The sequence below is a fragment of the Schistocerca cancellata genome, chromosome 2, assembly GCF_023864275.1.
Source record: "Schistocerca cancellata isolate TAMUIC-IGC-003103 chromosome 2, iqSchCanc2.1, whole genome shotgun sequence".
In the NCBI taxonomy this organism is placed as follows: domain Eukaryota; kingdom Metazoa; phylum Arthropoda; class Insecta; order Orthoptera; family Acrididae; genus Schistocerca; species Schistocerca cancellata.
The window spans coordinates 530,220,691-530,364,869 of NC_064627.1; positions in this window are offsets into that span (position 1 = coordinate 530,220,691).

A 144,179-nucleotide genomic window follows, 5' to 3' on the forward strand; every position below is an offset into this window, starting at 1 on the left:
GAAATTTAATCTAAACTACACATGAACGAAAATAGATAACTTTATTTAAATTGCAACATTCGAATTGCGTATTTTTTAACATTACAGTGATACTAAAACATTGAACAAAATACAGTAATTATACATCAAAAAGTAACTTTTTTCTGAAATAACAAGAAAAGAATTGACGAATTATGTAGAAGACAGATTTCAGTCATTACATATACACCGCTAACATTATATCAAAAACATGTATTGCCTTTTTCAAACACTAAATACTCCGCCTGTACAGGCCCCAGAATGCCCCACTTATTGTCTGACAGCCGTGTCATCCTCAGCCTATTGGCGTCGCATGGATGCGGATATGAAGGGGCATTTGGTCAGCACACCGCTCTCCCCGCTGTTGTCAATATTCGTGACCGTAGCCGCTACTCCTCAGTCACGTAGCTCCTCACAAGGGCTGAGTGCGCCCATCTTGCTAACAGCGCTCGGCAAACTGGACGGTCACACCTCCAAGTGGTAGCGAAGTTTTACACTGCTTAACTTCGGTGATCAGACGGGAACCGGTGTTATCACTGCGGCAAGGCCGTTGGCTTTTCAAACTCTAGAAACTAAAGGAAATGAAGTTGATCTGCCTTCATAAGATTAAACTAAATGATGAAAACCTTTTCCTTATTAGTTACGTATTAAGTTGCGAATGTTAGTCAGGATCCACTCATAAAATGTTCAGAGCAAATCATGACACAGTTCAGCATTATCCGGCGATTTCCAAAATCTTAGCATTCTGACTGTATCAGTCTTGGCTCTCCAGATTGTGGAGCTAACTTTAATATGGTCTGCTAGCTTCCATATTATACCATCCGTCACAGTTTAGTATTCATTCTGAAATAGCTGTAGCTGGATTTTCACTACTTCATACCCCTGTAACAGTTTAAGGCTAATTTCGACGATGGCTAAAAGGTGACTTCCTTGGCTATTATACATTATGTATATAAATATGAAACAAGGAGTTACAAGATACAGTGTAAAAGTAAGAGCACCAAATTAGATGTAAATAAAGGAGTCAGGAAACGTTTTTGCTAAGGGAATTATTTTGCACAGGGCAGCTGCAGCTTACAAAATTCAGTCCCCATAAACTTAACATGGATTCAAATGTAAGTATATTACGCAATTGACGAGTGAAGTGGAAACAATTCTAAGTGGCATTTTTTTTTATAGAAAGAGTTATCAGTGCTAACGAGTTCTTGGTGCTCTGCAGCATGTCATTATTCTTGTTCCCACTCTCAAGTAAAGGAGAAAATGTTTCAAACATCCATTACTAGCTGCTGTTAGTACAGCGCAGTGCTTTCCAGTGGATTTCCAAGCGCTATGCGTCAGAGTCTACCCCATGTAGCTTGGGATGGTTTGCTGAGATAACGTGCTAGTTTTTGGTGAGTGGGCACAGCCTTTTAAGCTGCGACAGAGATTTTGTAATTATAGAGAAACCAAGTTGTGCAGCAAGTTTTAGACAAGACTGTTGAGCCAGTTAAAGCTGAGGTATCTACTGTTGGATACCACAGTACCAAGTGGTTTTGAAGGTAGCGGGTTGCGAGTTGTTGCACCTCTTGGGGCAAACTGGTAACCACTTTTATTGCGCCTGACGCCGATATACTCCGGTATACACTGAAAACAGATCAATTTATGGAGGTCGTTCGATCCTGAAAGATGTTCTGCACTATATAGCTTGCAGTGTTCTCTGAAGTTGGTCCTATAGGGGATAACAAAGCACTCGTGGAATCGTTAGATATCAGGATTATGTCGATTCCTATCTCTGTTGCAAATAGTACAGCCTGTAAGACAAGTAATTCAGCTGTTAGAGCGAAAGTTCCCGTTGGAAGCAGGAAGGATCAGCCGCGTCCATCTATCTCGTGGCAGAGTGCAACTCCCACAGAGATGCCCCGATTTGCAGTACATTTGTAAATACTTTGCGCTAGCCGTTCTACAAGCAATACAGTTTAATTGGGGTTGAGAGCTTTAAGTCGTCTGCGGATACTATTTTCTCTGCTACCTTCACAGTCGTGTACTGAATAATGAAAACGATGTTGAATATCGCTTGATTGGCACCATGTCTCTCCGAGAAATGTGTAGGCTGGCAAATATCCCCGACACAACCAGCACTTCGAAGGTGAAAAAAATAGTTTACCTTTCTTCTTACAAAATCCTTTATTTTCAACAATATATAGTAACCTTGACCTTTTCCATTGCAAGAAATGATTTAATCATGATCCTACTCTCAAGACGAACCTTCTACTTACAAGTTTCCGCCTCGACTAGATTAGTTCGATAGCCAGTCCTTCGTGCACAACTGAAATCGGCGTTGCTCTAATAGAGCCGCCACAGACGAGCAGACCGGTGGCTGGCGGCGATCTAAGACTTTCAGTAGAGAAGTAGAAGCCGAATCATATACCCTGCAACCATATTACATCATCTACTGATTAAAAGTTTGTAAAGGTGTAAGAAGGCCGCAGGATCTGATATCCCGTCAGTAATAAGCTAGGACACTTAAAACGTGAAAATCTTGTGCTTGGTGCTTGTAAGCATTTCTTAAAAAGAGATCTTGGTGTAGATCATGAGCTGCATGTGAAATATTTAACTGTCAGACCGTTATTCGAGCATAGAGCTCGTCGTCAACGGTATCCGAGGACCAACAAAAAAATTTGTGCACATCGGTATCTACAGCGTAACAACATTTGCGTACACAACGGTATTAACGTAATGTTATTTACATATTAAGCACACCCATATCAAACTACTCGCTTGTCATTTATAAAAGCTCTATGATGTCAAAACTGATGTGAACCCTGAAGACGTATAAAGCCTAAGTCTAATTGTAGCCAGGTCTGTGTGATACGGGGATGATCCAATATCTGTCCGAGCTCATAGGACACCGATCGACGTGCGTACATGTTACACCAGAGAAACGTTTAAACATCACTTTCGGGTCACACTAGATACACTCCTGGAAACTGAAATAAGAACACCGTGAATTCATTGTCCCAGGAAGGGGAAACTTTATTGACACATTCCTGGGGTCAGATACATCACATGATCACACTGACAGAACCACAGGCACATAGACACAGGCAACAGAGCATGCACAATGTCGGCACTAGTACAGTGTATATCCACCTTTCGCAGCAATGCAGGCTGCTATTCTCCCATGGAGACGATCGTAGAGATGCTGGATGTAGTCCTGTGGAACGGCTTGCCATGCCATTTCCACCTGGCGCCTCAGTTGGACCAGCGTTCGTGCTGGACGTGCAGACCGCGTGAGACGACGCTTCATCCAGTCCCAAACATGCTCAATGGGGGACAGATCCGGAGATCTTGCTGGCCAGGGTAGTTGACTTACACCTTCTAGAGCACGTTGGGTGGCACGGGATACATGCGGACGTGCATTGTCCTGTTGGAACAGCAAGTTCCCTTGCCGGTCTAGGAATGGTAGAACGATGGGTTCGATGACGGTTTGGATGTACCGTGCACTATTCAGTGTCCCCTCGACGATCACCAGTGGTGTACGGCCAGTGTAGGAGATCGCTCCCCACGCCATGATGCCGGGTGTTGGCCCTGTGTGCCTCGGTCGTATGCAGTCCTGATTGTGGCGCTCACCTGCACGGCGCCAAACACGCATACGACCATCATTGGCACCAAGGCAGAAGCGACTCTCATCGCTGAAGACGACACGTCCCTCCATTCACGCCTGTCGCGACACCACTGGAGGCGGGCTGCACGATGTTGGAGCGTGAGCGGAAGACGGCCTAACGGTGTGCGGGACCGTAGCCCAGCTTCATGGAGACGGTTGCGAATGGTCCTCGCCGATACCCCAGGAGCAACAGTGTCCCTAATTTGCTGGGAAGTGGCGGTGCGGTCCCCTACGGCACTGCGTAGGATCCTACGGTCTTGGCGTGCATCCGTGCGTCGCTGCGGTCCGGTCCCAGGTCGACGGGCACGTGCACCTTCCGCCGACCACTGGCGACAACATCGATGTACTGTGGAGACCTCACGCCCCACGTGTTGAGCAATTCGGCGGTACGTCCACCCGGCCTCCCGCATGCCCACTATACGCCCTCGCTCAAAGTCCGTCAACTGCACATACGGTTCACGTCCACGCTGTCGCGGCATGCTACCAGTGTTAAAGACTGCGATGGAGCTCCGTATGCCACGGCAAACTGGCTGACACTGACGGCGGCGGTGCACAAATGCTGCGCAGCTAGCGCCATTCGACGGCCAACACCGCGGTTCCTGGTGTGTCCGCTGTGCCGTGCGTGTGATCATTGCTTGTACAGCGCTCTCGCAGTGTCCGGAGCAAGTATGGTGGGTCTGACACACCGGTGTCAATGTGTTCTTTTTTCCATTTCCAAGAGTGTACTACATGAATGTAGGATTGGAACTGGTGGACAGGCCGAAGTTACATCAGTTTTGACATCTTGGAGATTTTTATGACTGATATGCACGTCATTTGAAATATATAACTAAACTTCCTCTGTTATGTACATAAATATTAGTTGACCAACCCGTCATTGCACAGGTATTGATTTTTCTAATTTTCTATTAGAAACGGATACAGAAAATGAACTGTGTTTGTAGTGACGTATCGAAAAAATATCATTTCCATGTATTCCTGAAAACACCTTTAAAATTATGAAACAATCGTAGAAGAAATATGCAAAACGTACAAATGTATATGCACAGTATCCAAATTACGAAAAAAGACCCGGACAGCTTCTCTACGCTGGGCGCAGCTGCTTTACATGTCTACAACGCGATTCTGTAAATGTCTCTATGGCAACACCTCTTCATAGTTCTATAGACGTCTACTGTTTCCACCTTCAGCCGTTTGCGCTTCGCAGTTGGAAGCTGTCAAAAGCGCAACCAGGAGTCAGAGATTTCCTTAATTTGACTCGGCTGTACTAGTGTCTTAGTGGTAAATAATTATATGTATTATAACCGCATGCATGATGCGGCAATTTTTAACATATCTCAGTGTTTATAGCGTCATATCTCTTGTATTACGTGTTGTACAATGATATATTTGAGTAGGTACATTGAGCGGCATATGTGGATACTGCCTGTGAAATATGTTGCTAATAAAGTTAGTAGCAGAGAAGTAATAAATTTAAACATCATGTAAAGTGCGGAAGTTTTTCAAGTATTTCAGTGTTTATAACGTCATACCTCCCGAATTATGTGTGGTACGATGATATAATTTTGCAGGCGCATTTAGCACCATAAGTGGATACTCTCTGCGAAATTTATTGCGAATTGAAATCGGTGCAGTGGTTTAGGAGGAGATGTGGAACATACACATAGATCCATTGTTACACATGTATGGATAAATATGTTGTAGATGCTACTGGTGATTGGCTTCCTATCCGAATACCGGTCTGGCAGTTAAACATTTTACATCAGCTCATGGAGTACAGCAAAATGTCTTTTAATAAACATTTAAGATGTTAATCGTTCTTGAAGATTTTTTGTTGCAGCTTCTTAACGGGTCTCTGCCAGTGGTAGTTGAACATCAAGCCATATCCTCATAATTTAACGTGCAGGACATACAGTAACATTATGCTATAGTTCTTGGTCTGTAAAGATATCACGTCTGGGGCTATCCTGTGGCTGGTGAAAATGATATCATGTCCGGGGCTATCCTGTGACTGGTGAAAATGACCATTTGACCTTCCTAAGGCACTTCCTCCACTCTTTTATAGTTCAAATTAGATATTACTTCTCTAACACCTTCCTGATAATCAGCTGAAGGCACAGTCCTCAAAATTTGGTCTTGGTATAAATAAGGAAGATGCTTGCGTGATTAGAAACCGTAGAAGTTCGCCGACGTCTACAGCGGATAGGTCAAAACGTAGCCGGCTTAAGGAATCTCCTGGTGGTAAACCTTCCTATATGGTTGTGGCGACCATCTGACCATCCGCGTGTGCTTCTTCTTACAAATATGTGATACAGGCAGTTGTAGCATTCGTTGGCCATTTTCATGGAGTACCATTTGCGGATGAAGTGTGAGGAGAATGATTGTCGTTATCTTCCGTATGAGCTCTAATTTCTCTAATTTTCTCGTCTTGGCCATCTGGCGGGGAAGTGGTGCGTTCCTCTACTCTTTTCTGAACGTACGCTCCCGGAATTTCAACAGTAAACCTTTCTGAGATGCACAACGCCTCTCTTGTATCACCCGTCACTGCAGTTTGTTGGGAATCTCCGTAACGCTCTCGCGGCTACTGGACAACCCCTGACGTAATGCGTCGCTCTTCGTTGGATATTTTCCATCTCTTTTATTAATGCAAGCTGGTAAGGGTCACACACTGATGAACAGTACTCATGAACAGGCTTTAGAAATGCTTTGTAAGCCACTTCCTTTGTGACGAATTACATTTTCTTAAAATCTCAGTCTGGTAACTGCTTTTTCTATAAATAATTTTATTTGATCATTCCACATTTAGGTCGCTCCGGATGCTTACTCCTATGTATTTACGGTAGTTTCCAGTGATTTATCACCGATAGTGTAATCTGTCGAACAGTAATTATTATGAGTAAAACTCTAATTTACTTATCTTCATGGTCAACTTGCAGTCCCAGCACCTCATCAATCCCCTGCAGATCTTCCTGCATTTGGTATTGCTTACTGGTGTGGCAACATTCCTATCGACCACAGTATCGTCTTCAAACATCCCCCTGGAATTTCTGAAGCTATCCGGTAGATTATTTGTATATACTGTGAACGGTAATGGTCCTGTAACGCTCCCTAAGGCTGTCTTCTAGCGGGACGTGAAAACGCACGTGGACGAGAAGCTCTTGACGTGACAGCGTGGGGTACCACATCCCACTACACGCCCAAGTGTAAAATAAAGAATGTGGCACGTCAGATTTTTGCCTCGTGAAGAGGAACGTGTGCAATGAGATGCGACATCGTTTTATGTCACAAGCAAAACATAGGAGCCGCATCGTATTTGGTGGATTTTCTATCTCGTAGAGTAGATGGTATGAATATAAACTATTTCAAAGCCTCATTAAATTGAAGATCTCTCGAAAACGCGTCGCATTAGCTGTCGACAATCTTATCCGATATTTTTAGAGTTATAACTTGTGTGGTATTAAAGTAAACCGTTTCAGTGTTAAAGAACAATGATGGTCTACCAAAAGCGCGTGTTTGTGGTGCAGTTTGCGTATTAAATGTCGAATAATGTCTTTTGTCGATACAATCTTTAGGCAGTGTATGCCGCATACGTAGACCCGGTTGCAATGTCGAAGCCAATGTAAAAGTTTTGTAGTAACTGTTGCTGAATAAACTCTTTAGAAAAAAAAAAGAAGAAAAAGCCGCAATGCAGGTGATAACGACGCGTGCTCTGTAGCTGAGAAGTGGTGGGAGGTAGGTTCGCACCCGCCTGCTTCCAACTTTATTAACCTTTTGTTTTCATAAAGATTCTTGATCTTTCTTGAACATCTAATAGAAGTATTTACTCGAAAGTCGATGTTATTTATTACAAGTAATGTACTTGCTGCAATCCTTGTTGCAGAGGCCAACGACTGGAATGTTTCCGCAGTCGCCAGAAATCTTAATGAGACCTCCAGTGTATGAAAGTAAATACAAGTTACACACTGAAAGATTTGCTATTGCGAAACTTTCTGTAAAACATTTATACTTACCTCTGTGCTTATGGACCGACTTATGTTTGTATCTTGCCGGTACATATGTTTGTCAGTTACGGACAGAAGCTTCGAAACAGTCTCCTCTTCCATTTGAATTAAATTACGAAACGAATCTCGATCTTGAAATCTATGTGATGAAGTACAATGTTGGTAGTCAATACAACATCGACAATACGGATATTATGCAAGCGCAGACTGGTATTAGACACTACACTTTATCTGTAATCAATTTAAAACCGAAATTGGGATGAAAATTCAGTTAACAGTAGCGAATAACTTCTACTAGTATGTATCTCAGATCGTTGGGCAATGTTATATAGCGTTCCTCTGTCAGCAATTCGCTGTTCATGCCACCGACGAGTCCAAAATTTCTTCGCTGTTTTCTCCGTTCTGTTTTGACAGTCGGTAACAGAGTTAAGGCAGCTATTTTACGCGCGCCCATTTTCCTAACGAAAATGTGTGGTTTGTGAGCTAAATAACGCCGACAACGGCCGCTGGAGAGCGCTGAGGGCGGAAATCGCGTTAACCGGCTCGTCCCGTGTGCCGACGGCGGCTTCCCTCGTGGGGTCGGGAGTCTCGTCCGCGTCCACTTCAACGTCAGCTGCCTCGTCCCGTGTGAGGAGCGCTTAAGGGTAGGCCTGCTCCAGAAATTACCTTTCCGTCTTTCTGTCGATTTCGTCCAGATAAGAACAACGTATTGGGTCCTGTCTGTTAGGATGTCCTGAATCCAGTCACAAATCTGGTCCAATACTCGGTAACTTCATATTTTGTTCAATAAACGACATTGCAGGACTGTATCGAATAACTTCTGGAAACCAAGGAAAACAACAGCAATTTGCATGCCTTTATCTATGACACTCTGTTTCATGGACGAACAGAGAAAATTGTGATTCGCAAAGTCTCTGGTTGGAAAATGCGTGTTGATTTCCAAAAGGAGAATTTCATTTTCGGAAAACGTCATAATGCGTTGCGTTTTTGCGCTTTGAGCTGCAAGGGTAGGATGACAATGGCCTATTTGTCTGCAAGGCATATCGAGTTACTAATCACGATAGTACGCTGACACAGTGCTTTGTCGGAAATCCTGTGTGCCTGTTGTCCACACGACGTCGTGCCTAGTCTGTTAGCCAATACAGTACGGCATGAACGTCAGTAACGTTGAATATTTCCGTATTCGCGCCCAGACAGTCTGACGTGCAACAAAGCAGCACTGATTGCTGTTTGCTTGTCCTACAGCAGAGGTTTCCAACAGGTGGTCCGCGGACGCCCAGTGGTCCGCGAGCTATGCCAGAGGGGTCCGCAAGATGCTATTAGAATAAAAAATATATTAAATATATTTCGTATGATAACAGATTCTTTGTTTTGGCCGCTTCCTGCATGAGCAGAGCTTTAGCGAACGCTAACTTCTGCGTCTAGCGTCTTCCTATTGGCAACTGACACTAGCACACTCTATATTTCAGAAATAATGGACTCAAAGGTCAGATTGAACTCATCTCATAAAGAACTGAAAATTAAAACTTACTGTATACTGATGGAGTACTCTGTTGTAACTGTATTTTTTTCAAATAATTAATACCTTGTATGAAACTAGCGTTTTCTTATTTTTCACACATGTCTGGTCAATGCAATCTCAGTGTAGTACACTTGAAAGACCAATTCACTCAGTTTTAATTTTTTCCTGTCATTTTCAGGTCATACTCAATTTTTATTTTTTTAACGAGTTATTTATACTAAACACCAAGATTTTAAGACAAAGATTTTGAGCAATAATCAAAAATTTAACAATAACAATGATGGATGTTGTTGTTGTTCTTGTTGTTGTCTTCAGTCCTGAGACTGGTTTGATGCAGCTCTCCATGCTACTCTATCCTGTGAAAGCTTCTTCATCTCCCAGTACTTACTGCAACCTACATCCTTCTCAATCTGATTTGTGTATTCATCTCTTGGTCTCCCTCTACGATTTTTACCCTCCACGCTGCCCTCCAATGCTAAATTGGTGATCCCTTGATGCCTCAGAACATGTCCTACCAACCGGTCCCTTCTTCTTGTCAAGTTGTGCTACAAACTCCTCTTCTCCCCAATTCTATTCAATACTTCCTCATTACTTATGTGATCTACCCATCTAATCTTCAGCATTCTTCTGTAGCATCACATTTCGAAAGCTTCTATTCTCTTCTTGTCCAAACTATTTATCGTCCATGTTTCACTTCCATACATGGCTACACTGCATACAAATACTTTCAGAAACAACTTCCTGACACTTAAATCTATACTTGATGTTAACAAATTTCTCTTCTTCAGAAACGCTTTCCTTGCCATTGCCAGTCTACATTTTATGTCGTCTCTACTTCGACCATCATCAGTTATTTTGCTCCCCAAATAGCAAAAATCCTTTACTACTTTAAGTGTCTCATTTCCTAATCTAATTCCCTCAGCATCACCCGACTTAATTCGACTACATTCCATTATCCTCGTTTTGCTTTTGTTGGTGTTCATCTTATATCCTCCTTTCAAGACATTGTCCATTCCGTTCAACTGCTCTTCCAAGTACTTTGCTGTCTCTGACAGAATTACAATGTCATCGGCGAACCTCAACGTTTTTATTTCTTCTCCATGGATTTTAATTCCTACTCCGAATTTTTCTTTTGTTTCCATTACTGCTTGCTCAATATACAGATTTAATAACATCGGGGACAGGCTAGAACCCTGTCTCACTCCCTTCCCCACCGCTGCTTCCCTTTCATGCCTCTCGACTCTTATAACTGGCATCTGGTTTCTGTACAAATTGTAAATAGCCTTTCAAATGGCTCTGAGCACTGTGGGACTTAACACTTGAGGTCATCAGTCCCCTAGAACTTAAACTACTTCAACCTAACTAACCTAAGGACATCACACACATCCATGCCCGAGGCAGGATTCGAACCTGCGACCGTAGCGGTCGCGCGGTTCCAGACTGTAGCGCCTAGAACCGCTCGGCCACACCGGCCGGCTAAATAGCCTTTCGCTCCCTGTATTTTACCCCCGCCACCTTTAGAATTTGAAAGAGAGTATTCCAGTCAACATTGTCAAAAGCTTTCTCTAAGTCTACAAATGCTAGAAACGTAGGTTTGCCTTTCCTTAATCTTTCTTCTAAGATAAGTCGTAGGGTCAGTGTTGCCTCACGCGTTCCAACATTTCTATGGAATCCAAACTGATCTTCCCCGAGGTCGGCTTCCACCAGTTTTCCCATTCGTCTGTAAAGAATTCGCGTTTGTATTTTGCAGCTGTGACTTATTAAACTGATAGTTCGGTAATTTTCACATCTGTCAACACCTGCTTTCTTTGGGATTGATATTATTATATTCTTCTTGAAGTCTGAGGGTATTTCGCCTGTCTCATACATCTTGTTCACCAGATTCTAGAGTTTTGACGGGACTGGCTCTCCCAAGGCTGTCAGTAGTTCTAATGGAATGTTGTCTACTCCCGGGGCCTTGTTTTGACTCAGGTCTTTCAGTGCTCTGTCAAACTCTTCACGCAGTATTCTATCTCCCATTTCATCTTCATCTACATCCTCTTCCATTTCCATAATTAAAGATGGATAAATTGAAAAAGTTTTAAGCTCAATATTTTTTCAATAATGAATATGTCAATGTTTTTTCTAAGTACCAAAAATAGAAAACGTATAAAGCGACTCTTAATTTGGCTTTCTTAGGTACTTGATACTGTGATATGACAAGGTACCAATCATGTTCGATGAGGGGGTCCTCCAGAAAATTTTGTTGGGAACCCCTGTCCTACAGGGTTAACGTAGCGTGAAAAACGGCGTCGAAAAAATAGACCGCCAATCGGACTCCAAGAGTGAACAGATCCGATTTAGTTTAGAAAAGATCCTCGTAGGCACAGTCTTTTAATAGTGCTCATTGTGATGAGCTGTCCTGGAAGCAGTACACAGTGAATGCAGACAACAGGAGGGCACGTGTGCGCTATTGTGGTGCGCGCCGCGCTGCGCCGCTGCGTTGTCGGGCGAGCATCACGTGTCGGGCTGGACCAGGAGCTGGCAGCGGCCTCGTGCCGGCGGGCTCCGGTTATTTCCGGCTCCGCAGAGCCCTGCCTGCCTGCCCGCTGCTGGTGCCTGCGCGTCTGGCGGCGAGCGCCAAGTGAAGCGGCCGCTCTGGCCCTCGCCGGGGCACGCGTGCCTCATTGTTTTGTCCGGCAGGGACACAAACACAGCGAGAGACGTCTCTACCACAAGATGGTACTGAAGGGAAAAAAGCGTTAATCCTGTACTTGCATCGTAAGCGTGCTGTATCGAAAGCTGATGAAAGTGAGCCGGACACATATTAGTGGACATCAATGTTGGTGTTGTAATAGGATGACCAATGCGGGTGACGTGGTCGGAGTTCTAGGGCGTGGCTGGGTAGAAGAATGTGGCTGTTTTTACCAATCTTCCTCTTTATTGTCGGTTCTCCCAATACATTTTCCGGTAGCTCAGCCCCACCGCTCGTGTCGTGGTGGAGACGTGCCGATGCACGCAGCCCGGGCAACGCGACGCCGTGCTCAGTTAGTGGCTGCGCAGGCGGTTGGAGCTTAGCGGCACGAGGCGCGGCCCAGCTCGCCCCGTGCAGACGCGGCGGCTCGTGCCGACGCCGGGAGTCGCCGGTGCAGCAGCGGGCAACGCCCTCCGCCGGCCAGTCCTCGGGAACAGCGTCACTGATGACGACGACTTGACAGCGACCGAACGCCCAATCGGTCGAATCGAATGCCGACACCCACCTCTGATGCCCTTAAATAGTGCAGACCGCTGCTGAATCCGCCGGTTACGCGGCGGCGTGTTTATTAGAAGGTTCTCAAGAAAAAGGTTCAAATGGCTCTGAGCACTATGCGACTTAACTTCTGAGGTCATCAGTCCCCTAGAACTTAGAACTAATTAAACCTAACTAACCTAAGGACATCACACACATCCATGTCCGAGGCAGGATTCGAACCTGCGACCGGAGCGGTCGCTTGGTTCCAGACTGTAGCGTCTAGAACCGCACGGCCACTCCAGCTGGTAGAAGGTTCTCGATGAGTTGGCTAATGTAATCGCACCACACGTGACCCACGCCTGCGTAATCCTGCTAATGCTGTGCTCTGGCTGTTGATGGCTGCCGCGCACTTACACACGTACCGACACTCGTTGCGAAACTGTGTCACCTGCATAACAGGCCCGCCAGCCTTCGTCCGCCGTCTGCCGGGAGGCTGGCGCATCGCGCACTGAAACACACTAAATCACAATTTTGCACCATATTTGCTAAAAATAATCCCTTGTCCTCTACATTGTGTGCACCCTTCACCTATATGACGTCTTCAACTCTGCTGGTGGCACTTTTCAGTGAGGTGTCTGAATGTCTGTGGAGGAATGGCAGCCCATTCTTCCTCAAAAGCAGGAGCCAGAGAAGCTAGTAGTAACTATACTGTGAACGTTGCAATTCTTGTCATTTCAATGCTTGCTGAGAAAATTGGGGAGGAATTCTGCCTTGAGCAAGACACCTTTGTAAGGTTGTTTTTTCACCCAGACATGTTTCCTTACATTTTGTGCTGGTTTTAGTGGTTTTATTTGTTTATTTTGCCGGTTTGGCTTAGCGAACAAATAGTAGAAAAGCGAAAGTAATAAGCATGTTACCCCGCCACAAAGAAAGTAAACACACTACAACAACAAAAACTATCGTAAACTATGCACTGCATAGCACACCTAAAGCTACTAGCATAAATATCCAGTGCTTCATGTGAGCATGAAAGCCAGCCAGAGTGGCCGAGCGGTTCTAGGCGCTACAGTCAAGAACCGCGCGACGCTACGATCGCAGGTTCGAATCCTGCCTCGGGCATGGGTGTGTGTGATGTCCTTAGGTTAGTTAGGTTTAAGTAGTTCTAAGTTATAGGGGACTGATGACCTCAGACGTTAAGTCCCATAGTGCTCAGAGCCATTTGAACCATTTTTTTGAGCATGAAAATAAACAAATAAACAAATGGTTCAAACGGCTCTAAGCACTATGGAACTTAACATCTGAGGTCATCAGTCCCCTAGACTTAGAATTACTTAAACTTAACCAACCTAAGGACATCACACACATCAATGCCAGAGGCAGGATCCGAACCAGCGACCGTAGCAGCAGCGCGGTTCCAGACTGAAGCACCTAGAACCGCTCGGCCACAGCGGCCAGCAAACAAATAAACCCACTGAAGATAGCACAAAAAGTGTTGAAACATGTCTGAATGAAAAGAAAACTACAAAGATGTCTTGCATAAGGCGGAATTCCTCTCCGAAGGTAATGATGTTTGATGGTGGGGTCTGGAGCGAAGTTGGCGTTCTAATTCATCCCAAAGTTGTTCAATTGGGTTGAGGTAGGTACTACAGGCAGACTACTCCATTTCAGGAATATTGTTGTTGACAAACCACAACTACTACTTCATGATATGGTGCAGATACAGTCGGCGTCTCTGAATTGTTCCTCTGCAGTACTCAATTCTATTAAATGTGTTGATATCCTCCTACATCTAGCGTTCTCTTGAGCACAGTAAGGGGACCACACCATAACCACGAAAAACGCCCTCAGACCATAACACCACCTCCTCCGTGCTTCACTGTTGGCACAACATGAGGTGGCAGCCAACTTTCTCCAGACATTCGCCACGCCCAGACGCTTCCTTCGTATTGCCACAGGGTACAGCATGATTCAGCTCTCCAAATTACACGTTTACCGCCATCTACTGTCCAGTAGCATCGTTTTTTATACCACTTCGCCGTCCGCTGTGGCCGAGCGGTTCTAGGCGCTTCAGTCCGGAACCACGCGGCTGCTTTGGCCGCAGGTCCGAATCCTGCCTCGGGCATAGATGTGCGTGATGTCCTTAGGTTAGTTAGGTTTAAGTAGTTCTACATCTAGGGGACTGATGATCTCAGATGTTAAGTCGAACAGTGCTTAGAGCCATCTGAACCATTTTACACGCCACCTCAAGCGTAGCTTACCGCTGACTACAGAAAAGCGTGCCTACTGAGGAGCAACTCGACTATTAACTCGACTATTGTGCCGCATTGTTTGTAACTATCTGCGCACAGCCATTGTGTTTGCTGTCCTGCTTGTAGCCCTCTGCCCGCATCTCGTGGTCGTGCGGTAGCGTTCTCGCTTCCCACGCCCGGGTTCCCGGGTTCGATTCCCGGCGGGGTCAGGGATTTTCTCTGCCTCGTGATGGCTGGGTGTTGTGTGCTGTCCTTAGGTTAGTTAGGTTTAAGTAGTTCTAAGTTCTAGGGGACTTATGACCACAGCAGTTGAGTCCCATAGTGCTCAGGGCCATTTGAACCATTTTTTGTAGCCCTCTGAAACTCGCGAGACAATTCTTCCGCTGATTTCAAGCGATTTTCTGCAACAAACCTCCGATGGTCGCTGTCCGTCAATACATAAAGTCTGCCTGATCTTTGTTTAGCTATGATTGTTCCTTGTCGTTTCCACTTCACAGTCAATCATAAACAGTCGTTCGCCCCTGGTAGCTGAGGGGTCAGCGCGACGGAATGTCACGCTTAACGGCCTGGGTTCGATTCCCAGCTGGGTCGGATGTTTTTATCCACTCAGGGACTGCATATCGTGTTGTCCTTATCATTAGCCTTTCATCCCCATCGACACGCAAGTCGCCGAAGTGGCGTCAACTCGAAAGACTTGCACCAGGCGAACGGTCTACGATGGGAGGCCATAGCCACACGGCATTTCCATTTTTATCAACAGTCAACTTGCGCAACCTTAGAAAGGTTTATATGCTGCTGTTTGATCTTTTATTCTGGTAACATCCAATGATTAGTCGACTTTCTATGAGCTCTTCTGAACTGCCCATTCCGGCGTTACTTTTTGTCTACTGAAAACTCTCCGCTACCTTTTACACCGACACGTCCACATCTCGTGACATCTAGTGGTCGGACTAAGTCGTCTTAACCAAGGTGCTGTGCAACATAGTGCCTAACAAAGAACGGTCGTGTGAGCGAACAATTTTAGCAACAAAAAAGACCTGGGTCAACAAACAAATGAACGAATAAAGATATGATAGCAAGGGAGGAAAAAATCTTTAAATCCATTGATAGAAAGATAAATCGAGACCAAAGCATGAATTTCCCTACAGCATTCCTAAATTCCCTTCTTTTTTCAAGTATGACCTTGCAAAACACCTTCTAAGTAACATTGTAAAAGTGGAAACATTAACCATAAAAGAAGAAGACAAGCCACTATTCACACCACGAATTACACTATTTTACAGGAGTACTGCTGTCTTTGGTTTCTTGTTGTAGTGATATTATACTCCTTACTCATCGCTGGCTTCTGGAATTTTCGAAGATGAGAGAGTTTTTACTCTCGCAGGGGCTTTGTCTTGCTTTCAACGGCAACAACGCCCAAGCGCCACTGGCCGCACATAGCTGTAGCGTTGTTAACTACGTGTAAGTTCGACGATGTAATGTGTTGTGTACCGTGGTTTTGGGTGCAAAAGGAATACAAGAAGAGACAGCCACCGCACAGGCACAACCATTCGCCTGGCGTCTCTCATTTCCGAGAAGCAACCTCCAGATCGTACTCAGAAAACCGGACCATTTTTGCTCCCTCGCCACGCTCATCTCTGCGTCGTACATGTCCGTGGTAGCATCGCCAGCCGTCAAAGGGAGCACTGTCAGCCGAGGATTACACTGCTTCCGTCTCGTACAGGTGGGCGTGGAAATCCTTCCGCCGACAGGAGCAAAACACGCGCCACGGACAGACACAAGCTCCGAACCAGCAGTCCGACAGTTCAGTGCCTACAGGGAGCTCAGTATAGTTCTCTGCGAGACTAGCTTGTGATTTAGTAGTCGCTCTTTACAGAGTAACAGTACAACCAAGAGTGTCTGCATAATTACTGCTAGTCGTAGTGACAGTATCGTAGTGGTGACAATTTCAAATTGTTTACACATCATTGTAATACACTCCTGGAAATAAAAAAAACACATTGACACCGGTGTGTCAGACCCACCATACTTGCTCCGGACACTGCGAGAGGGCTGTACAAGCAATGATCACACGCACGGCACAGCGGACACACCAGGAACCGCGGTGTTGGCCGTCGAATGGCGCTAGCTGCGCAGCATTTGTGCACCGCCGCCGTCAGTGTCAGCCAGTTTGCCGTGGCATACGGAGCTCCATCGCAGTCTTTAACACTGGTAGCATGCCGCGACAGCGTGGACGTGAACCGTATGTGCAGTTGACGGACTTTGAGCGAGGGCGTATAGTGGGCATGCGGGAGGCCGAATTGCTCGACACGTGGGGCGTGAGGTCTCCACAGTACATCGATGTTGTCGCCAGTGGTCGGCGGAAGGTGCACGTGCCCGTCGACCTGGGACCGGACCGCAGCGACGCACGGATGCACGCCAAGACCGTAGGATCCTACGCAGTGCCGTAGGGGACCGCACCGCCACTTCCCAGCAAATTAGGGACACTGTTGCTCCTGGGGTATCGGCGACGACCATTCGCAACTGTCTCCATGAAGCTGGGCTACGGTCCCGCACACCGTTAGGCCGTCTTCCGCTCACGCCCCAACATCGTGCAGCCCGCCTCCAGTGGTGTCGCGACAGGCGTGAATGGAGGGACGAATGGAGACGTGTCGTCTTCAGCGATGAGAGTCGCTTCTGCCTTGGTGCCAATGATGGTCGTATGCGTGTTTGGCGCCGTGCAGGTGAGCGCCACAATCAGGACTGCATACGACCGAGGCACACAGGGCCAACACCCGGCATCATGGTGTGGGGAGCGATCTCCTACACCGGCCGTACACCACTGGTGATCGTCGAGGGGACACTGAATAGTGCACGGTACATCCAAACCGTCATCGAACCCATCGTTCTACCATTCCTAGACCGGCAAGGGAACTTGCTGTTCCAACAGGACAATGCACGTCCGCATGTATCCCGTGCCACCCAACGAGCTCTAGAAGGTGTAAGTCAACTACCCTGGCCAGCAAGATCTCCGGATCTGTCCCCCATTGAGCATGTTTAGGACTGGATGAAGCGTCGTCTCACGCGGTCTGCACGTCCAGCACGAACGCTAGTCCAACTGAGGCGCCAGGTGGAAATGGCATGGCAAGCCGTTCCACAGGACTACATCCAGCATCTCTACGATCGTCTCCATGGGAGAATAGCAGCCTGCATTGCTGCGAAAGGTGGATATACACTGTACTAGTGCCGACATTGTGCATGCTCTGTTGCCTGTGTCTATGTGCCTGTGGTTCTGTCAGTGTGATCATGTGATGTATCTGACCACAGGAATGTGTCAATAAAGTTTACCCTTCCTGGGAAAATGAATTCACGGTGTTCTTATTTCAATTTCCAGGAGTGTAGTTTCAGGACATAAATTTCCTGTTTCAACTTTTAAATCGTCAGACTTTTCGTCGATTTCACTTTCATTAGTAATTTTATTACATGTCTCTTCTGGGCGTGTAGCCGATCGCTGAAAGTTTGTACATTTCTTCATTGTTGTGTTTTAACACCACTAGAATAAACCCTATTTCTGGACACTGTTTATTTAGCTTAACACAAACGCTTAAGAGCAGCCCACATAAGAAACCCAGCAACACGTTTTACAATAATGTCATCACAGCTTAGATGAATAATAAATAAACTGTATTACGCAGGTAACTCATGTACACAACTGTAATGTCCGAATCACTTTCTATCAGCAGTTTACTTCGACTATGGATGTGTGTGATGTCCTTAGGTTAGGTTTAAGTAGTTCTAAGTTCTAGGGGACTGATAACCTCAGCAGTTAAGTCCCATAGTGCTCAGAGCCATTTTTTTTACTTCGACTGTAACGCTGCGTCCGTCACAATCAGGCAAAAAAAAAACCCTTAAGGGACTTTTTTGAAAAATATGTAAAAATCTGCCAACCGGTTGCATAGGTTTTCTGTATACCTTGACCAGGTTTCGTCACCTCTAAGGGTGACTTCATCAGAAGGTAAGGTAATTACATGAAGAATATATCGTCAAAGATGTACAGTGATTTAAGAGCTGAGTTGCTCAAGTCATACATTAAAATATAAGACATAATGTATGACTTGAGCAACTGAGCTCTTAAATCACTGTACATCTTTGACGATATGTTCTTCATGTAATTACCTTACCTTCTGATGAAGTCACCCGAAACCTGGTTCGAATCCTGCCTCGGTCATGGATGTGTGTGATGTCCTTAGGTTAGTTAGGTTTAATTAGTTCTAAGTTGTAGGCGACTGATGACCTCAGAAGTTAAGTCGCATAGTACTCAGAGCCGTCTGAACCCATCTGAACGAAACCTGGTCAAGGTATACAGAAAACCTATGCAACCGGTTGTCAGATTTTTACATATTTTTCAAATTTGTGTATACGGCTGCTACAAACGTCAGCCATGTTCAAAGTTGTACGCTCCTTAAGGGACTGTTAGTGGGAGAGCCTACTGTTTTCAACACAGTGAAAGTGGCAGGGAATGGCAGAGCGCTATCTCGCCTATCGCTGCTCGTGTAGTAAAATAGCGCTGGTTAAATCTGTGTTCTGTACATGATGCTGGTCACCACACGCTGTAACTGCGGGGTTGCTGGGACCGTTATTTACGCCACTGTTCAGAATATAATCATAAACAACATGGTGTTTGTAATACTCAACCCTCCAGCAGATCTTCTTCAGATACAAAACAGGCATATGTTGGTATTACGAAGTTTGTACATTCTGTTCATACACGGCAGTGTACTACTGCCAAAGATATTAAGACGCAGCATACTGCCGGTGGGTTTAATACAGAGGCCACACAGAGGACTCGTTACCTACAGGAAAGCGCCTGCTTCTCGCTGCAGCACGTGCTTATCTCTCCGTACGCCAACATCCGCCGAGGCGCAACCCCACCACCGCCGCCACCCGCCCGCCGTTTGCTTGCCTTATCTGCAACTCGTGGGGCAGCGCTGCACCGGACGTGGTCGCTGCCGCGTTTGCACGTTGAGCTCAGCGCTCCTCTTGCTCCCTACTAAGCTACTTAGTCAAGCCCTCTCAATTGACGTGAAGGAGTGCTGTTTCCCACCTGAGATAAATAACTGATAGCTAACGATCTTGCCTTCCTCCGTCGGTTTGTCCAAACGTTAACAGATGACTGAAATAAATCAACAAATGGAAGTTCAGTGAAGCAAAAGTGCCTTGACAGATGGCGATGACAAGCAAGATATGTGCTTAAAGCTCTAGATTTCATACACGTTTCCGTCCCATGCCATATTATACGAAGAGTTGTGCGCTTTGTATGAACCCTCTGCCATTCAAACTGCAATGGCCGTGAGACATTCTGCAGGCAGCACGGCTCGAGTCAAGCCCATCGACCAAACAATTTGTCAGACCCAGGAGACATGACGTCAGTACCTAGCCCCGGATAATGACTTCATTCTGGCGAATAAGAGAGTTCACAACTTCCTTCAGTTGTGTCATACACAACTGTACCCACTCATTGACGATTTGATGCCGTAAAGTTATCAAATCGGGGGATTTCGGTTACTGCGTCTCACTTCTTATTACAAACAGTCTCATACCTTTTATATGGAATTAAGCTCGAGTGTTTCATCGGCCAGTCGACTTGCGATACAATCCCTGACTGTACGACAAACCAGAAACATATACGTTCAGACTTGCGAGCTCTGCTGTTCGGAATTGATCAACAGTTCATCTTCTGCTATGTTTAGAGTAAGGAGCGATCAAAAAGATTCCGTTCGAATGCGGTACAGTCCGGAATCGGAACGCCAAGCAGGAAAAATCGCCACGATCGTTGAGGGAATCATGCCAACGACGCACAAGGTTGAAGAAACCAGTTTGGTAAAACACCGTATCCTGCTGCATGAAGAAGTCGGTATATGCCTGCTGCACATCCTCGTTCGACAGGAGCGGTCGACCCTTCAAGACATTTTTTAACGGTCCGAAGGTGTGATAATCACATGGGCACCGTTCCCCAGTGATGAAGACATCAGCTTCCTTGAAATCAATAAGCAACGGACCCCAGTAATCAAAGATAAAAAGGGGGTAAGCGTGACGTTTCCAGCAGAAGGCTGGCTCTTGAACTTCTCGAGACGAGGAAACGATAGACGACACCACTGCCCCATGTCTATTATTCATTCTCCGATAGTTGTCTACCAGCGTTTGTGCTTCGGTAGTCAAGAAAAGAGTAACAGCACATTGCTTCTACACTCCTGGAAATGGAAAAAAGAACACATTGACACCGGTGTGTCAGACCCACCATACTTGCTCCGGACACTGCGAGAGGGCTGTACAAGCAATGATCACACGCACGGCACAGCGGACACACCAGGAACCGCGGTGTTGGCCGTCGAATGGCGCTAGCTGCGCAGCATTTGTGCACCGCCGCCGTCAGTGTCAGCCAGTTTGCCGTGGCATACGGAGCTCCATCGCAGTCTTTAACACTGGTAGCATGCCGCGACAGCGTGGACGTGAACCGCATGTGCAGTTGACGGACTTTGAGCGAGGGCGTATAGTGGGCATGCGGGAGGCCGGGTTGACGTACCGCCGAATTGCTCAACACGTGGGGCGTGAGGTCTCCACAGTACATCGATGTTGTCGCCAGTGGTCGGCAGAAGGTGCACGTGCCCGTCGACCTGGGACCGGACCGCAGCGACGCACGGATGCACGCCAAGACCGTAGGATCCTACGCAGTGCCGTAGGGGACCGCACCGCCACTTCCCAGCAAAGTAGGGACACTGTTGCTCCTGGGGTATCGGCGAGCACCATTCGCAACCGTCTCCATGAAGCTGGGCTACGGTCCCGCACACCGTTAGGCCGTCTTCCGCTCACGCCCCAACATCGTGCAGCCCGCCTCCAGTGGTGTCGCGACAGGCGTGAATGGAGGGACGAATGGAGACGTGTCGTCTTCAGCGATGAGAGTCGCTTCTGCCTTGGTGCCAATGATGGTCGTATGCGTGTTTGGCGCCGTGCAGGTGAGCACCACAATCAGGACTGCATACAACCGAGGCACACAGGGCCAACACCCGGCATCATGGTGTGGGGAGCGATCTCCTACACTGGCCGTACACCACTGGTGATCGTCGAGGGGACACTGAATAGTGCACGGTACATCCAAACCGTCATCGAACCCATCGTTCTACCATTCCTAGACCGGCAAGGGAACTTGCTGTTCCAACAGGACAATGCACGTCCGCATGTATCCCGTGCCACCCAACGTGCTCTAGAAGGTGTAAGTCAACTACCCTGGCCAGCAAGATCTCCGGATCTGTCCCCCATTGAGCATGTTTGGGACTGGATGAAGCGTCGTCTCACGCGGTCTGCACGTCCAGCACGAACGCTGGTCCAACTAAGGCGCCAGGTGGAAATGGCATGGCAAGCCGTTCCACAGGACTACATCCAGCATCTCTACGATCGTCTCCATGGGAGAATAGCAGCCTGCATTGCTGCGAAAGGTGGATATACACTGTACTAGTGCCGACATTGTGCATGCTCTATTGCCTGTGTCTATGTGCCTGTGGTTCTGTCAGTGTGATCATGTGATGTATCTGACCCCAGGAATGTGTCAATAAAGTTTCCCCTTCCTGGGACAGTGAATTCACGGTGTTCTTATTTCAATTTCCAGGAGTGTATATTACGACTCAAGGATATATGTTCATCTTTTATATACTAAATTAAACCTGTTTTTATTAAGTATGACGTGTTCCCACTATTATTTATTGTTCTATTTACAACATCTGGTATTTCGTGGGGAGTGAATAGTTTTCTTAATTTATTGCCAAGTCTGATTTTGATGTCGTGCAATATATGTTAGTGACATATGCTCAATCAGTTGAAAATGATATAAAAGGCTTAAACCTGAGTCGTAATTAAATAGAACAGTACAGTCAAATGGTGGTGTGGTCTTTTAAAAAATAGACGAAATGTATTTGCAATTGGGAATACGGTTAGACTTCAGCTTGACAATTTCTTGGTGACATATGAAAATTTGTGCCGGACCGGGAGTCGGAATTTCCCACTTTATGCGAGTGGTCGCCTTAAGTATTTCGACTATCCAAGCAATCCCTCTTACGCAGGCTGCGATAATGATAAATAAGTCTCCCCCTCTGCGGGAATCGCAGTAACTGTGCAAGTACAGGATGTGGACAGACGGTGACGTACGGGGGTTTGTGTCGGCCCAGGAGGCGCGCTCGGATACCTAAAGTGTTTAAGGGGACCGCTCGCATAATCAGAATCTCTGGATTCGAGTCCCGGTCCGGCACAAATTTTCATATGGCACCAATAAATTGTGCAGCTGAATCTAATAGTATTCGCAGCTGTGAGTACATTTCTTCTAATAGAAATATGTTCTGGAATATTCGATGTTATGTATGAGTAACAGTGCTCTTTTTTCAGGAATGTATGTGTTCGATCTTGTGAACATGCCTGGGAACATGGGCGAATGAGTTGCAAGACCGTTGTCTACGTCAGTGTCTCTTTCATTGCTATTCAGTACTGTGTATACTACAGACAAAACAACGTGGCTAGCTGTGGATAAGGGAGCAATTGTGCATTTTAATACACTTAGTGAAAGGGGACCAGTGTTTAGAAAGGTTTTAGAAGGTAAAACGCGTTAGTCCAGAGTTAATGACTCCAAAGATATGCAAAAACAAATTCATAAATATGTTGTTGAATTCATCAACGTGTCCACAGTCTTATTCGTGATTTCTTGCGCTCATCGTCAACTAACGCTGACGTAGATATTGTATGTGCGACCAACTTCGTGAACAAACTCCGTGGTCTCCGCGCCAGACGACTGCCGCTGGAGAGCGCTGCAAACTCAAATTACGTCGAGAAGCATGTTCTGAGTGATGTACGAGCACCATCTTGGTTCTGAGCATGCACCAACTACGTTGAGAGTCATGACTAACGTGATGCACAATGAGAAACATGTCCCGTATGAGGACGACCGTAAAGGGCCTTCTGGTGGCCTCACAGTTGTCCTCATAAGGCTGAGTAAACTCTTTACGACCGTGCAGCAGGAATGTTCTAAGCGGCGGCAGTGCTCTGACACTAGTATTCTGATTGGTTGTCAAAAGCGCCAATATTTTACAATCCTGTTCTAGGACAATTCTAAGAGGTAACAGTGCTCTAACACAATTTCACTGACATGACATCAAAACTGTCGTGAATGGAGGGACGAATGGAGACGTGTCGTCTTCAGCGATGAGAGTCGCTTCTGCCTTGGTGCCAATGATGGTCGTATGCGTGTGTGGCGCCGTGCAGGTGAGCGTCACAATCAGGACTGCATACAACCGAGGCACACAGGGCCAACACCCGGCATCATGGTGTGGGGAGCGATCTCCTACACTGGCCGTACACCACTGGTGATCGTCGAGGGGACACTGAGTAGTGCACGGTACATCCAAACCGTCATCGAACCCATCGTTCTACCATTCCTAGACCGGCAAGGGAACTTGCTGTTCCAACAGGACAATTCACGTCCGCATGTATCCCGTGCCACCCAACGTGCTCTAGAAGGTGTAAGTCAACTACCCTGGCCAGCAAGATCTCCGGATCTGTCCCCCATTGAGCATGTTTGGGACTGGATGAAGCGTCGTCTCACGCGGTCTGCACGTCCAGCACGAACGCTGGTCCAACTGAGGCGCCAGGTGGAAATGGCATGGCAAGCCGTTCCACAGGACTACATCCAGCATCTCTACGATCGTCTCCATGGGAGAATAGCAGCCTGCATTGCTGCGAAAGGTGGATATACACTGTACTAGTGCCGACATTGTGCATGCTCTGTTGCCTGTGTCTATGTGCCTGTGGTTCTGTCAGTGTGATCATGTGATGTATCTGACCCCAGGAATGTGTCAATAAAGTTTCCCCTTCCTGGGACAATGAATTCACGGTGTTCTTATTTCAATTTCCAGGAGTGTATTTGGACGCATTTGGTAGTAACATCGGCAAAAGAATGGCCCTGACTAACATTAACCTATACCTTTCAGAAATCACTTACCTCACAAAAATCTTCGTTACTCAAGCTACAGCAATACAGCGAGCGCCACTACTGCCAGCTAAATAACAGATTCAAACTACGGAAGGCACTAACTACTGATATGGATAGTTAGCAAATGAAAGATTTTAATAGAGAACAAACAATGTATTTACCTTAATAGTCATAATACATATAGCAGTTCATAATATCCAGTATAACAAATTTCAAAACTCCGCCATCTCTCTCCCCATATCCACCACTGCTGGCGGCTCACCTCCAACTGCGCAACGCTACGCGCTGTTCACGTCCAGCTGCCCAACACTACAATGGCAGACAACAATGCAAACTGCCCACAGACTGCACACAACACAGCCAGTGATTTTCATACCGAGCGCTACGTGACGTTGCCCATAAGAAAATATAAACAGCCTACTTACAATTGTTCACGTATCCGCATTCACCGACCTCACGTTGGAAAGATACAAATACCACACCAATCCCTTGTCTACATGCCGGCGCTTATATGCCCGAACTGAATCGTGCTACGTTGCATATAACCTGCAGCAACACCTGAAAAGGAAACTTTTTGATCGCCTCTTATACTTGTCGATATATTTTTAAAAAAAGGGATTATTCTATACACTCCATGAATTTACTATACGATACAGACATGTTCGAAACGTAATTTCCCAATGCGTGTAGTTTTAACGACACCAATAAAACAGTCTTTTTTGTACATTTGTATACAGAACATGTATTGCGCATGGATCTAACATAAATAATATTAATTTTATTATTTTTCTAAAACTTGATTATTTCTCATATACTGGATTTATTCCGATATCTAGCCATTGACATTGCGATTGTTAATTATAAACTTAAAAAACTTAAAAGAAAAAAATTATCGATAAGAAATTCATTTGTTAAAAAACGAATTTCTTTAATAGGTATATTATCTGTGTTCTTCTGAGTTAGTTGTCAGAAGTTTCTGTTGTATTTAGTTGGCGGGAAAGATGCGGAAGCAGGGTCTGTGTGACGCACATCTTGCGTTGCGTCTATAATTGTTTATTTGAAGTATAATCATTTGGAAAGTGTAGAATAAATATGTTAACAGTGAATATAAACACATGAGACTTTTTTTACTAGTATTAAAACTCAACAGTTGACGAACCCAGTATCTTTTTAAAGTGTGTCAGGAATATTAAGTAAGCCACGTCAAGACTGCTGTGTCGATTGTGTGAAGAAAACGTATTCAGAGTCAAGAAAAAAGAAAAGTCAAAATAATTATTTTCAGTTTTCGTCTTAGTAATGATAAACTTTTTGTAATCTTTTTCAGTTGTTTGAGAACTTGAAGAAAATTGACCTGAACTTGTTGGTTGTGGAAAACGACGTTTTGAAAGATATTTTGAATTTTTAATGCTATTTATTGTATTTTGAGGTGTCGGGCATTAGAAGCGATAGAAGAAAGGACAACACTTTGTCACTGAGAATGAAATAAACACCCTTGTTCACGGGAATATGAGTGGCTTTTACGAACCTCACCCCAAACGGCCGGCATGGTGGCTCGGCGTTTTTGGTCAGAGGATTACAATAACTAATAAAAAAACTGAGTGAATGGATCAACGATGAATTTGAACAGATGTCATGGGACGTCCGCCGAGAACAAATGTAACGAACGATAACGAACAAAATGAGATAAAAAAAACTAACTCTGTACCTTGCATCATCTGAGGAAAAAAAAGCAAACTCGCTTGTGATCGGACCACATTACACGCCCGCAGTCAGCTACTGTGCAGTTTATGTGTTGTTTGGCCTATTGAAGACGTACACCCTTACGCGTTGCTGTAAACAATGCTCTTTTGTGAGGTACTCAACTCCAAATGTCCACTGCATGCAGTTCCGTTCGCAGCATTACTTGAGAAACGGGTTAATATTGACCGGTGTTCATTGATACCAAAAATTCCTGTCGTCTTTGAAACAGACTGCCCCTGGCAAGGTGTGCCACTCGTCTGCGCTCACAGTCGGTTAAGATATTTTTCCGAGCACTGTTCTGATGCCATGTTACAGGAGCGGCACATCCTTCCTTGTACAAATGCTCGATAGTCCACAGTGATAGCCAAATAAATCAGGCAACTTCGTCCACGGTGTGCTCACGGGAACATCCGAACACGACAGCTCCTTTTCGACATTCTGTCAAGTCTTCATGTCCACCGATCTTAATGCGCTAATTTCACGCAAGCAGCTGGTACATACATGCCACTTCACTGCAGTAGTATACGTCAGCCGATGAGAGTCACATGTTCGTCTGGTATAAATTATACACACACACCATTTACAACGCTTCAAAGTGGTCAGTGTGCATTTTTAAGGAGGTGACTAATACTTGGTCTAATGAACTTGTATGCTGATATCTCTATTATTTCAAAAGCGTTCCAGCATATCTCACGCTGTGCTACGTGAGCGTGTTGAAAAGTAGTGCTTCCGAATTTTTTAATGTGAAAACTCTTAAATTTATTTACTTGACAATCATACATATACTGAAGTGACGAAAGTCATGGGATACCGTCTAATATCGTGTCGGATCTCCTTTTGCCCGGCATACTGCAGCATGCCGACGTGGGATGGACTCAACAAATTGTTGAAAATCCCCTTCAGAAACACTGAGCTATGCTGCCTCTATAGCCGTCCATAACTGCGAAAGCGTTAAAGTGTCGGAGGTGCAGGATTTTGTGCACGAACTGACCTTTCATTTAGGTGTCATAAATATTTTATGGGATTCATATCGCCCGATCTGGATAGCCAGATCGTTCGCTCGATTGCCCAGAATGTTCTTCAAAGGAATCCTGAGCAAATGTGGCCCAGTGACAAGGACCATCGTTGTTTTGAAACATGAAGTATATGAATGGTTGCAAATGGTCACCAAGTGGCCGCCGGCCGGGGTGGCCGAGCGGTTCTAGGCGCTACAGTCTGGAACCGCGCGACAGCTACAGTTGCAGGTTCGAATCCTGCCTCTGGCATGGGTGTGTGTGATGTCCTTAGGTTAGTTAGGTTTAAGCAGTTCTAAGTTATAGGGGACTGATGACCTCAGAAGTTAAGCCCCATAGTGCTCAGAGCCATTTTTGAACCAAGTGGCCGAACATAACCATTTACAGTCAACGATCGGTTCAGTTGGGCTAAAGGAACCCAGTCCATTGCACGTAAACGCAGCCTACACCATTATGGAGCTACCACCAGCTTGCACAGTGCCTTGTTCGAAACTTGGGTCCATGGCTTCGTGGGATCTGCGCCACACTTCAACCCTGCCATTAGCTCTTACCAACTGAAGTCGGAACTCATCTGACTAAGCCACAGTTTTTCAGTCGTGTAAGGTCCAAGCAATATGGTCACGAGTCCAGAAGAGGCGCTGGCGCTATGTCGTGCTGCCAGCAAAGGCACTCGCGTCGGTTGTCTGTTGCCGTAGCCCGTTATCGCAAAATTGCGCTGCACTATCCTAACAGATACGTTCATCGTGGGTCCCACATTGATTTCTGCGGTCATTTCACGCTGGGTTACTTGTTAGCACTGGCAACTCTAATGAAACGTCTCTGCTCTTGGTCATTAAGTGAAGGCCGTCGGCCCCTGCGTTTTCCGTTGTGACATCTATTCCCTGCACTCTCTTGACGCTGTGGATCGCGGAATATTAAACTGTCTAATGATTTCCGAAATGGAATGTCCCAGGTCCCATGCATCTCGCTCCAACTACCATTCCACGTTCTAAGTATGTTAGCTCCCGTCATGCGGCCAAATCATGTCAGAAGTCTTTTCACGTGAATCACCGCAGTACAAGTGAAACGTCCCCTTTGAAAAATTATACAAGACTGGGCTTAAACTGACACACAATATTTTTTAGCGCAACGCAGTCTGACTTTCAGAAATCCCTACAAAGGAATGGCCCTGACTAACATTAACCTGTACCTTTCACAAATCACTTACCTCACCAAAAATCTTCGTTACTCGAACTACTGCAATACAGCGAGCGCCACTACTGCCAGCTAAATAAAAGATTCAAACTACTGAAGGCACTAACTACTGATAGGCATAGTTAGCAAATGAAAGATTTTAATAGATAACAAACAATGTATTTACCTTAATAATCATAATATATAGCAGTTCATGACAAATTTCAAAACTCCGCCATCTCTCTCCCCACATCCACCACTGCTAGCGGCTCACCTCCAACAGCGCAACGCTACGCGCTGTTCACATCCAGCTGTCCAACACTACAATGGCAGACAACAATGCAAATGAACTCACAGACTGCACACAGCACAGCCAGTGATTTTCATACAGAGCGCTACGTAACGTTGCCAATAAGAAAATATAAACAGCCTACTTACATGGCTGTTTATATTTTCTTATTGGCAACGTTACGTAGCGCTCTGTATGAAAATCACTGGCTGTGCTGTGTGTATTCTGTGGCCAGTTTGCATTGTTGTCAGCCATTGTAGTGTTGGGCAGCTGGATGTGAACAGCGCGTAGCGTTGCGCTGTTGGAGGTGAGCCGCTAGCAGTGGTGGATGTGGGGAGAGAGATGGCGGAGTTTTGAAATTTGTCATGAACTGCTATATATTATGATTATTAAGGTAAATACATTGTTTGTTATCTATTAAAATCTTTCATTTGCTAACTATGCCTATCAGTAGTTAGTGCCTTCAGTAGTTTGAATCTTTTATGTAGCTGGCAGTAGTGGCGCTCGCTGTATTGCAGTAGTTCGAGTAACGAAGATTTTTGGTGAGGTAAGTGATTTGTGAAAGGTACAGGTTAATGTTAGTCAGGGCCATTCCTTTGTAGGGATTTCTGAAAGTCAGACTGCGTTGCGCTAAAAAATATTGTGTGTCAGTTTAAGCACAGTCTTGTATAATTTTTCAAAGGGGACGTTTCACAAGTGACAGCTCTGCTTTTTATACCTTGCGTAAGCGATACTACAGCCATCTGTATACGTGCATATCGTTATCCCATGACTTTTGTCACCTCAGTGTAGAAATCTATAGCACCTCTGTGAGGTAACGCGCGAGTCGTCACGCCCTGAAAATATTCCAAGTTCGGCGGATGCAGTGACCGCGCCGGCCGCGGTGGTCTAGCGGTTCTAGGCGCGCAGTCCGGAACCGCGCGACTGCTACGGTCGCAGGTTCGAATCCTGCCTCGGGCATGGATGTGTGTGATGTCCTTAGGTTAGTTAGGTTTAAGTAGTTCTAAGTTCTAGGGGACTGATGATCACAGATGTTAAGTCCCATACTGCTCAGAGCCTTTTGAACCATTTTTTTCTGCAGTGGCCGCACGGGATGCTCGGCGGGCGGGGGCCGCTCGGCAGGCCGACCACGTGGTGGCAGACGCTGGCCGAAGCAAGAGGGGTCCAGCCGCGTGGCCGGAAACTCCATGGTGACGCTATGTTGATGAAGGAGACACGCCGGGAGTGCCGAAGATGGCGGACTTTGTGAAACCTTAATGGCACACATTTCACAGTTCGTACAGAAATTAAAAGTAGGCAGATGAATCATGATACCTCAAAAAGAAACATGTATATTCCTATTATTTGCACGACGATTCTGATGGTGTAATCAGATTTTCAATATCTTTATTAGTTTAAGTTTAGTATCTGACGGTAAATTATAGAAGTAACACCCAGCAACGAATTTCCAAAATCTAAACACTTCATCCGATTTCGTCGATCGTCGTGTCTTTAGAAAGCTATTAGTGTAAACCTAAATTGGTATGAATTACAGGCATGTAACTTGAATAGTACACGATTTATTGGAGGTCAAAGTGGCCGATTACTATCGATCGCGTCATGCCGTAAGTACTCCACAGTTACACGAAAAAAGGGTAGCAGCATGCTTATAAATATATTTATTCATCTATGTCTTTGTTTATATCCGATATATACTATTCATGAAGAAACTGGTTAAATATTTACTGTGTTCTAGAAAGCACAGAGACATTAGGCTACTGGCCTACCTTTTGTTGCTATTCCTTTTATATATGTTTATTTAATTTGTTTATGTATTTAATAATGTGTGTTAGAGCGTTTTTATGGTCCAGCCGTAGGAATATTTATTTAATTTCAAGTTATTTAAAGGTAAATCCAGTTTGCGGTGGAGGATAGAAATATTTCGGAGTGCCGACCTGTGCTCTTGTGTGATTTCCGTGGCTTCTGCAGTGAAGACGTAGTGTGCGTTTACAAGTGAATATCTCACCAGCTATGTAGTTGTTCAAAAAATGGTTCAAATGGCTCTGAGCACTATGGGACTCAACTGCTGTGGTCATAAGTCCCCTAGAACTTAGAATTACTTAAACCTAACTAACCTAAGGACAGCACACAACACCCAGCCGTCACGAGGCAGAGAAAATCCCTTACCCTGCCGGGAATCGAACCCGGGAACCCGGGCGTGGGAAGCGAGAACGCTGCCGCACGACCACGAGATGCGGGCTATGTAGTTGTTCATAACTAATTACGTGCTGTAGGAATCTATTGTTTCCCTCTTATTCAACTTATATTTTTTTTGTAATTGCTGGACCATGGACACCAATAAGTGTTTTACAGAAATATACCGCATTCTGAAAAGTATTTCTACTATCTTACCCATCATTTAAAGTCGTTAAGATAGTACCTACAGATTTTATTTAATTGCAATCTTTCATTTATAAATTTATATGTTACATTCATAATTCGCAATTGCTGAGTGATAGAAACCTTCGACCATTTGATTCAAGTGTGTATTCTTTCGTATACTGTAGACTCAACAGTATTTGGCTTGTAATGCAGCAACTACGTATCCTAGCCCCTAGACAACGAAACCAGCCAAAACTTTTAATATTTCAACTCTGAGTCGGAGGGTACGTAATTGAGGGCCCCATCATTTCATTTTCTTTGAAGGCCCGCACCTCTCATTTACTTACTTGTCTATGGAAAGAAATCTGACACGTTAATAGAAGTGTTCATTTCTTATTTCTCTGGTTATCTTCAGCTGGCATTTTGAACCCATAACTTTGTTTCTTTTTTTATTCAGATATCACATGATGTTCTAAAAACTATTTTATGTGAGACTCTCACTTATTACTACAAATAGGTATATGCATATATTTATAAAATTTTAATGGAATTAAGGAAAATAGGCTTAGTCCAGTTTTCTTGTGCTATTCAAAATACCACACTTTCTTGACAATTTAGTCAGAAGCATCTGTGTAACATACCAAGCATCATAGCCCGCCCGGCTAGCCGTGCGGTCTAACGCACTGCTTTCCAGGTGGGAAGGCATGCCGGTCCACGGCACGAATCCGCCCGGCGGATTAGCGTCAAGGTCCGGTGTGCCGGCCAGTTTGTGGATGGTTTTTAAGACGGTTTTCCATCTGCACCGACGAATTGGGGCTGGTTCCCCTTACTCCGCCTCAGATACACTACGTCGGCGATTGCTGCGCAAACAGTTTCTCCACGTACGCGTACACCATAATTACTCTACCACGCAAACATTGGGGTTACATTCGTCTGGTGTGAGACGTTCCCAGGGGGGTCCACTGGGGACCGAACGTCACAATAACCCTGGGTTCGGTGTGGGGCGGCGGTGGGGTGAGTGGACTGCCGTAGTCTGTTGTGTTGTGTACCACTGCGGGCTGCGGCGGTGACGAAGCCACTCCATCGTTTCTAGGTCCCCAGTTCAATACAGTACAAAACAAGCATCATGCTATTATTTACTACCTGACACTAATTGAAAAGTTTCTTATCACCTGCTACATACATGGCTGGCGGTTTGATTATCCGGCCAAGGTACCTCTATGTTATGTCCATTGTCGTCAGACCATTTTGTGGCCAAGATTTCCACTAGGATAAGTCTAGAGTTCTTTGGCTTTAGTCTTCTTGGAAGAGTATATATTCTCGGCGACTTTGAGGTCTAAAATCTTTTTAGATTATAATTACATTACTAAGACAAATTGTCAGGGTTCATTAGGAATGCTTTTTCAGCTTTGTTAACATAAGCTAGTTACTTATATATTACAGAAACGGATCATCACATCACTATAAGAACACATTCCATTCATTAAGTTACCCCCACTGTACTGACTTTATACTTGTATCATTATGTGGTAAGAAGCTTGATAGGATCTATAGTGCAGAAATGGGATATTTTCGAAAAACTGGCTGTAAATGAACAATGCTTGAAGTTCCCTGATCAAGGCTTCAGACTAGAGTATTCAAATTTTTTTTATCAGTTGACACAGTAAAACGTAAATTCGTATAGGCGTTTACTATATCACACTACTTATTCATTCAGACCTCTGAGACTGCTAGTATTTCTGTTTTAGGAAACATATATAGGTTCCATTACCTGTTCTACATGAGGCAATACCTGTCTTATTACATATTAATTTCATAAAGAACGTTACACATCTGTTTACATGTTCATTTGTTCAAAAATGGTTCAAATGGCTCTGAGCACTATGAGACTTAACTTCTGAGGTCATCAGTCCCCTAAAACTTAGAACTACTTAAACCTAACTAACCGAAGGACATCACACACATCCATGCCCGAGGCAGGATTCGAAACTGCGACCGTAGCGATCGCGCGGTTGCAGACTATAGCGCCTAGAACTGCTCGGCCACCTCGGCCGGCCTGTTCATTTGTTACGTTCCATTCTTTGTGGAAGGTGGATCTATTCGTCCCTTCCAGATATTCCATACTCTCGACCAATCTGCACCTCAACACTTATTTGGGCCGTTTTGTTTGACCTCGATTCCCTTTTACAAACTTATCCTAAAAATTACAGTGGTCTACCTATCCTTACTCACTATAACAAATGTGTTCCTGTTGAGTAACAGCAACTATCCACCAATGTATTCCAGTTACTTACAAAACAGTATTTAGATTCATTCAGTAGAATATAGGTAAAACATCTCAGAGACAACCTATGACGTTATTCACTTCATAAGAGCAGGTCAATAACTGTTCACATTTGTTTTGCCACAGTTCAGGTATCATTTGAAATCATTCAGCAGTGTCTAATTGAACAAGTAGTAAGTATGTCCTCATATAATGAGTTGTAATTTCTGAACCCATTGTTCATTTGCTACTTCTGTATCGGATGAAAATATTTCTTAAAATCTCGGTGTGCGTAGAGAACCCTTTTGCTGATTGGATATACCATTAAATAACTACTTTGGATTTAAATTTCTCCCACCAATTCTCGTGGTTCGTTGTTTGTCAAATGTGTTACAGCATGTGTAGTATGTCATGTTCAGTGTTTTGTATCATAATTGGAGGACGGTAGCCGTTAGGTTTTACGTCAATCTTGTTCTATTCATACAATGAAGGCTGCTCTCTGTGTGTCGAGAATAAGGTAGCGGACCCGTGATCGCTTGCGTCACAGTCTCTGCGTTTTCGTCTTGTGACGTAGTGCGCCAGTAAAACTTTACATGCAGCTGCAAGAAATAACTTGCATCACAACTGCTGTGTTTTGTCATTGTCATTATTGCTGCATGTCATGACGGTGAACTTGCGAAATCGTTTGTCCTTGAGTAGACTTTTGTCTGGTAGAGTAATAGAAAAAGTTAGCTCTGCTCCCATACTCCTAATCGTAGATGTGACGATAGATTACTATAATGCATTTCATACACGTAAGTATTTTCATTGGATACTGGACTATGATAAATATCGCAAGTCTTATCTACCTGAGCCGCCGGGTTGTGTCATTCCTAACCTGCCTCGGTACTATGTTTAGTTCTTTTCTAGTTAACATAGCTGATGATTAAGATGAGTTTGGACCATTTCCTGCCGTTTATGCAAATCTTTTATATGTGTCCTAATTCATCTCTAACAGCTTGTGTTGAAGTGCTCTTTTCGGTATACACTTCGGTAATAGTTTGCTTCACTGCTTTCCGTAACTCTGATTCCAATCTTCCAGTAATCTGTTCATCCTTTTCCTTTAAAAATTCATCTAATTTCATTTCATGGCCAATGTAGAGATGTTCTAGTTAGGTTACTACCTGTTGAGGGGTGGATTTCGACGTTTCTTGCTCTAGTTGCAAAGTACTAAGGTTTTCAGTCAGTTTCTCTACAGATTCAGAAATACCTCTAATGGCGCGTTTCAAGGCTGCAATTTCGCTTGTTGTGGTTTCTAGATCAGCCCGCAACCCGTTGGTCAAATGATTAGCAATCTTGGTTTTTAGCTGTTCAGTCTGTATTTGGACCCGTTCATAAATTTTTTCTCTTCTTACAGTCCTGGAAATCGCTATCTGGGAATTGGATACATTATTACAGAACTCATGCTAAAATGGAGGAATGTAGTTCTTCACCTCCTGAAGATTTTTCCATTTCTCAAATTGTATTTCAAATTCATCTTGATTCAAAGTCTGCAGAAGAGGCATTGATGGGGGATCAGTATTGAGCCTCCTAAAATCCGCTTCTAGAAACTCAAGATCACGAACTAGTGAATACTTCAACTGTATTGTTAGAGTTGTCAGAGGATTTTCTTTGCTGATTCAGATCCACTTGTTATTCTTCCGTTGTATTTTGCTTCCTTCTGTGACTTTAGCAACTTTATCTTTTGCTACAGAACACACGGCTTTAACTGAGCGAAAGGTTTTTGTTTTCAGCTCCACCACGGAAAAATTTCTGCTTCACTGCTTCCACCCTATCTTGGGTAAGTGTCTCCTTGTCTTTTCAGAGAGACTAAAATCTTAATCGCAATGTATGGCAAGGTTGAAGGACCTTGTGATCTGTTGTGTCAGTATCTGACTTTGCCTCAAGATGTACAAGCAACATCTCAAAATATGTTTTCTTTAAACATGCATTAAATGTTAATGTAAGTACTTTTAAAAGCGCTCACGTTAGCCTATTGCTGTGCTTTCAAAAACATACTTATCTGAATCTTCTGTCCACCATTTCACTTATACTAGTTCTAGTCTAAATGCAGTCCAGGCATTGACTTAGAGCTTAAACTTCATGATCACACAGTGTGGTGATACGCAGAAAATCGCTTGTACTGCTTCTGTTCAGAACAGAAATCCACACTTTAGCATCACAGTGTGCATTTCGATCATTTTATTGTGCAAAGTCACTTATACGCCTTGTACTTGAGCTACTCAGTTGTGTGAAAACCAGTTACCATGGTAACAACAATGTAGGAAAAGATAGATTGCTACTTACTGTTAAGATAACATGCTAAGATGCAGGCAGGCACAATTAAAAGACACAGCCTTCGTAGGAGAAAGAGAAACACACATCACTCATTCACACAAGCAAGCACGCGTCACGCACACATGACCTCCAACTCCATCAGCTCGGACTAGAATGCAACTGTCACGTGGGATGGTAGAGCAAGCTGGGGGTGGGGGTGCGGTAGTGGATGGGGAAGGGATAAAAGCGTACCGGTGAGGAACGAAGGAGCGCTATCTGGCGGAGTGTAGAGGGAATAGAATGGCAAGGGTCGTAGCTTCAGGTTATGTGCAGGGAGGTGGGCAAAATATAGTGAAAAAGGAGGGAAGTGCGGAAAGCTGGGCAGTTGCGGTGGCAGAGGGTGACAAACAAGGAGTGTAGGAGATGAGAATGGGGAAGAGGTGATAGGGCAGAAGGTTTGAAACTGTTGGGAGGGTGTGGGGCACTATGTTACTGTAGGTTGAGGCCAGGATACGAGGGTAATCCCAAAAGTAAGGCCTCGTACTTTCTTATAAGTACATAGACTTGTTTTTTTTCTACAATGGTTTACATTAGTTTACTGCTTGAACATTTAGCTATTTTTCGACATAATCACCATTTCTGTCGATGCATTTTTGTAGACGCTGTGGCAGTGTTTGTATGCCCATGTCATACCAGCTCGTCGCCATGTTGTTCAGAAAGTTATGAACCTCTTCTTTCACCTCGTCGTCGGAGCCGAATCGCTTTCCGAACAAATGTTCTTTCAACTTACGGAACAGGTGACAGTCACTGGGCGCTAAGTCAGGGCTATAGGGTGGGTGGGTGATTATGTTCCACTGAAACTGTTGCAAGAGAGCAACGGTTTGGCGAGCGATGTGTGGGCGAACGTTGTTATGGAGAATGTGTACGCCCTTGCTCAACATTCCTCTTCTCAGGTTCTGAATTGCCCGTTTGAGTTTTTTCAGAGTCTCACAGTATCTGTCAGCGTTAATTGTGGTATCAGTGGGCATAAAGTCGACCAACAATACCCTTTTCCGATCCCAAAGAACGGTTGTCATGACTTTACCGGCAGACTGTGTTCGTTTGAATTTCCGCGGCTTTGGCTAAGAAGGATTCCGCCTCTGGCGTGATTGTTGCTTGGTCTCAGGTGTAAAGTGGTATGCCCAGGTTCCGCCACCCGTGACAACTGAGTCCAGAAAGTTGTCCTGTTCAGCTGCAAGGCGGTGAAGAAATGCGCGGGAAGCATCAACTCGTTGCCGCGTGTAGTCCTCAGTCAGCATGCGTGGCACCCATCTTTTGCACACCTTCCGGTTAGTTCAATGTTTCCGTTAAAATTCTGTGAGTGGTGCCTCGGGAAACCTCAGGAACCAACGTACAGAGATCATCCATGGTGATCCGCCGATCTTCACCCATGCTTTGCTCAGCCTTCAACACTGTATCCTCAGAAATTGACGGTCTCCCGCTCCTTTGTTCGTCGTGAATTTCGGTCCGACCAGCTACAAACTCACGAATATTTTTGACATCCATGCACGACTCACCATACGCTTCCGTCAATTGGCGATGGATTTCAATCGGCGCAGTGCCCTTTGCATTCAAAAACCGAATAACTGCGCGAAATTCGCACTTGGTGGTAACATCCAAAAGGAGCTCCATTCTTAACGGCTGCCAAGCCAGACTGAGTGCGTCAGCGCGGCGTGCGCAGGTTTACACACAGCGCATGAAGCACTCTTGATAACTGTGTGACCAACTGCCACACAGACAGAGTTCTGTACTTATAAAAAAAGAGGAGACCTTACTTTTGGGATTACCCTCGTAGTTATGGTAGGGTAAATGTGTTGTAAGAATAACTCTGTGCAGCTTAGAAAAGTTGGTGGTGGGCAGGAGGGTAGCGAAGCAGCCATTGAAACCAAGGACGTTATGTTCAGCTGCATGTTATGCCACAGGATGGTCTACCTTCCTTTTGGCCACAGTTTGACAGTGGCCATTCACCCTAGTGGATAGCTGGTTGGTAGTCATACCAATATAAAAAGCTGTGCAATGATAGCAGCAGAGACAGTGTATGACATGGCTGTTCTCACAGATGGCCCAGCCCCTGCCACGTGGGATAAACCTGCGACAGGACTGGAATAAGGAGTTCTGGGTGAATGGATTGGGCAGGTGTTGCATGTAGGTCTTCCACAGGGATCTGCTTCTTCTGGCAAGGGATTGGGATTAGGAGTGGCATAGGGGTGGACTAGGATGTTGTGGAGATTGGGTGGGCGACAGAACACCACTTAAGGAGGAGTGTGAAGGATCTCAGGTAGGATGTCCATTTCAGGACCCGATGACAGATAATCAAAGCCCTGGCGAAGGATGTGGCTCAGATGTTCCAGTCTAGGGTGGTACTGGGTGACAAAGGGGGCACTTCTTTGTGGCTGGTTCTTGGAGGTGGTGGGAAGACTGGGGTATGATGGGAAATGGCTTGGGAGATCTGTTTGAAGATTAGGTGTCGGGGAGAATGGCTGTCTGTGAGACCCTCAGCATACCGGTTCAAAATGGCTCTGAGCACTATGGGACTTAACTTCTGAGGTCATCAGTCCCCTAGAACTTAGAATTACTTAAACCTAACTAACCTAAGGACATCCCACACATCCATGCCCGAGGCAGAATTCGAACCTGCGACCGTAGCGGTCGCGTGGTTCCAAACTGTAGCGCCTAGAACCGCTCGGCCACTCCGGCCGGCTCAGCATACCGGGAAAGGGAGTTCTAGTCACTGGAGATATGCTGTCCCCAGCTAACCACACTGCATGGGAGGTTTTTTTTGGTGTGAAAGGGAAGACAGCTGTCAAAATGAAGATACTGTTGGCTGTTAGTGAGTTTAATGTGGACAGAGGTGCGGATGCAGCTATAAGAGAGGAGATCAATGTCTATAAATGTGGTACACTGGGTTGAGGAGGACCAGATGAAGTGTCTGGGAGAGAAGGCGTTGAGGTTGTGTAGGAATGGGGATATGGTATCTTGGTCATGAGTCCAGATCGTGAAGGTATCATCAATGAACCTGGACCATGCTAGGTTTTTGCGTATTGGGAGGCTACGAAGGTTACCTCTAGATGGCCCATAAACAGGTTGGCATAGGAGGGTGCCATTCAGGTGCCCATGGCTGTGCTGTGGATTTGTTCGCATACCTTCCCTCTAAAGGAGAAGTAGTCGTGGGATAGGAGAAGTTTAGTAAGGTGTGTGAGGAATGAGGAAATGGGTTTGGATTCTGAAGGATCTTGGGCACAAGGAATACTGGTGTAGAGGGAGGTGGTGACAACAGTGACGAGTAGGGATTCAGGAGGTAAAATGATGGGTGGGGGTAGGGGGGCTGGAGATTCAGTGAAGGAAATAGTTGGTATCTATGACATGAGAAGCTAGGTTGTGGGGATTAAGATTAATTGGAATAATCTTCAAGAAATATAATTCATCCACAAAAGAAGTGACTTACAAAACATTTATTAGAATGATCTGTAAGTGTTGCTCACCAGTCTGGGACCCTCACAAAGGCGAAGAGGGCGCTTTTCGACATGGTGTCGTTTAGTCGGCACAGGAGCTTCACGGAGATGGCAAACAAAAGGCAGTGGCAGAGGCTGCAAGAGAAGTGTTGTGCTTCACAGAGAGGTTTACTGTTGAAATTTCCAGGAAAGGTCGAGCAAAATATTACATTCTCCCAGTTACATTTCTCGAATTTACCACGGCGATAAAATGAAAGAATTTATAGCGCACACTGAAGTCTGATAGTGGTTCTTGAATGGGACATGGTAGGGGAAAAAGATAGTGATTCCAGAAGTGTCGTCCGTCCTGCACAGTGAGGAAGGTTGTGGAGTATAGTCGTGGATGTAGTTACGCCGTTCCCCGCAAGACTGACGAGCAGCGCCCTGAACGCTGAGGATCGAGGTTCGCTTCCCACCGCTGGTCAGCAGCCAACGCGCTTCCTTTGTTGTGCGTGCGCAGGTCGACGGCCCCAGCGTCCCGCGACGCATTCGCAGCGACGCACCTGGCCCTGGCTTCGTTTCGTGGCGGCCCGCCAGCTGCAGCGGCCGCCATCGCATCCCTCACTCCCTTTGTTGTCTATTTCGCGGCCCAGTCACGTGCGTAGATCGCAGATGACGGCAGTGCGCAGTTCGTGCCTCCGAAATAATCACATCGAGCGAAGCGACGGACAAAGATCGACATGGCAGTTACAGAAATAAGTGACCTCCAGATACAAAATCACTTTACAGAGGAAAGGCGACTGGGCCTCATGGGATGCCTCTACGATTCTACGTAGAGTATACGAAAGAACTTGCTCTTCTTCTATCAGTAGTGTACCGCAAATCGCTTCAGGAGTGAAGCCGCTTCTAGAGGTTGCAAAATTGCAGACATCATTCCCGTTTTCAAGAAGGATCGTAGGATAGATTTACACAGCTATAAGACTATATCGCTGACAGTTGTTTGCGGAATTTTCGAACACGTTTTATGAGCTTTCTGAGGGCTGAGAATCTCCTCTGTACTAGTCAAAATGCATACCGCAAACAGCGATCGCGATCTGTTTCTACAATTCGGCATTGCCGCAAAATGAACAAAATACGAGTGTATGGTACATAAGATCAGTTTTGAGAGCAGAATGTACAGCATGTCATTCATTACGGAGATAAATCTTCAGTTGTAAAAATAGCTTCGTTCGCACCTCTACTTCTAACAAAATATGTAGTCGATCCAATGAATAATTGTGGGAGCACGACGAGGCTCTCCTCGAATGATGTTGTTGTGTACGGAGAACTCGTAACGCTGTAGCGACATGCAGGAAGCCGTGCAGGTTGCAGGAATTGTCATTAACGCCCAACTGAAATAAATGCAACGTATTACGCATACGCAAGCAGAAACATCCGTTATTGTATGATTACATAATTAGTGAACTATCGCTGGAAACATTCACATCCATCAAATATCTGGGAGTACGCGTGCAGAGGGATTTTAAGTGGTACGAATAAAGATAAGCAACTGAAGCAAAGACAGACGTCAAAGTGTGATTCAGTGGAATCATGCTCCGTCTTTTAACACCTCATCGTTCACGAGACGAGTCATCTTACTTACTTCGCAAATTTACTGTCGTATTCATGCAATCAACAATTTATTTTCAAGATACGTAAAGAAACGATCAGTAAGTTTTCCTTCGAAGGCCGTACAGTCCAGAATTGGCATGCCAATTAGGCAAAATCGCCGTGAGCGTTGAAGCAATCACCCACCGACGCACCAGGTTCAAATTACCCTTTTGGTGAAACATCGTGTCCTGCTGGGTGAAGGAGTCCGTAACTGCCTCTTGCTGCACATTCTCGTCCTCGACGACCCTTCAAAGGCCTCTTTAAAGGGACCGAATTCATGATAATCGCATGAGGAGGGATCAGGATTACAGGGCGGGTGCTGGACTGTCTCCCATTTACGTTAGCGTTGACTTCTGCGTTGCGACATCGACCTACGTCTTGTGTCCAATCGCGACCAGCGCGAACTTGGCGCACCATTCCGCAATGGTAGATTTTAGCAGATGTGCTGTCCCGTACACATTCTTCGTTCTCCGACGAATGTCCACTGGAGTTTGTTCTTCGGCAGCCAAGAAAGGAAACAGCACGTTGGTCCTGTTGGGAGGTGTTTGGAAATAACATCGCCATAGTGCACGTTTGCGCATTTACCGCACGCACGATTGAAAGAGGCGAATGCCACACTAATTCCTTGCCTACATGTTGGTGCCTATACAGCCGCACCAGAGTGATGCTACGTTGCATATACGCTGCTGCAACGCCTCCAAACGGAAATGTATTGATTGCCCATTATAGTATTACACAGCGATCGCTCCCTTCACTAAATTAATATACGAGGGTGAGTCAAATGAAAACCTTAAATATTTTTTAAATATTATTTATTGTGCAGAAGTGGTAGAAATCTGTATCACTTTTCAACATAATCTCCCCCACGCTCAATGCAAGTCCTCCAGCGCTTACAATGTGCATAAATTGCTTTAGAAAAAAATTCTTTTGGTAGTCCGCACAAACACTCATGCACCGCGTGGCGTACCTCTTCATCAGAACGGAACTTCTTTCCTCCCATTGCGTCTTTGAATGGTCCAAACATATGGAAATCACTTATTGATGAGGAATGGCGCCATTCCTTGCTCGCTCTCTTCGTTTCCGGTTGGTGGAAGTGAACCCAGGTTTCGTCCCCAGTAACGAATCTTGCAAGGAAGCCACCACCTTCTCGTTCAAAGCGCCGAAGAAGTTCTTCACAAGCATCAACACGTCGTTCTCTCATTTCAGGAGTCAGCTGCTGTGGCACCCATCTTGCAGACACTTTGTGAAACTGGAGCACATCATACACAATGTGGTGTGCTGACCCATGACTAATCTGTAAGCCGGCCGCGGTGGTCTCGCGGTTCTAGGCGCTCAGTCCGGAACCGCGCGTCTGCTACGGTCGCAGGTTCGAATCCTGCCTCGGGCATGGATGTGTGTGGTGTCCTTAGGTTAGTTAGGTTTAAGTAGTTCTAAGTTCTAGGGGACTGATGACCACAGATGTTGAGTCCCATAGTGCTCAGAGCCATTTGAACCATTTGAACTAATCTGCAAACATGTTGCAATGTCATTCAGTTCACTCGGCGGTTTTCCTTCACCGTGGCTTCAACAGCTGCAATGTTCTGTGGAGTCACAACTCGTGTCTGACCTGGACGAGGAGCATCTTCCACTGAAGTCACACCATTTGCGAACTTACTACTCCATTCGTAGATTTGCTGCTGTGACAAACATGCTTCACAGTACTGAACCTTCATTCGTCGATGAATTTCAATAGGTATCACACCTTCACCACGCAAAAACCGAATAATAGAACTCTATTCTTCCCTGGTGCAAGTCGCAATTGGGGGCGGCCATCTTTATATTGATACTGCGACAGTATGTGTGCATCTGCACTATGCTGCCACCTACAGGCACGCTCTTTATAGCACACTTACCAACTTACAGGATAACGGCGCGAAATTTCGATTTGTTATTACAAATTTAAGGTTTTCATTTGACTCACCCTCGTACATTGTCCATGAACTTGCTGAGAGATCAAAACGCTGTGGCGAATCAGTAATCGCAACCAGACGTTTCCTTTTTGCGGGAAGATTTGTCGTCAACGAGGACGATCGAATTCGCACAAAGTCCCGAATCAATGCTTTGAATTTGTCAGTATAGTTCGACAACGTCAATTTGTGGGTCGGCTAGAGCGAGAACTTACTGTGTGCCTAGCATCTTATTACACAATTGTTGCATCCGAATAAATAAATGTGTAAGAACATGAAGAGCAGATTAAAACAAGGACTCGAACCTCTCGCTGCAGAGGTACTGGTGAAAGCAAGATTCTGAGGGTGAGTCTTAATTCTTGACTGGATAGCTCAGTCGGTAAAAGTATTTGCACTCGTAGTACAAAGATTGTGGGTTCGAACACCAGTTGCCACACAGTTGTAATTTGCGAACAAGTTGCAGTTCAGTGCACCCTCCGCTGCAAAGTGAAACCGGATCCCACACATACAATGTACACAGCAGGACACAACAGACCATAAAAGTACTTGATGTTGACTAGTAACAAATATAATGAAGTAAATGCTAAATAATACTATAAATATAGCAGTTTATTCACAAATAAAGTTGATAATCTTCTGGATATTCTACCGCTTCCATAAGCTAATCATCTGGAAATACAGCGTAATGCATGGGATTCTGCTTATCGGCACGCTTCAAGGACTGACATTAAAAAATGAACACTACCTTATTTGCTAATTATCACATAGCGTGGCAGTCTGTTCTATCAATTATTTCTCGACGATCTCATACACATATTGTGACAGTCTAGAGAAATCGTTGGTGTGAAGCCATCAGGCTATAAACAATATCAAATTGCACCATCTACGAGGCACTGATTTGAAAACGTGCTCTACGCTCAGCTAGGTGAAACCCTTTTCGCTATTTCGGGGTCTCTCAGTAATAAGCGAACTGCAAATTGAATAGCTCATTCATCAGAAGGTTTTAATTTTCATAAACTGTTTTGCGATCGTTGAGGGTAGAAGTTATTATCCATAAATTACGCCTGGTGAATGAGCTTTTCAGTTTGCAGTACGCTTGAGAAAACAATAGTTGTTATGACAGCTATTGATTTATGCTATTCAGCTTGTTGTCAGTGCATCTGAGTGTTGTCAGTATCTACACCCTAACTCTAAGTCTACTTTCAGAAATCGAATTAAAAGCCACTGGCTTGTACGTTTCGTATTTCGGTCCTAGGTAAACTCAGTGACCACATCTTTAACACGCGAGCTGCACTCATTACTTACAAGCCCGCACAATAAATGCATCGGTTGTGGAAACGTTTCTTCCTTTGTCTAGTTTAATAGACAGAATTTCAGAACATCTTTGTGGCTCTGTGATATTCGATTTACTTCCTGAAGTGGCACAGAATTCTTCAGCTAAATTCAATTGATATTTTCTACTCATTTCCGTTAAATAATGTGTGTAATTTTGCGTAAGGTGTGACATCAGGTTATTAAATTAATGATGTTGAGTTCAGGGAGACCATTCCGTGTAGAAAACTGAACTAATCTCGTGTTTCACGTCACGAATTATCCACGCTAGTCAACACTATGACAACAAAAGAACAGAGATCACGGTAGTGGTTTGATAGTTCAGTGGTAATGTGGCAGCAGTTGGAAGCGATGGCTGTGTTACCTGTTGCTTCGAAACTGGTTTAAGGACTGTTACACTGCCTCTGCATGTTTCCTCTTCTTTGAACGAACTGAAAATTACCAGAATGCTCCAATTCCCATAAATCTCTTGAGAAACCGATGTGTCAACTAATCACTGTGTCTTGTATCTCTCTGGATGCTAAGACCTCTCTTATACCTTCGTATCTCTTGTGTGTGTTTGCGTGTGTGTGTGTGTGTGTGTGTGCGCGCGCGTGCGTGTGTGTGTGCGCGCGCGCGCTGGAGGATTGGGGAAAGGATACAGACAGAAGAGAGAGAGCTGGGAAAGAGGAAGGGGGGGGGGAGTTATGAAGGAATAGGGAGGAGGGAGTAAGTGCAAAAAAAAAGCTCTTTCTTCTCACCCTAATATAAGTGAAATTACGACATAGTCGTCTTTTATGTTATTTTGCTTATTTTTTAACGCAAAAGACGTGAAAGAGAAGTATGTCACGATTTCATTCAGAGGGCTTAAAATGAATTTACTTCATAGGTTTTGGGGTAATGGTATAAGAGAAAAGTAAACAAGGGGTGAGTTTTCTTTTTTTTTTAATCACTCTCTGAAACTATATTTTAGTATTTATGGAGGTATGTTCCGTTTATCCAACTAATTGAAGGCAGTTTATTTATTGACATTCACGTTTAGCTTCTTTTATTTGTGAAGCATCTTCACTGGCGATACCTAGCGCTGTTAGATCATGTATGTGGTTCTGGAGATGTGTTCATTAGTCTCCATGGACGATTTCCGGCATTTGTTTCAACACACCACTTGCACCACTTGCACTTTACATTTTGTGTTCAACATGTGTGTGTTTACCATGTTTTTGGTTCAAAAATGTTCAAATGTGTGTGAAATCTTATGGGACTTAACTGTAAAGGTCATCAGTCCCTAAGCTTACACACTACTTAACCTAAATTATCCTAAGGACAAACACACATACCCATGCCCGAGGGAGGACTCGAACCTCCTCCGGGACCAGCCGTGTTTTTGGAAGTTGTATAATTTTTCTGAGATAAGAGAACGTATCTATCGCTACTTTCCGAAGAAGAAAAATAACTGAATTTCAAAGTAGCCAGCCTGTTATTTCTTTACTGTTACACTCGATTATATAATCTGATAAACATTCTCCTAAATTTCGCAGTCGTTTTCATTCTAGTGAATTCGTTCGTCGAAACGGTAAAGAAACTATGCATTTTCAGGTTTCCACTCTATTCCACAAACCATTACGCCACAGGTAAATAGACACGAGAGATGATCCATTATCAGAAAACTGCACAGACTTACGGCAGGTAATTTTTTGGCATTAATCTGCATTCCAAAAGGTGTCGAGATATAATTTACTATGACGAAGATATGCGATTTTAGCAAGAAACATGTGCTTATTATAGGAATTTCATTTATGGCATTTCCAATTAAACAGTTAAACCTGACCAGTAGACAACCTGAGCAGTAGCCAGTGAGCAATCGCAAACGCATTCTTGAAAAATTTATAGCCTTCATGCCTCGTATGTGTTGTTATCCAGTTGCTGTCGCTGCGTTTCGAACGTTCTCTCAAGACCATAACCTGTCTCTTGGCCAGCAGGCTTTCTGGAGCGCCCTCTTCCAGCAAGTCAAATAAGCGATCCTTGCACACAGGAAATAGGCAGTTACAAACTGAGCGTCTGATATCTCACATTTCCCGAATAAGTGACTCACTTCCTCCGTCTGACATGATGTCTTGGACCGCTGTTATTGCCATTTAGCTACAATATAGCAGGTCGGCAACTGGAAGCAGTTAATTCCATAAATTATCTGGGAGTAGGCATTAGGAGTGATTTAAAGTGGAATGACCATTTAAAATTAATCGTAGGTTAAGCAGATGCTAGACTGAGATACATTGGAAGAATCCTAAGGAAATGCAGTCCGAAATCAAAGGAAGTATGTTACAGTACACTTGTTCGTCCACTGCTTGAATGCTGCTCACCGGTGTGGGATCCGAACCAGATAGGGTTGATAGAAGAGAGAGAGAAGATCCAACGGAGAGCAGCGCGCTTTCGTTACATCGCGAAAGCGTTACGGAGATGATAGATAAACTCCAGTGGAAGACTCTGCAACAGAGATGCTCAGTAGCTCGGTACGGGTTTTTGTTGATGTTTCGAGAACATCCTTAAAGTAGTACACTCCTGGAAATGGAAAAAGAACACATTGACACCGGTGTGTCAGACCCACCATACTTGCTCCGGACACTGCGAGAGGGCTGTACAAGCAATGATCACACGCACGACACAGCGGACACACCAGGAACCGCGGTGTTGGCCGTCGAATGGCGCTAGCTGCGCAGCATTTGTGTACCGCCGCCGTCAGTGTCAGCCAGTTTGCCGTGGCATACGGAGCTCCATCGCAGTCTTTAACACTGGTAGCATGCCGCGACAGCGGGGACGTGAACCGTATGTGCAGTTGACGGACTTTGAGCGAGGGCGTATAGTGGGCATGCGGGAGGCCGGGTGGACGTACCGCCGAATTGCTCAACACGTGGGGCGTGAGGTCTCCACAGTACATCGATGTTGTCGCCAGTGGTCGGCGGAAGGTGCACGTGCCCGTCGACCTGGGACCGGACCGCAGCGACGCACGGATGCACGCCAAGACCGTAGGATCCTACGCAGTGCCGTAGGGGACCGCACAGCCACTTTCCAGCAAATTAGGGACACTGTTGCTCCTGGGGTATCGGCGAGGACCATTCGCAACGGTCTCCATGAAGCTGGGCTACGGTCCCGCACACCGTTAGGCCGTCTTCCGCTCACGCCCCAACATCGTGCAGCCCGCCTCCAGTGGTGTCGCGACAGGCGTGAATGGAGGGACGAATGGAGACGTGTCGTCTTCAGCGATGAGAGTCGCTTCTGCCTTGGTGCCAATGATGGTCGTATGCGTGTTTGGCGCCGTGCAGGTGAGCGCCACAATCAGGACTGCATACGACCGAGGCACACAGGGCCAACACCCGGCATCATGGTGTGGGGAGCGATCTCCTACACTGGCCGTACACCACTGGTGATCGTCGAGGGGACACTGAATAGTGCACGGTACATCCAAACCGTCATCGAACCCATCGTTCTACCATTCCTAGACCGGCAAGGGAACTTGCTGTTCCAACAGGACAATGCACGTCCGCATGTATCCCGTGCCACCCAACGTGCTCTAGAAGGTGTAAGTCAACTACCCTGGCCAGCAAGATCTCCGGATCTGTCCCCCATTGAGCATGTTTGGGACTGGATGAAGCGTCGTCTCACGCGGTCTGCACGTCCAGCACGAACGCTGGTCCAACTGAGGCGCCAGGTGGAAATGGCATGGCAAGCCGTTCCACTGGACTACATCCAGCATCTCTACGATCGTCTCCATGGGAGAATAGCAGCCTGCATTGCTGCGAAAGGTGGATATACACTGTACTAGTGCCGACATTGTGCATGCTCTGTTGCCTGTGTCTATGTGCCTGTGGTTCTGTCAGTGTGATCATGTGATGTATCTGACCCCAGGAATGTGTCAATAAAGTTTCCCCTTCCTGGGACAATGAATTCACGTTCTTATTTCAATTTCCAGGAGTGTATATAGCTCCCTCCTACGTATATCTCGCGAAGAGACCATGAGGATAAAATCAGAGAGGTTAGAGCCCACACAGAGGCATACCGGCAATCTTTCTTTCCACGAACAATACGAGACTGGAATAGAGGGAAGAACCGATAGAGGCACTCAAAGTACCCTCCGCCACACACCGTCAGGTGGCTTGCGGAGTACGGATGTAGATGTAGAAGTTCCGTCGACATCATTCCCGTCATGGACATATGGGATGAGTTGGGGAGAGGTATAGCAGCTCGTCCACATACACCAACGGCCATCCAGCAGATATTAACGACGATGGCGAAGGAATGGAATGTCCTACCACAAGGACTCCCTACCAACCTTGGGATCAGCATGGGTGCATGTTGCAGAGCATGCATTGCCGGGAGTGCTAAGAACCAAGTCCTTCCTTTCGTTACGTTCAAGGAACTATCATTAGTCGCGGAGACTTCAGCGTAATTATTGTCTTTGAACAAAAGTGTCGTTTCTGCTCGTCTCATTTCGTATTTCGTTCAGTTACCTTCTGTACTATACTGTAGCAGTTCTGCCTAACTACGGTCCAAATTTCATCGAGATATGTTACTTGGACGTGACACATCACGCAAAAGTCACTTTCGTCCTTAAGTTTTGTACCCCAGTGTACGGGCCTGTCGTACTATCGTCGGAGAGCCTTTCCCTAGTCGTTAGCACTGTGAGTGTCTCCTTATTAAATGAAATAGTCACTCAAGGTTGACGGAACTAGGATGCCACTGCTGCAGAGGACATTCATTGCCGGTAAGGAGAGGACTACAGATACTGGTGCCTCAGGTACGCTGTAGGCCAAACGCCAACTGTTAACCTCACTTAAATCTTGGTAACCTGCCATTATAGCAGCAGTAACCGATCTAACAACTGCGCCGACAATTGTTGTCTGTACAGTCATGCTCAAAAGTATCCGAACGACCTGAATTGCATTTCGCCTGATTCGCATGCAACCCACATAACGCAGCGGTCTAGCAGGTCCTCTAATCGCTCCTTAGTACAGTCGTTTGACCATTGAAAATGGTTCCAACAAGTCACCACCAGAAAACACTACACTGTATCGCAATAACTCAAGATGTAAAGTAATACTACGATACTACAAATATCAGGGAACACCTTATCACAGGTAAGACTGTCCTTAAGGCTTGTAAGCTCACATTTATTACAATAAATGACATAACTTAAATGTCACCACTCTCATTATTACGTCAGACAGGTAATGCACATAATAAGTTCGTCGTATTCATGATTTCCTCTTCAAAGTAACATACCGCACTTATTATTATTATTTAACACAAAATGACATTAAAAATTTAAGTTATTCACGAGCAGCTAGTTGAGCATACGTATGAACTTCAAATGACACGACGAACCATCTCGTTCTGCGTATGGATTCAAACCCAGGTCATGCAGACAAAGCAAAGATTTCGTGACTGAACTGAAACTAACAGTCATTCCTGATTAGGCATACAGAGAGTGATATACCTCGATTTTAGACAGTATCAGTTCGCAAATATCTGCTAAAGTTATCAATCTAACGGAAATTGTAACCTAATTCCCTTCACTTCTCAACCCAAAATAGTAGTATGTGAAAAAAGGGCTAAGTTCTGCGAAATGTTGTTCATTTCAGGTTTAACAGACAGCCAGACAGTAGATGCATCTCGAAACTTATGTATTATGTATGGGGAGAGCGCACCGTGCCAAATACGTCTGGTAGTGGCATTTTAATCTTCTTCAAACCTTGTTTGAGAGCTTTAACTCAGAACACGTTTTGTACATGCATGTAGTGAATAAACTGCATGTGCATTTTCAGATTGTTATAGATTGTTGTTGTTGTTGTCTTCAGTCCCGAGACTGGTTTGATGCAGCTCTCCACGCTATTCTATCCTGTGCAAGCTTCTTCATCTCCCAGTACTTACTGCAACCTACATCCTTCTCAATCTGCTTAGTGTATTCATCTCTTGGTCTCCCTCTACGATTTTTACCCTCCACTCTGCCCTCCAGTACTAAATTTGTGATTCCTTGATGCCTCAGAACATGTCCTACTAACCAGTCCCTTCTTCTTGTCAGGTTGTGCCACAAACTCCTCTTCTCCCCAATTCTAATCAATACCTCCTCATTAGTTATGTGATCTACTCATCTAATCTTCAGCATTCTTCTGTAGCACCACATTTCGAAAGCTTCTATTCTCTTCTTGCCCAAACTAGTTATCGTCCATGTTTCACTTCCATACATGGCTACACTCCATACAAATACTTTCAGAAACGACTTCCTGAAATTTAAATCTATACTCGATGTTAACAAATTTTTTCTTCTTCAGAAACGCTTTCCTTGCCATTGACAATCTACATTTTATATCCTCTCTACTTCGACCATTATCAGTTATTTTGCTCCTCAAATAGCAAAACTCCTTTACTACTTTAAGTGTCTCATTTCTTAATCTAATTCCCTCAGCATCACACGACTTAATTCGACTACATTCCATTATCCTCGTTTTGCTCCCCTAGAACTTAGAACTACTTAAATCTAACTAACCTAAGCACATCACACACATCCATGCCCGAGACAGGATTCGAATCTGCGACCGTAGCAGTCGCGCGGCTCCGGACTGAGCGCCTACAACCGCTAGACCACCGCGGCCGGCTGCTTTTGTTGATGTTCATCTTATATCCTCCTTTCGAGACACTGTCCATTCCGTTCAACTGCTCTTCCAAGTCCTTTGCTGTCTCTGACAGAATTACAATGTTATAGGCGAACCTCAACGTTTTTGTTTCTTCTCCAAGGACTTTAATACCTACTCCGAATTTTTCTTTTGTTCCTTTACTGCTTGCTCAATATACAGATTGAATAACATCGAGGAGAGGCTACAACCCTGTCTCACTCCCTTCCCAACCACTGCTTCCCTTTCATGCCCCTCGACTCTTATAACTGCCATCTGATTAATGTACAAATTGTAAATAGTCTTTCGCTCCATGTATTTGAGCCCTGCCACCTTTAGAATTTGATAGAGAGTATTCCAGTCAACATTGTCAAAAGCTTTCTCTAAGTCCACAAATGCTAGAAATATAGGTTTGCCTTTCCTTAATCTATTTTCTAAGATAAGTCGTAGGGTCACTATTGCCTCACGTGTTCCAACATTTCTGCGGAATCCAAACTGATCTTCGCCGAGGTCGACTTCTACCAGTTTTTCCATTCGTCTGTAAAGAATTCGGGTTAGTATTTTGCAGCTGTGACTTATTAAACTGATAGTTCGGTAATTTTCACATCTGTCAACGCCTGCTTTCTTTGGGATTGGAATTATTATATTCTTCTTGAAGTCTGAGGGTATTTCGCCTGTCTCATACATCTTGCTCACCAGATGGTAGGGTGTAGAGTGTAGAGTGTTATAGATAACATCAGAGAAGTCGCTTATATCGTTGATGATTAATTTCTCTCTCATGTTTACTATTGTTTTAACAACACTAAAGGAAACCTTACGAAAATTGTGAGCAGTATTATAAGAAATGTAATAAAACTACCCACACTAAGCTTACGATGAAAGTCTGTTTTAATAAAACTGAGTATCTGTACACAAGCGTGCCTCTATCGTCACAAATTGGTAAAATACTGCTCACTTAGATTTTGATTGGGTCTGTGTTTAATTGGTTTGCTGTGTTATACTCAAGAGGTATGCAAATGTGGCATTTCATAAATAGAGTTATGTATTCCTAGAAACCCAAAATTTTCTTGTCAGCAGCGGCAAGAGGCGTTACCTGTTGTGCAGCATTGTAAGTTTTTCACCATTGCACTATGAGCCGAAAGTATTTTCTTGCGATTTCCTTATCGATGTTGGATCTGATTGTTTATAGCTCTTTCACAGAAGGGATAAAAACGGTACACTGAGTGAGACTGGAACTGCGAACCATAAAAGTCGCTTTTTCACAGGTCAGCACGTTACCACACAGTTGGCGAAGAAGTATGTTTACTAGTTCCCTCTTACGAGAACAATAGCGGCTAGGACTCGTAAACCGCTGTTTGAAGGACGAGATTAGTTGCGATTTCCACGTGCAACGACTTTCCTGGGCTGAAAACCGTAAATTTACAATCTTTTGTTACACCTCAAGCGATAATAACTCAGATTATTCAATGGAAATGACAGGTACAATCGAGTGAACTTTGAGGCTTAATTCCGTGCACACCAGGAAGTAACTCGTCGATGAATGTAGAAAATACTTTTCCGACGTATTTTGGCACGATGCGCTCTCCCCATACATAATACAAAAGTTTCGAAATGCCTCTGCTGCTTGGTTGTCGATTAAACCTGAAAAGAATAAAATGTCGCAGAAGTTAGCCTTTTTCCACATGTTACTATTTTGGGTGGAGAAGTGAAGGGAATTATGTTACTAGTTCCATTAGATTGATAACTTTAGCAGACAGCAGAATTGCTTTTTAAAAAATATAGCAGTGCATGTACTCAAACTCGCGACATCTTGTCTACATGCGCGATAGTTACCATTACGCTACTGGCTGACTCGGAGCTGTAACAAGCTTCAGAAGTCAACAACAATTCCTCCAGAACTTCTGCATTCTACAGCACTGTGGGATAATGCATATGGCCAGGTCAATACTTATGAGAGACAAACAGTTATACCTTTTCTTTTCCACTGCACGACGTTTTCAACAAACAGATAGTGCAATAGAGTAGCTCAAGTGGAAAGGTACACTACCTATTTAAATTTCTGCATCCTAAACTGTTGGCAGTTCTGTGTTGGTGGCAGTTACGCGATTTTATTTTGGTGATTACAAAATAAAGTTGAATGTATGCGCTGGGTAGCCGAGGCAGCTAGTTCATGGTGATTCGGTCAACCAAGTAAATGAATTTACTGAACATGCTGCAAATTGATACAGGGAGCCTGTGTGTCAGAATTCTCAGCCAGTGTGGCACAACGGCGTTATGATAGAAAAATGAGCCACTGAGAAGAGGATTTGGTGGCCTGTTGGGCTGATGATAGGTTCGTATTTCTATGGTCTGGGTTCGATTCCAACTTCGGTCAGTGATTTTAGATAGGGAGAGACAGATTCTGTTCTTTTCTGGCTACACCAATTGAAGAAGATAAAATGGCACTGTGGCCTGAAATTCACATTAAAAATGATATTCCTTCTCTACCAAGTAGATGTTAGGTTGAGCCGCAATAAAGTCATGAGTGGCGACATGTAGATACTCTATCACCACTAACCTTTCTAATACTAGTTATTTATTTCTAGTGACGAAACAAACGCTATGTAGGCTCACAGGACACTTATTCCATCTTTTATCTGAGCTTCTGTATGTCGATAAAATTGGTTCTGAACTGGGAATGCAACTCAGACCGCCCTTAAGGCGGAATTTGTGCCCTTCGTGACATCGTGACAATACAGCTCGGCTACAATTTGTTGTTTGTTCAAAACTGCAGGTTCCTCAACATCTTAACATATTGCGCGTGAATGGGTTCGAATCCTGGCCCGGCACTAAAGATTTCATTATGTATTATCACGCTCTACCATGAGATCACCTATCTGTTGGTGGATAATAATTTCGATGTTTAATGTATTTTCATTCGTTGTCAACACTAACGATATTTGACGTTTTTGACTCCCAGTGAGACACAGAACTATTTGCGAGATCATTATAAGTTCAAGATGTTATTCCGAGCTGCAAGCGGAGAAAAATTCGGTAGCTGACGTCTCTTTGTGTGTAGTCAACAACGATATGTGTGGAGCTCTATTCCCAGTCAGCACTGAACTCTTCGTCATATTATTTCTGGTTCAAACATGCTCACATGTCGCTGCTGGTGCAACAAACCCATATTTAACGTTCGTTTTCTCTAGAATAAAACAGCGATAGGTGCTGGGTTGGAGACCTGGGAAGGAAAAAATTAATGTTTCGTCTCGTCATTTCAGTAAAAACATCTAGCTACTGCCGAGAAAATGCGATATGTCACAGTTGATTGTGCTTCGATATCTATCTTATTAGGTTGTGGGTTCGAATCCCTGTCCAACACAAAGCTTTACCTCACGGCACTTCAAGTAAGTTATTTGTTAAGAAGCAATATTTAACATCTCTCGGAGTTCGTTAACAGGGACAATAGGTGCTGGGTAGGACTTCGCGCCCGTTAAAAATGTTTGCGTTATGTAATTTAAAGTTGGTATTTGCTAACTGATACTGTCTAAAATCGAGGTATATCACTCTCTGTATGCCTAATCAGGAATGACTGTTAGTTTTAGTGCAGTCACGAAATCTTTGCTTAGTCTGCATGACCTGGGTTTGAATCCATATGCAGAACGAGATGGTTCGTCGTGTCATTTGAAGTTCATACATATTCTCAACTAGCTGCTCGTGAATAATTTAAATTTTTAATGTCATTTTGTGTTAAATAATAAGTACAGTATGTTACTTTGAAGAGGAAATCATGAATACGACGAACTTATTACGTGCATTACCTATCTGACGTAATAATGAGAGTGGTAACATTTCAGTTATGTCATTTATTGTAATAAATGTGAGCTTACAAGCCTTAAGGACAGTCTTACCTGTGATAAGGTGTTCCCTGATATTTGTAGTATCGTAGTATTACTTTACATCTTGTGTTATTGAGATACAGAGTAGTGTTTTCTAGTGGTGACTTGTTGGAACCATTTTCAATAGTCAAACGACTGTACCAAGGAGCGATTAGAGGACCTGCTAGACAGCTGCGTTATGTGGGTTGCATGCGAATCAGGCAAAATGCAATTAAGGTCGTTCGGATACTTTTGAGCATGACTGTACGTGTGATGGAGATGTACTGCGAGGTAATTGCGTGAAGTATGTTGCATGTATTTATTTTATGAAAAAATGCACCCCACCTAATCGTATCTGATCTGATTGTGATTGTAATATGCTGTCAATATGATTTACAGATCTGATGATGGCAATTTGGATTTGCCGAAACCGGCCATCAAAAATCTATCTACACTGACGAAAAAAAGTCGCAACACCAAGAAAAAAGTAATATAGGGTAATGAAATTTCGGGAATACATTTGTCTATGAACATTATTTGAGTGATTAACTTTGCAATATCACAGGGTAATTAAAGCGAGAGATAAGCCATTGCAAATGTGAAATGGTGGTACATTAATAAACGGTGTAATCGCCAGAATATTGAATGCAAGCACGCAAACGTGCATGCATTGTGTCGTACAGGTGCTGGATGTCAGTTCATGAGATGGAGTTCCAGGCCTGTATCACTTGGTCCATCAGTACAGGGATGGTTAATGCTGGTTGTAGGTGACGCTGGAAAAAGAAAAAGGTGTTTCGGTGTTCTTCCAAAAATAGGAGATGAAAATTTTTATGAAAATATTTCGTTATGAAAGTAGAATCGCTTTGTGGTCAGAAGCGGGTTCGACAGTGTTGCAATTTGTGAACTATATCAAAGAAAGCTATTTAACAGTCACCACGACGAATCTCCTTTGTCAGAATGGCATAGAAAAAAAAAGGATCTTGGATACCTTAATTTTTGAGTAGGCCCAATATACGTTTACAAAATTATTTTTATTGTAATTACTACACAAGTTAATCATTACTGATGACGAAGTGTAGACCCACTTTTAAATGCGATTCCGTGTATAGTAATACTCGTTTTAGATGAGAGAGAGGTCAGTACATGGTGTAAGACTGGCGCTAATAACAACAGAACCTTTTATTCAATTTGTATCTTTGCTTTTTTGACTGGCTACATGCAATTAAATCAAATACCTTGGAACACTTTAATTATGCAAATATTGGCAACCATGTAAAGGGTCACTAATTTTTTTATACTTTGTGGATGTGCACATGAGCAGTGGGCTTAACAAAATACAAATTCGTATAAGAAAGAAAAACAAAAATACTGTTCATACCATACAGTCTCCTCTAGCGAAGACGCGGGCGCTAAGGTGGTAAAATTACAATTAGCGATCTTGGATGTTGATGTTTTTACTGTATTCCACTTCACAGTTTGCTTGGAGTCTAGACAGCGAGTACACGTAACAACATTTATTGATGACCCCAAAACATGATGACCACTGCCTACCACGAGGCTGCATGCCGCCTGCTGGTGTTGTAGGAACGTGAAGCGATAAGGAAAGTATGTAAGCTGAACAGGGACACATGGTAAATCATTCTGACGACGATACGGGCCACGTGTGGGGAAATTTCCTGACATAAACAACTTCAAGTAAGGGCAGATCGTTATGATCCGGGGTCTGGGAACGGACATCTCGGAAACGGCGTAGCTGACTGAGTGTTTGCGTGTTGTTGCCGTGAGTACCTATGGAAAGTGGTTGAAGGACGGTAAACCTACGAGTAGACGGAAAGATGTTGAACGTCCACACTTCTTCGCAGAACTTTAACTCGTCTGTTTCGTAAAAAAGGATAGGCCGCGAGCTATAGCATATCTGACGATAGGTTACATTTCTGGTGCAGGCGCAAATGTTTCGGAACACGAGGCTCAGCGCACATTGTTGAACATGGGGCTCTACAGCAGACGATCCCTACTTGTTCCCATGTTGACTCAACGACTCATCGTCAATTACGATTTCTGTGCGCACGGAATCGTTGAAATTAGACAGAAGCCCAATGGAAACGTCTCGCCTGGCGGTTGACTCTGGTTTCTTGACATTGATCGTATCCGGATGCACCGACAGCCAGCAGAACGCAGGCAGGTGGAGGCAGAAATATACCGCTGATGTACTTCACCTTGGCTGCCTCGGGAAGTGTGGTAGTAACCGAAGGCACCATGACATCTGTAGTCAACGCGAGTACTACTGTGGACTATCTGCATCCCTTCTTGTTTGACGTGTTCCGTGGTGGCGATGGTATATTGGAGCAGAACAACTGTGCCCGTCATGAGGCCAGAATGGTGCTACAATGGTTTGATGAGCGTGGTGGTGAACTCTCGTTAATATGATGACCACCAAATTCTCCTGATCTGAACACGACGGAACACTCCTGGGATGGTGTCGAATTCCAGTCTCGATTCAACAAACCATTGGCCTGTAATTCATGGATATTGCGTGACCTGTGAGTAGACATCTAATATCTATTAATTTACCAAGTACTTGTCTAATCCATACCACGTAGTATCGCTTTTGGATCATCAGTGTATTTACAATTTAAAATGAAAATAGGTTTTTGGCAAACCTATGTATTTCCAGTCGTGCCGATTTGACGTACTTATTCAGCAATAAACTGGACACCACTTACGATAAAATAATGAAAGTTGGCATCCATCAAAAGTTCACCAGTCGTGTTACTGCACAAGGCGTTGCAGTGACTACATCCCTTCCTGTAACAAACAGAAGTAGTAACCTTGAAACTAATTAGACATTTTTAAACCTGGATTTGAAGATAGTTTACACGAAGGGTTACCGAGCAATACGCTAAAAGTAATAGAAAGAATCGTCTTCGTAATAACAGCTAATGCTCACAGTTATCACAGAAATCACCTGTTAGGTACAGAGCGAGCAGGTAATTTGCTGATAGTTAGGCAACCAACATTACAGTCGTGCATGTCGTTTAAACCGACATCCCGGCTAGTGTACTACAAGCGCAAAGTTTACAGTCGGCACGGTGGGTGATGGGAGCGACTGTAAATGGGAAATGCCTTCACGGTCGCTCCCATCAGTCGCAGCGCCGAGTGTCAGCTTTTTTCGCGCGAATGTAACTTGTTTAAAGTAGCAGGCTTAGAAAATGGAGGAATTATTATTGGGAAAACCAAAAACGTTTACAAAGGAAACATTCATGGCATATTTAGTAAAAAATTTCCGCTGAACGACACCATCTAAGTATTGATATATGTTTGTGTAATTATATTGTTAATGTTACTGCAGTTGTACTGATTTTGTGTATGTGCTGTATCTGTTTCATGTCCAATAATGAGAGACGACAAGGTGTTCCAGCCGGCTATGGGCGCTGCTGCGACAGAGGTAGCTGCACGATATTGCAGTTGGACCGGTGCCCATCGAGCTCCTACGAAGATGGAAGACATTGTCGTGCTATTCCTTTCATTAAAATTGAAATAATGTTGTCAATATTTTCGCATCTGAAGTAGTTAGAGGGTTGTTCTTTGCAAAAAAAATCGTTTTTTATGATAAACAACGTGGAAATTCGAAGCACTGAGCAGATACAATCAAAAGATTATTAAGTTATTTAGTTTCGATACACTTCGAGAGTTAATATTCTCGAGGCTTTAAGAGAAGATACTCATAGTGACATCTTACAGGAAATACGAACGCTAAATGTAAAAGAATATCTCTGCTTTTACTAAATTTTGGTAGTGTGAAATGTATGTAGGTCGTTACGTGGTTTTGGAGATTTGTCTGGTCATGAAAGGTTTCAGTGACGTGTTGGAGGAACAATGAATTAACGCCAGCACCTAAACGAGAATTTCGTATGTTTTGTCAAGTAATAACACTCACAGCTACGAAATCGGTCATCGGAGTTTTAGTGTTAACTTTGATGAGACAAAGTAAAAATACTGCTAATAGACTTCAGATTTCTTAAATCCTAGTAAATATTCATAGCTAAACAGTGCATAGGAACTTTGAAGATATCAACAACTATTTATGGAGAAACGCGTTAGTATGTTTGTGACTCACATCATCATCGCTGGTTGACTCTGTTATATAAATACATTTTAAGTGACTTTGGGGAATTTTAAGATTATCAGTCTACAAGGCAGCCTTAGTGTGTGATTAATGACTGAACTGGCACGATGCCAGTAAACAAAAGTTAATTTTCTTGATGATGGAACCAGAGATGACACAGAGACTATAACTGATTAATAACAACTTTCATTATTTTTCTAAAAGAAATCCCAATTACAATCAACGAGTTTTAACATGCATTTTACGTCCAGGATATTTCCTTGTTGCTTTTGGTACGCAAAAAATGAACTGCAGCCTACTAATTTGAGTAAGATATGATTACGAAGCTCAGGAGGACTGCTTGTTTGCACTGAAAGTATGAATTCCAGTTCTGTACGGGCACAGGCTGCTGGCGACAACACGGTCTCAACAATATCAAATTAAGGAGTCTTTACAAATCCTTATCCATTAGGCAAATTGATGTGGAGCTGCTAAACACAGAATATGGATCTGAAAATACAGAGAAGTGTCGAATTCCCAAAAATGATAATAGCTCAGAGGGAAATGTCAGTAACACAGCATAACCCAAAATAGAGTATCAGTAGCAATACGACTCTACAAAATGCAGAAAATACGTCATCCCTCTTAGATATGCGCCAGGATGTTCCACTAAGGCAGATGACACAAAGAAAAATGACGGATCTGTCCGTACAGAAATATTGCTAACCCCAATACTGAAATGCACTGTCACCAATACAGCAACACCCAGCCTACTGGCGCAAGGCACAACCACAAACGCAGAACCACAAGAAAAAGCAGCCAGCCTAGACTAAGGCAGTTTTGAAGAAGAGTTACAACTACAAGACTAGAAGTTTAAGAGAACGGCCAGACTCTCTAAAGACCAGCGATACGGTTAACATGTGACAAAATTTGTTAATCTTCTACCGAGCAGACAAACAGAACGTTACTACGGGCAGAAAAACTACCCACAAACACGCGAGAATTATGAGACTTAATCAGGAGGGCATATGTTAAGATCTTGTACGCTCACCACGTCAAGACAACATGCGCTCTACTCTGTCTTTACAAAGTGCCTCTGACAAAAATAATGCAGCTTAATGGATGAGGGAAGAGGCTAGTAAGTACGGAATTAACAGAAGTTGCGGCGGAACTCGATGCAGACGTAATTTGCCTCCATGAACAGTACTCCAGAAATGTCAGACTCGCACACCATTCTCCAGGAAAAATGAGACCTACCGGTGACGAAACGCCAATGGCTTCCATAACAGTATTGCATAAAGACATTGTAGTAACCAAACATTTTGGCAAGCACATAGTAACAATAGAACTCGCATCGGGACATACCAACTCTAGGCACAGTACCTTGACAATATATAGCCTTACGTTCACTACATTAGGAACGTTGCACAAGATGCAAGACACAAAAATCTTTTAGTATGTGCAGATATAACGCAAAATCGATGTTGTGGCATTCCAGCACAACTGACCATAGAGGAAGAGTAGTGAACGATACGGTACATGAACAGAATCTCCATGTTATTAACGTGAAATGACAATTACCAACGTATCATGGAAAACAGATATGTCTACCGTAAATAATAAGGCCCTGACTCAAAAAGGAAACTGGACCATTTAAGAAGGCTGCACACAAAATGAGAATTTCATCACAATGAAAACCTAATCAAAAAAATGGCTCTGAGCACTATGGGACTTAACATCTACGGTCATCAGTCCCCTAGAACTTAGAACTACTTAAACCTAACTAACCTAAGGACAGCACACAACACCCAGCCATCACGAGGCAGAGAAAATCCCTGACCCCGCCGGGAATCGAACCCGGGAACCCGGGCGTGGGAAGCGAGAACGCTACCGCACGACCACGAGGTGCGGGCTGAAAACCTAATCACTCTACTTATTAGATGACTCTTACTCCATAAAATAGACTGGAATAGAAAGCGAGAAACCATATCAGATGTAAAAGTATCAGGAAGCATGGACTAAACTGATACAGAAGGCATAAAAGAGGGTAATACCACACAAAAACCATAACAACGCTCGAAAATATCACTGTCACACGAGTTCACAAACAAGCTAGACAAACTGGAAAGTCCTACCAACGAGCAAACAATGCTAGAGTAAGACAAGTGAGGCTTAAGATGTAATCTTAATAACAGGCAATAAACAGATAACGTGCTGCCATTTTTCACACAAAGGAGTAATGTTGCGACAAAATTACACGAACACAATTCCGTTTCAAAACTTTACGAGAAAAAATGAAAACTCGTCTCGTCCTATCAACGCTGAACCTTTATGACGACACATGAATGCACTGGTGGGAGGCACTACAGGATAGTTACTGCAAAAACTCTTACCTGATGACGATTAAAACACAGATCTACAGAAACTCACTAATCTACGAACAGAAATCGAACTTGACTGCAGAACAGAAACCTTCGTACTTTTGCGCGAGAGGAGTTGGCGCGAGTGATAACAAGACTGAAGAGGAAAAAAGGTCCCTGGACCCGATGGTATCCACACGGAAGTGCCACAACAGATCGCGCCGCTCGTTACTCCTTTGTAACCGAGACTCCAAGCGAGGCCATGTTGCTTGGGAGAATACCCGCCTTGTGGAAAATGGCAAACACGGTAGTCCTAAAGAACGCTGCGAATCGAGACCCGACCGAGCCAAAATCATACCGGCCAAATAGCTTTCTGAATACATTTGCTAGCGTCCGGGAAAGCCTTCCCTGTGACAGACGAGAACCAGACAGCAAACAACTGGAAATTAGCCGGCATCAGTATGGGTTTCTGAAAAACAAGACAATTGACGAAACGATACATCAAGCGCTCTGCATAATAGAAAAAGTATATCGGAAATCTGGAACCGCAAGACCGCTACGGTCGCAGGTTCGAATCCTGCCTCGGGCATGGATGTTTGTGATGTCCTTAGGTTAGTTAGGTTTAACTAGTTCTAAGTTCTAGGGGACTAATGACCTCAGCAGTTGAGTCCCATAGTGCTCAGAGCCATTTGAACCATTTTATATCGGAAATATCGCATAACCACAATGACAAACTTCGAAGGCGCATTTGACAACTTCGGGTGGCCTGCGTTGTTCGCACGTCTTAGGGAGCTGCGGCTTCCGGCAACCCCGGACAGCGAACTGAAGGATTAATGCAGGGTCAGAGTTGCTGAGTGGCGAGCAGCCAGCCGGAAAGTGCTCAACATACGCCCTAATGGACGCTCATAGGGATAGATCTGTGGGCCCATCTTCTCGGATATAGCAACAGAACCTCTGTTACATCTCATGGAGAGCCTTGACTCATCCGATGGAACAGTTGCATATGCCGTCTACCCGCTGGTGCTACTCTCCGCAAAATCCCGTGCACAACTGCAGGAGAAATCCAGTGCTATTCTAGAACACATTAACGACACTAAATTAACTGATGAATTCCTCAGTCAATGCACTTTTATAGAAATCAGTCGGTGAAACTTCGAAACAGAAACTTAGTGAGAAAAAAGACGACATGATACTTAGGAATTACGACTGATAAAGGGCTTCTCCAAGGCTCACATACAGACTGTAGCACATAAGACCGAAAAGCTGCAACAAAAACTGGCGAAAATGAACACATTAGTTTACAGACTTGCACTAACACACACAAGGTAAAACACCACAGAAAAATATTTGGATCCATTATATGCTTTGCATCAAGCACATGGACACACAACTCCGCGTGGTGTCAAACAGAACTTCTATGCGGTGCAGGAAGAAGGGTGTGCTCCTACGGTTATCAGTCGTCTTTATCTACGTCTCTGCGAGCCCTTTCCAATCGAAATTACCATTAGCTAGCGCGCTGTAATTTATTGGAGGAAGATAGGTTTCGTGGATAAAATTAGAGCCCTCACAGAAGAAGACAACCCGACGAATGCCATGTTAAAAGATGGCGGCTGTGCTCGCGGCAAAGGGTGTGGGGCGCATGCCATAAGGACCGGGAAACCTGTGACTTCTTTCCAAACACAAGGAAAAGATTAGGAGTAAAACACACCAGTCCACACCGTGGAATGATACATTCCTTAACCGGACATGTTTCTTATCCAACATACTTACATGGCATGAACATCCATCCCAGCCAACAACGCGCATGCGGGCTCCTCCGATCGTGTAATATTACACTGCTCCGCGTATATAAAGGCCAAACGGCAAAGGATGACACACGGCAGCATATATATCAGGAATCCAGACGAACGGGCACACCTAGACAGAGCAGTGGACACTATTTCAAGAATACGCAAAAGATTGGCCGTATACACCCGCAACCAGACCCAACATAATCATAATATCGGTGAATGACAGCACTGATGATAAGAGAAAAGGCATCATACAGTGACATAGAAACAGAAGATGAAGCATGACATCTACATCTACGTTTGTACTCTGCGAGCCACCTTAGAGGTCGCGCGAGGTAGCCGCGCATTCTGGGGCGCCTTGCCAAGATTCTCGCGCCTGCCCCCATCGGAGGTTCGAGTCCTCCCTCGGGCATATGTGTGTGTGTGTGTGTGTGTGTGTGTGTGTGTGTGTGTGTGTTGTCCTCAGCGTAAATTAGTTTAAGTTAGATTACGTTATGTGTAAGCCTAGGGACTGATGACTTCGGCAGTTTGGTACCATTGGAACTTACCACAAATTTCCAAATTTTTCCACCTTACGGTGTGCGGCAGAGGGTACTTTATGTTACTTCCCTCGTTTTCTGCTGCAGTCGCGACGCTTCGCGGGAAGATCGATTGCTGGTAAGTATCCGTGTGGGTTCGAATCTCTTTAATTTTATTTTCCTGGTCTTTCACGATATGTACATAGGTGGGAGCAATATGCTGGTTGACTCTTCTAGGAATGTACGCTCTCGGTACTTTAACAGTGGACCATAGGGTGATGCAGAACGCCTCTCTTGCAGCGGCTGTCACTGGAGTTGGCTGAGCATCTGTGTGACGCTTTCAGCTTTCGCGCTTACTAATCAAAAATGTTAAATGTGTGTGAAATCTTATGGGACTTAACTGCTAAGGTCATCAGTCCCTAAGCTTACACACTATTTAACCTAAATTATCCTAAGGACGAACACACACACCCATGCCCGAGGGAGGACTCGAACCTCCGCCGGGACCAGCCGCAGCTTACTAATCTCTGTGACCTGACGAGCACTATGCAGCTATTGGTCGGACGAGTGTTTTGTAAGCTACCTCCTTTGTTGATGGACTACATTTCCTGAGGATTCTCCCAATGAATCCCAGTTTGGCATCTGCCTTCGTCGCGATTAATTTTATGTGGTCGTTCAACTTCAGATCATTCCGTACGCTTGCTCTTAGATATTTTATGTAAGTAAATGCTTCCAGTGACTGTTCTGCAATTTTTAATCGTGCAACAAAGGTTATTTCTGTTCATGTATTCGCAATAGGTTACATTTGTTTATGCTGAGGGTCCTTTGCCACTCCCTCACCAAGAGTCGATCCTCTGCGGGAATTCCTGCATTTCGCTACAGTTTTCTAGAGCCGCGACTTCTCTGTACACAACAGCACCATTCGCAAAAAGACTCGAGGAATTTCCGACATTATCTACTTGGTCATTTGTTTGTATTGTGAAAAGGAACGGCCCTGTAAACTCCCCTGGGGTGGGCCTAAAGTTACTTTTACGTCTATAGACTTCTCTCCACTTAGAATGACATTCTATTTTCTGAAACTTCCTGGCAGATTAAAACTGTGTGCCGGACCGAGCCTCGAAGTCGGGACCTTTGCCTTTCGCGGGCAAATGCTCTGCCAACGAGCTACCCAAGCACGACTCACGACCCGTCCTCACAATCGTACTTCTCCTGCCTTCCAGACTTCGCAGAAGTTCTCATGCGAAACTTGCAGGACTAGTACTACTGGAAGAAAGGATATTGCGGAGACATGACTTAGCCAAAGCCTGGGGGATGTTTCCAGAACGAAATTTTCATTATGCAGCGGAGTGTGCGCTGATTTTGAAACTTTCTGGTAGATCAAAACTCTGTGCCGGACTGAGACTCGAACTTGGGACCTTTGCCTTTCGCGGGCAAGTGTTCTACCAACTGACCTACGCACGCACGAGTCAGGACCTAAGTTTGGAAGGTAGGAGACGAGGTAATCGCGGAAGTAAGTTTGTGAGGACGGGTCTGATGTTTCCATTTACTCGTGTTTTGATCCGTAGGCTGCAGTGCCGAACTGTATGGAATGCCTCTCGGAAGTCAAGGAACGCGGTGTCTGTCTGGACGCCTATTGCTTTCTGTGTCTCGTGGACGAACAGCAAGCTGAGTTTTACACGATCGTTGTTTTTAGTTCCCGTGTTGATTCCTACAGGGGAAATTTTCCATAGCCTACACTTCCTCCCAAAACATCGGAAAAGTCTGTGACTGCTAATGTTCCAAAGCTCCCTGCTCCCCATAAGATTCAGTCTAATCCACCGCTGCCACTACTGCTGCCATGTTATGGCTCTCGGAAAATGTCCTTGTACGCGAGCATAAAACATATTCCAAAGTTCTATGACAGACCGACGTCAGGGATATAAGCCTATAGTTTTGTCTGTCTATTAGACTACTCTCCGGTCACGAAAACTGACAAAGGTCAGGAGAGCGATGTGCTGTCCACGTGCCCCTCCGGTGGCGCCCAAGGTCGGAGGATGACACGGCGGCCAGTCGGTACCGTTAGGCCTTCAAGGCCTGTTCCGACAGAGGTTTGCTTTTTCCCAATCGTCAGGAACGTTTCGCTCCTTAAGTGACTTACACAGCTGCTAGGAGATGGGCATGTTCTTTCACTTATTCTGTGTAGAATGGAAGCGGTATCCCGTCAGGTCCAGTGGCCTTTCCTCTTTGAGTAATTTCAGTTGCTCTTCTATCCTGTGGCCACTTATTTCGATGTCTGTCATTTTGTCGATAGTGCGACCATTTAGAGGACGAGCTATAATGTGATCTTCCTCACTTAAAGAGACGTTTAGTATTTCGGTCATTCTTGTGTCATTCTCTATTTCATTGCCATTACGGTGACAGAGTGCCTGGACGGATTCCTTCGATACGTTTACTAGTTTGACAGAAGACCAGAACTTCTTAGGATTTTCTGTAAAATTGGTGGCTAGAGCTGTGTTTTCTTATTCGTTGAACCCTTCGCGTATAATCATCCTTACGCTGGTTTTGGCTTCGTTTAATTTTTGTTTGTCAGGCGCTGCAGTCATGGACTGTGCGGCTGGTCCCGGCGGAGGTTCGAGTCCTCCCTCGGGCATGGGTGTGTGTGTTTGTCCTTAGGATAATTTAGGTTAAATAGTGTGTAAGCTTAGGGAGTGATGACCTTTTCAGTTAAGTCCCATAAGATTTCACACATGTTTGTCAGGGAGGCTATGGCTATGTTCAGATTTGCAGAGAGCTTCACAGCTCTCTTTGTTGTGGGAGCACCTTCCTAATACGGATGTCGGGGACGGTGGATTTTTTTCCATCCCTCACAATTTTGCTCGGCACATACCTGCCTAAAGCGTATTGTACGATGCCCTTGAACCTCGTCCACTGATGCTCAACATTGTCAGTGCTGTACATGAAATTTTCGTGATGACCTTTCAGGTAATCACAAATCTGTCTCTTGTCACTCTTACAAAACACGAAGATCTTCCTGCCTTTCTTTGCATTCCTATTTACAGCCGTATTAACCCTAGGATGCCTAAGGAAGGGGGGGGGGGTTCGTTGAACCCACAATTTTTTTATGTCCCCTGCTTTTGCCCAAGTAACTTTCATACTACATATTCCCTTTGAGTTATTGTTTGTTGGCTATTTTATGAAACTTTAGTGTCAATATATTTTATAGAAAATTCCTGCTTTGAATGAAAAAATAAATAAACTTATTATGGGTCCAACCAACCCCCCCCCCCCCCTTAGGCTTCCATGCTATAGAAAATTTCCCTTAGTAGGACTTCGTATTTCTCATCTCTACAACAATGCAACTTAGTTTCTTGTTGGTTGGTGTTCTTGATATTCACAACAATCGGTTTACTTTCAGAGGAAGTGATTGTTGATGTCAGTCAGCTGTTATTTATCTTGTAAACTTGCAGTGAGTTAGTGCAGTTCCCAACACGTAGGCCTCCAGTAACTTTGGTGTCCTACACAGCAAAAACGAAACCAAGTAAAAACTTACTGATGTTGTCAACAATGCACCAAGATAAAGGCACTGTTGGAGGAGAGAAGAATAAAACCGAGATAAATGCATATTATAATTCCACTAAAGGTGGAATTGATACCATTGATCAAATTGCGCATATGTACACCTGCAAGAGGGGAACAAAGAGATGGCCTCTATCTGTATTTTACTCTCTCATCGACATTTGTGCTATCAATGCAACCACCATATTCATCCAGCAACATCCAAGATGGAATAAAAAGAAACACAACAAACGGAAACTTTATCTTCTGCAAGCTGGGATGGAACTAGTGAAATTGTAGGTAGAAGAAAGAAGTGCCAATGCAAGAGAGTTATCTAACCAAATTGTTCAATCAATGGAGACTATTCTACAAAAGAAAATCAAAGAAGTGAGAACAGAAGCACGTCAGGCTCCTGCAGGGAAAGGACGGTGCCATATTTGTGTAAGAAAAGCTAAAACAAAGAAGCGGAAGTACAACAATCTAAGTAAACCAAAACAGTATTGTGGACAGTGTCATAAACATGTGTATAACACACATTCAAAAAAAAATTGTGAAGTGTGTCTCTTGCCTTGAAGTTGAGGACTCAGAGTAGTCTATTGTATATGAACACATCTGTATTTTGTATTGTAATATGTCAATTTTTTATTCACTCAATCCAATATTTATAACAATTAACAACATTTATAAACCGATGCCTTAGTTAAAATACATAAACCATTTTTAAAGTTGTAATTTTTCGTCAGTAAACTTATTTAATACGTGTGGGCTCGCCGAACCCCCCCCCCCCCCCCTTAGGCATCCAAGTTAGAAAAAAAGGCTTGGGAGTCCTAGGGTTAAGTGATGTCATAATGGCCGTATTACCACTGATTCCCTATTCTACGCTGACTGATTGTGAATAGAAATGTTCGAGTCTGTTTGCCACAAACAGGTCAAAGATTTTGTCTTTACGAGTCGGTTCTCTGATTAACTGCTCAAGGTAATCAGAAATCTGCCTCTTGTCGCTCTTGCTAAACACTCGATTCTCTGTCCCCACTATAAGTCCCAATCATTTGTCTCCCAGCCTGCAGCTGGTTAAGTTAAGAACTCCACTTAAAACTATAACGTCACCAGGGAAATAACGCGAAATATTCCCCTCAACTGTTCGGCCATTATTGTTGCGTGATATCCGATGCCCATTTTGATCCAGATTGAACACTTACCTTCAGCCATATTATTTCGCATTCTGGGTGATTACTAATCTCACTAGATATTATCGTATATTTATAGCTATAAACACGTCTCCACTACCACCGTTCAACCTATCTTTGCGATAAACATTCCAATCGGAATTTAGAATTACATTGCAGTTAACCTCTGGATTCAACCAGTTTTCTGTCCCTAGCATTATGTGGGAAATGTTAACGTTTATGAGATTAGTTCTGGAACCCTTCCACAGACGCTCCTGCAGTTAGCTGATGCTATACTAACATTTTTTTGCTCCCATCTGCTTTGGCGAATGTTACTCTGAAAATAAACAATTTTTCAGCCTTCAGTTGCAAGGTAATTTTTACTCGTTTACCTAGGTTTCGATTCCAGCAATGGAATCTTCTTCAGAACAAAAAATTAAATTATTTTGAGAGCCAAACACTGGCCATGTCACAGATTAAAAATTAAAACAACAAAGACGCATAATCATAAGATTATGTCTGTCAAAATTAAAACCCTTAAGGCAAACGTAGACGGAGCTACGCAGGCCAGAAATAAGGATCACACGTGAGCGGCTCGGAGTTTCCGGTTATTTTTGCCTCAGGGTCACCTAAGAAGGGTAACTAATTTAGTCAAATTATGTACAAAACTTGAAATGTCAGTTCGAAAGGAAAAGGCTCAATGCAGTTCCTAGGCTATCTTTTCCGACCGTTGATCGTGATGCACAACCACCGTATCTATCATTTCCTATCTTCATTTTATTTCCTTCTAATACTAGCGATTTTACATAACACACACCCTTTCCTTTAACTAACTTTCAGTTTTTGTTTTGTGTAATTTTCTTTGTATCTCATTAACATTACATTGACTTTCATTTGCTGGAAATAGCATTTGCTTGTAATATGGAACAGTTTTTGTTTTTAAATAATGACATTTCAATGCAATACGCTCTGAATTCCAAACTTCCCACAGTTACAACTGACCTCTCTATCGCCAGTGTACCCCATATGGAGTCGTGGTTAAGTACTGCGTGCAGTCATGAAGGGAGTCAAGCACCAAATGAAAGAGACCTGATTCATGTTTTATCTGTCCCGGTTGTTTGGAACGACAGACCTGACGACCCTAACCAGATATGAAATTACAATGAAATCCCGACCATAAGCTGCTTACAAGCGTTGATAAACCAACGAGGCCGGTTGAAAATGTGTGTGCCTACTTACATTAAAATCCGACTAAGCCATCGATGGCACAGAGTATAGTACGACTGCAGGGACTTACCTCTGGCACGCTCCCCGTGAGACCCACAGTTCCAATTACTGTCTACACACTACATTTGTAGTGCCCCTGCCTCCATACTCATTACTCGCGGCAGGCAATCTGCCGATTTCCGTAAGAGTTTGGGCAATGTGAGTGCATCCGCACTGAAAAAGGTCATTGGCCGGTAAGCCTTATCTATATGAAGATGGTATCTGTTCTTTCGGATTTCGTGGTCGAGCGGCTGCTCATAAGCCTCACATCACGCCGGTAAATACGAAACGACGCCTCGCTTGGTGTAAGGAGCGTAAACATCGGACGATTGAACAGTGGAAAAACCCTCTGTGGAGTACGAATTACGGTAAACAATGTGGCGATCCGATGGTAGTATGTGGGTATGGCGAATGCCCGATGAATTCATCTGCCAGCGTGTGTAGTGCCAACAGTAAAATTCGGTGGCTGTGGTGTTATGGTGTGGTCGTGTTTTTCATGGAGGAGGCTTGCACCCCTGATGTTTTGAGTGATACTATCACAGCACAGGCCTATCTACTTTGATGTTTTAAGCACCTTCTTGATTCCCACTGTTGAAGAGCAATTCGGGGGTGGCGATTGCATCTTTCAGCACGATCGAGCACCAGTTCATAATGCACGGCCTGTGGCGGAGTGATTACACGATAGTAACATCCCTGTAATGGACTGGCCTGCACAGAGTCCTGACCTAAATCCTATAGAACACCTTTGGGATGTTTTGGAACGCCGACTTCGTGCCAGGCCTCACCGACCGACATCGATACCTCTCCTCAGTGCAGCAATCCGTGAAGAATGAGCTGCCATACCCCAAGAAACCTCACAGCACCTAACTAAACGTATGCCTGCGAGAGTGAAAGCTCTCATCAAGGCTAAAGGTGGGCCAACACCATAATGAATTCCAGCATCAGGCATCCTTTCTGTAGTGTTAAGACTTGAGTTTGTCTCCAGTTCCAACTATAGTTATTCTTCCAACTCTTTTCAGTCTAGATACGTGACCGATATACATACAGGGCATATCCCTAGGTGTTGTTTATTCGCCCAGCAATGGCGTATCCATACTTGTTTTAGCTGCGACAAGGTGACATACTGATGGATATTTAATTTTCTGTCAAGGTGAAGTCCTAAATATCCGCAAATTGTCTGTCTAGGTATTGGCGTTTTGCCTATTCTAAGGAAAGTTTCAACGGCGACTGGGAGTTTGTAGCTGTTGCACGCACAAGTACTGCATTTCATAAAGGATCTACCTTTCTCTGTTTCTCTGGCGGAGTCCGGGGCTTCCTGACAACACGAGAACCCGAAGGTCATATGCTTACTTGACAACCGAATCTGTTTGGTCATTTCTCTACAATAAATGAAGTATGGGGAAATTCGTTATTATTTTACAATTCCCTCCTATCACCCATGTGCCCCTGACCGTGGTAACGGAGGGTAAAAGAATGCATCAGATACCCACAGATTCATTAACCATACGAACGTCACAGGCCACCAAGGTGATACAATGTGCCTGCGGTACCAGGCATGATCTCGTTTCCTCGGTGAAGTTATGACTATACTAAGCGCCTGATTTGTCGCAGCATGAATTAAACGTTCCTGTGTGAAATGGAACTGTCACCGGCTAGGTTCCCTTGTAGATCCCGTAAGCCGTAGTACAGTAGCGTTTCACGTACATTGTCATTTATTATGTAAATTCGTCTGTTGGTTTTCCAGTCCGCGGGGACTACATCATCCGACTTCTTAATATAATATGACACTCCTCTGAAAAGTTAGGAAGTCGTCCCGGTGTAAATGCTTCGATCAGTGGATTCATAACAAAAGAACCACAGATGGTGATAAGGTGGGTGCAATCTCGACCCTTGTCCTTTCTTGATTTACGTTTTGCTGCATGAACACAAACTAATCATGCGTGAAGGTTCTGCCTCAACTCTAATGACCCGCCGTCGATAGAAATGAAACATTAATCCCCGTTTTCAAAAAAATGTGAGATTTATGGGGTGCTTTCAGTCTTCTCATTCTACACTAAGAGAGCTCTTTGTTTTTGTTTTCGCGATGGTTTTTTAAATGGCATTATTACGAGGTGCGTTCGTGGTGAAATCACTGCACACAGTGGGCATTGTATTAGGGCTTGATACATTGCTCACCTCCGTCCGATCGGTGTTATATGTAATCACTATATTACATATTTGAAAGTATACCCTGCGCAAATTAAACCCTTGTTCAGAGGGCAATACCCTCACGTTAGACAACTGCTGCCTCTGCATATATAGTATTACAGTCACAACTAGTCAGCCCAATCAGCACTGTCCAGTGACAAATTATGGTAAGAAGTTTATGAAGAAACCCGTGGAGTAGGGGTAGAGACTTTGATTGGTCATCAGAACGTCCTAAGGCCACGGTTTGAATTTTGAATAATAATGGGCATTGGCGTCCGAAGATTTCCGGCACAAGAAGTCACCCACATTCTGCTTATAGCATTGTCAAAGAAGGCGGAGAAGCGGAAAGAGGTTCAGGGCACTCTCTTGTCCAAAGGGTGGGAAACTGCCCTAAAGGCGGAAGAATCAGCAATGATCAACGGCATGAGGATGCAAAAGGCATTGGAAACCACTGCATTAAAGATACGTAACCTGTATCCACAGGACATGTGGCCTGCAATAGAAAAAGTGTCATGACAATGTCTCCATTGGAAAAAGATTCCGGATTAGTTCCTCATTCCGAACTCTGGGAGGGGACTGCCAAGGGGGAGGTGACCATGAGAAAAAGATTGAATAATTTTTTATATTAGTTAGGAACAATCAACATGCAATGAAGCGGGATATGAAAGTACCGAGGACTGACGAGATAAGCTTGAAGTTCTCTAAGGATACAGATACAGCAATAAAGGATAGCTCAATAGGCAGTACAGCTGAAGAGGAATGAATATCTCTAAAAGGGACCATCACAGAAGTCGAAGAAAAAACATAGGTATAAAGAAGGTAACTGCCAAGAAATCATGGGTAACAAAAGAAATACCTCAGCTGATCGATGAAAAGAGAAAATACAAAAATGTTCAGGGAAATTCAGAACTACAGAAATACAAGTCGCTGAGGAATGAAATAAATAGGAAGACGAAATGGCGGCATGAAAAATGAGGAGATATCGAAAAAGAAATGATTCTCGGAAGGACTGACTCAGCATACAGGGTAGTCAAAACAACCTTCGGTGACACTGAAAGCAAGAGTCGTAACATTATGTGCGCAACAGAAATTCCACTGTCAAAGGCAGAGGAGAGAGCGGATAGGTGGAAAGAGTATATTGAGAGCATCTATGAGGAGGAAGATTTTTCTGATGGTATAGAAGAAGAAACAGAAGTCGATTTAAAGAGGTGGGGATCCAGTATTAGAATCATAATGTAAAAGAGCTTTGAAGGACTTAAGGTCAAATAAGGTAGAAAGGGTAGATAACATGCCATCAGAATTTTTAAAATCATCGGGGGATATGAGAACAAAACGACTATTTACGTTGGTGTGTAGAATGTATGAGTCTGGCGACATACCATCTGACATCCGGGAAAATAGCATCCACTCAGTTCCGAAGACTGCAAGAGCTGACAAGTGCGAGAATTATCGCACAACCAGCTTAAAAGCTCATGCAGCCGAGTTCCTGACAATAATAATACACAGAAGAATGGAAGAGAAAGTTGAAAATGTGCTAGATGACAATCAGTTCCGATTTAGAAAATTCTGACGTTGCGATTGATAATGGAAGCAAGACTAAAGAAAAATCGAGACACGTTCATAGGATACATCGACCTGGAAAAGGGTTTGACAGTGTAAAATGGTGCAAGATGTTCGAAACTCTGAGAAAAGTAGGGGTAAGTTATAGGGAGAGACGGGTAATATATAATATGTACAAGAGCCAAGAGGGAATAATAAGAGAAGACGACCAAGATCAAAGAGCTCGGATTAAAAAGGGTGTAAGACAAGGATGTAGTCTTTCGCCCATACAGATCAATATGTACATCGAAGAAGCAAATAAAGCAAAGATTCAGGAGTGGAATTAAACTTCAAGCTGAAAGGATATCAATGATACGATTCGCTGATGACATTGCTATCCTCAGTGAAAGTGAAGAAGAATTACATGATCTGCTGAATGGAATGAACAATCTAATGAGTACAGAATATATATTGAGAATAAATCGAAGAAAGACGAAAGTAATGAGAAGTAGCAAAAATGAGAGCAGGGAGATTAACATCAGGGTTGATGGTCGCGAAGCAGATGAAGTTAAGGAATTCTGCTACCTGTTGTTGTTGTTGTGGTCTTCAGTCCTGAGACTGGTTTGATGCAGCTCTCCATGCTACTCTATCCTGTGCAAGCTTCTGCATCTCCCAATACCTACTGCAACCTACATCCTTCTGAATCTGCTTAGTGTATTCATCCCTTGGTCTCCCTCTACGATTTTTACCCTCCACGCTGCCCTCCAATACTAAATTGGTGATCCCTTGATGCCTCAGAACATGTCCTACCAACCGATCCCTTCTTTTGGTCAAGTTGTGCCACAAACTTCTCTTCTCCCCAATCCTATTCAATACTTCCTCATTAGTTACGTGATCTACCCATCTAATCTTCAGCATTCTTCTGTAGCACCACATTTCGAAAGCTTCTATTCTCTTCTTGTCCAAACTACTTATTGTCCATGTTTCACTTCCATACATGGCCACACTCCATACAAATACTTTCAGAAATGACTTCTTGACACTTAAATCTATACTCGATGTTAACAAATTTCTCTTCTTCAGAAACGCTTTCCTCGCCATTGCCAGTCTACATTTTATGTCCTCTCTACTTCGACCATCATCAGTTATTTTGCTCCCCAAATAGCAAAACTCCTTTACTACTTTAAGTGTCTCATTTCCTAATGTAATTCCCTCAGCATCACCCGAGTTAATTCGACTACATTCCATTATCCTCGTTTTGCTTTTGTTGATGTTCATCTTATATCCTACTTTCAAGACGCTATCCATTCCGTTCAACTGCTCTTCCAAGTCCTTTGCTGTCTCTGACAGAATGACAATGTCATCGGCGAACCTCAAAGTTTTTATTTCTTCTCCATGGATTTTAATACCTACTCCGAATTTTTCTTTTCTTTCCTTTACTGCTTGCTCAATATACAGATTGAATAACATCGGGTAGAGGCTACAACCCTCTCTTACTCCCTTCCCAACAACTGCTTCCCTTTCATGTCCCTCGACTCTTATAACTACCATCTGGTTTCTGTACAAATTGTAAATAGCCTTTCGCTCCCTGTATTTTACCCCTGCAACCTTCAGAATTTGAAAGAGAGTATTCCAGTCAACATTGTCAAAAGCTTTCTCTAAGTCCACAAATGCTAGAAACGTAGGTTCGCCTTTCCTTAATCTTTCTTCTATGATAAGTCGTAAGGTCAGTATTGCCTCACGTGTTCCAGTATTTCTACGGAATCCCAACTGATATTCCCCGAGGTCGGCTTCTACTAGCTTTTCCATTCGTCTGTAAAGAATTTGTGTTAGTATTTTGCAGCAGTGACTTATTAAACTGATAGTTCGGTAATTTTCACATCTGTCGACACCTGCTTTCTTTGGGATTGGAATTATTATGTTCTTCTTGAAGTCTGAGGGTATTTCGCCTGTTTCATACATCTTGCTCACCAGATGGTAGAGTTTTGTCAGAACTGGCTCTCCCACGGCCGTCAGTAGTTCCAATGGAATGTTGTCTACTCCGGGGGCATTGTTTCGACTCAGGTCTTTCAGTGCTCTGTCAAACTCTTCACGCAGTATCGTATCTCCCATTTCATCTTCATCTACATCCTCTTCCATTTCCATAATATTGTCCTCAAGTACATCGCCCTTGTATAGGCCCTCTATATACTCCTTCCACCTTTCTGCTTTCCCTTCTTGCTTAGAACTGGGTTTCCATCTGAGCTCTTGATGTTCATACAAGTGGTTCTCTTCTCTCCAAAGGTCTCTTTAATTTTCCTGTAGGCAGTATCTATCTTATCCCTAGTGAGATAAGCCTCTACATCCTTACATTTGTCCTCTAGCCATCCCTGCTTAGCCACTTTGCACTTCCTGTCGATCTCATTTTTGAGACGTTTGTATTCCTTTTTGCCTGCTTCATTTACTGCATTTTTATATTTTCTCCCTTCATCAATTAAATTCAATATTTCTTCTGTTACCCAAGGATTTCTACTAGCCCTGGTCTTTTTACCTACTTGATCCTCAGCTGCCTTCACTAATTCATCCCTCAAAGCTACCCATTCTTCTTCTACTGTATTTCTTTCCCCCATTCCTGTCAATTGTTCCCTTATGCTCTCCCTGAAACTCTATACAACCTCTGGTTCTTTCAGGTTATCCAGGTCCCATCTCTTTAAATTCCCATGTTTTTGCAGTTTCTTCAGTTTTAATCTACAGGTCATAACCAATAGATTGTGGTCAGAGTCCACATCTGCCCCTGGAAATATCTTACAATTTAAAACCTGGTTCCTAAATCTCTGTCTTACCATTATATAATCTATCTGATACCTTTTAGTATCTCCAGGGTTCTTCCATGTATACAACCTTCTTTCATGATTCTTAAACCAAGTGTTAGCTATGATTAAGTTATGCTCTGTGCAAAAGTCTACCAGACGGCTTCCACTTTCATTTCTCTCCCCCAATCCATATTCACCCACTACGTTTCCTTCTCTCCCTTTTCCTACTCTCGAATTCCATTCACCCATGAATATTAAATTTTCGTCACCCTTCACTATCTGAATAATTTCTTTTATCTCATCATACATTTCTTCAATTTCTTCGTCATCTGCAGAGCTAGTTGGCATATAAACTTGTACTACTGTAGTAGGTGTGGGCTTCGTATCTATCTTAGCCACAATAATGCGTTCACTATGCTGTTTGTAGTAGCTTACCCGCATTCCTATTTTCCTATTCATTATTAAACCTACTCCTGCATTACCCCTATTTGATTTTGTGTTTATAACCCTGTAGTCACCTGACTAGAAGTCTTGTTCCTCCTGCCACCGAACTTCACTGCTACCTAGGCAGTAAAATAACCAATGCTGCACGGAGCAAGCAGGACATCAAAAGAATACTAGCACTGGCAAAAAGAGCATTCCTGAGCAAGAGAATTGTACTAATCACATAGGCCTTCATTTGAGGAAGAAATTTCTGAGAATGTACGTCTGGAGTACAACATTGGATGGTAGTGAAAGATGAACTGTGGGAAAACTGGAACAGAATAGAATCGAAGCATTTGAGATGTGGTGCTACAGACGAATCTTGAAAATCTATTGGCCTGATAAGGTAAGGAATGAGGAGATTCCGCACAGAATAGGAGAAGAAAGGAATATATGTAAAACACTGACATGGAGAAGGGGCAGGATGATAGGACAATTATTAAGACATTAGAGAATGTCTTTCATGGTACTAGAGGGAGCTGTAGAAGGCAAAAACTGCTGAGGAGGACAGAGATTGGAATACATCCAGCAAGTAATTGAGGATGTAGGTTGCAAGCGCTACTCTGAGATGAAGAGGTTGGCACAGGAGAGGAATTCATGGCGGGTCATATCAAACCAGTCACAAGACTGATGACACAAAAAGAAAACGACTTTCTTTTGGTTACTATTATGGCTGTGTCACTGCTACCGTCTGCTAGTCCGTAGTAAACGGCACGTTGATAAGGTCCTTCACACAGAAATACGTTTTTCTCAAAGAACTCCCTCAAGTTGGGAGTCCTTATCGTCGCGTAGCTGGCTGGCCAAAGAGAAAGGAACTGGCGGTTATATCGGCTGTTACTAGAACAGTGTTGAGCTAATCCTTACGACCACGTACTTAATAGCGTTCTGGTCCATATTTGGAGCGCATGATATGGACTCCACAGGTCCTTGGCAGGTTTTCGGAGGCATGTACCATCAGGTCACTCAGTATCCGTAAATTATGGACCGGTTGTTCATGTGCGCAGAGCTAGCGCCCGACAGAGTCGTAGGTTTGTTTCGTTGGGTCCATAGCAGGAGAATTTGGTGGCCAAGACATCAGAGTAAGTTCACTATTATGCTCTTCAAATCGCTGCACCGTGATTCTGGCATTGTGGCACAGACAGCTATCCTGCAGGAAGATACCGCCGTCGCGGAAGACAAGCATGAAGGGTTTCGAATGTTTCACAGTAATATTCACGTAGTTCACAGCTGTTACGGTGCCTTGAATTACTACTACATATGTACCATAGACGCCCAAGCGATAATCCCCGACAGCATAAGGCCGCCTTCACCGACGTGCGTCCGTGGCGCGGTGCATGATACGAACATTTGTTCGTCTGGATGACAACGTGTCCGGACACGACTATCGACGTGGTGTAACAAGAAACGTGGCTCATCCGATCCAGCGACATGTTTCTATTGATGCAAGGTCCGGTGTCAACGATCTCATGTCCACTGCAGGCACAATTGACGATGTCGTTGGTTCAACATTGGAAATCGTACGGGTAGCGTGCCGTGGAGTCCCGTGTTCAGCAATGTCCGCTGAACTGCGTGCTCCGAAACACTGGTGGCTGCAGCGGGATTGTACTCTGTCGTCACGATAACAGTGCCCCCCAACCGCTGCTACATAAATTTCTTTGCTGTACAGATACTGTAAACTGAAGAGGTGCTCACCACTGATAGCCACAGTTAAAATATATTGGGAGCCGAACTGTATGATTTCAGTAACTCATAATTAAATACGATTACTGAAGCTTCGGTTTTAAGGAGTCCAGTTATAAACATGTTCCCTGCTGCAATAGGACGTTTGCGGCCTGACCTCACATAGAGCTCTTGCAGGCATACAAGGTCTACGCGCAATTCCATGGTTTTTCTTACACTTAGCTGTAAGAGCTCGGTACTCTACAGGCACCTTCGGTAGACGATGCGTTTAGTCCAGATAATACTCTGCCGTTAGTACATTAACTCACTGTAGACTATTCGTCTGGCTGAGCAACTCATTTCCTATGAAACAGGTCTATATCACGAAGGTATGAGCTATGGAAAGTGGTTGAAGACATGATGCCTGTTTGGACGTTGTTGGACGTTAGGACGATGCTGTCCGTCTATTATAATGTGTGGTAGGCAAGAGCTCGCATACGATAGTTTATAGGGGAGGGGTGGCAAGACCTGGGTGTATGGAGAATTTTTAATATTTTGGAAGACGAATGGTGATTTCTGGTAACCAAAAAAGAAAAGGATCCAGGTCACACCCTGTTAAAAACCTACATTATACCGACTTTTCAATCATTTACTTGAAACTAAAACGCCTTACTACATCATATTTTTATACTTTTCCTTCCTCTGAGAGCTAGGGGGGGCCGTCCCCCCTCCCCCCCCCCCCCTACCACCACCACCACCTTGTCCCCGGGCGTAGGCGCCCTTGGTGGTAGGTCATATATTCTCCATCTGAAGCACCAGCTTTCGTCACATGTCGTAGTCGTCACAAACTTCTCCTAGTAGAACAGCACATTTTATGCACTAATCTTGGTCGCCTCTACTTCAGTTCACTACGCAAATGGTTGAATAGCATTTCGTAATAATAAGAGACACTCATCTCTCCGAACTTTCCCAGAAATTCAATTCCTATAACCTCCTCAAAGCAGTCGCCATCACCTTACCGCTTACAAAACTGTTACACTTTCATCAACTTATGATTTCACTACAGCGTTATAATCATGAATTAACGGTTAGTGTACAGATTGACAACGAAGTGGTAGGTTCTTCGGATTATTCCTCATCCACTAACGATTTTGAAACGTCCTTGCTCAAGTTAGTTTCGTCTAGAAATAGCAAATTATTATCCATCACGCACTCAGCCTTCTCACACGCAGACCTGTATTCCCATGTAGTGTTCCCGCACAGCTGACATGTCCAGCATTTCAACATGCAACTGTTCCTACAAGGCTATACTCCGGAGAAATTGTTTCAAGAAACACCTGATGACGGTTTGATTTACATTCACGGTTAAAATAGATCTCCTGTTCATAAATGCTTTCCTGTTATCGCCAGCCTGGATTTTATATCCTCTCTACTTCGGCCATCGTCAATATTTTGCTGCTGAAATGTTAAAACTCATCTACCATTTTCAGTGACTCATTTTGTAACCTAATTTCACCCGCATTATTTGATTTAACATGACTAAACTCCACTACTTTTGTTGATTCTCTTTTGTTTTCAAGACACTGACATTTCCACTGCTCTCCCCAGTCAGCTGCAGTCTCTAAGGTAATTTTAATGTAGACGGCGGAAGTTAACATTTTTAATTCTTCTCGTGATCTTTAATTTAATTTCCAAATTTCTCTTTGGTTTCCTTTACTGCTTACTCAACATGCAGATCGAATAATACGGGAGATAGGCTATAACCCTGTCTCATTCCCTCGATTTCTGTCTACCTTTCATGTCTTTCGACTCCTTACCGACGTCACCTGCTTCTACTAAATGCGTCATACCGATCACTCAAGGCAGGTGCCAAGCTTTTTGTTAAACTTTGGACAACAGCGTAAAAAATATCTCTCATACGGACTGCCAAATCGCTCCATAAAATGTCACGCTAATCGTTGCAAATACCACTGCGTCCTCTTCATTTACGTAGTGTTTGACTTACTCACATATAAAGCTACTAAATTCAAATTTTATACTGTGCGTCATTTCGTGTAGTTACATAACAGATAATAGGTTGACACATTTCGTAAATCTAACAAAGCGATCCCACGCATCTGCGTCATACACTGCGCTGAGCTGCAAATATGTAACTTGTGCAAACTGTTTTTAATTACGAGCTTCTGCCGTCGTTACATTGTGTTGACTCTAGGAAGGGCTTGCTGCTCGTGGTAAAACTGAAACTGTCTATCCTTTCATCCTGTCGTGAACAGATTTTGTCTTCTGATATAAAATCACTCAGTTATCTCTAATAGTATACAGTGTCATGAACAATAATCAAAATAGTGTTGTGTGAACTCTCGTGTTTGTTTTCTCAAAAACGTTCATCCACCAGAGGAGCATATATGATGTATCATGTAATAAGATTGCTATGCATTAATGTGACAGTACGAGAGAGAGAGAGAGAGAGAGAGACAAAGATATTATTTATATTACATCTGTATATATCAGAGAAAATCGATAATTCATGAGCGACAAGAATTTCATTGACACTAAGATCAATAAAACTTCGTTCATTTCAAAAAGGTACTTATTATTTCCACAAACGACGTATACTCAAGTATGATCTGTTAATGAATACCAGCTCGAGAACAATTCCGACGGGAGCGTTCAGTTCTAATTAAATAATTTGATGCTTTCATCGGAAAGGAAGTGATTTCATGGATTTTCTTTTTTTTTTTTTGCCACCAGTGTTTCTAAGAGCTGAAGGCAAATCTGATTGCTATGCAACAGAGCCCCGACGAATATTTCTCCGCAACTTTATCATTTTCAGCTTCAATACAGCATCTGCAGCAGCTGGAGCAGATCGCCATAACAACGGAATCGTAGAGTGTGAAGGCAGTTACACCCATCGCTACCGGTGTATGTATTCACTACAACAGAACACACACACAGACAATCACTCATACATATAAAGTCGCGACACAAGGTGGTGTGGGAAACATCTCAGTATAAAAGGCTAAGTATAGGCAAAATACAAATAACGGTAAGTGAAGATAGCTGAGTGATTTTATGCTGAACACAGGACACGTGTTACCGTTTAACGGACGTGCTGGATAAGTCGAATTTACGCTTAAAGTTAATCTACCTACGTAACTCAAAGAATGAATACAACGGGATGGTTAAAATGGCTCTGAGCACTATGGGACTTAACTGCTGTGGTCATCAGTCCCCTAGAACTTAGAACTACTTAAGCCCAACTAGCCCAAGGACACCACACACAACCATGCCCGAGGCAGGATTCGAACCTGCGACCGTAGCGGTCGCGCGGTTCCAGACTGTAGCGCCTAGAACCACTCGGCCACTCCGGTCGGCATAACGGGATGCAGGAGAAAGTAGCAGTATTATGCATTACTCTCATTAAATAAAACATACTAGGTTGTTCTATAATGAAATGATTTTTCAGAGTTCTACATGCTATAAGCACCTTTCGGATTCATACAATAAATTACTACAGAATAAAACGTGTCTGGGACTGAACTGTTAAGCATCTTCACAAAATCAGTCGTGAGAGCACCGAGCGGACGATATCCTAACAGGAGAAACAGACTTACTATTCATTAGTAGCGTGAATAATTCCGAGAAACTCGTGCGGTTTTTCCAAGAAAGAACGTTTTTGCTGATTGAGTTACTCTGTCCACAAATTGTAAACGACGGAAGAGTATCACACTTTCTGTTACCTCTCAGGTTTTCTCAGCGTGATGGATTAATGGTATGCTTTTGGGTTTCAATCGAGTTGATGAGCCCATTTTCATGCACAGTATTTCTGCGAGCGATCCAGCAGTCTTTTTCGTGCTTTGCAAGCATCAGTATGTTACCTATTCTGTTTGTCCCTAGGAATCTGTCCTCCGCGGGTTAGCATATACTGACTCAACACCCTTGATACAGCATGTGATGAGAGCTATGCGGACACCACTGTGAGATGCGTAGTTGACCGCTAGATGTCACGAGATACGGACCGCCAGTGTAAAAGGAGGCGAAGAGTGTTGTGCTGTCGGTAGAGAAGCGGTAACAGCAGAGTGGGTCTGTCAGATGAACTCAGTGACTCTGAAAGTGGATTAGTCATTGGATGTCACCAGATGTCATCAGGGACATTTCCACCTATCGGACGCTGCCCAGGTCGGTGGTTGGTGATATGACGGTGAAGTGCAAAAGTGAGGGAACGTCCACAGCAAAACCATACATTACATGGATACATTGCAAATCACATTTATGTGTTTGGCAGAGAGTTCATCGAACCACCTTCACAATTCTCTGTTACTCCAATCTCATATAGCGCGCGGAAAAAACGAACACCTACATCTTTCTGCACGAGCTCTGATTTCCCTTAGTTTATCATGGTGACCGTTTCTCCCTATGTAGGTCGGTATCAACGAAATATTTTCGCTTTCACAGGAGAAAGTTGGTGACTGGAATTTCGTGAGAAGATTCCGCCGCAATGAAAAACGCCTTTTCTTTAATGATGTCCACCCCAAATCCTGTATTATTTCAGTGACACTCTCTCCCCTATTTCGCGATAGTAAAAACGTGCAGCCCTTCTTTGAACTTTTTCGATGTACCCCGTCAATCCTGTTGGGTAAGGATCCCACACCGCGCAGCAGTATTCTAAAAGAGAACGTATAAGCGTAGTGTAGGCAGTCTCCTTAGTAGATCTGTTACATTTTCTAAGTGTCCTGCCAATAAAACGTAGTCTTTGGTTAGCCTTCCCCACAACATTTTCTATGTTTTCCTTCCAATTCAAGTTGTTCGTAATTGTAATTCCTGGGCATTTAGTTGGATTTACGGCCTTTAGATCTGACTTAGTTATCGTTTAACCGGAGTTTAACGGATTCCTTTTAGCACTCATGTGGATGACCTCTCACTTTTCGTTATTTAGAGTCAATTACGGAGGGTTACTGCAAAAATTCGCATGAAATCAGTGGACGAAATCAGTAGTGGGTTCCAGAGTGCTACCGGCAGTCCAGTCAGCAATGTGACTACGCGTAGAGAGCTAAAACGGATGGGGTGAAGTGGTCGAGCAGCTCCTCAAAAGCCACAGATTACTATGGTCAAAGCTAAGCGATGCCTAAGGTGGTGCACACAGTGACGGCACTGCACAATGGATGACTGCTAACGAGTCATTTGGAGTGGTGAATCACGCTCTACCTCCTGGTATTCCGATGAAAGGTTTTAGGTTTGGCGAACGCCTGGAGAACATGACGTACTGTCACGTGTACTGCCAGCAGTGGTTTGGGGGTGGTCCCATTGTTACATTTACATGAACACTTAATGGAAAAGGGTAGGAACAAATTTTACAGCAGTGAGTACTGCGTATAGCAGAGGAACAGTTTGGAGGCGATGATCGTTTGTATAAGCATGACTGTGCACACTGTCATAAAACAGGATGTGCCAAGCATTGGTTTGTGGTTAATAACACTCATAAAATGGACTGGTCTACCCAGAGTCCCGACCTCAACCCAGTGGCACACTTTCTGAATGACACAGAACGTCGACCTATCTCCAGACCACAGCGTCCAATATCACAAACTTCTCCGGCTTCGCCTCTTGGGGAATAATGAGCGATCATTCCTACACAAACATTAAGACACCTCACTGAAATTGTCCCTAGCTGAATTAAAACCGTCATAAAGATGAAGGGTGGGTACACCCTCTATTGATATTCACTAATCGGAGTCCCAGTACTTATTTTTCATTAGTATCGCAGCAGGTAATTATTCGACGGTCCCTGTCTATCAGTATGTGGCTTCTGCCTCGTTTTGGTTTAGCCGTGGATGTTCCCTAACTTTTGCACTTCACAGTCGCATCACCAACCGTGGACTTGGGCAGCTTCAGATAGTTTGAAATGTCCCTGATGACTTTGTCACTCTAATCGGAGTCCAGATACTTTTGATCATATTGTGTGTCTGTGATACTGATAATCAGGAGTGGGTATTACCTGTTTCTTACTATGTTTCCTGTCTGCAAGTCATGAACGGTTTCTGAAGTGTTGTGGCTACTGACTTTTGACCGTGTGAAGTTTAAGAAGTACCAGCTGCGAGACTGCTGAAAATTAAGTACGCTGTCTACGATCTACAATAGTGCTGGTCAAAATACTCTGTCTCTCTCTCTCTCTCTCTCCCTCTCTCTCTCTCTCACACACACACACACACACACACACGCACGCACGCACAATTGCTCACCAGAAGAGACATTGCTCACTTTTTGTCATTCACTGACATTTCTGGGTCTATGGTTTTATGATCTTCTCGGAGCCATATATTTAATAATTAAACTTTCAACGTCAAGTTTTAATAGTTCGGAAAATTGCAATCTATAATATACTGTAATTCGTCTTGAGAGGACTGTCACACACACCAATAAGCAATGACATTTTAATGACTCGAGTTCTCTGGAAGGCTACTGCAGAAATATAAATTCTCTCACTTTATGGTTATGGGCAACAACCGTGATATATTGTCAGTAGGGAAAAAAATCCAGGTTGCAATGACAATAGAGGCGTTACTGCCGCGTTTCGCCTCTTTGAAGCATCTTCAGAATTTGTTTAGGAACTGCGAGTAACTCATTACTCGTAATAAACCAAAACTTTTGGATTTCCACCTTCGACGAAACAGCTATGCAGCTATACTACGCAGATATGCTATAATAGGGCCATACTTCTAATTTTGATACAAATTTTGGAATAGAAATTGTAGTGGCTACAATTACTAAATAAATTCTGAAGATGTCTCAAAAAGCGAAACGCGTCATTGAAGCTTCTACTGTCGTTCCAATCTGGACTGTTTTTTCCTACTGCTGTTGTAGAAACTAATCCACAAAAAATAATCAGCTGATGCCAGAGAAGTGCATGCGATTAGGCTGTAGGACAGATTGACGGACTAGCACAATCCTGAAGACGCTGTCGTTATGGAACTGAAAGGGTTGCGCACATTCATAGTAGTTTTCGGGCGTACGGCTACAACGAAGTCTTGAGCTAATATGATTTTTCTGATGAATTGTGAATTGAAGTGCAGTGGTAAATGCAACGCCTTACACCCGAAAAGTGACAGATAAAAATCATAGTACTGACTAGGGATCGAACCCAAGACTTTGAGTTCTGTATCTTTGCACTTTACCATTGATTCACAGAGCCGCACACGTTGCGTAAATGCAGTAGTAAAAGAATTCATTAATCTCTGTTGTGTCCTGAGGAAGAATATAGTATCCATCACTTACTAACTTTGAAACTTTTGCCTGTTTTAGTTCTGTCTTCTGCAGAACACAAAACGTTTTTCTATCAGACTCACTTTAGTTCTAGAAAGTTTACGGTATTATTATTTTAGGTCTAGACTATTACGTTTCACTCTGTTTTCGTCGCAATTCTTTAACTAACGGGTGTCATTAATTGATATTTTTTCCTGGTCACGGTCACTGGATACAAAGCATACGTCTTTAATGAGGTATAACAACTGTTACGCTCTACCAAAACTAGGTCGGTAGTTCTGGTACACCACATAAATGACGCAGTAAATGGTAGGATTACGGTAGTGTTGGTGCATTGGTAGAGAAAGAACTATAAATGAATGTGTTAGACAGAAACTAGGAGCCGATGATTTCTCTTCGTTTCTTTGTTTGTTTTTCACTTAATTAGAACCGCACATAACCCAATGTTAGTCCATTGTGTATTTTATACCCTCATAGTATATAAATTGCATTTTACAAGTAATCAAAATTAGTTGATCGCGTAATTTTTGCGTCTTTATGTAACCAAAGCAACTACTTTTGATGCAATTAAAGTTCGCATGCACAAACATAAAAAATATACAATTATATTTATATATATATATATATATATATATATATATATATAATTGTCGTTATTTTTTTTTCTCAACAGAACGTTCTTCGTCATGATCAAAGGCAACAGTTTCCTGTTATCATTGATAAATGCGGAAGTTGTTTATGAATAACAGAAACATGTTGTATACAAGTTCGACGAAGTATTGAAGCCATGTCTGATATATTTTTGTTTTATTTTTTATTTATTTTACCTTTTTGTTTAGGAAATTGCATTTTCTAGCGGTATGTGATACATCTTTATTGTCTTCTTTATTTTTACTACATCATCTCTCTATTTCGCGTTACAGATAAACAATTTTCTAATAGAACCTAAACTAAAAATTGATAATTTCAGTTTTGCTTTAAATACTGTTTATTTTTAAGTAACGGACAGGAGGGTACCTATACAGAAAGCTGTCCTTCATAAATACTCACTCAGGTTCTAGACTGTTTACCATTTCTAGGTTTTAGAAGAGTCGAGTATCACTGATCGCCCACATAAAAAAAGCAATCGTTATGAGATAACACCTGTTGGGTATGCAACACACTTAACATTCAAGTAATGCAGTTACAGCCTTAACTGGCCAAAGCTACAAGAGAAATTACCGTGGTCTGCACTTACGATGGTTGCAGCAGCCTACGGTAGTTTTACAACTCTAGGCATTACAGGAGGATTGTTGTTTCCTCCCTATATGACACGTCAGAAGCTCTTCGTAGCAAAAGATCAGCAGGTTTTATTCGTCGCTTTAGTCCGCTTTTTCATCGCAGGCGCGACGACAGCAGTGCCTCTGTACAGCGTCTGGCAGCGATGCGTCGGCGGACAGCCCCGGTGGCGGCGTCTAATCGACCGTACTCCCGCCGTTCTCGGACGGAAGCCTCTGCCGGAGATCAATACCCTTACTGTGCGCTCGGAAATAAACCCAGCCCACATTACTGCCAAGGCCGTAGCGATATCATCTGGCAGAAAGGCAGATTCCACTTCTGAGAAATACACCTCCGTATTTCCATCAGTCGATGGCGAAGAAATATGTCCACCTCTGTTCAGCTTTTCCTCAGTTGTCAATCTACTGCCCTACCGGCATACAGTGTTTAACTGAGGACATGCGCGGAAAAACGCGCTGACCCTCAGATATAAAAACTACAAAAAGTGCTGCCATCTGTTGCTGGGTACAAGACTATCAAAACTGACACTGGTGTCACCCCCAAATATAACATTAGGGTATAATACAACGCAGAGAATTTATTGCATCTAGGTAGATATGATGTCCGTAATATCAAAAACGGACAAACATTTCGCTACACTCCGGCGCTTCCCTCCAGTGGAAAGAAGCTGAATGGCTGAGTAGCAGAATAACCAGTACCGTGGCATACGATAAACAGACACCAGATAATTAACTGTGTAAGACGTGTATATTTCAATTGTCTATTATCAAAACACAATTTATGAAAGATGTTTATACACTCCTGGAAATGGAAAAAAGAACACATTGACACCGGTGTGTCAGACCCACCATACTTGCTCCGGACACTGCGAGAGGGCTGTACAAGCAATGATCACACGCACGGCACAGCGGACACACCAGGAACCGCGGTGTTGGCCGTCGAATGGCGCTAGCTGCGCAGCATTAGTGCACCGCCGCCGTCAGTGTCAGCCAGTTTGCCGTGGCATACGGAGCTCCATCGCAGTCTTTAACACTGGTAGCATGCCGCGACAGCGTGGACGTGAACCGTATGTGCAGTTGACGGACTTTGAGCGAGGGCGTGTAGTGGGCATGCGGGAGGCCGGGTGGACGTACCGCCGAATTGCTCAACACGTGGGGCGTGAGGTCTCCACAGTACATCGATGCTGTCGCCAGTGGTCGGCGGAAGGTGCACGTGCCCGTCGACCTGGGACCGGACCGCAGCGACGCACGGATGCACGCCAAGACCGTAGGATCCTACGCAGTGCCGTAGGGGACCGCACCGCCACTTCCCAGCAAATTAGGGACACTGCTGCTCCTGGGGTATCGGCGAGGACCATTCGCAACCGTCTCCATGAAGCTGGGCTACGGTCCCGCACACCGTTAGGCCGTCTTCCGCTCACGCCCCAACATCGTGCAGCCCGCCTCCAGTGGTGTCGCGACAGGCGTGAATGGAGGGACGAATGGAGACGTGTCGTCTTCAGCGATGAGAGTCGCTTCTGCCTTGGTGCCAATGATGGTCGTATGCGTGTTTGGCGCCGTGCAGGTGAGCGCCACAATCAGGACTGCATACGACCGAGGCACACAGGGCCAACACCCGGCATCATGGTGTGGGGAGTGATCTCCTACACTGGCCGTACACCACTGGTGATCGTCGAGGGGACACTGAATAGTGCACGGTACATCCAAACCGTCATCGAACCCATCGTTCTACCATTCCTAGACCGGCAAGGGAACTTGCTGTTCCAACAGGACAATGCACATCCGCATGTATCCCGTGCCACCCAACGTGCTCTAGAAGGTGTAAGTCAACTACCCTGGCCAGCAAGATCTCCGGATCTGTCCCCCATTGAGCATGTTTGGGACTGGATGAAGCGTCGTCTCACGCGGTCTGCACGTCCAGCACGAACGCTGGTCCAACTGAGGCGCCAGGTGGAAATGGCATGGCAAGCCGTTCCACAGGACTACATCCAGCATCTCTACGATCGTCTCCATGGGAGAATAGCAGCCTGCATTGCTGCGAAAGGTGGATATACACATGTACTAGTGCCGACATTGTGCATGCTCTGTTGCCTGTGTCTACGTGCCTGTGGTTCTGTCAGTGTGATCATGTGATGTATCTGACCCCAGGAATGTGTCAATAAAGTTTCCCCTTCCTGGGACAATGAATTCACGGTGTTCTTATTTCAATTTCCAGGAGTGTATTTGACTAATAGGATTAAGTAGGAGTAATTAATATTTGTCATGTTGGAAATAACTGCGGTATCAGGGAATGTCTGCACCAAATTATTGTTGGCAAGAGAGACCGCACATTGATATAATTTTAAAAAGGGTGGGAGAGACAGCGTATGGATACATTTTAAGAAAGGAGCGGGAAAGAGCGCGCATTGATACATTTTGTAATGGTAGCAGGGATTGTCTGCACCAAAGCATTGTTGGCAGGAGAGACCGCACTTAAGCGTTTGTAGGAAGTCAGTAGTAAGCGAGATGTGAAGCGAGTCGGTAGCAGGTCTGAAGCGAGAGGTTGAGAGGAGCGGTGTGCCTGCCAGCCACCAGCTATGACTTACAAAAACGGATGTATAGAGACATCAGCTAACTATTATCAAAAGAGGAACTAATATTATTGAATTATTTTTTTGAGAAACTCAAGACTACTGAAGGTATGTTTGCGCAATGCTAGTTGTAAGATTATTGTAAAAAGTAAGTCCCATTTGAACGTTTGCAAAATCATTTCATTGAGAATATAATTAATTTTTGCCAGCAATATTGCATTACTGATTATAATTCATCCCGAAAACCATCAATGTAAAACTTCACAAAATTTTATTCTTGTCAAGAAAAAGTTGAACTATGAATTACGTAACGTCAGTCAAATTAATTAAAGAATAACGTCAGCTTTGGCAATAAATACAGCCACTTATCATGACAGTCCACCAGCAGCTAATAGAGTGTAGTAAAACAGAGTAAGTATATTCATGTCGCAGTTCGATGTAGCAGTCAGATGGCGATCCAGTAACAGTAAAAAAGGTAAGGAACACTTTTAGGTTATTGCAGGTAAAGACTGAGGGCCACGACGACAACACATTCTATGTTTTGTCGAAATAATCAGAAAATCACTTTTAATAAGCATCAATTAAATTTGTATGCGAAGATTGAGAAAGAGAATAAATTTCAAAGGGAAGAATTCATTTGTTATTATTAAGCAAGAGATAGAAATCCTAAGGGAAGGTTGCGTAACAAAAGAGATACAGAGGAGACGGGAAGGTTTCAACTGTAATTTGAGAAGGAGTGGGGGCTGAAGTAGATTGTATTGGAATTAATAAAAGTGTAAACACGAAATATAATCCTTGTGTAATTTGTAATATTAATCGCTTTATGAACCTAGTTTAGAGTGTCCAAAGTGTTCAGTTGCCACATTCAGTACAGAGCACAAGTACCGGTAGTAAACATGGCGGATATAGGAATGGGAAACTATGACGAAAGTGTGAATAATCAGTGGAAATTATCGAAAGAGGAAACGTAATGCACAGAACTGGCCCAAAGAAATCGAGAGGAAGAAGCGAACAGTGGAAAAGAGTACAATAATTATAAAGGTGTAGCGAAAAAGACAAAATAACAAGGTTCAGATTGAGCCTATGCAAGAAAATCCTTCGATATTGTACCTGCAGGTACACGGGAGAAGCTGTTTCGTGATTTCCTAGATCTAAGTAACAGTGATCTTAAAAATTCTTGTATATTTGTGTGTGTGAATATGAATCCTGTCAAGCGGAGGTATACTGCTGGTCCAGAGAGGTGTAGGTGGCAGACAAGAAAGATCTATAAGGTTGCTATAGGTGAAGTAGACGTTCACATTTGTAAGAAAGCTTGTCTAGCAATCTTCGTTATAAGTAATGGACGATAATCCCATGTCATTCAACAAAAGAAAACATCTGAAACTCCTGAAGTTAGTTTCCGTGATTCATTAGGCAACAAAACACTAGACATACATTGACAATGACAGATTTATGTGTAACATGACATTAAAAGCTAAACATTTTATTTAAGGTGGATGAGCTGGGGAGACGTAACCATCACCCAAATAAATTGCAGCGAGGAGGACCAGGAATTTGCATGGGCTCATGAACGATTAAATAGTTCTCTTAAGCAGTTAGGTCATTACTCGAGGAAAAAGCATCCCAACATGATGTATCTGTGTGCAGGTCGAATCATTAGTATGATGTACAGTGTTTATTAAAATAAGTGCAAATAAAGCAACAAGGTACCTCTTAGCGTCGGCATGTATTGTAAAATATTTTATCAGTTTTTCAATATTAACTTTGCAAAACCACGTAGTGGCACCTGTCAAGTTTGTTGTCACCTTAAGATGCAAATTTCATGTGAGAAAAACGGTCTTAAAAAGAAAGAACTAGAAGAAAAACTGAACTTTCATGTTAAACTGCCATGTTAAACTGCCTATGAAAATTTAAAAACGGACTCAAAGTAGTCAAAAACTTATAATTCTGTTATGGTCATTGCTTTCATCAACGAATACCTTTTCTTGCGACTTTAGAGTGAGATAGTGGCCATTGGCTCGATCCACTTAAGCCATACGTAATGTCTTATCACCAATTTCCTCTTTTACAGGACTTCCTACTGCATTTAATGGTAATTTGTGGCTGTGGATGTTTAATAATGTACAAAATAAATCTTCACGTATTATTGTTCTTCTTTATCAATTATTCCCTTTCGTGTTACATTCCAATATACAAGATATGACAGATAAGAAACAATAACTGCTCCATACTGTATGGATTTCCGTTAAAAAGGTAAGAATCAAAAGGTTTGATATATTTTTTCCAGCCTCATTTACACGATCCCATTTTTCGCCATTTTTTTCCACGCATGTCTGCAACTTTACCTCTGTAAGTTATGAAGAAAGCTCTTGTCACAGCACCTCGATGTAAACGGAGCTGGACTTTCCAGTGTTACTTTATTTTTACACTTTTTCGGTATAAGAAATAAAACAAGATAATGGTAGGTAGTCGAATTAAATCAGGTGATGCTGAGGCATTTAGGATAAGAAATGAGACACTAAAAGTAGTAGATGAGTTTTGCATTGATAGACGAGTGTAATAATCTACAATATTTATTATTTGCTACACCAACCGGTTTTCGGCTGTTACGCCATCATCAGGTACAAAGATAAGTATGTGGAGCAGTGAAATTATGTTGGATCAAAGATTTTATATTAGCGCATCTACAGAGTATCTCGATTCCCAGAAATGAAAAATGTTAATGTTAGAGCTAGGAACTAAACGAGAGGGATTATTTCTGTGTAAATGCGAAGTAATATTATTTAACTATTTATATTTATATTATTTAACTAAGATAAAACATGTGACACATTAACTACTGAACTATGGTGCATAGCTTTCCGTGGAAGAAAATAACTGAAAAATAAATTTTGATGAGATATTCCAAAGATGTGACTGAAGAAAATAATCTCGTCTTCGATAGGTCATAAATTACAAACAGGTAACATATAACAGTGATATTAAGCACGTGAGTAAAGCAGCTGCGATTACTCATAGTAAATTATTTAACACAATGAGAGGAATTACAGTAACTGAAATAAAGGAAAATGGGGCACGCGAATAAGAGGGCTGATCTGCAACGTGGCCTGGATGAGGTTATGAGTAGTACCAGCAGTACTGGTGAGTAAGGGAACCGCGTCTGGTCATTCAGAATCAAGCTTGGGTTGATGGACATGTATTTATTGATTTCCATTATTTTAAGATAGTTCATGTTTCTTCCTTTATGGATGTGTTGTAACACGTCATGTTCCGCCTTGTAACTATGGTTTTATTTCAGTATGTATGCAAAAGTAGATTCTCCTTTTCTAAGTTTCCAACTTCTGTGCTGTTCCTTCAAGCAGGTACATATTGCCCTGCCAGACTGATCTATATAGAATTTGCCACTGTAATTGTGGCAAATTTTATATGTTCCACACTTTTTCAAAGCTGCAATATTGTCTTTACCATTGGGCAAAAAGTGTCGAACAGTGTTGTGCACATAAAATGATGTTTTTACGTTTGACGCTCGGGATTAGCCGAGACTGTGCGGCTGGTCCCGGCGTAGGTTCGAGTCCTCCCTCGGGCATGGGTGTGAGTGTGTTTGTCCTCAGGATAATTTAGGTTAAGTAGTGTGTAAGCTTAGGGACTGATGACCTTAGCAGTTAAATCCCATAAGATTTCACACACATTTGAACATTTTTTACGTTTCTGGATTTAAATTTTATGGCTACAACCAATGAGACCTCTCCTGAGTATGGGATTGTGCACCATTTACTGTGTTCTTGAGGTGGTGGATCAAGGCCAGGGTAAAGTAGAGAGTACACCTGTAGTTTCTTTGTTTTTTCAGTAAGGAGTCCACCAAGGTAGAAGGATAGTCATTACTTGGTGCTATTTGTTTGATTTCATTTAATTCCATTTGGAAACTGTCTTCACTCATTGGGATGGATATAAGGCGACGAGTCACCGAATGAAAGGCAGCATGCTATTTGGGTAGGAAATTAATTAATGACGGACGAAGTAAGAGAGGATAAAAACTGTGGCTGGTTACAGCACGAGCAAAATTTCTGACACAGATAAATTTTTTAAGATATAAATATAACTTTAAGCGTTAGGAAGTCTTTTCTGAAGGTATTTGTATGGAGTGTAATCTCATACGGAAGTCAAGCGTGGACGTCAGTCAGCTCAGACAAGAAGGGAATAGAGGCTCTAAAATGAGGCCCTGCAGATGAATGCTGAAGGTTTCATGGGTAGAACATGTAACTAAAGATGAGGTACCGAGGAGAATTGGGGAAAAAGAAATTTGTGTCACAACTTGACTAGAAGATGAGTTTGGTTGATAAGACATATCCTGAGGAAGGAAGGAATCGTCAGTTTGGTAATGGAAGGGAGCGTAGGAAGTAAAAATTTTAGAAAGAGACCAGGGGAATGAATACAGTAAGCAGGTTCAAATGCATGTACGTTCAGTATTTACTTGGAGATGAAGCGGCTTGCACAGGATAGAGTAGTGTGGAGAGCGGCATCGACTTAGTCTTCGCATTAAAGACCATAACAACAGAAGTCGACGACAGTTTTGATGTCATGTCAGTGAAATTGTGTTAGAGCACTGCTACCTCTCAGAATTGTCCTAGTACAGGATTGTAAAATATTGGCGCTTTTGACAACCAATCAGAATACTAGTGTCAGAGCACTGCCGCCGCTTAGAACATTCCTGCTGCACGGTCGCAAAGAGTTTACTCAGCCTTATGAGGACAACTGTGAGGCCACCAGAAGGCCCTTTACGGTCGTCCTCATACGGGACATGTTTCTCATTGTGCATCACGTTAGTCATGACTCTCAACGTACTTGGTGCATGCTCAGAACCAAGATGGTGCTCGTACATCACTCAGAACATGCTTCTCGACGTAATTTGTGTTTGCAGCGCTCTCCAGCGGCAGTCGTCTGGCGCGGAGACCACGGAGTTTGTTTACGAAGTTGGTCGCACATACAATATCTACGTCAGCGTTAGTTGACGATGAGCGCAAGAAATCACGAATAAGACTGTGGACACGTTGATGAATTCAACAACATATTTATGAATTTGTTTTTGCATATCTTTGGAGTCATTAACTCTGGACTAACGCGTTTTACCTTCTCAAACCTTTCTAAACACTGGTCCCCTTTCACTAAGTGTATTAAAATGCACATTTGCTCCCTTATCCACAGCTAGCCACGTTGTTTTGTCTGTAGTATACACAGTACTGAATAGCAAGGAAAGAGACAGTGACGTAGACAACGGTCTTGCAACTCATTCGTCCCTGTTCCCAGGCATGTTCACAAGATCGAACACATACATTCCTGAAAAAAGAGCACTGTTACTCATACATAACATCGAATATTCCAGAACATATTTCTATTAGAAGAAATGTATTCACAGCTGCGAATACTATTAGATTCAGCTGCACAATTTATTGGTGCCATATGAAAATTTGTGCCGGACCGGGACTCGAATCCAGAGATTCTGATTATGCGAGCGATCCCCTTAAACACTTTAGGTATCCGAGCGCGCCTCCTGGGCCGACACAAACCCCCGTACGACACCGTATGTCCACATCCTGTACTTGCACAGTTACTGCGATTCCTGCAGAGGGGGAGACTTATTTATCATTATCGCAGCCTGCGTAAGAAGGACTGCTTGGATAGTCGAAATACTTAAGGCGACCACTCGCATAAAGTGGGAAATTCCGACTCCCGGTCCGGCACAAATTTTCATATGTCACCAATAAATTGTCAAGCTGAAGTCTAACCGTATTCCCAATTGCAAATACATTTCGTCTATTTTTTAAAAGACCGCACCACCATTTGACTGTACTGTTCTATTTAATTATGACTCAGGTTTAAGCCTTTTATATCATTTTCAACTGATTGAGCATATGTCACTAACATATATTGCACGACATCAAAATCAGACTTGGCAATAAGTTAAGAAAACTATTCACTCCCCACGAAATACCAGATGTTGTAAATAGGCCAATAAATAATAGTGGGAACACGTCATACTTAATAAAAACAGGTTTAATTTAGTATATAAAAGATGAACATATATCCTTGAGTCGTAATATATGTTAATGACATAAACTCAATCACTTGAAAATGGCATAAAAGGCCGAAACCTGGGTCGTAATTAAATAAAAAAACAATACAATCAAATGGCGGAGTGTTCATTTAAAACTTATTGTGTGACTGTTGCTTAGCAACATCGGAAACTGTATACATTTCTTCTGTTTCATACAGTTGTAGATCGTAGCAGTGTCTATTACACCGTAAAACAGAGACGCATCAAAGTAGTATTACATGCCTAAACAAGCCGCGACAGTAACAAAGTCTTTCGATGTCCGGCAATCACAGCAACTATGCGAGTAGACGCGGACACACGGTGACAGTGGGGGTTTGGGTCGGTCCGCGAGGTGTGCTGGGATAGTTGACATTGTTAAGGCGTGCGCTGGCGTAAGGCGCGAAATGCAGGATCCAATCCCGGTACGACAAAAATTTTCGTATGTCATCAATAAGTTGTGCATAATCGTATTTACAATTACAAATACATTTGTTCTATTTCACACAGTTGTAGATCGCAGCAGTGCATGTTTGAAGGACATTTTATAGTACACCGTTTATATATATTCCAAAATCTTTTAGGAAACATGAAGGTGAAAAAAAATGCTGAAGTTAACCGGCAAACCTTTCTGTTCATAATCGGCCTATCCAATACGCTAAAGTTGAAAGACATTAATTAAGTCATTACTTAAGTATACATCCTGTTCTATTCGCCAATTTGTCTCCAGAATGCATCTTTGAGTTTGCAAGAGAGTGTACTATCTTAAAACTGAGAGGACAGATTGCGCGAATATGTCATTAACTGTAGTTTAATTATAACAAATCATTTGAGTTTCGAGAGCTTAGAGACATGTCTTTGCTTTGAAACAACATACATTCATAGCAGGTAAGTGATGAAAACTATCAAATTCAGGCTTAAACAGCAAACAAAGTTACACAGAACGATGATTTCTATGTCCTACTTCATCTACATCTACATCTACATTTATACTCCGCAAGCCACCCAACGGTGTGTGGCGGAGGGCACTTTACGTGCCATTGTCATTATCTCCCTTTCCTGTTCCAGTCGCGTATGGTTCGCGGGAAGAACGACTGTCTGAAAGCCTCTGTGCGCGCTCTAATCTCTCTAATTTTACATTCGTGATCTCCTCGGGAGGTATAAGTAGGGGGAAGCAATATATTCGATACCTCATCCAGAAACGCACCCTCTCGAAACCTGGCGAGCAAGCTACACCGCGATGCAGAGCGCCTCTCTTGCAGAGTCTGCCACTTGAGTTTGTTAAACATCTCAGTAACGCTATCACGGTTACCAAATAACCCTGTGACGAAACGTGCCGCTCTTCTTTGGATCTTCTCTATCTCCTCCGTCAACCCGATCTGGTACGGATCCCACACTGATGAGCAATACTCAAGTATAGGTCGAACGAGTGTTTTGTAAGCCACCTCCTTTGTTGATGGACTACATTTTCTAAGGACTCTCCCAATGAATCTCAACCTGGTACCCGCCTTACCAACAATTAATTTTATATGATCATTCCACTTCAAATCGTTCCGCACGCATACTCCCAGATATTTTACAGAAGTAACTGCTACCAGTGTTTGTTCCGCTATCATATAATCATACAATAAAGGATCCTTCTTTCTATGTATTCGCAATACATTACATTTGTCTATGTTAAGGGTCAGTTGCCACTCCCTGCACCAAGTGCCTATCCGCTGCAGATCTTCCTGCATTTCGCTACAATTTTCTAATGCTGCAACTTCTCTGTATACTACAGCATCATCCGCGAAAAGCCGCATGGAACTTCCGACACTATCTACTAGGTCATTTATATATATTGTGAAAAGCAATGGTCCCATAACACTCCCCTGTGGCACGCCAGAGGTTACTTTAACGTCTGTAGATGTCTCTCCATTGAGAACAACATGCTGTGTTCTGTTTGCTAAAAACTCTTCAATCCAGCCACACAGCTGGTCTGATATTCCGTAGGCTCTTACTTTGTTTATCAGACGACAGTGCGGAACTGTATCGAACGCCTTCCGGAAGTCAAGGAAAATGGCATCTACCTGGGAGCCTGTATCTAATATTTTCTGGGTTTCATGAACAAATAATGCGAGTTGGGTTTCACACGATCGCTGTTTCCGGAATCCATGTTGATTCCTACATAGTAGATTCTGAGTTTCCAAAAACGACATGATACTCGAGCAAAAGACATGTTCTAAAATTCTACAACAGATCGACGTCAGAGAGATAGGTCTATAGTTTTGCGCATCTGCTCGACGACCCTTCTTGAAGACTGGGACTACCTGTGCTCTTTTCCAATCATTTGGAACCTTCTGTTCCTCTAGAGACTTGCGGTACACGGCTGTTAGAAGGGGGGCAAGTTCTTTCGCGTACTCTGTGTAGAATCGAATTGGTATCCCGTCAGGTCCAGTGGACTTTCCTCTGTTGAGTGATTCCAGTTGCTTTTCTATTCCTTGGACACTTATTTCAATGTCAGCCATTTTTTCGTTGGTGCGAGGATTTAGAGAAGGAACTGCAGTGCGGTCTTCCTCTGTGAAACAGCTTTGGAAAAAGGTGTTTAGTATTTCAGCTTTACGCTTGTCATCCTCTGTTTCAATGCCATCATCATCCCAGAGTGTCTGGACATGATGTTTCGAGCCACTTACTGATTTAACGTAAGACCAGAACTTCCTAGGATTTTCTGTCAAGTCGGTACCTAGTATTTTACTTTCGAATTCACTGAACGCTTCACGCATAGCCCTCCTTACGCTAACTTTGACATCGTTTAGCTTCTGTTTGTCTGAGAGGTTTTGGCTGCGTTTAAACTTGGAGTGAAGCTCTCTTTGCTTTCGCAGTAGTTTCCTAACTTTGTTGTTGTACCACGGTGGGTTTTTCCCGTCCCTCACAGTTTTGCTCGGCACGTACCTGTCTAAAACGCATTTAACGGTTGCCTTGAACTTTTTCCATAAACACTCAACATTGTCAGTGTCGGAACAGAAATTTTCGTTTTGATCTGTTAGGTAGTCTGAAATCTGCCTTCTATTACTCTTGCTAAACAGATAAACCTTCCTCCCTTTTTTTATATTCCTATTAACTTCCATATTCAGGGATGCTGCAACGGCCTTATGATCACTGATTCCCTGTTCTGCACTTACAGAGTCGAATAGTTCGGGTCTGTTTGTTATCAGTAGGTCCAAGATGTTATCTCCACGAGTCGGTTCTCTGTTTAATTGCTCGAGGTAATTTTCGGATAGTGCACTCAGTATAATGTCACTCGATGCTCTGTCCCTACCACCCGTCCTAAACATCTGAGTGTCCCAGTCTATATCTGGTAAATTGAAATCTCCACCTAAGACCATAACATGCTGAGAAAATTTATGTGAAATGTATTCCAAATTTTCTCTCAGTTGTTCTGCCACTAATGCTGCTGAGTCGGGGGGTCGGTAAAAGGAGCCAATTATTAACCTTGCTCGGTTGTTGAGTGTAACCTCCACCCATAATAATTCACAGGAACTATCCACTTCTACTTCACTACAGGATAAACTACTACTAACAGCGACGAACACTCCGCCACCGGTTGCATGCAATCTATCCTTTCTAAACACCGTCTGTGCCTTTGTAAAAATTTCGGCAGAATTTATCTCTGGCTTCAGCCAGCTTTCTGTACCTATAACGATTTCAGCTTCGGTGCTTTCTATCAGCGCTTGAAGTTCCGGTACTTTACCAACGCAGCTTCGACAGTTTACAATTACAATACCGATTGCTGCTTGGTCCCCGCATGTCCTGACTTTGCCCCGCACCCGTTGAGGCTGTTGCCCTTTCTGCACTTGCCCGAGGCCATCTAACCTAAAAAACCGCCCAGCCCACGCCACACAACCCCTGCTACCCGTGTAGCCGCTTGTTGCGTGTAGTGGACTCCTGACCTATCCAGCGGAACCCGAAACCCCACCACCCTATGGCGCAAGTCGAGGAATCTGCAGCCCACATGGTCGCAGAACCGTCTCAACCTCTGATTCAGACCCTCCACTCGGCTCTGTACCAAAGGTCCGCAGTCAGTCCTGTCGACGATGCTGCAGATGGTGAGCTCTGCTTTCATCCCGCTAGCGAGACTGGCAGTCTTCACCAAATCAGATAGCCGCCGGAAGCCAGAGAGGATTTCCTCCGATCCATAGCGACACACATCATTGGTGCCGACATGAGCGACCACCTGCAGATGGGTGCACCCTGTACCCTTCATGGCATCCGGAAGGACCCTTTCCACATCTGGAATGACTCCCCCCGGTATGCACACGGAGTGCACTTTGGTTTTCTTCCCCTCCCTTGCTGCCATATCCCTAAGGGGCCCCATTACGCGCCTGACGTTGGAGCTCCCAACTACCAGTAAGCCCACCCTCTGCGACTGCCCGGATCTTGCAGACTGAGGGGCAACCTCTGGAACAGGACAAGCAGCCATGTCAGGCTGAAGATCAGTATCAGCCTGAGACAGAGCCTGAAACCGGTTCGTCAGACAAACTGGAGAGGCCTTCCGTTCAGCCCTCCGGAATGTCTTTCGCCCCCTGCCACACCTTGAGACGACTTCCCACTCTACCACAGGTGAGGGATCAGCCTCAATGCGGGCAGTATCCCGGGCAACCACAGTCGTAGTCCGATCGGGGGATGCGTGGGACGAGCTGGCCGTCCCCGACAAACCCCCATCCGGACCCCCACAGTGATGCCCATTGGCAACAGCCTCAAGCTGTGTGACCGAAGCCAACACTGCCTGAAGCTGGGAGCGAAGGGATGCCAACTCAGCCTGCATCCGAACACAGCAGTTGCAGTCCCTATCCATGCTAAAAACTGTGCAAAGAACGTCTGAACTAATCTACAGAGAGCGCAAACAAAACGACACAAAATTGAAGCGGTTATTAAAATACAAGATTGCCTAGTAAATGCAGTAATGCTGCCACTTGTGCACTGCTGACACACTGCTCGGCGGCGGAAGGAGACTACGCGATTTAACACTATTCGAGTACTAAAACGTGATGCTACAACTCTCAAATACTATAATACGCCCGAAATTTATGAATTAAACAATGCAAGTACCAAAAACACGCAAAGAAATTAAGAATTAAACTATGTAACAAATGAGTGAGCTAGGAGTATACGACTTGCTGCTGCAGCTGCTTATCCAACGGCGGCAGGGAGCTACTTGTGGCGTAGTAAGCTATTCAGTGGCCACGTGCCTCCCCGCGAAATAAAAATCTGACCTTTCTGACTCTGCTTTTCACGCAGTGGAACGTTACGCAGCGTGAAATCCACTAACGCTACGTCCACGGTCGCTTTCACGTCCAATGTGAGGACTATTTAGACTGTGAGAACTGACGCTGAAGGTCGGGAGATCAGTGCGGAGAACACACCAACCCGCGACGCCGTGTACACAGAAGCAGCAGTGATCGGTTGAGGCGTCAATGCGCTGCTGGACAACGGCTTGAAGGAGGTTAGCTTCATTTTAAGTGCCTGTGTATACACTTCCTACATCAATATCACTTGTTCACTTCTTTTTCACTAGTGATTTTCTTAACTGACATTCCAATTCAAACTGCCATTCACGTCCCTCCATCTTAAGCTTGTCACATACCGTAAGACCTACGAACAGTTGTTTAGTAGCAGAGACGTATCTCATAGTAGCGAAGATGAACAAGTGCTCATAGTTTTTAGGGTCTGCATTTTACAGCCCGTATTTACTACACTTTCTTGTTGTTTTGATTCATAATGTGTGTGTGTGTGTGTGTGTGTGAATTTTAAGGGACCAAACTGCTTAGGTCATCGGTCCCTAGACTTACACGCTACTTAAACTAACTTATGCTAAGAACAACACACACCCATGCCCGAGGGAGGACTCGAACCTCCTGCGGGAGGGGCCGCGCAGTCCGTGACATGACGCCTCAAACCGCGCGGCCACTCAGCACGGCTGATTCATAATATCATCTATGAAAGTTTGTAGGTGGAGCTTATAACGATATAATGTCTTTTTTTTATTTTTAGCACAATTACTTTTTTCTAAGGGGCAATATGATGGACTAATGGTGGCTCTGAGCACTATGGGACTCAACAGCTTAGGTCATAAGTCCCCTAGAACTTAGAACTACTTAAACCTAACTAACCTAAGGACATCACACACACCCATGCCCGAGGCAGGATTCGAACTTGCGACCGTAGCAGTCCCGCGGTTCCGGACTGCACCGCCAGAACCGCTAGACCACCGCGGCCGGCCGAAGGACTAATTGTGAACTGTGCCAGTGGTGCTGAAGAAAAGACTCTTGTATAAAAAACTTGAATCCATAATGTTTAAAATTTGGAGGAACAAGCTTCGAAGCTAAGTTATCTTTGCAAAACAACCTCCATCTTTAGTCTGACGTACTTCTTTTGTCACTTCCGTTCTTACCTTTCCTCCTGCTAGCCATGATCTGTTAAGACGTATGTATCAGTGTAAGTTGCTATAAGTGAGAACAATTACTTGTTTTCGTTCAAACATTGTTTCATGTTCTTTTATTTGATACCACTAATCTCATCAAAATTTTATTGACAGGTTACCAAGTCATTGTATGAACGGAAATAACCGGTCTTAGCCGTAGCTGTTTAGCCGCCATTACAGTCATCTCACCGAGAGAACTACGAATTATAGTAAGTGGTTACGAACTGCATATTATGTAATTAACGAAGTCTGATTGCCCACTGCGAATAAAATTGGGGCACTTGAGGTATTCCGAACTTTCACGGTCGCCAAAGTACGAAGCCAAGCCAGTTATTCCGAGAGAGAGCAATATTTTGGGGTCTCGTAGAATTTCTGTCTGTAGACTTTTCGTCAATTTCACTCACCCACTCCAAGAAACGGAGGGTTAAAAGCTCCGATTCACTCTGTATGTGCATATACGAATGCTCATTTCCTTATTAGTCGCCTAACTGTATTTGCGAATCTGCATCTTCGGAAGAGTTTTCCAAAGATTACTTTTTAATTTTAACTTACAGAGTTATCATTAATATTTCATTTTTATCAGTAGGCAGGTAGTACAGACAAATGTTTACACTATACCAGTCGGAAGACCGACGACCAGAAGGAAAAAAATCATTTGTTTCACTTGATTCATTTGCCCTTCTAAATCATTCATAACGTTTCCACCACTGTGATACATTGTGCTAGTATCTCCTATAGATGCAATAACTAAACTCAGTGCCATACCTTCATCAAGATCAATAAATTTGATTTGTATCTTTTCCCTGACCAACTCTTAAATTTCACCTCTATCTTCAGCTAAATTCATTAACATCTCTTTCTAACCGTGGTTACTTGATACCATCAATTGGTGGAGGAGGTGAATTAGTGCTTCGGTCTTCTTATATATACTTTTATTTATTTGCGAAGATCGCCATGTTAACACGTTAGAAACAACGTAATATGGCCTCACATTTTTATAATATGAAATTAACAAGAAAGAAAAAAAGGAAATATGCGCTTCTTATTGACTTAGGCTAAAAACACACCTTCTGTCGCGTACATGTGACGTGGATTTCAGCCCAACCACTCCATCGATAATTATCAGATCCTATATTCTAATTATTACTACGTGTCTATTAACCGAACTGCCCTAGGATCTTCTATTCCATTGTTGGTGAAGCTGACTGCCCTGTTGCTTATCCTCACGTGTAAACCTGCTGCAAATGATGCTGTCAAATCACTGATGTTGAAGAAGTCGTAAGTCGTACCCATCGATTCTTTCGTTACGTAGTCCGTCTGAAAGCACCAGCAAGTTAGTAATGTGACCTTCATGTTGTGTGAGGAATAACAGAGAAAAATTGAAAACGCAGGAGTACTTTTGTTGACAACGAGGAACACCTAAAAGATACGTTGCATTGTGGCGAGAGTAACATCGTTTCACAATACTGAGATTTGTGGGAGTTAAAACTGAAACCTTATATAGGGTTTATTCGGAGGGCTTCCTGTGGCGTAGCGGACACTTTTCTGCTCATATGTTTGCATAATTCAGTTATTTCATTCACAAAATACGAGGATCGCCCAGAGAGTAATCCACCATGTCTTTTTTTCTCAGCCAACAACAATGGTACGAATGCGAACCTTTACGTATGCACTATTAGATGTTTCCGGAGTGGGTGCGCAAATTTTCCGTTTCCTTTGGCAGTTGGCATAGCTGCAGAAACTTCCCAAAATGACGTCTGTTAAGTGATGTACGTTACAAGCAGCATGTCGTCATTGAATTTCTCACCATGGATATCGAGAAGCAAGGGAAATGTCCCTTTCTTGATGTACTGTTAGAGCGGAGATCAAATGGCACACTGGGTGCCTACTCATGCGGACTTATATTTACGTGCCTCGAGTTGCCACCGTCGTGCATAACTCAACGGGATGCTCAACACACTGGTTCAAAGAGCATACTCGATATCAGACGAACAAAATCTGCACAAAGAACTTAAACACACAGAAAATACGTTCTGCAAGAACGGGTACAGCAGTCGACAGATCCAGACGGCCCCTCAGACTGCGGAAACAAAGCAGAAACCTAGATGAAGAACAATCTAAAGATGAGGAACCAGGCCCTGTCTTTCTACCATATGCAGGCAACGTTACATCAAAAATCGAGAGACTGCTAAAACAACACAAAATTGACACGGTCTTCCGACCACCGTACAAGATACACGCCTTGCTGGGGACAGCGAAAGACGGATTTGGCCTCAAGAAAGCGGGCGTATATAATATTACCTGTGGTTGCGGCAAATCCTCCATCGGTCAAACTATTCGAACAGTCGAAGATCGCTGCAAAGAACACCAACGCCACACGCGCCTAGGCCAGCCCAACAAATCGGCACTGGCAGAACATTGTTTGAATTTGGACCCAACGCGAAATACGAAGAGACCAAGATTCTGGCCCCTACCGTCTTCTCCTGGGACAGCATCTTCAAGGAGGCCACTGAAATTCGCGTAACGGACAATCTCATAAACCGAGACACAGGTTTTCGACTCAGCAAAACATGAAAACCATTGCTTAGCTCCATCAAGGAGTCACGCCTCAAGCGACACAAGATCCTTCCACGACGGCAGCCGTGGACACTCCACGGGATTCTGCATCTTCCACCATCCGGCGTGACGCCGGGGACGGCGCGGACCTGGGTCGGCGTACGCAAACGGATTGTCGGCGGCCGCAGTGGAATCGTCAGCGCTTTCAATAGGAAAATCGGCTGCCGCAATCAGATCGTCGGCGCAGGGAACCGAAGCCTCTCCGACGAACATAAATAACACTGACAATGAGCAGACACAAAATACGAATACACAAAGAGCACAGACATTGTTAGGTTTTATGGTCCAGACCACGAACTTCGTCATGGAAATGGTGAAGGAATTCAGGGAGTCTCAGAGGCAGAACACTCAGATCCTCGTTGCCCTTCAGGCAGCAGTCCAGCAGTCTCTCCCCTCTGCAACTTCCTCAGTAGTTTCAAAACCCCGTCATGGATAGACGACCAAATACCCAAGGCCTGACAATGTGCGTCTTTAACGCAGACGGCATTGTTAATGAGGAGGTCGAGTTCAGAGAATTCATGAAGGAGTTCTACATCGATATATCCATGATCGGGGAAACCCACCTAAAATCGGGAATAAAAGTGACAGTTCCCAACTACGTTAGCTACCGTAATGACAGTCCAACCCAAGGCGGAGGAGTGGCCATATACATAAAAAGAGGGATCCCCCACTACCAAGTATACCCAGCAGCTACCAACAAAATTGAAGCAGTGGCGGTGGAGGAAACCACTCCCACCGGACCCCTAACAGTAGTTGCGATCTACCGACCCCCACAAGACGCGATAGACGATGGAGACATAGCTGCTCTAGGGCAAATTGAAGGCAAACTCATAATAGGAGCTGACTTCAACGCCGAACACCCAGATTAGAACTCTAGAGTAACCTCCAGAGCAGGCGCCAAACTGCAACGACTAGCGCGCGGCAACCACTTCGAAACATGGGGATACAGTAGAGCCCACACACTTTCCAAAAAGTGGATGTAGGCCCATCGTGTTAGACATAGCCATCACTAGGAAGATCACGGGGTTTGTGGCCGCAAGGACAATCAGCAGAATGTCCTCCGACCACAACCCAGTGATTCTAGAGGTCGATATGGGAGAATGGGTAGCACTACCATGGTACCAGACGTCTTACAAACGTACAGACTGGGAGCGATACCGAGAAACTGTCGCCTCTGATATCGCCCTCGCTCCGCCATCTACTGCCGAAACAGTAGAACAAGCGCTACAAGACCTAACAGGTACCATCTTCCAAAAGAGTGGAAGATCACCAGAAATCAGGCCACCGGGATGCTGCTCAATCGTCTACAGAGAGAGGTGAAGGTAGCGCTCAATGAGCACAGAAACCAGCAATGGCAAAACCGACTCACAGCTTTCAAAATTACACGATCATACACTATGGCAAGCAACCAAGCAATTCACCAAAAGACGCGCTAGGATGCAACCACTGCACGGCGAGTGGGGTCTGGCCTACAGCGAACGCGCTCGCCAACTCCTTCGAGAAGCAGTTTCAAGCGGCAGAACCCCAGGATGATGTACATGAAGAGGTACCCCGTCGTCAACTGGCTGTCTTCCTCAATGCTGAGGAGGACCCAGAGGACGAACCCACACTTTTTGCCCCCGAAGACGCGGCAAAAGTAATAAGGTCCCTCGCTACATAAAAGGCGCCAGAACACGACAGTGTCACCAACCAGCTAGTCAAAAACCTTCTGCCTTCGGCTATCGAACACCTCGTGAACGTCTTCAACGAGATTACTCGTACCCGCGAGTTCCCAGCTTACTAGAAACACGAGGAAAAAAACAGAGAAAGACCCTTTATTCCCGCAGAGGTACAGGCCGATTAACCTCTTGCCAACTCTCAGCAAGATCTCTGAGCGCCTCCTGCTAATACCCTTACGATATCACATTACCAATGAGCGACTTCTGCCGGATTTCCAGTTCGGATTCCAAAAGAAGCACTCCGCCACATAACAGATCATGAGACTCGTGGAAGCAGCCACAGAGGGCTTCAACCACAGAGGCTGCTGTGGGATAGTGCTACTTGATGTAGCGAAAGCCTTCGACTCAGTATGGCATAAAGGGCTATTGCACGTTATACACACAGGGGTTCCTCAGGAGCATAGACGAGTTAATCCAAAGCTATTTCACGAACAGAACTTTCTCTGTCAAGATAGAAACAGCCACCTTCACCAAAAGGTGTATTCGTGCTGGAGTGCCACAGGGAACGGTCCTGGGGCCCGTTTCGTGCAGTCTGTACACTGCGGACACACCAACGGCCCCCCTGGTACACACCGCACAGTATGCTGACGACACAGCCTTTTACACACGTAATGCGAATATGGACCTGGTCATTCGTAGGCTACAAAGGGTTTTTAGATGACACAGAAACCTGGCGCTGGCGCCTAACCATCAACATTGAAAAGACACTGGCTATACTGATCACCCAGAGGCTCAGGAGTTGCAGACCCCCTCAACGACCCCCCTTCACCTACAACTACATGGATCCCGACTCCCCTGGCACAAATACGCCAAGTATCTCGGCGTAACCTTGGACTCGAGACTAATGTGGAGGCCCCACATACACGAGGTCCATAGGAAGGTCTGTGCAAGAATGTTCATCCTATAACCAACCCTCAACACAACCAGCTCCCTCTCCTGCTAGATAGGGGTGAATGTATACGTATTACTCATACGTCCAGTAATGGAAAATGCATGTCCGGCCTAGGGGTATGCGGCGAAGCAGCACCTGGACAAGCTCCAGAGGCTGCAGAACCGCGCCCTCAGGAGGGCTCTGCATCTACCCCATGGGTTTCCGACAGACAACTTGCACGCCATTGCTGAAATACCCCTCCTCAAAGAAAGATTCAAAAATCTGGCAAGGGCTTTCTACGACAGCTCTTCCAGATCTGGAAATAACCTCATCCACTCCCGAGGTCGGTATGACGTGTCCCATGATAAGAACGAACGCCCTATGACGATCTTCGACGACTAAGTCTAAGAGAAAAATCCCAAAATCTCTAAGTCCTATTACCAATCCTTAATCCTTAAAATACCCAACATCTCGCCTACCTCAGGCAAGTACAAGATACAACCAAAACACCATCATAATACACAGACAGCCAAAACTACCCAAGATAATCACACACACAGAAGCATACAACGTGGAGCAAAAGCCAACAGGCTACAGACTCCTCCATACACTTCCCCAATGAGGGAAAAGTAAAAGATGAGAGAGAGAGTGAGCAGACAGACCGTTCCATCAGAACCACCTGATGATGGCGGGAAGGTTATTCGCCGAAATATCGTGGGACATCAACGATCGCAGCTGGACACCCGAGAGGCCTGGAAACAATACATACGCCGGGAAAGCCTCCGATCACATAAAAACAATATTCATCTAAAAAAAAAGACGATGAAAATGACACACTGCCACCCTCCTCAGTGGAAAACGTTGTAGTTACCATGAAAGCATTACCCACCTAAAGAGCGCCTGGCCAGGACTTACTCACAAACGAAATACTAAAGAACCTACCGCCCGTTGCAATCGAGCTCCTGGCGGACATCTTTAACGAGATCACGCGATCGCGCAGATTTCCAAAAGCCTAGAAACATGCGGAAGTAACTGCGATCGCCAAATCTGGCAAGGACGCCCTGTTCCCACAAAACTATAGAACAATTGGTCTTCTCCCCCCCCCCCCCCCCTGAGCTGGTCTCCATCCAGCAACACCTCAGAAGAGAACAAATAATACCAAAGAGCAGTTTGGCTTTCAGAGAAACCACTCTGGAACACAACAGCTGATGAGGGTAGTAGAGGCCGCTACCTTAGTATACAGCTACAAAGGCTACTGTGCAATGTTGATGCTAGATGTAGCAAAAGCCTTTGATACACAGGATTACTGTATAAGCTATATACTCAAGGTTTCCCAGGGGCATTGGTTAAGCTATTGAGAAGCTACCTCACAGGAAGAACCTTTGTAGTGAAAATCGATCAAAAACGCTTCACCAAAAGAGACATACACGCGGAAGTACCCCAGGGATCGGTACTAGGGCCCACCCTGTACAACTGCTACACAGCAGACACCACCACAGTCCAGCATGTCAAAAGCGCGCAGTTTGCGGACGACACCGCTTCCCTCTCACTAAGTGGGAATCGCAACGTCACCACTGGGCGCCTTCAGTGCGTTCTGAACAAAGCCGAACCATGGGCCAAAAAGTGGAGGATCACTCTAAACGCTGATAAGACCCATGCAATAATGTTCATGAGGAAGCTAGGGAAAAGACCTCCCAGAAATCGACCTCCCCCTGTGCTGACCTTCTATGGCAGGAATTTACCGCGGAGGAAGTCGGCGCAGAACCTAGGCGTCACATTAGATAAACGTCTTACTTGGCAAACGCACATAGCCAACTTAAGGAAGAATGCTACTACCAGACTTCAAGTTCTATATCCAATCCTAAATCCTAGTTGTGGCCTTCCCGGAGATCTAGGGATCAGGGTTTATTGCAGCTTGGTAAGGCCAATACTAGAATATGCGTGCCCAGTATGGGTCTACGCAGCAAAATCCCACATCAAAAAGCTCCAAACCATGCACAACAGCGCCCTTATAAGAGCTTTACATAGCTACACTAGGTTCCCCACCAAAGATCTCCCTGAAATAACAGGTCTAAAACCCCTACGAGAGAGTTTCAAAGAACTTTCCCACGCATTCTATAGGCAGGCACACTCCTCACAAAACGAGCTTGTCAGTGGCCTAGGACAATATGACCTCTACAGTTCAGGTGCAAGAGGCCCAAAATACTTGCCTGGACGACATTAAAAAAAAAATAATAAAACAAATAAAAAACCCATAAAACACCTAAAAGTAAAAATAACAAAAAATTAAAAAGCAAATCAGAAAACCGGCACCCTGTCCCATAGGATATATAAATCATGTTCACTACACACACAGGGCATACCTCAAGTTGGCCAACAAAAGAAAAACAAAATCCCAATCTAGGCAAGAGGAAATGTTAACGGACAATACCCTCCGCAGTGAAAATGGCTCTGAGCACTATGGGACTCAACAGTTGTGGTCATCAGTCCCCTAGAACTTAGAACTACTTAAACCTAACTAACCTAAGGACATCACACACATCCATGCCCGAGGCAGGATTCGAACCTGCGACCGTAGCAGTCGCGCGGTTCCGGACTGCGCGCCTAGAACCGCGAGACCACCGCGCCTCCGCAGTGAACCGGCTCTCATGTCAGAGACCAAAAATTAGTGAAAGCGGCAGGCAGACAGACAATTCCATAAGAACCACCTGATGATGGCGGAAAGGTTATTCGCCGAAATCTCGTGGGGCTTCAACGATCGCATCCGTCTGGACACCCGTGAGCCCCGGAAACAACACATTTGCCGGGAAAGCCTCCGACCGCAAAATAACAATATTCATCTAAAAAAACTTTACACACTTTGTTTCATAAATATTATCCTGCTGGAATATGGTATTTAACATGAATTTTAAGAAAAGGAATTACAAAACGGAACGGTGAGCGGTGGAGCACCGTCAGATCAACGGCATGCCGGATGCGATCCATGCGCGGCGGTCTGTGCGTCAATGCCCCAAAGGCCTAAAATGAATCTGAACTCTGCAGCGACGTGTAGGCTCATTTGATTAAAACTGTGTGCTGAACAGGGACTCCAACTTTTTAATTTCTATGGAGTTTAGAAGACACGAGATGTACTCCCGGAAGTAAGGTTGTGAAGGGGAGGGGTCTCGGTGTCAGTCATGTCTGGATAGCTTCGTCGGTGGAACAGTTACCGTGAAAGGCGAAGGTCCCAGGTTTCAGTTCTGATCCAGCACACACTTTTAATCTGTCACGACGTTTCAGCCAACATGATGTTACCTTCAGTCAACAGTAATGATTCTGGGCAAACCGGAGTCGGTATAGTGTGAATTTCCAATCTTCACATCTTTGAAGTATTATACCGAAACTGTAATGCAATATAAAGATCCTAAAACGTAATGATCTTTTCCTTTGATGTACAATTGGTTAAACTGTGTCTAAATTCCCGTTATTTTCGTCTGCGACAGGAGCGTAGAGTTTGGCTGCATATGGTTCAGAAATTAATGTCCCTGTAGTACCTTAATTTTACATGATTCTGAAATGGCTCGAAAACTAGGAAATATTAGAATCAATCGAATCAAATTAAAAAAAAAAGAGACTGGTTGCATGTCACACCGACATTCATCATCAATATAGATCGCACTTTTAGTTCGTCGTGCACAAAATGTATGTGGATTATTAGTACTGTACGTTTGCAGACGAATCTTGGAATTTGTCTGATTGTAATCAGATTTCTACACGGCGTTTGTCAATTGCATCAGAGTTGTGACTTTTGAACCTTGGCTTGAGATTCGAGTGGGACTGGCGTCCCAATTAAAAACTAGTTGAGTAATATACACGTAGGAGCGCAGATAACTCGTTCGGACCCCCCGATTAACAGCTCCTCCGCCGACACCGATCTGAATACGCCACGTACCGGAACCACGTGTGTCGCAGCAATCTAGATGGCGGCACGATCGTGTTTTCGCGAAATTGCGCTTTTAGAAAAGGAAAGACGAACGTCTCAATGTACGGCAAACACTAAGGCTCAATTTTCAAATGCAGTTTTTGTAGAGTAAGGAGAGATGTTTAGAATCCCATTCTCAAGTTGCAAAGTAGACTTGGCCACAATTTCTATGTTTCGATACAGTGTATCGATACGTGGAACTGTTTCAGTGTTTCGGAACGGCTGTGGTTCACTGTTTCGAAACAGTGGTGTTTCATTCCGCCCCTGTCTCGGATAACCGGACCATATTCGATCTCGAGCCAGACACAGAAACTGTATCTTTGTTTCAAAATAAGGCTGTTTCAGTCCACCTGTGGTTGGAACGGACTAATTGTATCGAAACAGTGATGTTTCATTCCGCTCTGTGTTGGACGAGATTCCGGCTCGGCACTGGTACTGAAACACAACATACCACTTCGTGAAACACTTTCAAGAGTGTCGAAATCTTTTTGAGTAGCAATAGCATCAAGCCTAAGATATCCGAAAAATAAAGCTTCGTTTCTAGCTGACTGTCCTATTCCGAAATGGCGTAACATCTACTTTATAAACACTAACCAATCAATAAAACAACGATTACTATTCACATTCAAAATAATAAATATGTGAAAATCATTCAGTTAAATTACACTTTTTTTATAACATACGCTTCTCTGTTCATGTACAGTAATCATATTAAGAAACGCAAGTAAGTCTACAACATTTTGAATAAAAAAAGGCGTAAAGTGACAGTTATTAGACATATACATAAATTTGATGTAGGTATAATTGCAAGCAATCTGTTTGACATATCACTGATAGTGTAATGGTGAACGGGAAGGGCTGGGAAGCATGGTGAATTTATAGTGACGGTTCGAAACACCTTGAAAGACAAAATTTTTTTCTGTTATATTTTGTTATTTATTCGAATTATTTGGCATTATTTGTGAGTCTATAGTCACTGTGCCCATTATCCACAATGATTCCCTTTGTGTGCATGGAAATTAGCAGGATGTGTATATTACCCATACTAACGGAATGTGGGAATCCCAGTAGCATATCCGTTGTTTCTGCAATTTGCTCCCACCTCCAGTGCCGTTCGTGGTGGTTCTTCTGTCTTCAGCTATGGCTGTCCTCAGCCAATTCTGTTCATGTACAGTAATCATATTAAGAAACGCAAGTAAGTCTACAACATTTTGAATAAAAAAAGGCATAAAGTGACAGTTATTAGACATATACATAAATTTGATGTAGGTATAACTGCAAGCAATCTGTCTGACATATCACTGAGAGTGTAATGGTGAACGGGAAGGGCTGGGAAGCATGGTGAATTTATAGTAACGGTTCGAAACACCTTGAAAGACAAAATTTTTTTCTGTTATATTTTGTTATTTATTCGAATTATTTGACATTATTTGTGAGTCTATAGTCATTGTGCCCATTATCCACAATGATTCCCTTTGTGTGCATGGAAATTAGCAGGATGGGTATATTAGCCATACTAATGGAATGTGGGAATCCCAGTAGCATATCCGTTGTTTCTGCAGTTTTCTCCCACCTCCAGTGCCGTTCGTGGTGGTTCTTCTGTCTTCAGCTATGGCTGTCCTCAGCCAATTCAAAAGTATGAAAGTCACACGACACGAAAGCAGCGCATTTGCTGCATGAAATACGAAACTGCCAAGACGCCTAAGTAATAGTTTCATATTTTCTGCAATATGATTAGCGCTCTTGCACCTCATTTGTGTTTATATGGACATACTTATACAGTAGACATTCAAGATGATAAAATGTGTAGGTTTATTAGATAACAAAACACAAACTGTTTCACGGTTTCGAAACAGCTTATCGAAACATTACATTGTACTGTTTCATTCGTTTCGAAACGGTTGCGTGTTTCAGTTTGCCCATCTCTATCGCAAAGTCAGTGCGAAGGCAGCTGTGGAGCTGATGCGGAAGGCTTTTCAAGGCCTCACGAGGAACGCACGTGACTTGGACGTCACGCCCGTCACGTGAAGTCTGCAGTAGCGTAAACAACAGACGGCGACTGTCTTGTTTGCACGACGCTGACTGCTGACCGCAGCAGGAAGGCGGACTATAGAGCGACGGTGTGGGACAATGCGAGGCAGCAGCGTAGGGAAGAACATATGCGCCTTATCTTTACGCGTTACTGATATATATATATATATACGTCATCCATCGCCCACAACCTAGGACCTAAATAATGTAACTTAACGCATGTCCAGAGGTGTACAAATTCATCTTTCAGGCTGCCTGCCCCTACCTATCTCCACCGCAAACATCAAAGCAATTCAGCTTGCCCCAATGGAGACGCAAGAGTACGGGTGTACTGAAGCACAGCGGTTAAGGTAGGCCAGCCTGGATTTCCGCAAGCCTGGCAAGCTCCGAGGGATCCGCTCAGCCTACTGCGCCAGCCAGTAGGTTGCGCTATTTACCCAATGTGACTACAGAACAGCCAGGTATATGTCTGCGTAAATAGTTTCACTGCGCCCAATTATCATAACGATGGCAGCAGCAAAATGAACAAATCAAACTTAAAGACGATTGAGGAGAAATTAAGATTTGGGGAATGTATAACAGTCACGATTAGAGCCCAAGTCCAGCTCGGAAAAAGTTTTCATGTCTTTATGAGGCAACTTGAAAATATCGGTAGATGACACGCAATGCAAACTGTGGAAAAGTTACCAAATGCTCATACGAGATCCTAGAATATGCTATGCCATGTTTATAAATTTGACCATCAGTTTCCTCACTCCATAAATACTTTGAAAGGGGACAAAGACTCGGTGGCTGATAAGCGTGTGAAAATGTGCACTAAGGACTGGAAGCTATTTAGCAGTATATAGGCTTTCTAAATACAGGGCCCCTCCATGAACCATGGACCTTGCAGTTGGTGGGGAGGCTTGCGTGCCTCAGCGATACAGATGGCCGTACCGTAGGTGCAACCACAACGGAGGGGTATCTGTTGAGAGGCCAGACAAACATGTGGTTCCTGAAAAGGGGCAGCAGCCTTTTCAGTAGTTGCAGGGGCAACAGTCTGGATGATTGACTGATCTGGCCTTGTAACAATAACCAAAACGGCCTTGCTGTGCTGGTACTGCGAACGGCTGAAAGCAAGGGGAAACTACAGCCGTAATTTTTCCCGAGGACATGCAGCTCTACTGTATGATTAAATGATGATGGCGTCCTCTTGGGTAAAATATTCCGGAGGTAAAATAGTCCCCCATTCGGATCTCCGGGCGGGGACTACTCAGGAGGACGTCGTTATCAGGAGAAAGAAAACTGCCGTTCTACGGATCGGAGCGTGGAATGTCAGATCCCTTAATCGGGCAGGTAGGCTAGAAAATTTAAAAAGGGAAATGGATAGGTTAAAGTTAGATATAGTGGGAATTAGTGAAGTTCGGTGGCAGGAGGAACAAGACTTTTGGTCAGGTGATTACAGGGTTATAAATACAAAATCAAATAGGGGTAATGCAGGAGTAGGTTTAATAATGAATAAAAAAATAGGAGTGCGGGTTAGCTACTACAAACAGCATAGTGAACGCATTATTGTGGCCAAGATAGACACAAAGCCCATGCCTACTACAGTAGTACAAGTTTATATGCCAACTACCTCTGCAGATGATGAAGAAATAGATGAAATGTATGACGAGATAAAAGAAATTATTCAGGTAGTGAAGGGAGACGAAAATTTAATAGTCATGGGTGACTGGAATTCGTCAGTAGGAAAAGGGAGAGAAGGAAATATAGTAGGTGAATATGGATTGGGGGGAAGGAATGAAAGAGGAAGCCGCCTTGTAGAATTTTGCACAGAGCATAACTTAATCATAGCCAACACTTGGTTCAAGAATCATAAAAGAAGGTTGTATACCTGGAAGAATCCTGGAGATACTAAAAGGTATCAGATAGATTATATAATGGTAAGACAGAGATTTAGGAACCAGGTTTTAAATTGTAAGACATTTCCTGGGGCAGATGTGGATTCTGACCACAATCTATTGGTTATGAACTGCAGATTGAAACTGAAGAAACTGCAAAAAGGTGGGAATTTAAGGAGATGGGACCTGGATAAACTGAAAGAACCAGAGGTTGTAGAGAGTTTCAGGGAGAGCATAAGGGAACAATTGACAGGAATGGGGGAAAGAAATACAGTAGAAGAAGAATGGGTAGCTCTGAGGGATGAAGTAGTGAAGGCAGCAGAGGATCAAGTAGGTAAAAAGACGAGGGCTAATAGAAATCCTTGGGTAACAGAAGAAATATTGAATTTAATTGATGAAAGGAGAAAATATAAAAATGCAGTAAATGAAGCAGGCAAAAAGGAATACAAACGTCTCAAAAATGATATCGACAGGAAGTGCAAAATGGCTAAGCAGGGATGGCTAGAGGACAAATGTAAGGATGTAGAGGCTTGTCTCACTAGGGGTAAGATAGATACTGCCTACAGGAAAATTAAAGAGACCTTTGGAGAGAAGAGAACCACTTGTATGAATATCAAGACCTCAGATGGCAACCCAGTTCTAAGCAAAGAAGGGAAGGTAGAAAGGTGGAAGGAGTATATAGAGGGTTTATACAAAGGCGATGTACTTGAGGACAATATTATGGAAATGGAAGAGGATGTAGATGAAGACGAAATGGGAGATAAGATACTGCGTGAAGAGTTTGACAGAGCACTGAAAGACCTGAGTCGAAACAAGGCCCCGGGAGTAGACAACATTCCATTTGAACTACTGATGGCCTCGGGAGAGCCAGTCATGACAAAACTCTACCATCTGGTGAGCCAGATGTATGAGACAGGCGAAATACCCTCAGACTTCAAGAAGAATATAATAATTCCAATCCCAAAGAAAGCAGGTGTTGACAGATGTGAAAATTACCGAACTATCAGTTTAATAAGTCACAGCTGCAAAATACTAACGCGAATTCTTTACAGACGAATGGAAAAACTGGTAGAAGCTGACCTCGGGGAAGATCAGTTTGGATTCCGTAGAAATGTTGGAACACGTGAGGCAATACTGACCTTACGACTTATCTTAGAAGAAAGATTAAGAAAAGGCAAACCTACGTTTCTAGCATTTGTAGACTTAGAGAAAGCTTTTGACAATGTTAACTGGAATACTCTCTTTCAAATTCTGAAGGTGGCAGGGGTAAAATACAGGGAGCGAAAGGCTATTTACAGTTTGTACAGAAACCAGATGGCAGTTATAAGAGTCGAGGGACATGAAAGGGAAGCAGTGGTTGGGAAGGGAGTGAGACAGGGTTGTAGCCTCTCCCCGATGTTATTCAATCTCTATATTGAGCAAGCAGTAAAGGAAACAAAAGAAAAATTTGGAGTAGGTATTAAAATTCATGGAGAAGAAGTAAAAACTTTGAGGTTCGCCGATGACATTGTAATTCTGTCAGAGACAGCAAAGGACTTGGAAGAGCAGTTGAACGGAATGGACAGTGTCTTGAAAGGAGGATATAAGATGAACATCAACAAAAGCAAAACGAGGATAATGGAATGTAGTCAAATTAAGTCGGGTGTTGTTGAGGGAATTAGATTAGGAAATGAGACACTTAAAGTAGTAAAGTAGTTTTGCTGTTTAGGGAGTAAAATAACCGATGATGGTCGAAGTAGAGAGGATATAAAATGTAGACTGGCAATGGCAAGGAAAGCGTTTCTCAAGAAGAGGAATTTGTTAACATCGAGTATAGATTTAAGTGTCAGGAAGTCGTTTCTGAAAGTATTTGTATGGAGTGTAGCCATGTATGGAAGTGAAACATGGACGGTAACTAGTTTGGACAAGAAGAGAATAGAAGCTTTCGAAATGTGGTGCTACAGAAGAATGCTGAAGATAAGGTGGGTAGATCACGTAACTAATGAGGAGGTTTTGAATAGGATTGGGGAGAAGAGAAGTTTGTGGCACAACTTGACTAGAAGAAGGGATCGGTTGGTAGGACATGTTTTGAGGCATCAAGGGATCACAAATTTAGCATTGGAGAGCAGTGTGGAGGGTAAAAATCGTAGAGGGAGACCAAGAGATGAATACACTAAGCAGATTCAGAAGGATGTAGGTTGCAGTAGATACTGGGAGATGAAGAAGCTTGCACAGGATAGAGTAGCATGGAGAGCTGCATCAAACCAGTCTCAGGACTGAAGACCACAACAACAACAACAAATACAGGGCAAACATTGACTGAAATAGGAACGAAATATGGCTCAGTGGATGTTAAAAACCACGTGCTGGTGGTACGCAACGCAGTGCGAAGAGAGCATATTATGAAAGAAAAGCTACTCCTCTCAGACATGTACTTTTAGGTTAAGATTATAAAAAAAATACTTGGATTTCGTTACTTAGAATGAATTCAGCGAACCTGCAATCATACACTGTAAAAAGTAATTAAAACTGGTATAACTGGGGTCATATTTGGGTGAAATACATCATGATCATGGAACTAGATTTCCAAAACCTCACTTCAGTCTGCATTGTGGTATAATAGACATCTTCAAGTTCCTAGGTGCAAAGCATCTCGACTTTCAGAGATAGTTCTGCTTACTGCAGAAAACATGTATTAGAGGTGACCTGGTAGTACTCCGAACTGAGTATAGTCAGAACTAGTCCAAAGACGGTGAAGTTGCAGCGAAAACCGTTCATATCGAAATAAATAAATAAGCCAGAAATACGCCAAAAAGGGACAAAGGACCAATAAAATCCATCGTTTTCTGGCCTACAGTGACCCTGAATAAATATATATTTCACTGAGCTTCGTATTTTGATACACGGGTAAAAAAAGACTTTTAAGCAACCCCACTCACAACACTACAATGAACATACTACGTAGTGTAGCACAGCGGTGAGACGGCAGGCAAGCAAGAGTCCTTTAGCATGCTTGGGCTTTGCGTAGCGTGATTTGGATGGGAGTAAAGCAGCCTGCCCATTCTGCTGGTACCGTGCGGCAGCTTGCCTGCTGCGCTAGCAGGCAAGCATAGGCAAGTTTAAAGAGGAATGTGTACACCTCTGTGCAGCTCTGAGGAAGTTACGGTCCATTATCCTAACTTGCAAGGAATATCGTTGAACTCGTGTGAAAACAAATTTCAATCTGTTTCAGTCGCCAGTTTCTGACACGACTTTCATGAGACAATGTGCTGAACAACGCAATGGACTGTCAATTTGTGACTAATTTGTGAGGTATAGAAACATGTTTAAGATAGTAGATCCATGTATAAGTGACAGTCATGTTAGATTTGCGTATATCTGTAACGTGTATACACATCTGTAATACGGCTTTTTAAAGTCTTTAAACACGTTGTATTTTCACCTATTTCGTTTAGATGTTGCATCTGATAATAAAAACGACTTGGCATCAAGAAGCGTTCCTTTGACATAATGTAATGGTATGCAGATTTTTAGAAGATGGCTCTCTGAGCAAAACTGCTTGCAGTAAATAAATACACGTTAGAGTAACTTTTGATAGATTCATAATGTGTAGGGCCCCGCGAGCACGCAGAAATGCCGCAACACGGCGTGGCACGGACAAGACTAATGTCTGAAGTAGTGCTGGAGGGAACTGACACCATGAATCCTGCAGTGCTGTCAATAAATCCATAACAATACGAGGGGGTGGAGATCTCTTCTGAACAGCACGTTGCAAGGCATCCCGGATATGCTCAATAACGTTCATGTCTGGGGAGTCTGGAGGCCAGTGGAAGTGTTTAAACTCAGAAGAGTATTCCTGGAGCAACGCTGGACGTGTGGGGTGTCGCAATGTCCTACTGGAACTGCACAAGTTCATCGGAATGTACAGTGGACATGAAGGATGCAGATGATCAGACAGGGTTCTAACGTACATGTCACTTGTCAGAGTCGTATCTAGACGTATCAGGGGCTCCCATATCACTCCAACTGCACACGCCCCACAACATTACGGAGCCTCCTCCATCTCATATGCAGGGTCTATGGATTCATGTGGTTGTCTCCATGCCCGTATACGTCCGTCCGCTCGATACAATTTGAAACGAGACTCGTCCAACCAGGCAACATGTTTCCACTCATCAACAGCCCAATGACGGTGCTGACGGGCCCAGGTGAGGCGTAAAGCCTTGTGTCGTGCGGCCATCAAGGGTACACGAGTGAGCTTTCGGCTCCGAAAGCCTATATCGATGATGTTTCGTTGAATGGTTCGCACGCTGACTCTTGTTGAAGGCCCAGCATTGACATGTGCAGCAATTTGCGGAAGGGTGGCACTTCTCTCACGTTGAACGATTCTCTTCAGTCGTCGTTGATCCATTTCTTGCAGTATCTTTCTCCGGTCGCAGCGATGTCGGAGATTTTATGTTTTACCAGATTCCTGATATATACGGTAGATTCTTGAAATGGTCGTACGGGAAAATCCCCACTTCATCGCTACCTGGGAGACACTGTGTCCCATCGCTCCTGCGTCAACTACAACAGCACTTTCAAACTCACTTAAATCTTGATATCCTGGCATTGTAGAAGCAGTAACCGATCTACCAATTGCCCCAGACACTTGTTGTCTTACATAGGCGTTGCAGCGCGCAGCGCCGTATTCTGCCTGTTTACATATCTCTGTATTTGAATACTCATGCCTGTACCAGTTTCTTTAGCGCTTCAGTGTAGGTTGTGGGGTACTTTTCACTTTTGTCACTCATAAGCGGATGGATAAAGCTTAGAAGACGGTACAGACGCAGTCACTTACTCGAAATCAGTGAACGTGCTGGATGCATACACGGTATTTCTAAGGCTAGCTTGCTCTTGGAAGAAAATTATAACAACCTCCGCTGAAAATTTGTTTAAAGGTGAGAAATGTGATGTTACTAATTGTCTCATCGATATTGCGAGACAAATTTTTGGTTGTGATGATACAGATGACCGAAATATCCCCAAGTTATTAACTAGTGATGCCAGTGAATCGAGATTTGGGCAGCTAGCTATACCCAAAAGTCATCACTGTGTTCGACAATTGCGCACTTGTGCATCCAGTAAAGATTGATGTGTGGTCCGAGGTCTACGTATATTTTCACATTGTATCCTTACAGTATCAACTAATATGCTTTCCCACGCTATTTTTTCCTGTTACATGAATACTTTGAAATGACGGTCACATTTTACGTAGAACCGCATACTAAATCGTCTTAGTTATTTTAACCATGTCATATTGGCAGATAAGAAACGTTGTGGATCTATATTTAACCCCTGTATAACCTGCCTATGTGTATTGTGTAAGGTTTGTTTATCACAGCTCAGCCACTACCTAGTACTGTATATATTTTTATTATGGGTTTCACTGTAACTTCATTATTAATTATTTTGCACCATGGATATGATTTATGTATAGTCATACTTGTTGGGTTATTAGCTTCCACTATTACGACGGCTTTTCATTCCTTGTTTTGTTGTAATGTCAACACTTACGACTTTCTCTATCACTACTTATCTCACCAAAGAAGGTCAGTAGAAATATTCTGCTTAGTTCTTTGCAATTGATACGAAGTCACGCTAATCCTGGCAGCAGATGTATCACAGGCAGTACCATCTGCGACAGCACGCCACAGACGATTGTCCTGTGTATATGTTCCTCCATCACCCTTCGGCCCTCTAACATGAGTCACTGTGAAGCGTATTCGTTACTACTGTAACTGCTATATTTGACTATTGATTGTAGATTCTCACTATAATAGCTTTGAGGTTTATGAGCCTCCAAAGGAACATGAAACATGATTTACCTTATCTGTTTTTCCCTTGTAAGTACAAATATGTGTGTTATACCACATTCTTAATAGGTTACATTATTTTGTATACATTATACATTTTCAGTTTCGATGTTGACAGACATCATGTGAAGACGGTCCATGACCGAAATTGGTAGACATACGGGTTTTAAAATAAACAGCTGATAGTTAAAAATGTGTGTTTTCAATTACTTTGCTTCTGTTGGTTGTCACTTAATCAAAACATTAAACTTTTTTAATAAATCAAAACTGCTTTCAAATATTTAAAACACTCCGGCCGATGAAAGAGTACAGCTACTAATGCTAAACAGTCAGATAACAGGACAACAACGGCCGCCTGCTGTGTTCGACAAAGCGACATGAATTCAATAACATGAGGTACAAAGAAAATTAGTCTTGTGAATCCCTTGAGGGTTTCCATGTTTGGCTTAGTAACAGGTTTATCAGATACCGGTACCACTAACTATTCTTTACTTACTTGCTTAAATCCTGTCTATTATTTCTCAAGTCAAAATCCATTTTTGTCAACGCGTACTAATTGTACAGCGATGAATGATATATCATCAGAAAGGCTTTTTAACCGGCTTCGGACCGATTTTGCGGTAAAACTTACTATTTGTGAAAAATTTTAAAATAAAGGAGACTTTTAACTACCATAGCCAGAAGGGCATCGGGGATGCCCAGTTTTATACCTATATTTTACGAAGATAACTTATTACTCACAAATAAGAGATTGGCTTTTCATATTACCTTATTACAAATACAATTTTGTCATTGTCGCCTGCAATTGCGATTTACCTGTTGGTGCTACGGTCAAGAACGCTTACTTTAAATACGAAGTGCAATTGAAATCTCAAAATACAGTTATGGTTGTTGTGGCCTTAGTGATATACCAGGTAAGACGAGAACCCTACGTTCTCACCTATACATTTCGCATTTAGTTAGTTCTTTGTGTTTTGTGTCACTATTTCTCATTGAACTTCTCTTCAAAAGCAGGTAAATGTAAATATTACTATGGAAAGAAATTGCAAGCAACTGATGACAGTCAAATATTCTAATGAGCAGCATATTACATTTCTTTATTTCTTTTACTCTGTGTTTTGTTCTTCCTCATCAATTATTACCTTTTGTCGACAACAGGCTGGTGTAAATACTGCTTTCATAAACAATAAATGACAAGTTTAGGATTTCTAGGAAAATAACATTAAAAGCTGTCAGTGAGAAATGTCGCTCCAAAAGGATGGCTGCAGGTCAAACTTCTGCTCGGAGAGAAAGGCGGCATTCCCGCAAGCACACTAACCCCAACGACTACATTTATCCTAAATACTGTCATCATTTAAAACTAGAAAAGTGCGAAAGTTTCTTACGGCTCCTCTGGTTATTTAATGTTGCAACTTGTTCCTCATCACATGGCAAAAAAGGCAATAAAAAATTTAACATGAAATACACAAACATCTTAGAGTGACCTGCCTTGACAGACGAGCGCGTAAAACCCGCTGTTTCTTGGACTCGAGGAGGCTACCCCGCCCCAGATTGAACCCACCTCGCGGATTAGCGATAGCTGACTGTGTGCTGGCCATCCTCTATATGATTTTTAGGCGGTTTCGCTCATCCGACTAGGTGAATACTGGCCTGCTACCCACGACCTGCCTCAGATAAATGCTATACAAACATCGATAAGACACTCTCACACTGCAACATGAGATTTATCTAGACGCAGTTGGGGTATACTAGTTCCTGTCCTGGAGGGGGGGAGAGGGGGGGGGAGGGGAATGGAGGCGTCAGGAAGGGCATCCAGGTAACAACAACCACTACCAATGCCTTAGTGGCCGTGCGGTTAAAGGCGCTGCAGTCTGGAACCGCAAGACCGCTACGGTCGCAGGTTCGAATCCTGCCTCGGGCATGGATGTTTGTGATGTCCTTAGGTTAGTTAGGTTTCACTAGTTCTAAGTTCTAGGGGACTAATAACCTCAGCAGTTGAGTCCCATAGTGCTCAGAGCCATGTGTGAACCAATGCCTTAACCCAGATAACAATGCCGCCCCCGTAGTGAAACGGGAAAAGGAAGAAGCACAAGATACAACAAAGATGTTGAAGTAGTAGTTTTCTCTCTCGGTGTCTCCTATAGCCTGTCTGCAGAGAGAGAGAAAGAGAGGTATTACTGCAGAAGACCAAGAAATGCTCTCTCATAGAAGTTGTACTTCTTTAGTTATGAGCTAGCAAACAAGTATCTAAATTCACAAGTTCTTTAACTCTAATAATTAAACGAGGATATTCGCTGTCATTACTTTGTTTGTACAGTGTCTAAACACCAAAGTATGACGAACATAACGACTTTACGTCTTCAGTGAACGTTAATGTTTTCTGCGTTTACAGCCGGGTGATTTAAAAAATATAATAGTCACAAAGTTTTGGCCATGACTGCGCTGGTCTACCACAGAGACGCAAAGAATTGGTGAAGAAGTGATTTCATGGAAAACACTGACTATAAAACGGGATAGCCTCATTCAATATGCGTTAAAGTAACAGGGAAGATCTTCTATGGTACTATACGGAGGCGCAGAGGGCAAAGATTGTTGCGGCAGACAGAAATTGCAGTACATCCAACATATAATTAAAGAAATTTCGTATTATGTGCTACTCTAAGATTGGCGCAGATAGTAAGTCGTGATGCATCGATTCAAACCTGTCTGAAGACTGAGGATCCAAAACTAAAAAAGAATTCTGAGAACAAAGCATTATGGTTAATCGTCTGCTACCTGAAATAATAAATCGGTCATTACCAGTGGACACTTGGTGGTTATACTTAAAGCGCAGGTCCAAAGTGGGCTGTAATTATCGCATGGCAGCGAAACTTGATAGATATGCCAGTGCGTTAATGCGGAACCGATTTACGCTGGAAAAAAATAATTCGAATTTTGGCCACCAGGTGCAAATCTAGCGCTGTACACTGTTTGGATTATGGTATGTCATCCACGCAGTGATTTGACAGGCCATTCCGCGAGTGAACAATATGGATATCGAGGAGAGATACGTGTGCTGTTAATGAAACCGTTCTATGTGAACGGCAGGAATTACAGTGCTGAATTGAGAGAGTATCGCCTATTGAGGAGAGGCTTTATGTCATTACATGGTTTAAAGAATATGATAATGAAATTTGAGCTTGATGCGGTACCTGGGTGAGGAAGGCGTCCTGTCCCGGTGCAAGTTATTGATGAGGTTTCTGTTGCTGTAACTGACCATGCAGCACGTCCCTCGGTTATATAGTGTTAGTGCTCGTTGATTGTCACGAGAATTGTGCATCCCATGGTCAACAATATGAAAAGTTTCGTGGTCTTATTTACACTGGCACTCGTACATGATCCAGACGCTGTAGCAACTGAATCCTCATGGTCCGCAGCAACGTTTCGAATTTGCTCTTAGGTTTCTGGCACAGTTCGAAGTTGATAACATGCGGCCGGGCAATACTCTGTAGAGAAACCAGGCAATTTTACACTAACACACAGAACTGCCGAATTTGGGGTACTGTTAAACCGTGTGCTGTGCACGAAGAACCGTTGCACTCGCCTTATGTGGATTCACAAGCACTATTATTCTCGGTCCGATCTTTGAACAGAATACACACAGAGGGCCTGTCAAGTGTACCGTGAGGACTGCAGGCTATCGAGACCTCCCTGTACAGCATGCGATTCCTGTTCTCAAAGAGCGCAACTGTGTGGAAACCACTCGCCAAGAGAAAGATCTGCTTAATACGGCCTTCCACGATCATGTTACCTCCATTGGTTTTCCAGATGCATAGCCTACAAGATCACCTGACCCGAATCCATATGACTTTTTGGCTCTGAGGTATCTGAAACAACGCGTTTACCAAGGACACGTTTGGTCTCTACCTGATGTGAATGCCAGCATACAGGAACACGTCACTCAGTTCCGCGGGAACTGCTGAGAGCAACTCTTGATCACTTCGTTTTACGAATGCAGCGTCTCATCGATGTCTCCGGTGCTCACTTTGAAGAAATTGGGTAAGTACTAGTTAATAATAAAATCAATATTATGCTTTCCTCACTCGTTTGACCCTTTCTGCCCACGTCACATACCTAATCCATTACATTTCAACACATCTTTTTGCATTCGCAGAACCAGATTTGGAACTGGTGGTCAAATTTGGAACTAATTCTGTTCCGCATTAACGCGTTAGAATATGTATCAAGTTTCGCTGGCATACGATAATTACAGCCCCCACTGGACGTCTGTGAGTAGCTGCATTTCAATTATAACCACCTGGCACTTCATTCAGAATAAAGGTTCGGTGTTACTGGAGGACACATCTCGTCGCGAGGTAAAATATCTTACAAGCGATTTTCTGTTATCTGTCGTTTGCATGCTGCACTCTCTATGTTTTTTTTTCCCCTTTGTTGAGTTTCGATTCCCCCCGAAGGGGGCGGGCTGGCAGCAGCTGACTACGCCGCTCTTCAGCCTACAGAATTTGTTTTTTAAAAAAAATGAAGATGATAAATAATAAAAGCTGGCGATAAAATCGGTGACTTAAATGGTAAAATGGCAGAAAATTGTGGAACTTAAAACATAAAACAAAATGTTGGTGATGCTAATAAAATACACAGGAAGCAGATAGGTAAAATAGTAGACAGACAATAAAAAAACACGGCGACAGTCTGGTTTCTGTTCGCAAGAGATATAAAAATCACACCCAGCGACAGCATGATTTCTGTATCCAACTCTATGGAAAGACACACAACACTGAACACACACTTGAACACTGCACTAAAAAGTGAGCACAAATATGACACACCACAGCTGAGCAATTACATATACTCTGTCCAAATCGGTGTGTGTGTGCGGGGTCTTCGACCGCAGCAAGTGACGAGGGCACTGGGAGGCGACAAGCGTCGTGCGTTACACAAGCGCCGCTAATCTGTAAGCCGTGCCCCACGGGCCCAGTGCGTGGCTTACCTAACAACACCGACACAGCCTGGCCTGGGAGGAGGCGCTTTCTCCGCACGGTTCCCTCGCCTAGTGAGAGCAAGCGCCTTTTGTCAGTTGAGGAGGGCATGCGAAAACCTTAGTCAAAATCGGAAAACAAAATAAAATCTTCGTTGTGTAGGATGTCCCGCGTGAAACTGTGTACACGCCACGACACTGCGAAGTGCTCTCGATACTTAACAGAATGTTCACCAGGCACTGAAATGCGTTACCTAGCGAGATACGTGGTTGGACCAGACCCGAATCGAATCGCCGTTTCGGATAACTAGCCCTTGGTGTGGAACACAATTCAGTCTGACTGGTTTTTAGGCGGTTTCCCACACACGTCCTCAGAAAACAGAACACGCCGACCGTTAAAACGCCAGCAATCACAAAACAAAAACAATCATCATCACGAAAACACTCAGAAAACATTTACTCATTTTACTGACTTTTGAAAATGACAATTCCTTCCAGATGGACGACGCCGTGACAAAAGCAAACACATCCGAATAAAGAATGAAAGTGAGTGTCAATTACAGACTTATAATGCAATTAACACCAGGAAAACTCCTGAGCCCTACAAGCAGCCTATTGTGTACTTGGATATAAATTTTGCAGTATTCAGAGTTTTATTTGTGCCAAAAACGATATATACGTAACACAAGAGTAGTTACGAATAGCTGGCGAAGTGCCAAGGTTTTGGATGCAGCAAAATCTTTAGTTAACTTAAAACTCCCTGGAAAATAACTGATTTTCGTGATTTTTTCAGCTAAAATAAAAAGTAAACCTAAATTTGATGATTTAGTTTCATTCCTGGCATCTTTAATAAAAAAAATTTGTGTCCACATCAAACGCTCCCTGTAACCGCCGAGGCAAGTGGAAGGACTCCTTGCATGCGGAACATTGGCCGTCGGCGGGAATTCTCGAAATCCTTCTATTGGACCTGTAACAAAATAACGTTCTATAAGTAATTTTCAATATGTCACGATGCATAGAGTAACTGAAAAAATATTAATTTCTAATAAAACGGTGCATTATTGAAACAATTATCAATTCCTTCGCCCAAAAAATCGATACAACAGCGGGCACCAACAACAGATTTTTGAAGACATTGCAAAACGGCATCACATACTAAATAATTTGTGTACAGCATTATCATGGATAATAACTAACCCCTGTGGTACTCCGTTTGTAAGTAGGCTGTTTATGTTTTCTTTATGTAAGTAGGCTGTTTATGTTTTCTTGTTGGCAAAGTTACGTAGCGCTCTATATGAAAATCACTGGCTGTGCTGTGTGCAGTCTGTGGCTAGTTTGCATTGTTGTCTGCCATTGTAGTGTTGGGCAGCGGCAGCTGGTTGTGAACAGCGCGTAGCGTTGCGCAGTTGGAGGTGAGCCGCCAGCAGTGGTGGATGTGGGGAGAGAGATGGCGGAGTTTTGTAATTTGTCATGAACTGCTATATATATACTATGACTATTGAGGTAAATACATTGTTTGTTCTCTATTAATATCTTTCATTTGCTAACTATCCCTATCAGTAGTTAGTGCCTTCCGTAGTTTGAATCTTTTATTTGGCTGGCAGTAGTGGCGCTCGCTGTATTGCAGTAGTTCGAGTAATGAAGATTTTTGTGAGGTAAGTGATTTCTGAAAGGTATAGTTAATGTTACTCAGGGCCATTCTTTTGCAGGGATCTTTGATAGTCAGATTGCGTTGCGCTAAAAAAATATTGTGTGTCAGTTTAAGCACAATCGTGTATAAATTGTTCTAAGGGGACGTTTCATACGTTATCTCGGTCCGTCGTACAAGTTGACTTTTATAAACGAATATACATCCAAAAACGGCAAACCAATTGGTCATTGTCGCCTTGGATTGTGATTTACCTGTTGCTACTACGGCCTCGCGCGCTTACATGAAATTGTCAAAGAATAGCTACAAGTTATTGTGGCCTTAGTGATATACCAGGTAAGAAGCGAACCCTATGTTCTAACTCACACTCTTCGCATTTACTTACTTGTTTGTATTCCCATCGAAAGAGTATGTACCGTTCTCAAGTTATGTTTCCTGCCAATCTGAAAAATGCGTTTAAAGTTTTGGATTACATTTTTTGTAGCTAAGTTAAACATATCTCTAGTCACCGATCCGTGGACCGTACAGTAAACCCTTCAGACCCAAAAGAAGGTCCTGCACGCTCCTTTGCCAGCTTCTGTAATCCGCCTCTCTCTCCGCTCGATACGCTTTTCGTCGCACTTGTGGAGAGGCTGTAACAGACTCGTCTGATCTCAAGTTCGAGCACTTTCATAATTTCCACAATGCCTTTCAGGACGTCGTTGAAATTACATGCTGCCACGTTAACCCCATGTCGATTTTTTCCTCCGTTGTAAGTGGTTATAGGAGAGACTTTTTCACAAATTGCCTTGTAACTCGGCAACGGAGTTTCTGTGGATCTTGGCATGAACACTAGAATAAAGTAGACATTCCAGAGAACATTCTAAGGGAAAAAAAACATCGACCTTTTTTTAAAAATTTTCAAGCGGGGCTACCCCCTTAACTGTATGTTCCGAGGATCATTCGTACGACGTTTACTGATGATGCCAAATCAGATATTGTACTAGATACCTCAGATGCATGGTATGGAAATATGGTTCTATACTTTAAAGACAAGTTTATGTGAATTTAGTAAATATTTGCTTGATTCATGAGTTACACATTCTTGAACTTTTTCAGAAGAATACGTAGGCACTTTACAAAATAATTTGCACTTGTCATCCCACGCTACGACCATTGCGCAACAAGAATAGGATAAGCGTATCAGGTCTCCCATAGACACATTTCTGCTGCGATAAGGATCAGAGTGTGAAACAGAAATGGCTCTTTGAAGAACACGGAACAGTACGATTCTTACGTATAATTGCACACAGATTCAGTGTGAAATTCTGGCGGTGTATGAATGAAATGCAGTGTCGCATCCAGCCATAGTGAAACGGTGTCAGCAGTTTCAGCGAGGCCGTACAGACATTGGTGAGGCTGAACAGGAACTCCAGGTCTTGCACCGTGCAATTTCCGTCTTTTCGGTATGTTGAGGAAACATCTCGGGGGGAGTGATTTTCCAACTACGATGTGGTTCACACAGCGGTTTTAGACTGGCTCCGTGATCGAGGATCGGATTTCTACCGTCGAGGTTGTGTCAAAAAGAATCATCCGAGTTAAAAAGGTCGCAACTATTACGTTATTTGAGATATGTGAGTGAACAACGTACTCTTGGAAAGGGCAAACTCTCGAGCTTAACAGGGTTCCCGCTAGGTAGCAGCAGTGTGCGCCCACTTCAGTTCTCGTAAAAATAGTGGCAGGACAACAGAAAGCGTTTTGTGTTCTACGCTTTGCGCAGTGCGGGTCAGTAATAACTGTTAAGCGTGACTTACGTACGTATGGTGTGGATCCTCCTAGAGCACAGAGCATTAGGCGATGGCATGAACAGTTCTGATGAACAGGTTGTTTGTGTAAAGGCAAATCGCCAGTCCGTCCCCGAGTGTATGACAACGTCGAACGCGTCCGCCATAGTTTCCACAGAAACCCGTTCGCCGTGCACCTCGACAGCTCAGCATGCACCCGATCCCCGTCTGGGTGTGGTGACAAACAACAACGTGTGGGGTTCTGTAATTTCGTTCCCGGCAAGATGGAGAATGACAAACACGCTTAGTGTTTGGTGACGAGACAGCAACCCATTTAAAGGGAAGGGTGAACCGTCATAATGTAAGAACATGGGGTACGCAACAACCACATGAAGTTCTACAACATGAGAGGAACTCTCCAAAATTTAATGTGTTTTGTGCAGTTTCACGGGAAAAGATGTATATTCTATTTCTCTTTGCCGAGAACACTGTTAGAGAAAGCACATATCTCGATATGCTTGAGAACTTAGTTTACCACAGTTGGAGACTGATTCGAACGACTTCGATTACCAACAGGATGGAGCACCGCCACAATGGCGTCTGGAAATGCGGATATTATAAATCAAAGGGTTACTGAACGATAGATCGGTCGCACTAGACCGAACGATTCAGCCTTACATTACTGGTCCCCAGACCTGACTGTATGTGATTATTTCTTTTGGAGGTTCATAAAAGACTCTGTTGATGTACCTCCATTACCAACAACAATGAATGAACTGAGACATCGCAAAAGAGCAGCTGTGGAAGCTGTAACTCAAGACATGCTCGCTGCAGTGTGGGAACAATCTGAATACCGCAATGACATACGCCTGCATCTTAAGGGGGATATATTGAACACCTATGAAAATGTATGAAAAACAACTTTTTGAGTTTTCCGGTCATAAAAAAAGGAAATTTCATTGTATATGTTTATTAGTTTCAGAAACATAGACGTGCCAAATCGGATGATTCTTTTTGATACGCCCTGTATACTGCTGACTAGCTCTGTGGCTCAAACAACCACTCCGCAGGTCTCGACGTGAATCCTCTGTTGGTCTCAGTATTCTCTATGCCATTTATCTGTTGCTTCAGCTCTTCTTAAAGTCAAAAATGCAAACATGTTAAACTGTGGGTTTCCCTCCAACTGGCTATGTAAGGCAGTTTAAAAACCTGAGGAAAGCAATCGTATGCATCAAAAAATACGCCAATAGGACCGTGTCTAATAAAACAATGCAATGTTCATAAGAACATGCAAGTCGAAGACTAAAGAACGTGATCCAATATTTTGTTAGGACCACTACTTATTCATTTCTGAGCTAAAGTCACAATGTTTTAGTGTAGTGTAGAAATTATGAATAGTTGTTTTTATCGGCTGTGATAAACGCTTGCGATTAATTTTATGAGAGGATACTAAGATGGGGTGTCGAAAGACTGCTTATACAAAATTTTAAAGTGTTTAGGCGCGATAAAAGGAAGCACTTTTCTATCTAACAAAAATATCACAGATGCACCATTTGTCCAGTAGCAGTCCATGATGATTACGAAGCTAATGACGTTCAGAGGCGGTGTTCAAATAGCAGAGTGATGAGTATTTTTTTTTGTTAGAGATGTTGCTGACACCCTGTGGATTTCCTTTTGGGGGAAGATGAAACTTTGATCTACGGGATACTGATAAATACTCCAGAAGAGCTGTTCTCACCTTTGACAGAAACTGTGGCCGTTGTTCGTGAAACTGCTGGCTGTTTTGAGCGTTTTAGACAATCATTAGCACGCACATCCCAGGCGTGCATTGATGGAAATGGACAACATTTGCAGCGACATATCTAAAACTACATTCACCACACGTCAGTTTGAACACCATCTCCTAACATCTCTAATATCAATACCTACGTGGACATCCAGCGGGGAAATGATGCTCCTGTGACATTCTTGCCACATTGAAAAGTGTTTCTTCTTATCTCCTCTAAACACTACGAAAATTTTGTAGTCATCATTTTCTTAGACCCTGTGTATAAAGTTGCGAAGCTCTAGTTAATATTCTCATAATTGTAAACAGATATCTTCAAGATTCAAATCAAAATGTCTTACTTCACTGTCAGTACACTATCATATGCGCCACACCAATCCATTAGAACTTGCCAAATGCTTCTCCTCATGCTTGTGGTAAGTTAACGCTTTGAGGGTCTTCCAAAGGTTTAAACGAATGGTGCATTTGGTGCTGCACTATCAGACACTCAGACTCGCTTTCTGAAACCGCACGTAGTGTTAACTGTTAATTTACTGCAATTCTAAAAAATATAAAATCATAGTTCAAAATTTTTACTTAAGACTTGAAGAATTCTTACTGCATTAATAAGTTAGTAGTTCTATTGATCAATCTCACGGTAATAATTATTATTGCTACGGAAGCAAAGCGAACTTCACAGCAAACATAAACATAGCCAAAGCCTAGCAGGACAAACAAAAATTACACGAAGCGAAATGTAGGGTGAGGAGGGGTATGCGAGAGGCGTTCAACGAATTCGAAAGTAAAGTTCTATGTACTGACTTGGCAGAAAATCCTAAGAAATATTGGTCTTATGTCAAAGCGGTAGGTGCATCAAAACAAAATGTCCAGACACTCTGTGACCAAAATGGTAATGAAACAGAGGAAGACAGACTAAAGGCCGAAATCCTAAATGTCTTTTTCCAAAGCTATTTCACAGTGGAAGACTGCACTGTAGTTCCTTCTCTAGATTGTCGCACAGATGACAAAATGGTAGATATCGAAATAGATGACAGAGGGATAGAAAAACAATTAAAATAGCTCAAAAGAGGAAAGGCCGCTGGACCTGATGGGATACCAGTTAGATTTTGCACAGAATACGTGAAAGAACTCCACCCCCCCCCCCCCCCCCAGCTTCTTGCAGCGGTGTACCGTAGGTCTCTAGAAGAGCGTAGCGTTCCAAAAGATAGGACAAGGGCACAGTTCATCCCCGTTTTCAAGAAGGGACGTCGAACAGATGTGCAGAACTATAGACCTATATCTCTAACGTCGATCAGTTGTAGAATTTTGGAACACATATTATGTTCGAGTATAATGACTTTTCTGGAGACTAGAAATCTACTCTGTAGGAATCAGCATATGTTTCGAAAAAGACGATCGTGTGAAACCCAGCTCGTGCTATTCGTCCACGAGACTCAGAGGGCCATAGACACGGGTTCCCAGGTAGATGTCGTGTTTCTTGACTTCCGCAAGGCGTTTGATACAGTTCCCCACAGTCGTTTAATGAACAAAGTAAGAGCATATGGGATATCAGAACAATTGTGTGATTTGATTGAAGAGTTCCTAGATAACAGAACGCAGCATGTCATTCTCAATGGAGAGAAGTCTTCCGAAGTAAGAGCGATTTCAGGTGTGCCGCAGGGGAGTGTCGTAGGACCGTTGCTATTCACAATATATATCAATGACCTTGTGGATAACATCGGACGTTCACTGAGGCTTTTTGCGGATGATGCTGTAGTACACTCCTGCAAATGGAAAAAAGAACACATTGACACCGGTGTGTCAGACCCACCATACTTGCTCCGGACACTGCGAGAGGGCTGTACAAGCAATGATCACACGCACGGCACAGCGGACACACCAGGAACCGCGGTGTTGGCCGTCGAATGGCGCTAGCTGCGCAGCATTTGTGCACCGCCGCCGTCATTGTCAGCCAGTTTGCCGTGGCATACGGAGCTCCATCGCAGTCTTTAACACTGGTAGCATGCCGCGACAGTGTGGACGTGAACCGTATGTGCAGTTGACGGACTTTGAGCGAGGGCGTATAGTGGGCATGCGGGAGGCCGGGTGGACGTACCGCCGAATTGCTCAACACGTGGGGCGTGAGGTCTCCACAGTACATCGATGTTGTCGCCAGTGGTCGGCGGAAGGCGCACGTGCCCGTCGACCTGGGACCGGACCGCAGCGACGCACGGATGCACGCCAAGACCGTAGGATCCTACGCAGTGCCGTAGGGGACCGCACCGCCACTTCCCAGCAAATTAGGGACACTGTTGCTCCTGGGGTATCGGCGAGGACCATTCGCAACCGTCTCCATGAAGCTGGGCTACGGTCCCGCACGCCGTTAGGCCGTCTTCCGTTCACGCCCCAACATCGTGCAGCCCGCCTCCAGTGGTGTCGCGACAGGCGTGAATGGAGGGACGAATGGAGACGTGTCGTCTTCAGGGATGAGAGTCGCTTCTGCCTTGGTGCCAATGATGGTCGTATGCGTGTTTGGCGCCGTGCAGGTGAGCGCCACAATCAGGACTGCATACGACCGAGGCACACAGGGCCAACACCCGGCATCATGGTGTGGGGAGCGATCTTCTACACTGGCCGTACACCACTGGTGATCGTCGAGGGGACACTGAATAGTGCACGGTACATCCAAACCGTCATCGAACCCATCGTTCTACCATTCCTAGACCGGCAAGGGAACTTGCTGTTCCAACAGGACAATGCACGTCCGCATGTATCCCGTGCCACCCAACGTGCTCTAGAAGGTGTAAGTCAACTACCCTGGCCAGCAAGATCTCCGGATCTGTCCCCCATTGAGCATGTTTGGGACTGGATGAAGCGTCGTCTCACGCGGTCTGCACGTCCAGCACGAACGCTGGTCCAACTGAGGCGCCAGGTGGAAATGGCATGGCAAGCCGTTCCACAGGACTACATCCAGCATCTCTTCGATCTTCTCCATGGGAGAATAGCAGCCTGCATTGCTGCGAAAGGTGGATATACACTGTACTAGTGCCGACATTGTGCATGCTCTGTTGCCTGTGTCTATGTGCCTGTGGTTCTGTCAGTGTGATCATGTGATGTATCTGACCCCAGGAATGTGTCAATAAAGTTTCCCCTTCCTGGGACAATGAATTCACGGTGTTCTTATTTCTATTTCCAGGAGTGTATATCGAGAGGTTGTAACAATGGAAAATTGTACTGAAATGCACTAGGATCTGCAACGAATTGACGCATGGTGCAGGGAATGGCAATTGAATCTCAATGTAGACAAATGTAATGTGCTGCGAAAACACAGAAAGAAACATCCTTTATCATTTAGCTACAATATCGCAGGTCACCAACTGGAAGCAGTTAATTCCGTAAATTATCTGGGAGTAGGCATTAGGAGTGATTTAAAATGGAATGACCATATAAAATTAATCGTCGGTAAAGCATATGCCAGACTGAGATTCACTGGAATAATCCTAAGGAAATGCAGTCCGAAAACAAAGGAAGTAGGTTACAGTACGCTTGTTCGCCCACTGCTTGAATACTGCACAATGGTGTGGGATCCGTACCGGATAGGGCTGATAGAAATGATAGAGAAGATCCGACGAAGAGCAGCGCGCTTCGTTACAGGATCATTTAGTAATCGCGAAAGCGTTACGGAGGTGATAGATAACCTCCAGTGGAAGACTGCATAAGAGACGCTCAGTAGCTCGGTACGGGCTTTTATTGAAGTTTCAAGAACATACTTTCACCGAGGAGTCAAGCAGTATGTTGCTCCCTCCTACATATATCTCGCGAAGAGACCATGAGGATAAAATCAGAAAGTTTAGAGCCCACACAGAGGCATACTGACAATCTTTCTTTCCACGAACAATACGAGACTGGAATAGAAGGAAGAACCGTTAGAGGTACTCAAGTACCCTCCACCACACACCATCAGGTGGCTTGCGGAGTATGGATGTAGATGTGGAATGTGTCAAGGATTTTTTAACCTTAAATTTTTTTATTGCCCCATTCCCTTAAATGACACCAAATGCATATATTATATCAACACATTTATTTATTACAATTCAAGAATTCATCTATGATATAGAAGGAGTTTTCAAGGAGATATGATATCATTTTATTTTTGAAACTATTGCTGTTGTCTATCAGACATTTTATTTCATCCCGGAATTTATCGAAAAGTTTTGCAGCAGCATTTCTACCCCCTTCTGTGCCAAAGATAGGTTAAGTAGAGGATAGTGTAAGTGTTTCTTTCTTCTGGTATTATAATGATGGATGTCACTCTCGTTTTTAAACTGGTTCATGTTGTTGAGAACAAATTTCATTACAGAGTAAATGTACTGTGATGCTGTTGCAAGAATTCTTTACCTTTTAAAGAGATGCCTACACGATGTGCCACTATGAGCCCCACACATTATTCTAACCACTTTCGTTAGAGCAATGAATACTTTTTGCCTAAGTGTTGGGTTACCCCAAAATATTATTTCATATGACATCAGAGAGTGAAAGTATGCAAAGTATGTTAGCGTATTAATTTTTATATCGTCAAAACTGGCAGTTTTTCAGCTTGCAAAAGTCGCTGAACCTAATCGCTTTAGGAGATCCAAAATATGAATTTTCCAATTAAGATTCTCATCTATTTGTACACCAATGAATTTAGTATGTTCTACGCTGGGTACTGAGTTCTGTTGATGTGTTTATTTATTGAAGGAACTGTACTCTTTGCAGTAGAAAATTGGATGAACTGTGTACTTTCAAAGTTCAGAGCAAGCCCATTCACAGAAAATCAATCAATAACTTTTCAAAAGGCATTATTTGTATCGTTTTTATGGGTATTTTCTTTCACTGGATTAGTGATGAAGCATGTATCATCGCAGACAGTGTCAGTTTAGCTTCTTATTTCAGCTAGGAAAGGAGGTCATTCACCTATATCAAAAACAGAAGTGGTCCCATGATCGAATCCTGTGGAACACCTAATGTTATTTCACCCCAGTTAGATAAAGTGGGAAACTTCCTTAAATCGCTTAAACCATATAAAGAAACTTTTTGCTTTCCGTTCTGCAGATATGACTTAAACCACTCATATACTGTTCGCTCCATTTATACCATAGAATTGTAATTTCATAATGTCATGGTTCATACGGTCAAATGCTTTTGATAAGTCACAGAAAATTCCTGTTGGTGACATTTTGCTATTTAAAGACTCTATTATGTGGGCAGTGAAATTGTGTATTGCTGCTCAGTGGAACAGCATTTTTGAAATCCGAACTGTGATTTACTGAGCATCCCATTACTGCTGAGGTGGCTAACCACTCTTGAGTACTTTACTTTTTCGATGACTTTTGAAAATGCTGTAAGCAAGGATACTGGCCAGTAATTATTGACCTCTGTTGTATCTCCTTTTTGTAGAGAGGTTGGACAATGGTATGTTTTAACCTGTTGGGGAAAATACCTTGAGCTAGTGATGCATTACGTATGTGACTCAGAACATCAGCTGTAACTGCTCCACATCGTTTTAATATCATGTTAGAGATGCCATATACTCCAACAGAACATTTATTTTTCAAAGATTTAATGATTTTCCTAATTTCTTAAGAGGCTGTTAGGTGAAAATTAATCTGACTAGGATTACTCAAAACTGACTCTTCCATGTACTGGATTTTCCTTTTGAGCTACTGTCACCAATTTTTTCCCCTGCACTTAAGAAGTGGTTTTTAAATACATTAACTACTTGTGTACTGTTGGTTAAGATGGTGTTACTTTTCCTGTCTCCTTTCTAACAACATTCCATACTGATTTGATTTTATTGCCCAAACAGTTAATTTCATCTCTTATATCTGAATTTCTTGATTTTTTGACATCTTTTCTCAGTATATTACAATAATTTTTATAGTGTAAAATTACTTCTAGGTCTTTAATAATTCTTGCAGTCGCATACAGTTTTCTTTTTTCTTTCTGAAAACACTTCAATACCTGTAGTAACCAAGATTTCCTTAAAAACTGTTTGATGTTACATTTACATTCACATTTTTTTTGGGCAACAATGTTCAATTAGGGATGTAAATTTATCAAGAAATATGTTGTATTTAATATTAGCATTTGGCTTATTATATATACAAATATATTACAAATGATTGAAGCGATTTCACAGCTCTACAATAACTTTATTATTTGAGATATTTTCAAAACGCTTTGCACACACATACAAAAACTCAAAAAGTTTTTTTTAGGCATTCACAAATGTTCGATATGTGCCCCTTTAGTGATTCGGCAGACATCAAGCCGATAATCAAGTTCCTCCCACACTCGGCGCAGCATGTCCCCATCAATGAGTTCGAAAGCATCGTTGTTGCGAGCTCGCAGTTATGGCACGTTTCTTGGTAGAGGAGGTTTAAACACTGAATCTTTCACATAACCCCACAGAGAGAAATCGCATGGGGTTCAGTCGGGAGAGCGTGGAGGCCATGACATGAATTGCTGATCATGATCTCCACCATGACCGATCCATCGGTTTTCCAATCTACTGTTTAAGAAATGCCGAACATCATGATGGAAGTGCGGTGGAGCACCATCCTGTTGAAAGATGAAGTCGACGCTGTCGGTCTCCAGTTGTGGCATGAGCCAATTTTCCGCGGGCTACGCGTGAAACTTGCCCGCACGCGTTCAACCGTTTCTTCGCTCACTGCAGGCCGACCCGTTGATTTCCCCTTACAGAGGCATCCAGAAGCTTTAAACTGCGCATACCATCGCCGAATGGAGTTAGCAGTTGGTGGATCTTTGTTGAACTTCGTCCTGAAGTGTCGTTGCACTGTTATGACTGACTGATGTGAGTGCATTTCAAGCACGACATACGCTTTCTCGGCTCCTGTCGCCCTTTTGTCTCACTGCGCTCTCGAGCGCTCTGACGGCAGAAACCTGAATTGCGGCTTCAGCCGAACAAAACTTTATGAGTTTTTCTACGTATCTGTAGTGTGTCGTGACCATATGTCAATGAATGGAGCTACAGTGAATTTATGAAATCGCTTCAATCATTTGTAATATCCCTGTATATATATATATATATATATATATATATATATATATATATATATATATCCCCAATTAATATTTCTTAAACTTTCTCTAGAGTCCTCTACAGATACCTGGTTGTGTAACCTTACATTTTTATTTAATGGTTTCCAAACTGTACACCTTTCTAGGTTTTGTGAGTTTATCAATTGTGCATCATGGTCTGATAATCCATTCACCACAGGGAAACCATGTGTCAGTTGTACATCCTCTTGCTGTACAAATACATTATCTATTAGAATGCTACTATCTTGAGCTATACATATAGGGAAATGTCATTAATAAGACTTCACTTTTTCTACCTGACAGACAGCATAATAGGGAATCAAACTTCTTTATGTATAGCTTCCAATCTCCTAATGGGGACCTGTACATTTTTGCTAATGTCAACACTACATTATGTAACTGTAGCTCACTTGCACAAACTTCAAAGTGGTGATCGACACAAAATTTGCTTACTTCTACAGTTTTGTATTCATACCCTTGTTTTGTGTAAATCGCAATTCCCCCTTTATCCATGCTAGATCTGTAAGTGTAATGCTAAAGTATAACATTTATACTGACACATTCCATTCCCACAGTTACATGGTGTTCATACAAACGAAGTATATCAATCTCATTCCTATTTTTGGGATCATTTGAACACATTAACGCCTCATCATTTTTATTTTTTATTCTCGATATTTTGATGAAGTAAATTGATACTATTCTTAGCTTTATCCCTATTTTCTGTAGATGAAGCTTCTTTTATTCTATTTTTCTTGATTTTCATCTGTCTGGATCTTGGCTTTGACCTAAAAAAGCTGTCTGCCTGGTCCCATTAACTACAAGGATTATTACTTGTGCCACTGTGGTCCCCCATACAGTATCTGCTAATAGAGAAGCTAATTTTTCTTTCCCTCTCCTATTTAGGAACAGGCCATGTGTAGTGTATCCCACCTACCAATAGCATCAATTGGAAAAATACTTTTGTGAGATTTTGCCGGTGCTTGGAGCATCCTATTCAGCTCAGTGTTAACGTGCCTTACAGCAGTGTTTACCGAGGGCCGATCATGGTGCTGAAAGACCTCCACAAACCCCTCATTTGTGTGCGCAGTTTCTGCTCCTATTTTATCCAGGTCACTCCTAATACTATACCTTGGATTCTTAGCCAGGCTGTTTCCTGCTCCCCCAACTGTAATTAACTGATCTTCCTTCTCAAAGTCCCTGCATAGCTGACCTAAGACTTCTGTCACGTGGATAAGGCTAGCACTTGGTTTCACAAATCTTGTGACCTGATACCCTGCACCTAATTTCTCCTGAAGCTGCTGGCCCAACCCCCTCCCATGACTGCTATCTAGAAGCAGAATTTTTCTTTTCCTATTCTGATCTGATCCCGACCTGTTCGTTTTCTCTAAGCTAACATTCTGCTTCAGCCTAGATTCAACTACATCTGGATGAGGCCCTTCGTCCACTATTCCAGGTAGCAAGCCAAAGTGATTTACTAACTGAATTTCGAAAGTTTTTGCAACAGGTCCCCTTTTTGCCCTTTGCTTGCTACATTTTTTCTTCTGTTAGCCTACATAATTGCAAATTCAGCCTTAAGGGCACAATTTCTTGCCTCCTGCTCAGCGATTTTTTATCCTTTCTACATAACCTACATTGCCATGGAAGGGCCTCGTTATCTACCCTCGTTTCCTCGCCGCTACATTCGCCCCAATGAAACCTTAACGGAACAGCCCCCTCCTTCAGATTTCTACCGCAACCACCACATTTGTTACACAGGGTTTGATAGAGAAGTTTACACAAAAATTTACACCAAAATAGAGAATAACTTCGCACAAAAAAGAGCACTTGAGTTTCGTAACGTACTAATACGTAACTAAACGCTAACGTAAACAAATTTTTAAACTTACTTTAGAAAGTTTTTATTAACTACCTAAACTCTATATGACAGACTTTGAACACCTAAGTCTAGTCAAAAAATAAACATCTAAACTCGTACGAAATTTACACCTAAAATGTAAACAAAACTAACAACTACCGGCCTTTATGAAATACTTTCTTTTCGATCTAAGTATGCTCAAAAAAGCGAAACCTTCAATAAATAGCCTAGCGAAGAAGTAAATGCAATAGTCTAAAACGTATTATAACTAAATTAGCTCTTATTTCAATATTAGTCACTTAACTTGGTGAGAGCTTCGTGGACGTGCGTCTGCCAGAGATATTAGACCAACGGCAAGTTGGTCTAATTATTTTACTTCTATTTTTATTTCTGTTTTTCAAACGTGATACAAAGTCATTAAAACGCATAAAATGTTCAGAGGACTTGTAAGTCCCGACAGGGCTATACGGGCGAAGTTCATGAAGGGGCTGTGAAAACCCGAAAGAATAACCCAGCTATGATTTTGCTTGTGGTGATACTATAAAACAGTGCTTTCTTCATTAACATACAAAAATGTTACGCTCTGAACACTTTGAATTGGGTCTAGATTCCATCTCTGGGGATGATCAAAGTCCACATCTGGCTGTTGACTTGGCAAATGTTGGCCAGTGAGATCCTACATTCTGCAAATGTACGAAGTATTGTATCGAAAATGCTGTCTGTCTTCTTTTTGGAAATGAAAGAGGAGAATTTCGATCTTTTTGAGCCTTCTGCGATTTTTTGAACATTTGTTTTACAATCGTAAATAGACTAGGTAGAGTCCTACGTTTGAAATCAATCAGTGGAAGTGTCCCTTTTACGTAACAGTATGAAATATAGGAATTCACAAGGGTCATTTCCACCACTGCATAAAACAGTATTTATCAATACTTTTTGTCTTTCTGCCTATTTCATAGAAAGACCTCACCATGTCAGCTTTATCTGCGCCACCCATGTGTTCATTATAATCTTGTACAACTCTCAGTCTCCCACTTCAGTCTTTGTTCCATCTTTCTGGGTTCTGGAAACAATGCAAACTTCATTTATATGACAATTGTCCATACACATTCTGTGTTGTACTAGCATACACCTGAAGAGACACAGTTTGAACATTTTCTTCATTGTCTGCCTCTTTCTCATTAGCACCTAGTTCAGGTTCTATAATATTTTGTGGATTACTAGCACACGCTGCGGCGTATTACGCATCATCTCGTCTTCACTGTCATCACTGTATCATATGGTGTAACAAAATCACCTGGAAGATTTCCTAGTTGAGTATGAATTTCTTCGTCTGTAAGACTCTTCTCTAATAGGTAGACATAGCCTGTAACAAAATAAAATTTTACTAATTTCAGTAATGTTTTACAACTCACGCGTTGCTTCTATTGTTTTTTTATAAAATGAAATGCTTTATTGTCCTAAGCAAGAACATGCTTTTAGAAAATGTCCTCAAAGCAGAAAAACCTGTAAACATCGAACTAAAGCTGCCAGAAGTCAATGTAACCACAACTTGCGAAATCACTGCCCTGGACCTGACGCGACTCCTAAGTTTGAATCGTATTTTATGCTATAACTGAATATTACAATGGTACTGTATTGATATTTCATAAAAATTAACAGAGTTTGTATAGAGATAACTATATAGAAATTACCACTCACCTCATTTCACATATGAACCTTATTTTTATTTACATAACCTTTTTAGCGTCGTTTCACACACCAAGCAGCCATTTGCAATACAGCTGTTGATGTTTCAGGCTGATGTATAGGCTTCGGAATGGTGTTCAGACTGTGCTGACATCCAGGGTAAGAAGCACAAACAGTATGGAGTGGGACCTTTCAGTCCCTACAGGACTAACGGGCTTCTGAGTTACGTAATTCCATACACAATCTGGTCAGTAAGTACAGGATTAAACAGTCGGACAACAACTTTAACGTCTAACTAAAGAATTTTCCTTGAAAATCTTTGTTTTTAAATTGATGAAAGATAAATGATATTTAGTGTGTGTGTGTGTGTGTGTGTGTGTGTGTGTGTGTGTGTGTGCGTGCGTGTGTGTGTGTGTGTGTGTGTGCGTGTGTGTGTGTGTGTGCGTGTGCGCGCTGTAATGAATGATGAAACAATTGCTGATGAATAACGAGTGCTAGCTTTGATAGATTTATCGTTCAAGTGCGTGTGTAATATGTTGTCTATGTAAGGCGCCTGTGACCTACACTGCATGGCGTCGTGCGTTAGTGCTAGTAACTGAGAAAAACATGATTATTGTTAATTTATGTAATCAGTATTAAAGTCTTGCAAAATTGTGGTAATAGTACTGATGTTTTGAAAGTAATTTAGTTTCGTGACTGAAACACGAACAAACCCTTCTGGCTTTTTACCCCTTAGAAAATCTTATTTTACCCCTCAGGGGGTAATTACTGCCAGGTTGGGATCTACTGCAACAGAATAATTTAACGTCACAGTTGAACACTCTCACCTTCGCAGAAGCGGAGGGATCGTACTCTAAAACTTTTCCTTCTCACAAAGGTGCAAACTGGCTGGTGTAAATGTATGTCTAGGACGTGGTTTGCAGAATGAAATGTGAGCGGAGGCGAGTACACACTTCCGAAACTTTCTACAGAAAACGCAGCAGCGCTGCTGAGTTTTAACGTGTCAGAAACTTCCGTGTCGGTATACACCCTTCCGTAGAGCGAATGTTTCATTCTGGGAATAACAGCGGAGCTGCAATTAACCCATTTTCAAACAAATCCTTTATGTCAGGGGTGCTAGCTGAAAGGTATAAGACCGAAACCTCGCAGAGTAATTTTAACTGCGCATATTTTTCTTCGTTAGTGGTATTCTAATTCAATATTTATGCAGTCATGTCTAATCTTATACACTCTGCAGCAACCAAGTACTGACATGAGGATTTTCATTATTGGCATTCATATTTCCTTCTTTTTTCTCTATTTTGCTCACAACGATGCAGGAACTAACATCAAATTAGAATTTCAATGCTGTCGCTCTTGTAGGTACAGATAATTATTATTCTCTGGTAAAACCAAATTTTACTGTATTTCATAAGGAAACATGTTTCATGCATTTAATTTTAAGGATCTCCAGTTGCCTACAAAAACGGTTATTCCAATACTTGATAATTTTAAATATTTTGTTTTGAGTCATTTGAAGGTGTTTAACGTCTCGTGCTAGAACTTTTACGTTTACTCGATATTATTGTTGTTTATAAACAAAGCATATAGACTGAGGATTATTTTTTATCTCTCCTATCTCCCACATGTGTTTTTTGGCTGTTTCGTTTGCCCTTTTGTACTCAGACTGATTGCATTTGCTTGTATATAAGTTTCCCGTGTATTACACTGTACTGCGCACAATATTGCTGCAAGCCTGTTTGAGGGATCATTGCAATACAATATCAGTGGAGGATAGTAGAACAGAAAATACTCTACCTTCATATTCTTCCAGTGAATTTCAGTCAGACGTTTGGGGCCCCCACCACTACATTTCGTCGATCAAATCAATCACTATCAGGCCCCTTTTATCGGCATAACGCAATTCTACATCTACATCATACTCCGCAAGCCACCTAATGATGTGTGGCGCAGAGTACTTTCGGTACCACTATCTGATCCCTCCAACCGTGTTCCACTCGCGAATAGTGCGTGGGAAGAATGATTGTCGGTAAGCCTCTGTATTGGCTCTAATTTCTCAATTTTTCTCCTCGTGGTCAATGCGCATGATGTGCTGTCCCGAAATTTCAATATTAAATCTCTCCGTGACGCACAACGTCTCTCTTGCAACGTCTGCCAGTGGAGTTTGTTTAGCATCTCTGTAACGATCTCACCCCAGCTAAACGATCCCGTGACGAAACGCACCGCACTTCGTTGGATCTTCTCTATCTCCACTATCAGCCCTGCCCGATAGGGATCCCAGATAGATGAACAATACTCAAGAATCGGGCGAACAAGCGCCTTAAAAGCCACTTCTTTCGTGGATGAGTTACTTTCCTTAAGATTCTTCCTATGAATCTGAGTCTTGTGTCTGCTCTGCCCACTATCTGGTTTACATGCTCATTCTCCTTAAGGTCGCTCTGTATAGTTACGCCTAGGTATTTTACAGCAGATGCTGTCTCCAGCTGTTTGACATCAGTAGTGTAGCTGTACAGTAGTGGATTTCTTTTCCTAAGTATGCGCAATACGTTACATTTATTTATGTTCAGGGTCAACTGCCAGAGTCTGCACCATTCATCAATTCTCTGCAGGTCGTTCTGCAAATTCTTACTATCTTCTGGCGTTGCTACTTTGGTATAAACAACTGCATCATCTGCGAATAGCCTTAAAGAGCATCCGATGCTTTCTACTAGATCATTTATATATATTGT